Here is a 116,674-nt window from a genome sequence, read left to right on the forward strand (position 1 = left end):
GGCCACCGAGGCGGGCTCTGAATCTGTCTGGGATGGCAAAAGCATTCCGGGGTGGGGGGGTGAGCGGAAATCCGCAGGGAAGCAGATGCTGCTGGAGGGGCAACACGTGTTGGGGGGTAATATGTGTGCGGGGCTGTATATTCGGGAAATAAAGTGGGGGACGGATGCTGCTGGGGAGGCAGATGTGGTGCGGGGAGTCTGGCTGAGGGGAGCAGGGGCAGGGGTGACCGGGGGAGGGTCTGAGCGCTGTCCTGGGGACACCAGGGGGGTCCGGGGGGATCCGGGGGGGGCGGAGGGTCCGGGGGGGTCCAGGGGGATCCGGGGGGGTCCGGGTGGTCCGGGGGGGTCCGGAGGGGTCCGGGGGGTCCGGAGGGGTCCGGGGGGTCCGGGGGGTCCGGAGGGGTCCGGGGGGTCCGGGGGGTCGGGGGGGTCCGGGTGGTCCGGGGGGGCGGCTCCGTTTGGGGCGGGGGGCGCAGGCCGGGGGCGCGGCGCCGGCCAGCAGGGGGCGCTGAGGGGAGCGGCGAGGGGGCGTGTCCGGGGGCGTGTCCCCGAGGCGGGAAGGGCCCATTGGGGGCGTGGCTCGGCGTGGGGGGCGTGTCGCTGCGGGCGGTGGGCGGGGCCTGTCGGCGGCGGCGCGGCGGGGCCGGGCGGGCGGGCGGGCGGCGAGCGGCGGCCGCGCTGTCAGGCCGGTGTCGGTGTGATGAAGATTGGCGGGCAGGTAGGGCTGTCACTCACGGCGGGGCCGCCGCGCGGGGGCGGGCGGAGCCGCGGAGCCCGGCGGACAAAGCGGCGCGGGCGGCGGGGCACGTGCGGCGACGGCGGGGACACCCCCCCCCCCCACCCCCCATCCCCTCCGGTGTGGGAAGTAACTTGCCGTTCCCGCCGTCTCCCCGGCGCTGCGGGGCCGGGGCAGCGCGGGTGTCCGTCCCCGGTGTCCGGTTCCCCCCGCGGGCTGACCTCCGGCCGGCTGTGCCGCTGCGGTTCTCCGCCGTGACCCCCTCGGCCGGGCGCGATAATTTTGGGGGGATGCCGCCATCGGGGCGGGGTGCACCCCCTCCTCCCCATCCCCCGGCCGGCTGCAGCGATCCCGGGGGGGTGTCCAGGGACTGCGGGTTGCGCACCCCCCGACCGCTCACGGAGCCCCCGAAAAGGTTGCGGCCCCCCCTGACAAGTTGCGGCCGCCGCTGCCCGGCTGCGGAGCCCCCGGGAGGGTCTCGGGGCTTTTCGGGGGGTCGTACCCCGCGGCAGCTCGCAGCCTCCTCCCGCCGCTTGCAGCCCGCTTGCCGTGCTTCCAGGCGGGTTGCGACCCCCGGCCGGTTCCAGACCCCCCTCCCCTCCCCTTGCAGAGCCGCCTCCGGGGGTCGCAGCCCCCCGTGCTCGCTGCGGTGACCGCGGGCCGCCTGCGGACCCCCGAGCGCTTGCGATGCCCGCACCGCGGGGCTGCTCCAGCCCCCCCGGCCGCTCGCGGTGCCCTCCCTGGGGGCTGCAGCCCCCCCCCCCCGACCACTTGCCATCCCCCCCAGGCTGTTTGCAGCCCTCTCCCAGGGATGCCAGCCCCCCTCAGCCGGCCACAGCTCCTCCGAGGAGGGGTCGCAGTCACGACCCCCGGGGAGGGCTGGAGCCCCCGCAGCTCAGGGCGGTCGGTGGCCGGGAAGTTGCCCCCCGTGCAGCCTGGGCTGGGGGGGCTGCTGCAGCGGGGGGTGGTGGGGGCCGCTTTATCTGCAGCATCCCGGCTTTGCAAAGCTCGGGGTGCCCTCCCGGTAGCCCCGGGGCACCCACCGGGGCCGGGGGGACAGCGATGCCACCTCGCAGGGCCTCCTGCGGGCTGGCCGCCAGTGCCCGAGCGTGGCCCTGGCAGGAACGCCGCATCCCGCCGCCTCTCCCGGGACAAACCCTCGGTGCGCCCCGATATCCCCCGTGTGCCGCCTTCTCCTGGAGCACCTCCTTTCCCCCCGGGCACCCCCTTGCCCCCGCAACACTCCACGGGACCCCCTTGGCAGCTCCCGCTCCATCCCACAGGGTTGGATGAATACTCCAGAAATCCCTTTTAGTGGCTCTGCAGCAATGCAGGGAGGGCTTCTTCTTCTTCTTAATAATAATAATAATAATAATTTGAAATTTATCCTCTAATTTTTTTGTTGCATTTCCGTCTGCGGGAGGGTGGCTCCGCCGGCGGCATTGTGCAACTCGGGAAGTTTCGCCGAGGGTTTGGGGTGTCCCTTCCACTTCATCCCAGTCCTCGCCAGGTGTCCAAGCTCAACTTGGGCTCCGGCTCTTTGTTTGGGCTCTTCCCGGTTTTTCTCACTCCCAAGGATCTTTTTTTCCCACTATCTCGCCGCCCACCGGGTAACGGGAAACCCTAAACCCGGCAGGATATTTTCAAACTCCCAGCCGGGGAGATTAGATTGAGGAAAGGGGGGGGATGGATTATTTTTGGCTGGGATGCGGGACAGCTGTCTGCCGGGGAGAAGCAGAAAATAGGAGAGGAAATGGCTTAATTTGGCTTTTTTCAACTTATTTTGCCTTCAAATCCTGCAAGGTTTTGGGGTTGGAGTGGGGGAAAAGCAGTGTGTAGCTCAGTGGACCTGGCTTGGATGAAACTTTTGGACATTCATGCCTCCAAAAGTGCTGACTCGGTGTGGCTGGCATCATCCCACTGTGGAAAAGCTCCCTGAAAAAAAAAAAAAATAACACCCCAAAACCTTTGGGGTCCGATGTTTTGGAAGCTCTTTCCAGCTTGATGTGGATGGGGAGAGGAGTTTGGGCGAATCAATTGGGTTTTGGGAGATTTAGGTGAAAAAAATAGCACCTCGTTCTGGGTTTAAGCTATACGGAGCAGGCAGATGATGAGATCAGGATTCCCCCTTATTTTCCCCCCCCCCCTCCTCCCTCCTATTTTATTTAACTCCCTGCACTGAGATTCCTTCGTTAGGAGCAAAAGTTAATTGCTTGAGGCTAATTACAGGAGAGGTTAATAGGGGAACTGGTGGTGTCAGGAAGAGAAGGAGATGCCGTGTTCCTTAGCATCCCAAAATTGGGCTTTTTAAGGCACTTTGCAGCCCTTGCTCCCCAAAGCCAGCCCATAAAGCCCCTTGATTTTAACCTGAGATCTTTATAATATTAGATATTTATTTATAAATAACATTAAACACTCCCTGATATCGTGGGGCGAGGGAAAAAACAGGGAGAAAAGTGATGCTGAGCTTCCCCACTGAGCTTGCAGGAACATATTCCATTTTCCCTCCATCTTTTTTGGGAGGGGGAAATAAAGGAAATCTCATTTTTTATGGAAATCTCCCTTTCTTTAAGGAAATTGCCTATTTAAAAAAGTTACTCCTTTCTTAAGTGAAACTTTTTTTTTAGGAAATAGTGTTTTTTTTTAAAGGAAGTCATCTTTTTTTTTAAGGAAATCTCATCTTTTTTTCCTAAGGGTTTTTTTTTTTTAAAGGAAATCTCTTTTGGATTAAATGCATGAAGTTGTATTGGGAGAAGAGTGTTTTACCCCTCTGGCACATCAGGAATAACTGCTTTCCCAACTCAAGGATAAAACAAGACCCTCATGGGGCAGCTTTGGATTTCGGGTGATTTTGGCTTTTCCGGTGAACTTCTGAATGACTTCTTGTCTTTTTACCAAGTTGATGGACAGCATCTCTGAATCTCTGAGGGATAACAGAGGTTTTTTTTGTCCTCCCACAAAACTTAAATATTGGCTTGGTCCCGCTGGGAAGAGCATCCTTGACCCATCCATCCTCATCCTCAGGGATGCAGGGGCTGGACTGCACCTCTGGGTACCATCCAGATCCTGCTTGGGTTTGTGGGATGGATTCTTGGGATGTTTCCTGAAGACGTGGAGAAAATGAACCCGGGATGCTGGGACACCCCAGTTTGGCACAATTTATTTTCCTGGGAGCTGCTGCGGCTTGAAGGAATCAGTGAAATGAGTCAGAGTGTTGGGATGGGACAGCTGAGGGATGCAAGGAGCAGCAGCCCACACTTCCTAAAGTCAGGAGGAAACTTTTGCCACAATTTGGGATGAATTTGGGGAGGTTTGACACCTGCAGTCCTGCTGGGGAAGCCGGATGGAGCATCAGGAACATCTTTATTTTAGGTCATGGGTGCTGCTGCTGCATCCCAGCATCCCATCCCCAGTTATTCCCCATCCTTACTTCACTCCAGCATGTGGACAGCTGCTTTTTTGGGGTGTTAGTGGGATAATTTACTGGATCCAGACAATTCCCAGTTGCATTTAATATCCCATGCACCGTCGAATAACTTGATTCCCAAATAATTTTCGCCCCCACCAAAGAGGGTGTTAACAAATGCCCTCTAATTAGCCCAAAAATAAATTAATTCCCAGCATCATTAGTCAGATCATTAAGATGCCGGCTCCAAATAATAATCCGGAAGGCTGGGAATTAATCCTCAATTAAATTTAAACTCGGGTTTATCTCTGCCTCCAGCCTTGCAAGGACTGAGGTGGTGCTCCAGGTGATCCCCGTGGGCAAACCCCGACGGGATGGGCTGGAACCAGGATCCTGGTGGGATGGAGCCCTGGTCCCAGTGGGATGAGGCTGCCTTTGCCCAGCTGTGGTTTGCAGCTGTATAAATAAGACGGGAATTTGGCCTCAGCGCTTCCCAACTGCTTGATTGTATCCTCTTTTTTTTGGCTTTTCCTCTTCCAAGCAGGAGCACAAGCCCTGGGTACTCCCAGCTCTGGTTAACTGGTGTCTGGTAAATAGTTGAGTTGCAAAAGGCCTTCAAGACCATCGGGTCCAGCTGTGAAATCCGCCACCAAACCACTTCCCAAAGCACCATGTCTACAGTTTTTAAGAATTGTTAATTATTACTTCCTTCTATTTATTTTAATTTATCTTTAATTTCTTTTTTTAATATTATTTTTTTATTTTTAAATTTTAGATTATCTGACTTAGTTTTCTTTTTATTCTTGTTTTATTTTTTCTCTTTTTTTTTTTTTTTTTAAATTTTATTTCATTTTTTCTGCTTTATCACTGATTTTTTTTTTTTACCTTGACTTTCATTTTCCAGGCCATGCTTCCCCCACCTTTCAGCATCCCGTGCCACCTGTCCCATCCCTCCCATACAGTCCCAAACATCTCACCAAAAGGCCATAAACCCTCAGGTTTAGGTATGCAGCACCACTGATGCTCCCCCAAAAACCAGATTATTTTGGTGCAGGTGGAGGAGAAAGTGAAACCCAACTTGTGTCGAGGGGAAAAAAAAAATTCCCCGTGAATGTTCAATCCGGAGCTTTTGGCTTTAACAAGGTGTTACAAAAACTATGAAAAATGTTATTACTGAACCCACAGTTCCTGGCCAGGTTTTCCCTTCCCTGGCTGTGCCGGCTGCCTGGACCCCTGCCAGAAATCTCAGAAAGCCAATTAAAAATAATCCCAGTTTTGGAGCAGTTATGGGAAGCTTCTCTTTTATTTCTTCCCCCATTTCGTGTTTTTTTGGAGATGTGTTTGGGAGTGGGGTTTGAGTGGGAAGATCCCGTCAGGCCGGAGGGGAGCGGGAGCAGCCTCAGCCTCCCCAGGACCTGGGAGCTCCTGCAGCCTTGGCTTGGAGCTTGAACCCCTTGGAATTTTTTTCCATGTCAGGAAAAGCTGATTTTGTTTTCCTTTTCCCCTCCTTTCCCCGCCTCCTCTTTCCCCTAATTTTCCTCCTTCCCCCCCCTTTTCTCCTTCCCCCCCCCCCTTCCACCTTTTCTCCTTCATTTTTTTTACTATTTTCCTTTGTCCTCTTATCCCTGTCTTTTCTTTTTTCCCTTCTTTTCCTTTTTCCATATTTCCTTTTTCATTTCCTCCTTTATTTCTTTTTCATTTTTCCTTCTTTTAAAATCTTTTCCTTTTTCTGTTTTATTTTCCCCTTGATGTTCCTTCTTTTCCTTTTTTAAAATCTTTTCTCTTCACCTTTTTTCTTTGTTTTCCTTTCTTTTTTTTCCCCTCCTTTTATTTCCCCCTTAAAAAAGGGGGAACTTTTTTCCCTTTTCTCCTCTGTCTTTCTCACTCCTATTTTTTCTCCTTTTCAATTTTCTTTTCAATTTTCTTTTCAATTTTCTTTTCTTTTCTTTTCTTTTCTTTTCTTTTCTTTTCTTTTCTTTTCTTTTCTTTTCTTTTCTTTTCTTTTCTTTTCTTTTCTTTTCTTTTCTTTTCTTTTCTTTTCTTTTCTTTCTCTTCTCTTTCTCTTCTCTTCTCTTCTCTTCTCTTCTCTTCTCTTCTCTTCTCTTCTCTTCTCTTCTCTTCTCTTCTCTTCTCTTCTCTTCTCTTCTCTTCTCTTCTCTTCTCTTCTCTTCTTTTCTTTTCCTATACTATTTTGCCTTTTTCCCCCCTCTTTGTTCCCCCTTTTTGCCCGTCATTTTTGGCAGCACAGCCCTGTCCAAGCATCAAACCCAACATTCCCCAGCCCAGACTCTCTGATGTTCCCCCCAATGCCACCTGCTCTGCCCTCAACCCAGCAGCGAGGCAAAACTTGGCCAAATAATGGAAAAAAAAAAATTCCAATATTGAACTGTAGCAGTTTCCTTTCCCATGACCAGATCAGCAGTGTGTAATTCCCAGGATTATTTGGTGGAGGCAGGACCAGCCTCTCCCAGCTCCATCACTCCCAGGTACGTCGAGGGCACTTTATGGCTTTATAAAGCCCTTCAAATGGTGTTTTGTTTTTTTTTTTTTTTTTAAACACTACTTGAAGCTTCCAAGGCAAGTTTGAGAATAGCAATTACCAGCTCCCCGATCCCTGGGCGAATTCCCACGGCGCTGGTGGATGTAAACCACTTTAGACATTTTTAATGCTCCTGAGCAATAAATTTAAAAGGGAATTTATTGTTCCAAGCTGCTAATTTCTCCATCCGAGTGCCGCTGCCTGTTGCCGGTGCTGATGCCGACCTGGGAGCCTGGATGGAGATTTTGATGCTATCCCAGAAGAAAAAGTCTTTTGCCTGCTTGATTTTCCTCCTTTTTTTCCCATATTTTTTTATTTTTACCCTATTTCCACTGTCTTCCTGCTGCCTCTTTCCAAGGGGAGGGCTCCCGATGTGTGAGCTGAGCCCTCTCCAGGTCTTGTATTTTATTATCCCCTTCATCAGCTCATAACAAATAATTATAAATAATTGGCTCAGGCATGGAGGGTGGAGGTCTCTTCTCCAGACCGTCCTGCATCCCCTTCCTGACCTTGCTCACCCTACTGGCTCACCTGATTTTGATAGAATTATCCAAAAAAAGCCCCCAAAACCTGGATTCTGAGGAGGTGAACTTTGCTGGAGCAGTTAAAAAGGAAAGAAATAAATTCATATTAATTTTTATCTCAATCCAAGAAAATCCCATTTCTATCAAATGCCTGCAAAGATCTTTTAATGCATTTATGTGCAGAAATTGGTTTCTTTATATCTTGCTGCCAGATCCAACGTCTCGTAACTCCGGCAATTAATTAATTGCTCTAAAACAAAAATAATGAAGTGGGGCACTTTTTCAGCGGGATGGTAAAGAACAAACTTAACTATCCTAAAAAAGATGGACAATAAAAAATAAATAGTAATACATAGTCCATAACCAATAAAAACAAATAGCAAATAATTAAAGCTAATAACATGAATTAAATCCTAAATGGTATCGATGGGTTATTTTCCTATAAGGTGATGCTGGTGTGATTTTTAGATTTTGATTTTTTTTTATTTTTAGATCCTTATCCAGCTTCAGGGATGCTGGTGCCAGTTTTAGGAATGCCAGGGCAGTTTTCATAGGTGCAGTTTTAGTGATGCCCCTTCAGTTTTAGGGATGCTGCTGGAGTTTTAGGGATGCTCATCTACCTTCAGCGATGCTGATCTAATTTTAATGATGCTGCTGCAATTTTAGGGATGCTGGTGCAGTTTTAGGGATGGTGGTGCAGTTTTAGGAATGCTGGTCCAGCTTTAGGGGTACTGATGCAGTTTCAGGGATACTTACCTGTTTTTAGTGTTGCTCAGCTGATTTTAGCAATGCTGCTACAATTCTGGGGGTGCTTATCCCCATTTGGGGCTACTTGTGCAATTCTAGGGGTTCTGATGCCTTTTTACCAACACTTGTCCATTTCTAGTGCTGCTCCTCCAGCTCCTGGCTGTGACTCCCCCAGACCAGGAACCCTCATGGGCATGTTCCCCATTCCCACTATTTTCCCCCGTACAAACCTGTTTTCCCTGCCCCCCCTAAAAATCCCACTGTCTCAACCGTCACTTTTTATCAAGTTGCTTTTCACTCTTTTTGAGCATTTCAGTGTTTTCTCCTCATGCCACGAGCCACCTCTTGCTGTTGGGGAGCTTTTCCTCCTTTTCAGCGTGACCTTTGCCATCTTAATCCCACCCTGTACCGTGCTAAATCATTCCTCCTTGCCTAAACAACCTCCAAAAGGTTTTTTTTTTTTTTTCTCTCTCTTCCTTCCCTTTTAAATTTAACGCCCCAAACAGTGGAGCTGAAGGTCCTGGTGAGAATATTTATGCTAAAACCACTAAATAAAGCGGTTTAGTAGCATCTTTAATAGCTGAGTACCTGGCAAGTGGCCAAGGTTATCTCAAGGTAGAGACATCGTGGGGGGGGGGGGTGGTTATTTTCCCTGCAACCATTTATACAGGGATTTGGCTCAACAGGGGAAAAGCCAGAGAAATTCCCGGTGCTGTTATCCCTGCAGGAATTACTGGGAGCGTTTTCGCCCTGAGTTAATTGTGCTTGCAGAGGGGCTCAGTGCAGCAGGGCTGGGATAAGCTGGGAAGGGCTCAAGGATTGGGAAGTGGCTGAATTGACGTTCCAGCCTCTGGTTTGGGTGTAAATCTGGGAAAGTGATGGGCAGAGAGCCGCGGCAAAGGTGGGATTGAATTCCCTTGGCGAGATTCCCATCACCCAGCTGCTCCAGCCCAGCCCATCCATCCCATGGGGGGCTGCTCCCCCATCCCGTGGCATCGCTGTTGTGGGGTGGGGGGCACCCCATGCCCCGCTGCAGCCCCCCTGAGCCGGGCAGACAGAATTCCCCCCTTTGTTTCCTCTTCTCCGGCTCCACTTCGGGAGGCTGGAGTGCTCAACAAGCCCCTCTTTGTGCTAATTTAATTAATGGCCGGGGCTGAGGGCAGTGGGGATGAGACACCCTGGCTATAAATACCTGCTGGGGGGGTGCCCGGGGGCCGGCAACTGAGCCGGCATCTCGTTAATTTCAATTGAATTCAAATTGGCTCGGAATGAAACCCGATGGATTGATTGATTTATGCTCGAAAGCCAAAGGTTGATTGGGTTCTAATGGGAAGTTATCGATGGATCAACTTGCAGTAGAAAGTCCTGAGTTGGTTTGCTTGTAATAAAAATTTATTGGCCGGTTTGGGGTAGAAAGTCGTGGGTTGATTGAGTTATAATGGGAAATTGTTGATTGACTCGTAATAGAAAACCGTGGGTTGATTAATAGTAAAAAATTATGGGCTGTTTTACACTAGAAAATTATTGGTGGATTTATAGTAGAAAGTAATGGATTGATCAGGTTTTAACAGAAAGTTATTGATTTATAATAAAGCTATTGCTTGATTTATAATAGACAATTATCAATCAATTGATAAGTGGGAATTATTATGCAAGAGAGCAGCGTGAGTGCTGGGCAGTTTTGGGAGAGGAAAACCTTGTCCCCCGTAGCAAAGTGCAGCTGGTGCTCAACCTGTTCACGTGTTCCTAGAGGAAAATAACTTCTCTCATGCAAACTAAACATTCCAACGGTGATTTCCAGGGAAAAACAGCGCTCGGATACACGTGCACACACTCCTGGTGCGCCTTCTGCCAGTGTTTGAGCGCATGAGCTTGGTGGATTTTCAGTTTCCTGGAAAGTTCCTTGTCCCTGTGCTGGTTTTTTTTGGTTACAACCCGAATTTCAAACTTTACATTCCACTTGCAAGCGAGGAAGGGGAATAACACGGAGATGGGTTCCCTAAAGCTGCAGCAATGGAGTCTAAAAGAAATTTGAGACTTGCTGCTGAGTGAGTTTTAGCTGCCAGAAGTGGTGTTGATCTTCCACAGGAGATGCAGATGATTTTTCCAGCTGATAAGTGATAGTTTTCAATGAAGAGATTGGGATATGTTAGCCGACTTTTATAATGTAGTATAGTATAATATATAACCCAGAATATGTAACAAAGAACATAGAATATATAGAATATGCAATGTATATAACATATGCAACAGATATAATAATGAATACAATCAATACAATAATATATATAAGATATACTATGATATATAGTATATAAAATATCTAAAATATAATACATGCATATTTTATATGTATATAATATAAAGTTCTTTTAATGTACAATGAAATTAAGCAGTGACGTGGCTGCGAGAATGGGGATTGTCCTAAATCAGAGATTTTTGGCCCCAAACAGCAAAAATCCCCATTCGACTCCTTGCACAGTAGGGGGAAAAAATCAGTGAATAACAATTTTTCTTCCAAATTTTTGCTGTTTTGTCCCATGGAGCATCACATCTTTCTGCTGCTCTGGGTAAGGAACCCTGAGCATGTCACTGGGCAGGACCAAGTGCAAAGTTTTTATTTATTTATTTTTAATGTCCCTGGGAAAACTCCTCAAATACAATATAAACATCCAGCAAATCCCTCTGTGATCCCAAGCTCTGGATCTCAGCTGCATCTCTGTGTCCACCGCACCATTAATTAACAAGATTTCCAAATATTTGCCGAAATCCAAAGTGCTTTTCACCCCCGGTGTGCATTCATTCTCCTTCCTAGAAATAAAATAAAGCAAATCATCAACACCGACGATTTGGGTGTCTGTTATAACGTTTAACATTTCTATTTCCATTCCCTTTAAGACGGGGTGTAGTCCCCGTTTATTTTAGGGATGCTGGGCCCGTGTCACATGAAACTGAGGGGAATTGTTGGTGAAATGATACCCCCATCCTAAAATAGCTGCAATCCCTCGGTGGATCCTGCAACCCGAGCCCCGGCAGCCTCGGGGCACGGCCGGGCCAGCGCCTCCCTCGGTGACATCCCGGCTTTATTTACATGAGCTCGCTCCTCCTTTTGCTCTCAGGGCATCCAAACAGCTCGTGCCTGTAGCCCTGGTTTAGTTTTCCACATGAGCAGCCTGAACCCTTGCGGGGAAAATCCGGGAATTGGGTGGATCCATATTGGGGTGCCTGATTTTCTCCCTGAGTGCGGGGAGCTGGAGCATCCCTGGTCCAGCTTGGGATGATCCCTGTGTCCTTGCTCACATGGAGCTGGAGCATCCCTGGTCCAGCCTGGGACGATCCCTGTGTCCTTGCTCACATGGAGCTGGAGCATCCCTGGTCCAGCCTGGGATGATCCCTGTGTCCTTGCTCACATGGAGCTGGAGCATCCCTGGTCCAGCCTGGGACGATCCCTGTGTCCTTGCTCACATGGAGCTGGAGCATCCCTGGTCCAGCCTGGGATGATCCCTGTGTCCTTGCTCACAGGGAGCTGGAGCATCCCTGGTCCAGCTTGGGATGATCCCTGTATCCTTGCTTACAGGGAGCTGGAGCATCCCTGGTCCAGCTTGGGATGATCCCTGTATCCTTGCTTACAGGGAGCTGGAGCATCCCTGGTCCAGCCTGGGGTGATCCCTGTGTCCTTGCTCACAGGGAGCTGGAGCATCCATGAGCATCCCAGATCCAGTCAGGGGTGATCCCTGTATCCTTGCTCACAGAGAACTAGAGTATTCCTGGTCCAGCCTGGGATAATCCATCATTCCCATCCTCCCCAGCCCTGAGTGGCTCCTCAACCACAGGAGCATTTTTAAAATAAGTATTCCCCCTTGGCATTTTCAGGAGAAAAATTTAGGTTTTTCCCATAGGGAAGAAGCTCTCCAGCCTTCTCCAGAGGGGTTTGGGGTTCTTGGAGGAGCCATCCCAAAGAGGAGCTGGGAGTGGAGCCTGGCTGTGGGATGCTGGCAGAGCAGCTCTCCTCTCACTCCCAGTATGAGTTGGGGTTTTAATACAAGCCACTGGGTTTTATTGGGATTTTACTGGAATTTTTTGGCTCCTGGGTGGAGCAGTTTGATTGGAGAACACAGATAGTTTGAATTTTTCCAAGTGTTGGTGACGTTCACTCGCATCTGTATTTGCACAACCTCGCAGAAATACTTCACATCCACTTTTAATCCCAGTTTTCCTGGAATAAAGACCTTTACTCCTACCCAGATTTATGGGCAAGAGTTTTTTTTGTTGCCTTTTTTTAAAATTTTATTAAAAAAAAAATTGTAATGGTTTCACGTTCGCTGTTTGCCAAATTTAGGAAAAGGGAAAATTTGGGATGAGTCTTATCTCCATCCCTTTAGGAGCAGGGATATTTCTGCACTGGATTTTTGTTCCAGTGCAAGCAAAAATCACAAAGTAATTAAATTTCTACTGGGGTGAAGCAAGCTGGGGAAAAAGTTGGATGGGAGAGAGTGAAAATAGGGATTGGGAATCCCTGGGTGGTGTCCCACACCATCATCCCTGTCTTGCTGGGTTAGAGGTTTGGGTGGGTTTTCCCCTGCTTTGTGATGTGGAAATTGTTTTCCTTTTTCTATGGGAAAATAAAAAAAAAAAAGAAAAAAGAAAAAAAAGAAAAAAAAGAAAATTGGTTTAAAAAAAGGAAGTAAAGAAGGAAGAAAGGTAATGAAAAGCAAAAAAAAAGGGAGAAAAAAGAAAATAGAAGTAAAAAGAAAAAAGAAACTTGGTTAAAAAAAAAGTAGGAAAAAGGAAAAAATAAAAAGAAAAGGGAAAATGAAAAAAATCGGTTAAAAAGAAACAATAAAGCAAAATTGGAAAAAAAAAGGATTAAAACAAAAGGGGAAAATGGGGGGAAATAACAGAAAAAGAAAATTAAAAGAAGAAGGAAGATGGGTAAAAGAAAATCAAATTGGAAAAAATAAAATAGAAAACTATTGAAAGAGAAAATTGGAAAAAAAGAAAAGAAGAAAAAGGAAAATTGAAAAAAAAAATTAAAAGGGGATAAAAAGCAGCTATCCCCGCAGCTGAAGGCAGAGCCCATCACGGTGTGTTTCAGCAGCTTTCCTCTCCATCTCTGCCTTCCCCTGCTGCCTGCAGCATCCCGGGCACTGGGAAGATGCTCCTGCTCTTTCCTCTCCCCAAACTGTCCTGCAGGTCCGGGAGTGACCTCGGGACACAGCAACCCCCCCCCGGTGTTCCAAGATTCTATTAGAGTTCCAAAGCTGGGAATAAGTGGACATGATTTCTTCCCACAGCCCATTAATTTTGGTTTATTGCTGGCCTGATGGCCATTACCCTTTTTTTTTTTTTTCCCCCCGCCAGCTCCTTCCCCCATTAGGTTTGTACAATTAGCAAAACACGAGCCATTAATGCGGCGTGGGGGGTTGCAGATGGGGTTTTGGGATGCTCCGATGCCACTGAGGCATCCCACCAGCTGCCCTGTACCCTGCAGGGATGTGGATCACCTGCTCCAGGCAGGATTTTGGGATGCAAAGCCATTCCTGGAGCTGAGGGATGGATGCAGCCACGTCCTGGGCTTGCCCACGGAGCGTCCCGGAGCGAGGCAGCAGCGGTGTCACCTCTGTCCTGTCTCTTTGTGTCACCTGCTGGTGACCTGGAATCATGACCTGGAGAGCAAAGGGGCCACGAGGCACCTGAGAGCCCTTCAGGGCACCTGGGGAAGGACTTCACCAGGCACCCGAGGTGGCAATCTGTCCCTGATTGGCACAGACCCTTACAGGGCACCCTAATGAGCAAAGACGCTGGTAGGGCACAAAAAATAAAGATGCCGAGCAGGCACCCAAATCAGGAAAGGTCATTACGGGGTCTTCTAATTAACAGAGAGCCTGGTGTGGCATCTGCATGGGCAGAGGTGGTGGCATGGGACCCGAATGACCTCTCAGGGTGTGTGGATGAGCCAAGGTCCTTGCAGGGTGCCCAAATTAATGACCTCGTCGGAGTGCCCAAATCTGCAAAGCTCCTCGCTGAGCACCCTAATTAGCAAAGATCCTGGCACCCTAATTAACAAAGCCCGAGTTGGTACCCCAGTCATCAAGGGTGCTTGCTGGGCACCCAAATTAAAGACTCCAGCCAGGCTCCCTAATTAGCAAAGGTGCTCACAGGGCACCTGAATTGAAGCCTCCCAGCAGTGCACCCACGCACCAAAAGTCCTTACAGAGCGCCCAAATTCCAGACCTGGTCTCACTTTTAGCATGGAAATTCCCCAAAACTCATCCACAAGGAAATTCCCCAGAACTCCGCAAGTGTCAAACATCCTGCTCTGCCAGGCTGGTCACTCCCATCTCATCCCAAAATGGATTTTAGCACATCTGATGCCCAAGGTCTGTAGTTCCCGTCCAAGCCTGGTGCCCATCAATAGTTTTCCTTAAAAACAGGGCTTTTCAGTAAAATCTGACCTTCAGATGAAACCAGATTTTAAATAAAACCACATTTCTCAATTTTTTTCTTTTGCGTCCCGAGAGTGAGATCTGGTGAGGATCTTTAAAGGAAAACCCCCTTTTGCCTGACAAAAATTAGGTGGATTTTGCTCAAAACTCGTAACAAGTTTGTGGCAGAGGTTGGACAACAGTAAGTTGAGCCCAAGATGTAGAAAAATCGATGGATTTTTCAAAATACAATTCAAGGAATTGTGTTAATTGCTCAAATAATTGTGTTAATTGCAGCCTCTGAATCAATTTTAAGTTAAGGGCAGTGCAAATAATATAGTGTCTATATATATTTGTGTGTGTGTGTATATATTTTTGTTTATTTATAGGGTAATATAAAATACATAATGTTGGGGAATATATTTAGGAATAGAAAATATTGGGAAATATTGTATATATTGAAGAGAATTAGGTAATATTCCCTGCGTATATATATTGGGAAATACAATGTTTTATACATCTGTATGAATATAAATACGGTATATTGGAGAATATAGTGGAAGAACATATTTGGGAATGCATTACATGGGGAATATATATTCTGGGCCCTGCCAGTGGGAATTAATTGGTATTTCTCAATTATCTGCTGCTCTGGGTGACATCAGCTGGGTCATTCCATCATCACCCTGTTCCATCATCTCGCTCCACCTGGAACCTGATGCATCCCTGGGTGGTTTTCAGTGAGCTCATCTTCACCCTGCATCTAAAAAGCCTCCCGAATTTCCCAGTTTTTTACGTGGTGGTGGCAATATTGAGTCCTTCCTCCAGGCGTGGGAACTGATGGGGGTGGGAATCATCGTTTTAGGGATTGCTAAAACCCTAAATGCTCAAACTTGCAGCTGGAGGCTGCTCCTGGGGTGAGGTCCCTAGGGATTCCTCTTGAGCAAGAGAGATACAAATATAATTATAAAGTCCATGAGTGTTCTCTGGGCACCAATTTTGTGAGGTTTTTTTGGGGTTTTCTCCCCCCATTTTTAAAGACATCCTGCAGGATTTCCTGGCAAAGGGAAGGCTTCTCTTGCCCTGGGTTGATGATTTTTACAGGGGGCTCTGTGATATCCTGCTAAAACAGGAGGTTAAAAGAACAGCGGGTCCCTTCCCGCCCCTCTGGCCGTGTCATCACCTCCCGGGTGCAGTCCTGGTGAATTCTGAAGTAGCCCAGCTTGTGTTTGCAGCTCTTTTAGGTTTCCCTGCAGTTCTGAGCTGCCTGAGCAATGCCCTTGGTGTTGTGGCACGTGGAGGCCGCAGTGCTCATTAGGGACCAGTGTGGAAAGACCCGCAGCTTTAGGGTGAAAAACCCTCCCGCGAGAGCTGGAAATAATAACAAAATATCCTAAAATAACTTCAGAAATGGCATTAGCATCTCTCAGTGCTCAGCGGTGGCATGCAGCCACATCATTTGTTGGGTGCCACTCTGATCCCTCCCAAATTTTGGGGCTTGCTGCGCCCGCACCTCCAAAATGTGGGTTTGTTTTTTCTGTGGTTTGTTTTTTTTTTTTCCTGTTTTCTGGGATGATGAAACGAAAAGCTAATTGCAATTTGCATGATGCAATCAAGGTGAGCTGATGAGATGCTCAAGGGCTTTTCGGCAGGCGGAGAGGGGGTGGGGGTGTGGTGTCCTCCCTCAGCCCCCCTCCATCCTGGAGCCTGTTGGAGCACCGCTCCCCGATTAATGGCTCCGGTTAATCACCCCCCTGTCCAGAGCAGGATTGTCTTACGGATAATTTCGTTTGCCTAACGAGATTTTCGCTAATTAAATCTCCTTTCGGTTGGTGAGGTTCTCCCTGCTGGATAAGGGGAAATGTTTGTGAAGCCAGCGCCGCTCCCGGCTAAATAAACCTTTCCACTTGGCTACTGAAAATTTCCCACTGGGAATGTGGGATGCAAACACTCCTTTGGCAAATTAATTAATTCCTGCAGCCCTGAAAACGCTTTTCCACCCCCCCGCCAAAATTTAGAGGAGTTGCTCCCTGCAACCCCTTTGTGGTCACGCATTGGGATGCTCGTGCATCAAAAAACAGATGGATTTCTGGTGCAAAGCACCAAATTCCAGAGGGGCTTGGATTACCTGGGATTGGTTGGTCAGGGAGAGGCAGAGTGGGGTTTTGAGGCTCAAAAGTAGCCCTAAAATCATCCTTGGTGTTTTGTGGTGTTGCAGCAAAAATTGTTGAAGAATAAAATCGGATTTTCTCCAAAGAGCCACAATGCCAGGACAGGAGAATCCTGCAGAACCGGGAAATTCGGGAAAATGAATTCAGGAAATTCAAGAAGGAAATTCTTGCCAGTCCTGGAAAGACCCGTTCACTCCCAAGTTGTGCATTTCTGTGTCAAGGTGTTGGTTTTTCACCTAAAGATTCCTATTTCCGCCGGCCTCCATGGGAATCTCTGAGCAAATTCACTTTGGATTAAATGGAATAGAATGGACTAGAATAGATCCTTGTAAATGAGATATTCCCAAAGACCTCAAATCCTGTTCTTTCTCAGTATATCTCACTTGAGATCCAGAATGGAGATGTGTTCCATCTCAGGTGTTACATTCCACATTTCTCCCCAATGGGAAGTGATCCTTCAGGTTTTGGATTTTTATTTATTTCAGCGTGTCTTCAGGGGCTGAGCTGTGGGTTGGGACCTAAAATACATGTATTTTATATAAAATAGGGGCTCAACCATGGGTTTTCCATACATTACATATCATGCATATATTTGTATACTTATGAGATATGATATACAATGTAGTCTATAATATCTGTGATATATAATAAATATATGAGATATTGTAGATTATTATATATATAAAATATCCAATGTAGCTTTAGAATATAATGAATATGTATGGGAGTGACTGTAATAGATAATATAGACTATAAAAGATAAAATACAAAATATACACTCTATGGAATATAGAATATCTCTATTATATGTTATGCAGTATTATTACAAATAGGATAAACTGTGTTATCTCTGTATTTGTTTTATATAATAAATAATATAGATAACATACAGCGTGTATGTATAAAAATGAACTGTATTAATTCTATATACTATTTATAACATATAGTTAAACATATAGGTAATATATGATACATGTAGTATAGTATAGATCCACAGTTATATGTAATATTTATAACTGTATGTTTAAATATAAGGTATTATTAAGTTATTTTTTTATTATCGAGAGAGAAACAAGTGAACTTTAGGAAATCTAATGGGCTTTTAGTGAGTGGGAAGGTGGAGCATGCTCCCAGCTCCCACGTGCACGCCCTTGCACACTCCCTGCTCACTCTGTACTCACTCTTTGCTCACTCCGTGTGGTGCCTCGGAGTGGCCGCCTAGAGCAGAGGGCAGACAGGGTTAGAGAACGAAGTGGGTGTTTGTTAAAGGCCTTCAACAGCTCCACCCTGGGCAGTCAGAGCCTCCAGAGGCTGCACCCAGCGCGGACCATGGGCACGAGTTTTTCACACAATTATAAGTTTGGTTCATTTGCATATCAGGGGTTAATCCTCTAATTACAGCTTCAGGTGATGAAGTAATTTACCCTCAGTTTGCTCCTCCCCAATTCACTTTGGCTTATACTTTTCGTGGCCTGAGGCTGTGATGCTGACCTTGGTTCTCAGCCTGGAAGGATTGTTTCATCCGCCCAGAGTGTGCTGAGAGCTCACGGACGCTCCGTGTGGAGTTCGGAGTTACTAATGCACTGCAGGATCTGAAAAATATAAAAGCTAAAACTTCAAGGCATCGCCTGCTCGCTCCCTGCTCACTCCTTGCACGCTTCCTTGCACAACTCCGTCTCCCTCTTTCCCTCCCCACGCTCCACAACTCCCTCTCGTCCACCAGCGGTGGTCAAAAAAAGCTCCAAAACCCCCCAATTTCCCCCCAATTTTCCAGAGCTTTGCCCGCTGTCTTCCCAACAGGGTTCAGCCTGCTGGTACCCACTGGAGCATCCCAGCCCGGTGGTGGAGGCATTTCACAGCTCCTAAATATTTGTGTGTGTGGCTTTGCAGAATATTTAATAAGATCTAGTAATATGTTACACTATTCAATAGCATTTAATGTACTTTAAATAATTTTACATAATTTTAAATAATTTAATATTATTTAATAACGCGTTATTGTGGCATGAGCGTCACCTGTGGCTTGTGGAAAGCACCAAGGCTAAAAAAAGTCACTGGGAGAATTGTAACAATCCCTTTGGGAGCAAAATAATTGGTGGCTGAGGAGAAATATGGAAAAGTAAAATAAAGTGAAATAAATTAACAAAAAAACCCCATGTATTAACGAAACATTAACTCCCAACATGAGCTGACTTCCATGAGAGCTGGGAGTGGGGGATGCTCTGCTAAAAAATCCCACTAGAAGGAGAAGAAAAGAAAATAAAAATGGTTTATCTCCGCTCCCATTCTGTGATAATGATCTTAACGGAGTTGGGAAGTGGCAAGGAAAAAAACGTGTGTGGTTTTTAAATGAAAGTCGCCTTTGCTCCAGAGGGCTGGGGCCGAGATTTGGCCTGTTTGATCATTTGGGGGGATGTTTTATTAATTATTCCATGTATTTTATTATTTGGGGGAGTATTTTATTATTTTTGAGATGTAGTTTGTTATTTATTTTGGGGGGTTTTGTTATTTACTTAGGCTTATTTTATAATTTAATTTGGGCCTGTTATTATTTTGGGGGGGTATTTTGTTATTTATTTGGGGTATTTTTATTATTTTGGGAATATTTTGTTACTTATTTTGAGCATTTTAGTAATTTGGGGGGGGTATTTTGTTATTTATTTGGAGCATTTTCTTTTTTCCATATTTTATAATTTATTTAGGGTATATTTTAATTTTAATTTTGAATTCATTTGGAAGTATTTTATTAAATTTTGGGGGTTTTTTTTGTCCTTGGGGAGGATATTTTATGAATTTGGGGGCCTATTTTCTTATTTTTTTGGTGGGTATTTTATCTCTGGGGCAATCCTGGACAGGGCTTGGGATTGCTCCCGGCATTGTTGGCTTTTCTCACCTGCCCCAGCAGGACTGCAGAGAGTCTGAGCAGAGCAGAAATTATAAGGAGAAATAGAATTCCCCTTGCAGTATTTTTTCAGGATTTGGGAAAGCCCTTGCTGTGATGGGATAGGGATCTGTTCCAGCCCTTCGGAATGCTGCCAGGAGCTGGATTTTGGAGCAGATATTGCAGAGGAGAGAGGTCCTGGGGAAGATTTTGGTGTGAAATCACCTGGTCTGAGACCTTTTTTAGGTGCAGACACCTGGCTGAAAGTCCTTTTTGACTATAAACCCTTGTTCAAAGTGATTTTTGATGCAAAGCTGCTGTTTGAGAGGCTTCTTTTGGTGCAGACACCCATTGCAAGGACATTTTATGATGCAAGGACTGTTTTTGAGTCAACCCCTCTGTTTTAAGGGTGCTTTTCTGGTGCAAACCCTTTTTTGAGGGAGGAGTTTTTTGGGTACAAACCCCTTTTGGACAACAGGTTCAACCCCCTGTGTGAAGGACTTTATTTCTGCCAAGTTCTGCTTTAAGGACTATTTTTTTTTGCTGAAAACCCCTGCTAAAAGTACATTTTTGGGTGCAAGCCCCTATTTTAAGGACTTTTTGGGGTACAATTCCCTGCTTGAAAGACCTTTTTTCTGCCAGCCATTCCTTCAATGGCTTTTTTGGGTGCAAACCCCCAGTTTTAAGGGCTTTTTTTTTTTTCCCTGCAAACTGTTTTGGAGGAGCTGCTAAAGCAGCATTGGGTTGGGATAAGGATGGGAACAGAGTGTGGGTGGTTTTGCAGGGGTCAGGGATTATTTGGTAGAAACAGAAAGGATTTTAGGAGCAAAGAAGGAACAACAGCTGCTTGTGTTTGGGTTTTGAGTATGATTGAACCCTTTCCCCCCAAATCCACGTCCTTAATGCTTTCTGGTCTCAAATTTAATGTGAATAATACAGATTTTGCAAAAATTAATTGCATTTTCCGTGTTAAACCTCCCTCTCCCCCTCAATGAGGACAAATTCCTGTTACCCAGTGATGCTCCTCGATGACGTCCTGTCAGCAAAACCAGCTCACTTTTGAGCTTTTTTGGTTTTTTGGGCTTTAATTCCAGCCTGGAACAGGTGATGGAGGAGCGTCACGAGCATCCCTGTGGCCAGCATCTCCCATCCCAGCCACGCTTTTCCTCCTGATAGCTGCGTAGAGGTGGGGGAAAGTCTTTTCCCTGCTGCTTTTTTTGAGTAAAAAACCAAAGTTTTCTCCACTTTCCCCCCACTCCTCCATGCCGAGCGCTCGCCACCCCGCTGTCTGTTTTTCCTCACCGAGGTTCAGTTCTAATTATGTTGATTTTCTCCAGCCCACCCCCCTCCTGGCAAGCTTATTAGGGGGAATATTTTTATTTATTATCATTTCGCCCAACTCCTGCCAGCATTTCCAATTACTCTCGCCGCTTCCTTGTAATTGTCTTTCCGTAATGGCTGCGAAACAATTGCGCTAAATGAGGTGGCTCCGGCAAGATGAGGGTTTCACTTCATTAAAGGCTAATGGATTCCCAGCTCCAGCTCTGTGGGCAAAAAAAAAAAACAACCAAAAGATTAAAAAAAAGAAGAGGTTTAAACAACTTCTTTTATCTCATTGGGATAACTCGCCCCGGTGTGTGCTGGGGTTTGGGTGGGATATTTGGGGGAGGGTGACCTGGGTGTTGGCAGCGTTGCTCAGGTGTTGAGTGAGTTTTCCCCCAAAATGTTCCTTCTCTAAATTGCTGCTAAAACTGGCTTCCTCTTTTTTTTTATTTTTTTTTTTTTTTGCTGTGTATATACTGATAAATTATATTTATTGCCACAAATATTATGATAGAAATGTATGGTACGTAGCGATATAATAACGTTGATATATAACCTGTAATGAGTGAATACAATACACAAATATTTATAAAAAATTAAATAACTGTGTGGCATAATCCTATATTATAGGAATTGATTAGGATGTGTTCACACTGATATATTTATTTATAATGCTTGATAGATAGTGATACACTGATTATAGAATATGTATTAGATTGCTATATAATGCTTGATTTAATAAGGAATTATTATCTTGCTATATATTATGGTGTATGTATTATTTATAATAGCATTAAGTACAAGTGCTATATATCTAGCTCTATATATTTCTCAATATCATCTATTTCTTGCTATAAAATGTCCATTTCTACCACCAGAAATTGGCCCCACAGGCAGGGGTAGAGACAAAGCTTTTGGGGGTTTTTGGTTGAATTTTGGAGTCTCACTGAGTATTCGTTTTGCTCCTCGAGCAGGTATTATTTCAGTCTTACTTTTATTCCTAAAAACCTTTTGGTTTTGAAATTTCTCCCATTTTTTCCCATCCTTCCTCTTCCTTTTCCCTCCTTTTGCTGGATGTAGATGTGCTTCAGGTGCTGGAATGGACCTGGGATCCATTGTGGTATCACGTGGAGTTGGGTGTCACAGCTCAGGGAAATGCTTTTTTTAAAAATATTAAACAAAAAATGATTCCCTCAAGACCTTTATTTTTGGGGTGGTTTTTAAAAATTTTTGATTTTGAAAAGCGGAATCAAACCCCTGGCCATTGGAAGGTGCTCAGGGCCGAAGCATCCTGTCACAGATGTGGGAGTGGGGCTCCATGGCAGAGGAAAATTCAGCTGGTAACTCAGGGAAAACCCTTCAAAAAAAGCAGAATTCACGGTGGGGTGAAATATTCAGAGCCAGAGCCACCCCCAAAATTAGCAGGTGCTTGTGCAGGTGTCAGAAACTTCGGAAAAACTGGTTAGAATGGCCGGTTTGTTTTCTGCAGTGTCACACCTGCTGCATTCCCAGAAATTGCTGCTTTTGGCAGCAAGGTGCACCCCGAAACGGAGGGGAAATGCTTTAATGTGGGGATTGCTCCTCAGAGGAAAATGCTGGTTTTCACCAGCCTGAGGGAGGAGAGAAAGCCAAAAACTTGAGAGAAGTTGGTTTTTTTGTGGAAGTTCGACAAAGAGATGAAAAGCAGCAGCAGAAGGGGTTAATGCTTATGGAGGTCGGGTGTATATATTATAAATCCACAGGTTATAGTATCTCTATTCCATTGGATCCATTATATGGGATATTATATATAAATAGACGTGTTGGATACGCATTGAGTGTGTCAGATATATTACATTTGATCCATCTATTGGATTACGTTGGATGATTATTTTGAATAATATGTAATAATGATATTATTTTGAATTTGTCATATATAATATTTATCTATCTATCTATCTATCTATAGGATAGGCATTGAATATAGTGGATATATTACTTTATATCCAGCCACTGGAAATTATATGAGTGTCCTGCATAAATTATATCCTTATAGCCCCGCTATTATATCAATTTAATATTATAACCGTAGGAAATATTAAGAGTGATATATCCATTATATTAATCCAATATATGCATATCTTTTTTCTATATGTCCTCTTTCTCTCTCCTTTCCCCCCCGATATCCTCTCTATATGTATAGGATGGGTATAGAAATGTTCTTTTAAAATGTATACATATATAAATATATATAAAATGATCCAATTATCTCTCTCTTGGATGCTGCTCTTCGCATATTCATCATGCCAGAGAACTCCAACTCTTCTGGGTGTTAAACCACTGGAATATGGATTTGCCCACCAAACCAGGGGAGCAAATCTTGTATTATCTCAGGAAAAGCCCTTTTTTTTTTTTTTTTTGTTTAAAAATGCCTCTGAACACCTCTCGACTGGCACTGCATCCTCCACTGATCATTGTATCCCACGCTTTCCTATAGCTCTGCCTTGCACGCATCTGGTGTCTCCCCGAAAACTGCCTGTGCCCCATGAGAAAAAAAGAAATTAGAAAAAAGAAAATAATAAATTTGGACGCAGGAGCAAGGATGTCTCAATGTAAATGTATTTTTTCTTTCTGATGGTAATGGAAATAGTGAACTGCACATCCTTCCAGGAGCCATGGGAAATACCCACGTGCCGCTCCCACCCACGAGCTGCTCACCCTTACCTCCCCGAAGAGATAAAAGGAAAGAAAATTCATTTTAAAACCTGCAAAATGTGTCTTTTTAAAGACACTCCCTGACCTCCAAGCCTTACCTTCCAGCACAGTGTGTGTGTGTATTTTTCCTAGAAAAATGTCATTTTAAGGCACCTTCTGGTGCCTAAACTGGGTGACTCCTGTTGGGGAAACCTCATGTTTGATTTAATTAACTGGAGCTGCCACGTGAGGCTGAGAAAGCAGAAAAGCACCTCAAACTGCGGATGGCAGAACTGGGGGCCAGCTTGGGCTGAACAATACTTGAAGCTGTGTGTTTCAGGGCCTCATTTGGGGCAAAATGGTGCCTTTTCTGCCAAAGCAGCCGCCAGCTGCTGCTGCACAGCTCCATTAACCCAGCGCCGGGTGCCACCAGGTCTCCGTCTCGGTGACTTGATCGCTCCTGCAGTCGTTTTCTCCCTGTCCTTTCGGGGCTCCTCGTCACCTGGCACCCAGCCAGGGTGGATGTGCACCGTTGCCTTCATCCTTGTTTTCCAAGCATCCTCATCCTCATGTTTAACAGCTGGGTTTGGCCGGGTTGCATCCCTTCCAAGCTCTCAACCTCCCGTGTTTCCGAAGGTTTTAAGAGCGTCCGTATCTTTCCACGTGCCTTCCTTTCTCTGGGAATGCAAGCATTCCTTAATCGTCAGAATAATTCAGGATATTATTTTATTATTAATTGGGATTATTTTGGTGGAGAGCCTCGATTGGCGCCAGGCTGGTGCAACCCAATGAGCCAAAATCCTTAATTATTGCAGGCGTGACCTTGCTGGGATGAGTGACCAGACGGCCAGGGATGCTCACTTCCCAAAAAAAACCTAGGACAGACTTGATGCAGGGTCTCCTGACGAAGTCAGCGCTTCCCGACTTTAATTAGGCGCCCCTCATTAAGCACGAAGCTCGTAGAATTGTGGTCCAAACTTCCCCAGTGCTGGACTGTGACATTACAGCACTCAAATGCGTGGAAAAAGAGGCTGGAGGGGTTGCAGAGCATCACATCTCACCCTGTCAGAGCTGCATCCTTGTTAAAAGTAATTAGAAAACCATTTTGCAATTAATACTTTTTTAAGATGCGGCCTCAAATGGGGCTATAGCAACACTTAGGTCTTAATTGATCTTCATCCCGGGCCAGAAAAATGTTGTAATGTGGCTTCCCTGTGTTGAAAGATGAACAGATGAATAATTGCTGTCCACTTTGGAAACTGGGTGTCGTTGGGGTGGGGGGTTGGGGACTGGGTTGTTCCTCCAGCTGTTGCGCTGCTGTTGGGTTTGCAGGAAACCCACGATTTTTTGCAGCTCTCTCTTCCCTGCTGTTACTTCTGAGGCTTAAATCTAGCTCAGGTGTGCCGAGGGAGTGGTGAAAAACTTTACGTTTCCAGGAAAAATCGCCTATTTTTTAAAATATAAAAGAAAAAAAAAAAAAAAGCAGTGAACTAAATTTCACTAAAAAGGCATGAGGCTTTTTTAACATTTTATTTTTGAAGTTGGGTAAAGAGTGGATTCCTCTCCACTTCAGACATCTCATTTGCCAATACAGACAGGTGTCAAAAAAAACCCCTGAAACACTCAGATCTTGAGGTTTTTTGATGAACTCAAGAACTAAACTCAGAGTTTTGAGAAAGTTTTGGTTGGTTTGGGGTTGCTGGAAACCTTAGTTGAAAGCTGAATATCCCTTGAAAAGGAGCATCACCATTCAACAACCAAACCCTGTGCTGGGCGCAGAAATTATTACCAGTGTGTTTTGCAAGAAATTTTCGATGAAAAGCACTTTTTGACCAAAAAATCCCACTGAATTCATGTGCTCGAGCTGGGTCACGAGTTAAACGGCAGCAACAAATGATTTTTTTGAGAATCATTTCAGAAAAAAACATGCCGGGGGTAGGAATAGCCCCCGGGCTTTGGGGGAGTTGAGCTGACTTCCAGGCGTGCCTGCACCACGCAGACAGCCCCAGGCTGCCCTCAGCTCTGCAGCCAGGAGCCGGCTGGACCTTTTGTGATCCAAACTGTGCCAGAAAATGTCTCTGTTCTTCCCAGCTAGTTCAGTCAGGTTAATGAAAAAAACCCATTGCTGCCTTGCTGGAGGGGCTGCGGAGCGGTGCAGGACCTTGCCAGGCTGTTGGCAGCCTGGGAGGCATCAAAATTAGCATTTTTTAAAAAGTTGGATGAAAATGGAGACTTGCTGAGCTTTGCTTTAGGCCACTGTCTTTGCTTTGGTCCTGGCTGCATCTTCAGTTTGCTCTGCGAGTGGCCTTGGCTGGTTCCAGGCCAGCATCCCTGGATGGATCCCAGCTGACATCGCTGCTTTGGGGCCGGACAGGATTTTGGTTTAATTTTAACTGTCACAGAATGGTTTGGGTTGGAAGGGACCTTAAAGATCATCCAGTTTCACCTCCCTGCCATGGGCAGGGACACCTTCCACTATCCCAGGCTGCTCCAAGCCCTGTCCAACCTGGCCTTGGACACTACCAGGGATCCAGGGGCAGCCACAGCTGCTCTGGGCACCCTGTGCCAGGGCTTCTCCCAGGGAACAATTCCTTCCCAATATCCCATCTGACTCTACCCTCTGGCAGTGGGAAGTCATTCCCTGTGTCCTGTCCCTCCATCCCTTGTCCCCAGTCCCTCTCCAGCTCTCCTGGAGCCCCTTTAGGCTCTGGAATGGGCTCTGAGCTCTCCCAGGAGCCTTCTCCTCTCCAGGTGAGCACCCCCAGCTCTCCCAGCCTGGCTCCAGGGCAGAGGGTCTCTGGCCCTGGAGCATCTCCGTGGCCTCCTCTGGACTGGCTCCAGGTCCTTCCTGTGCTGGGACCCCCGAGCTGGAGGCAGCTCTGCAGGTGGGGTCTCCCCTGAGGGGGCAGAGGGGCAGAATCCCCCCTCCCCTGCTGCCCACGCTGGGGGATAAGCCCAGCACAGGGCGGTTCTGGGCCAGGGCCTGTCCAGCTCTCACCCACCAGCGCCACGAGTTCTCCTCCTCTGGTTTTATTTCCCCTTTTCCATTCCTTGCAGACTGCCGCTTCTCAAATATGATGGATGGTGGCTTGACCACTTCCTCTGCCATTTCCCTCAGGAAATAAATCCAGTGGGCTCATCTTACCAGGTTCCATGGATTTATGCACCTTCAGCTGGCATAATGGATACACTGGATGTTCTTGGATGTTCTTGAAGCTGATCTGCAGGTGTGGTCTTAGCTTTGGCCCTCGTGGGCATCCTCATTTTGTGTTTAGCTGGAAGTTTTAGTTTGATAAGAGCCAACATCCGTGGATTGATTCCTGTATCCTTGAGCTAATCCTAGCGGGCTTCCTTGATTTGGTCCCTTCCAGCATCCCTGGCTTGATACCATTCCTGCACTTTGATTTCAAACATCACTTCTCTCCTCATCAGCGTCCTCAGTTTAAATTAACACCATTTCCAGCTTATATATGTAAATATTTATATACATAAAATCTATAAATGGGTATTTTTTCTGCCCATTCCCATTTTTTCGCAGCAGTTTTTCATGGGAGAGCATCCCAGTGAGAGAGGGATGGCTGTTCCCCACGTGGTGTTAATGCAGGGGGCACGGTGGTCATGGAGGCTGAGAGACCTGACCAGGTCAAGCCAAGAGTTTGTTTTTCTTTAAAAAACGAGCGAAAAATTGCCAACAAGTTGTGTTCTACCGAGCTGAATATGAACTCGGGATGAGCATCCCCAATCCCACGTCAGCCCTGCCGTTTTCAGTTCTTGACTGAAAATTCAAGCAGAACTTTGCAGAAAGAGCCTTTTCTCCTGCCTTTTTGGGGATGCTGCAGCTTCAGCGGGGGGATGCCGGCACCTCTCCGCTCCCACATCCCTGGAAAACTGCGGCAGCCGGTTGCATACTCGGGTTGTAAAGATAATTAAGTTGCATTTCTGTGCGTTGTTTACTGTTCCTCTGATCCAACTGTTCCCCTGAGACTTCAGCTTGGGGCTCGTTTTTGTTTTGCAAACCTCCTCGCGAGTGTGCCCTTCACTCTGCTTCGGGAACGATTTTAATTTTACTATTATTAAACCATCCCAGACGTTGCCTTATTATGTGCCTCGGAGCTGAAATTCCTGAAGGAGGGGGGCGAACACCACTCGCATCTGGGCTTGCTCTGCAGATGTTTGCTCTGCTCTAGAAAGGAGCAGGCTTTAAAGCCTGACACCGGAGTGATTTTTGCCCCGGGATGGGTTTGCACAGGTCGGGGATGGAAATGGCTTTGGCACAAAGGAGAGCCCCAAAACTTAATTCGTCCTGGGCGGGAGATGGGTGTGAAAAAAGATCTTGTCTTGGCTTCTTTGGAAAGAAATTAATAGGGTTTTGTTTTTTTTTTTTTTTTTTTTAATCCTGAAAAAAAAAAAATTCTAAAGAGAACAAGAATTAAAAATTAATTAGGTAAATAGATTGAATAGGAAGGATCCGCACCGCTCACCTGGGGAGCCAGAAGCTGAAATTCTGGCACGGCTTCATGATCAAACCCAATTTTGTACTTTTTAAACTCTGAAGGGGGATCCCAAGATCCGCCCAGCTGCCCAGGAGTTTGGTGCAGGGTCTGCACAGCCTGGGGTACAGCAGGGATGGACTTTGCCCTGTGGCTGCGGGTGTGTTGGCCTGTGCATGTGCAGACTTGCATGTGCGTTCGCACATGCGTGCCCCATGCATGTTTGCATTTGTCTGTGCCTGTTCCTCGGGCATTCCTGCATTTCTGTGCATGCTGCCACGTGCATTGGCCTGTTCACAGATGTGCAGTGGCCTCCCCTGGCTGTGCCTGCACGTGTGTGTGCCCGTTCCCACGTGCCTTTCCAGGTGCACGTTTGCACACCAGGCACATCTCCCGGTTTTCCCCGTGCCGTTGCACATTTGCAGTGCACACAGATAATTTGCATATATGCAAACACACGCAGGCACATAAATCTGCATAGCAAAACATCCGTTTTTGCCCACTAAGACCCGGTGAGGCAGAGCTGTGTGCCCTGAGCTGCCCGCACGCGTGGCCATTCCCACATCCAGCTCTCCTGATTTACACGCCCTCAGTAACTTTCTTCCCATTATCCCTAACCCGTAGACTCTGGGAAGTTTAATTTCTTCTCTCTAGTAATCACCATTAAATAGAAATTGTCTTTTTCTGTGTAAACACGTCATTAGCGGAGCTGCTTTCTGCGGGGTCCAGATTTCATTTTTATTAAAATGAAACATTTTTTCGGCTCCTCACTGTGTCCGGAGATGAAGAGGATAATTTTAACCCGTTGGGTTGGCCACAGATAATTGCACCAGCGTTTGATTGGGGCGATTAGGGAAATATCTTCTTTTCATGCAGAATTTGCATTTTTCCCTCTTCCTTCTCTGGAGCAGAGTCGTGCTTTCCTACCCAGCCAGTTTTAATGATTGTTATCAATCCTAATAAATAGCTTTTCATCTTCCCTTTATTGACTTCTTTTTTAGCTGGGATGGGCTGAAAACCAGGTCCAGGTAAGGAGTTGGGGTGAGGAAAGGCACCGAATTTCGGCTCCTTTCTGTGAGGTTGATGCTCAATAAGGGGATTTTTTTTTTTTTGGCAGTGAAAGCATCCCTGTAATGATGCAATGGAGTTTTGCAGTGGGAGAGAGGTGGGTTCAGTGCCAGGGGTTGCTAACAGCTGTCAGCATCTTCCCTTGCCAGGTGTGCAAGGGCCACTTCCTCCCCCCAAATCCGTGTCTGCAGTGCTTTTCCTGTGGTCCCAGTTCCAGCAGGTACCTCTGGGAAAAGACCTTTTCCCCACTAAATAGCCAAGAAAACCCTGAAGCTCACACATCTATAAATCCATCTATTTGATACGTCTCGCATCAGAAAAATGAGAGAACGGGAATGGTAGATAATACACATTCAAATAATACATGTGTTATTCCCATCACATCATAGATATAAAACCATGTAAGGAAATATTAGAGACTAAATAATTTATTGATCCCATATTTTATAATAGGTATCATGTGATATAAAATGGATTAATGTGCAATCTATTATTGGAACATAACTAGTACACATTGCTCTAATAGATTATGTCATATATATAACATATAACATTTATAACATGTAATGCCAGAGAACATCTAAACTTCCATAAATGTAATCTATAGCATAAAACATATATATTGTGGTACGTGATATAAAATATGTGATATATAGCGGCATTAGGTGATGTGGTGGCCTCCCCCCCTCTCTCTGCCATAATCATACCTTGAATTTCTGCCTGGATTACTAAAAAAAACCCCCCAAATTAACCCTGAATATACACATCTATACCATCTACAATCCATTCCCTCCCTTTGCCTTTGAAAACCAAGTTTACCCTTCCTGCGCTACCTGGAAAATCAGCTTTTCAGGCGCGTGGGAGTAGCGGATTCCCCCCCAAATCCACCTTTCCGCACCCTCCAAAGGCAGGTTCCCTGCCGGGACGGGGGTCCAGCCTCTCCCCCTGCCCCTGGCTGCTGCTGCTTCCCGTATTTATTTAAAATCCCAGCCCGAGGAGCGTGGCCAGCGCCGGCCGCTCCGATGGTGTTTGCACAAGCCCACTGGGGGCCAGCGAGGGATTCTGGGGCGATGGGAAAGCTGCTCTGCGAGCCTGATTCCAACCTCTTTTTTCCCCAAACTGCACCAACCAGCCCGCCTTTTGCTTGCTTTTTTTTTGTTTTTTTCGCCTTTCCTTGCTTTTCCTTGCTCTGCCCCCACACCTTTTCCTCGCTTTTTTTGTTTTGCTTTTCCTCCCTTTTTTCTTGCTTTTCTTTCCTTTTGCTTTTTCTCCCTTTTTTTTTTTTTTTCATTTTAATGTGGAGGCATGCAAGCAGCCAGGCCTCCTCTCCCAGCCAGGAATTCGAGGTGAAAAACCCCCTTTTTGGGCCCTCAGGCTTGTTTTTCCCCCAGTTTTGGGGATTTGGGGGGATATTGCTGCCAAAGGAAGGCGTCACCTGGGTAAGTAAATTCCCTCTTCTTAAATTGTTGCTTCTGCACCCGATGGAGTGTCCCTCTAACATCCACAACGCCCCAAAAACGGAGATTTCCCCAAAACGTAGCAGGATTGTGGCTTGGTCCCCTAGAGAAATGAAATTATGCAGCATCCCCCCTGTTCTGGGAGAAAAGACGGTGGAATTTGCTGTTCGTGGCGACACCAGGGTGCCACGTTGTCTCTGTCACCTGAAGTTTTGCAGCTGGGACCGGGGGAGTCCAAAGCATCAGCCTGAATTGTGTTTTAAGGAAACTTTAACCCTTGTTATGGAGGTGGTTGAAGTGATTCAGCTCTTCCAAAGCTCCAGACACTTGGGATCGTGTTGGAAAAACATCCAGCAATGCCACAGCGCCCCATGGCAAACCCTTGCAACCCTCAGCACTCCTCTGATGCTGGTATAAAGTAATTTTATTGTTGTTGCCAACAAATTAGTTGCAGTAACTCTGTGTTTTTTTTTCTGATAATGGAAGTGGATTCTCTTTTCCATTTTTTCCTTTGGAAACTCCAGATTAATGACTGGAATCTTCCTTTGTCATGAGGAATATTGATGTCCTCACTCATGATCCTTTTATTATCACTCAGCTTTCCCTAGCTGACCAATCCCTGTGCTTGTGATCCCAAATTTACTCCTTATTAAATGAGTAAAACAAGGCTTATTTTCCTTTCAGTGTGGCTTTTCCCTGTTTGGGCTGAGCAATTTCGCTCAACGCCAACTCCAAAAGTTGCATTAAACCCGTTTGAAGCTCTTGCTTCCACTGACAGGGGATTCTCTGCCTGAGCATCATTAGCACTGGGGCCTGATTATTATTATTATTATTGAATATTTCTTAACTGATTGTAGTGTATTTTGAGCAAATAATATTAATCTCAGAAACCTTTATTTTTAAACAAAAAAAGATGCTGAAATGAATTTTGTATCTATTGGCCCTGGATGATCAACTCCTTGCCCTGATTCCAGGAATTATCCATGGGGTAAATTCCAAGGCTGGATGGTGAGAGGTGATTCCACAAGCTGCGGCTAGTCCTTGTTTTTAATTTAAAAGTCACCTAGATTATGCAATTAGAGAATAAGGTATCTTATTAAATTATAAAATTGTTATTAAATTAGACGATAATTTATATTTTAAATTTAACTGTGAATTTAAATTTTGAAATTTATAAATTTATTCCTGGCTTGGGGATGCATCCAGCTGTGGGAAAATATCTGTAAGGATGCTAAACCCTGGCAGAGGTCTTGAAATTTAGATTTTTTTTGCTCCAAACCCCTCAAACCCACCAGAACACAGATGCGAAAACAGGGATTTAAGGATCAAAATTAGTGTAAGGTTTAATTCTGGTATTTTGAAACTCCAGAGTTTATGTTCCCATGGCAACCGGTATTTTTATCCTCTTGGTTCAGCGCTTGTGAGATGGATCTGTTGGGAAGTATTTTCCCTCCTGGGACCCATGAAGATGTTGGGGTTGGGTCAGAAGAAAAACAGAAATAAATCCCCACCAGCCAATAAGAAGAACATGCAGGAATCTGGAGGTTGTGCCTCTCTCAAGAAGCCAGACAAAGACAATTTGAGGGATGCTTCAACCCAACAGTCAATGGGTCCTTGTGCCACTCGCCAAAATACACCAAAAAACCAAAGCTTGTGCTGGAAAAAATCTCATTTTTCTTTCTCTGTATCGTCGTTAAATTCGCTGCTTTGGGATGAACTTTATGGGCTGAGTTGGAACTCCAGGCATTGAAAAAAGTGAGGAAAAATATCCCAAATTTTAAATGCAATGACATTTTCTAGACCCAAAAGAGTCTTTTTCTCTGCGAAATTATTTATATTGAGCTGCTTTTGCTCAGTCAAATCTCATAACTACTTATTACCTGACATTGTTCGCTGGCTTGGTGCATGTTACAACAATTTCTCAAGCTTTTCAGATCTGTTACGTGTTGTAATTTTATTTTTTTTTTCTCACCGGAGATGAGATACTTGGTGGAATTCTTCAAAAAAAAAGTAAAAATAGAAAAAAATTGAGTTTTCTGACTTTTCCAAAATTGGACTTGTTGGTAGAAACTGATACCTGTGGATTGTGTTGGCATGATGAGATGGAGCTGGAGAGAGAAATGCAGATTTTAAGATGGAAAGGACCTTAAAACTGTAGGATTTTGCTCCTAAATCCCCAAATGAGGGGAACTACACTGAAAAAAACAATTCCAGAAATTCAGTCAAAATCTAAATCGGGTCAAGGTTCCTGCCCTCTTCCCTTCATATTCAAATCCTAGATATCAATTAATTTTTAATATTATTTTTTTTCCCTGTGACCAGGGTGTTTCTAGCATCAACTGGCTCTTAACTGTGGGTGAAAACACTGAATTAAGGAGAAATTACAGATTATTGTGCCGTATTTTTTCTCTTGCCTGACTCAAACAATGCTGTTGGCATAGAAACAGCCTTTTGTGGAAAGGTCACCTGTGAGGAGGGTGGTTGAGGTGTAATTCAAGGAGATTACAGGGGATTAGGCTACACTTATATATTTTTTTTTAATAGAGATAGGGTGTGTGCATTTCCTACTGTCCATATATTCATGGATAGCTACATATACAGATATTTCTATATATATATTAAAAGCAGATGTGATAAAGGTGCAATATCCAGGGAGGTTTGCTAAATTAAAAAGTCGACGGATGAAGGGGGTGGGATTTTTTCCTATGTTTTTTTCTCCATGTGTTGGTTGTTTTTTTTTTTTCCCCTCCCCATTTTTTTCCCCCTCTCCCTGCCACATGTGGTGGGGCGATATCAGAACCCAGTGCTGCTCCTCTGTGTTTTTCTCTTGGCTTTAATTAAACCTCAGGCAGGGCTGGAAAAATGTGGCGAGACGAGATAATTGCGCTTATTCCCCGCGCGGGGCTGTAGCCTGGGCTCGGGGAAAAAAAATGAGAAAAATAGAAATTTGGAGGAGATGTAAAGGTGATGGAGGGTGGCCGAGCTGTGCCGTCGAGGATGATGGAGCTGTGAGATTTGGAACAAGAAACTTGGCTGATAAAAACTACCAAAACTACCAGTTTTCATCCCATTTTCCAATGCTGCGTGTTTATACCCTGCCCCTGGAACCAGAAAAATAAGCAAAATTCTATTTTTTTCTTTCCCCTGTAACTGCCCTGGATTGCTTGCCTTCTATTTGCTTTCTTTTGCTTTTTTATTTTTTTTTTCTTTTCCGTTTGTTTTTTTGGTAATGCATGGGCAAGGTAGGAATTTAAAAGGTTAGATCACTGGATAATTGCATTTACATTGGATAAAACCCCCACGCCCTGTGCACGTGTTCCCTGCAGCCGGCATGAGTGTAGTAAAAACCTCCCAGTTCCATTTCCTCCCCAGTTCCCCCAAACTGGTGGGTGTAAGGTGTCATCTGTGCAAAATACAGGGAAAATCCCCCCCAAATTCAAATCCTGCCTAAATTCTCCTATTTTAGAGGAGAAAAAACGTCATTTTTTGAGCTATTTTCCCCACTGTTAAGGAAAATTGGAAATGGTTCTGTGTGGTGGAAAGAGCTTCCTGCACCCTGGAAATAATTAGCAAAAAAAGGGTTCAGAGAGGGTACAATATCAAAACTCTCTTGTCTTGCCATTGAGCTGTAGCAGACTCTGGTAGCAAACATTTCGCTCAGATCGCTTTTTGGTGATTACAGCTTGTCAGAAAATGTTGTTTGCATCCTGGAGGAAATACTGTATTTTAACTTTGTTTTCATTCCAAGAAGTCAAAATATTGATTTTTATATGTGTATGTATATATGTATATATATACATATATATATACACATATATATATACATAATTTTTTTTCTTTCCATGGTAAAATTCCAAAAGCGTTTTCTGTTTGGACACATGGAAGCAAAAAACTATCTGCACCGTCTGCAGACGTGAAATGTTTTGACATTTTAAAATGTTAGTTTCCAATTGACATTTCAGCATAAAATAGCATTAAAATGGCACCGAGTGAAGCTGTTGATTCAAACCAAAAATTAAATTTCATTGAGGCATTTCAAAACTGAATGTTTTTCTCCATTCTGAACTAGCACTTTGGGAAAAGGAGCATTTATTGCTGAAGAAATAACATATTTCTCCCCAGGTTTTTGGTATTAAATAGTCCTGACCCACTTGGCTGTAGGACGGTGGTCACCACACTGGACCACCTGCAGCTGCCCACTCAGGTAAGGGATGAGACAGCAAAGAGAGGATTTTTCCATCTAAATGCAGTTTTGGAAAAATCGCCACATATTCCTTAGCCAAAAAAAAAAAAAAAATCCCCAAATAATTCACACCAGCTGAAAAAAAAAAAGAACCCAACCCAAAACTTGCATTTATTCCCGCATTGGTTGATGGCCAACGGCATTGGAGGTGGGATGTGTCTATTCAGCGGGGAGCAGCTGTGTAGGAGATCAGCCAATAGTATCTCATCAGAGCGCTGAAAAGCTGCGGCAACCCTCAAAATCACTTTTATTTCTCTCAGTCCTTGCAGCTCCCATTTCATGGGAAACCAATGGAGGCAAACTCGGAGCGCTGACAAAACAGCCACGCCTGGTGCAGCGAGTTGATTGCGCAGCGTGTTGACTTCAGCTCCCAATTTATTAATTATCTCAGTTTCTTGTTGGATTTCAGTTATTTGTGTGGCAGGTCATGGTTTTGAGCAGGTTTTGGACATCTTGGAGGATCCTCTGGGGAAAGCAGTCACTGGGGAGGGGAAGGCAGATATGGTGAGTTTGGTGTTTTCTCTGATGCTGATGGATGGGTTGGAGGACGTCGCTCTCCTTTCACTCCTCTGTCTTGGAAGTGGTGGGGAAGAGTTTTCCAGCGACGGTTTTGGTTGGAGAAACAGCATTTCTGAACGGCCAAAAAGTGGTGACCATCTGCAGCTGGAGAAGGTGGAAGAAGGTGCGACTCCTTCTCATGGTTCTTCTTTCGTCACCCCAACAAAGAAAAACAAACGCCTCCTGTTTTAGGGTTTGGGTCTTCTGGTAGTGCCAGTCAGCATTTTGAGCGGAAATCCTCACTTTTTTTTTTTCCCTGAGATGTTTTTACCCTCTGACATTTTCTCACAGACTGCTCCTCCTGGAATAGACCTCGCAGCCTCTTTCCACAAGTTACAACTAAGAAATATTTAATAAAGAGGCGATTTAAGCTTTGGGAAAAATTCCATATGAAAAATTGCCATTTCCGCTGGGTCACACAATGGCTCTTTAGAAAGATCTCGAGTTTGACCAGAATTGATGGCCAAGGCTACAACTGCGGAGTGTGCTTTCCACCCAAATTGCCAAACGAGGTTATAATTAATCTTTGGAGATTTCTTGCAATATCTGAAGTCCCTTAATAGTAGCATTTGATTTTTATGGCAGTCTTTAGGCAGCTGGCTTGAGTCCTGCTCCTACACAGCATGGTCATCAATGCAGGGCTGGGTCTTCTCTGTAGGATCAACAGTTTACTCATCGCCTTTGTAGTCATTAGCTCAGGGCTGGGTCTTTGAAGGGTTAATTGATGTGTTACCTGCTGCTGTTGTAGTCATCAATGCAGAGCTGGGTCTTCTCTGAAGGATCAATGTTGCTCATTGGTATTGTTTAATAACAGCTCAAAATGTGTCAGTAAAGGCTTCATAGCCACAGTTTGTGGGGGAAGTAGAGCGTCTGTTTTCAAATTCTTTCCACAATTTGTGCTTTTCTTGCCTGGAATTTGACTGAAAATAAGGAAATTCTCGAATTGCATCGGAAAGAAAGTATCACAGAATGATGATCCGGGAATGTCTTAATGTTGAATTCTTGGGCATGAACTTTATGGCTTCCCTTCGTTTTCTTTCAGTATTAATCAACATGAATTAGCCTGTCAGTGGTGTGGGTTGATAGCGCACCTTACACTCCACGGAGTAAATGCCACATCCGCGCTTGGTCCTAAACTGCCAACTTTCATTTTGATGGGAAAAATCCCCAAAACCTGCATCTTTCCACGAGAAACATCTCATTTCCTGGAACTGCATTTTTCATGGGAGACCTCTGATTTTTTTTCGATGTGCACGGAGCACGGACATTGGCACAGCAACACCTTGTACCAAGGGGTACTGATCACATGCAGCTCAAATCTATCACAGCCTTACTGCAGGCTATTAATACTTTATTAACTCCATTTAAACTCTGCCTTAATGCTCCTGGTGTGACAAGTGTCTCTGCGTAGAAATTATTAAGAAAAGACGGTTTTTAATCGAATTATGGAGTGGTGCTGGGAGACACGTATGCAACCCACACTGTGCCCCGTGTAGCCACATTTCTGCAAATATTCTGTGTATGTTTTCCTGCAATATAATATTGAGTCTGGGGGGAGATGCTCCCAAACTATCACTGGAAAAGAAGTGCTTCTCAGGAGGTTGTTTCCAGCTGAGCCAACCCAAAGCCTGGGGTTTTGCATGAGCAACCAAAGGAGGAGTGAATTTTGCGGGGGTGAATATTTGGAGCCGATTGTCTTAGAGTAACTCTGGTAAGGGGAAGGCCCTGAGTTTGAGAAATCTATTCCCACAGGAAGAGAAGAGTTTTTTTGGCCTGCTCCTGCCTGTGGGGGGAAACTCAAAGTTTGAGGAAGGGCGTAAGGATGGTGAAAAATTCTGCACTGCTGGAAGATTTATGCCTGAGAGATGGGAACTTACATTTGCTGTTATTGCCGCTCCCCTCGTTTAATCTCAAGCACTCCCTTCCTGCCCAAACACAGAAAAAGACTTTTAAAATTCATTTTCTGCTCCTCTTTTCCTTTTGCTGTGATTTTTTTTTTTTTTTTTTTTTTTTTTTTTTTTTGTCTCTCGTTGGTCCCTGTGTATGGAGAGTCAAGCCGGGACATTAATATTGATGCCGACCTCGGTTATTAGGAGCTGCATTTCCGAGTGTGCCGGCAGCATATAAATACTATTACCGGGTAATTAGTGAGCCTCAAGCTGAGGCTGGATTGAGCAGGGCTCGGTGTCCTACTTTTGGGATTGAACTTTGCTGTTTTTTGTACTGGGCTGTTGGGGTTTAGCCCCAAGAAGGAGGCAGAGAAATGGAAATCCCAGCTCAGGAGCACCTGGATGCTCAATGAAAGAGAAAGAAGCAAAACAGAGAGGAAAAAAATGGAAGAAAAAAAAAAAATCTTCCAAGGCTTTTCCTTTTTTGAGAAACTCCTGTATTTGAAATACAAAATAATAATTTTTGAGTATCCTATTAATTTTCGTCTTCCCCCCCCAGTTCTTTCTGTGCTTTCTTGCTGGATTTATTGGTTTGCAATTTCTCTTCCCATGCCCCACTTTAATTTTACTCCTCTGGTGCTATAAAAGTTTGGAGAAGCTTCAGTGTTGCCAAAGGGCAAATGCAACCGGGATTCTTTAGTTGGGTGCACCTGAAAAATGGAAACTCCTTGCATTCCTCACTCTCCAACCCTTTCTGGATACAGAAAACTCTTTTTTTTAATAGTCTCCCCCATTCACTTCTCCCCAAAAAAACACAAGCAGGGTTTTCCCATCCAATCAGAGATGGGGAGACATCCCCAGGGTCACCAGATCCTTCCCTTTACTCCATAGTGCGGCTTTGATTGAAACACCGTGTGAATAATTTAGGGGTGTTTTGCATCTTTTATACCTCTGAACTTCCACTAAAAGGGGTTTTGAGTTGCTGCTGCCGGGGAAATAGTGTCTGAAGGTGAACAACCCCTCAATTTTGCATGAGCTAAAGGGGCTGTGAATGGGGAGTTGGGCTTTGCCTCTGAAGTCAGGTAGGTTTAACGCATGAATTTCATGAATTAACCGGGGAGGAGAGCAGTGGCTCCCTGCTCTGGGGGGTAAATCACTGCAGGTCACTGGGGCTGGGGGGGTCACTGCAGGTTTTGGCATTACTGCGCCTCACTGCACTCAGGGCTGCAGCCTTAACTTCTTGCCCCGTGTTACTGTCCCTCCTTTCTTTTCTAATTGCAGCTCAGTTGCCGGCTTCCCCTCTGCATGGAGATGTTTTGGGTCAAATCGTCCCATTTTCAGACCTCCTCCTTGGCTGAGGTTTTTAATGGTTTTGCTAGGAGGAGGTGCAGCCTCGTTAGTGGCTCGCCAGCAGGAGCATGGCTGCACCCCCCTGCTTTTGGTGGTTCACAGAGCACTTTAATGGCACTGAACTGAACTGAAAGAGAGGAGGTTTAGATATCAGAAAGAAATTGTTCCCTGTGAGGGTGGGCAGGCCCTGGCACAGGGTGCCCAGAGAAGCTGTGGCTTCCCCATCCCTGGAATTGTCCAAGGCCAGGCTGGGTGGGGCATGGAGCAACCTGGGATAGTGGAAGGTGTCTTTGCCAATCACAGGGAATTGAAAGAATCCTTAAGGTCCCTTCCAACCCAAACCATTCTGGGATTTTCTGATTTTCTGGCTTCTCCTTTCAGGGCTGACTGCCTCCCAGGGCTGCGTGAGCATCAACATGTGGGCTTGACAGGGTGCCTGTGTCAAGCTGCTGGAAAGATTTTAAATGCCCGAGTAATTTCTTTTTGGCAAAACAAATGAATCTTCAGAAGGGCCTTTCCTCACAGTTGCTAAGCCATTTAATTTATCTGAGTCATTTACAATTTGTGATGGGCCTGTTAATAGCCTGATGTCGGGATCAACATCACTTAGACATGGGGGTCGTTTTCTTTCTTTTTCTTTCTTTCTGTTTTTTTTTTTTTTTTTTTTTTGGCCTTTTGGGTTTTAATTTCTTGCTGGATTTGCCCCCAGAGGCACAAAGCTGTGTTTGGAAAACGTCAGCTCTGTCTCCCCAGCCCCTTTGTCACGCCGGTGCGGCTCGGGCTGAAAGCGCAAACCGCAGCCCACCCATGGGGACGTGCTGCCCTGCTACTACTTAACTGCTTCAAAGTACCTGTCTGTGATATGAAACATGCCATAAAACGAATATATTCCAGATGTCCCAGCGAATTCCCCTCAGCTCCGCAATCCACCTGAAGGCAGTCCACACAGCGAGGTTCCTCAGACCCTGCTGCCTCGCTCGCTGCCGGCAGGAGCGCGGTGGTGGCTCATTTGGGGTTGCAGTTTGGGAGGTGGCCATTACCAGACCCCAGGTTCTGCTCCGTGCAGCCTGGGGGGAAGACTTCAGCCACTGATGTCCCAGGGGTGATCGCCCTCCGTGGGGTTGGTGGAGATGGGGTTTGCATCCTAAGCTTTGGGGGGTCTTTGTCCTGGAGGGGATTTCTCTCTCCATTCTTGGGTGGGGGGATCTCCATCCTCAGAGTCTGCAGATTCTCTGTCCTCAAGGTTGTGAGGGTCCTTGGGTTGTGAGGCTCTACATTGTCAGGTGGATCCCCACACTCAGGTTTAGGAGCTCTATCCTTGACGTTTGTGAGTCTCCATCCTTGTGTTTTGGAGATCTCTTTCTGCAGGGTTTGGAGATCCCCTTCCTTGTGGTTGGGGAAATCCCCAACCTTGGAGTTAGGTGGATTCTTCTTTGTGTTTTGTGGAGTTCCATCCCTGAGGCTTGAGCATCTTCACCTTCAGAGTTGGGAGTGTATCTCCATTTTTGGGATAGGGGGATCTTCTTCCTTGAGTTTGGAGGAAAATCTTCATCCCTGGGGCTGGCAGATACATCTGGGGTTGGGAGACCTCCATCCCTGAAGGTTCTCCATGTTTGGGTGGTCTCCACCCATGTCTGTCCATGGAGGGAGGACGTCTGTCCTCCATCCTGGATGAAGCCGTGAACCACAACACCCGCATTGCTCAGGGGCTGCCCTTGGACAGGCTCGTACCCTTGGGCAGCTGCTGTTTTGGGACGATGGGCACCTCTGTCAGCAGAGCAGGTTCCCAACCTTCCGGCCAGCTCAGCAAATGCGACCTTAATTTATTTAAAAGCTTCAGAGAGAACATGCTGGGGGGTGTGTGTTTGCTGTTGAATTGGATATTTCCAGGAGGCACAGCCAATAATTTCCTTGGTATGCTCTGTGTAGGTCCTGGTTGGCTGGGAGGACCATGGAAAAGCTGGAATAACAACCATGTAGAAGGCAATGAAGTAGGTACAAAAGCTAAAATTACTATTCATCGCTAATACGTTGCATGGCACTAATTAATTTTTAAACAGCCTCGCTGGGGACCTCATTGCTAAAACATGATGTTTTCTTCTCCGGAACTATAACTGTTAACTCCAAACAAAGCAGAAGAAAGTCAGGAAGGATGAGGAACCGCAGGTCCATTAGGCTGCATCAGAGTTCCCTGCTCTGATGGCCAGATCTGATGGTCACTGTGCCTGGGAGGGTGCTCTGTTACACCCCTCTGAAGGGATTTTTTTGGCATGAGGAGTCAAATCCAGCTTCCTGGGAGTGCAGAAGTGTTGTCTGAGCTGCACGCATGCTGGGAGGAAAGGGAAAACTATTTTTGATTCTGCTCTCACCTGTCTCACTTTACCCGAGTGTGGCTTTCCCTGAATATTTTTAACCGTATTTTATTACTGGTCTCACAAGGCTCAGACTGGGGGATTGCTGTCAGTGCACTCACACACGTGTAAGTTATTTAATTCAGTCTTTGCGAGTGTTGAGAAAAGGCTTTCCTTAACATTTTCATTGCTGCTGACATCTAGATCAACACCCAAATTTATTTTTTTGACATTTCCCATTTCCAACTAATCTGTGAAGTAGTCCTCCTAAAATGGTCTGAGCTGGTAATGCGTTATCTTCCATTTAATGATTAATTATTCTTTAATTATTTGGACACTTTTCTCATCACCACTTCGAGTCCACCTAGTAATTCCATCCTTTTAAGTTTCGTCATCTCCAAAAGAAGGGAAATTCAGCCAGCTCCTGCTAAGTTTATTTTGAAAAATTTATCAAGTTCAGTAGTTTTACTTACACCTCTCCATTTACTTCTTTATTTTAAAATTAGGAAATGCCGCGGCTTGGGGCGAATCTTTTTTGATGTCCTCTGGCTCTGGTGGTACCAGGATCCGGCCTGAGCCAGGCTGAGTGTAGAAAATGACAATTGCACCATTGAAAAAGTGGTTTTTTTGCTGTTGGAGGGAGCCTTTGCTGTGGGCCAGTAGCAGCCCTGGGGTCACGGAGGGCTGCGACTGAGGGGAGCACACGGCCCCCCCAGACGGGGCGATTTCTGTTTCCATATGGAAAAGGGATGTGGCATCTGGTTTCACTCCCAGCAGCTGGCAGCTTGAAGCCTGTGTTTTGCATGGTGTGGAGTAAAGAGAAAATAAAGTGTCGAATTGTTTGGCATTATCAAGGATTTCTGCTCCCCAGGACTCCTGCATAAAGAGATGGAAATTTTAGCTGCTGGAGCCAAGAAACACACAGAAGTATATGAATTTATTACATTTTATCTCATTCCCTTGCAAACAGCGCTGGAAATGTCAAAAGATCATCTATTGTTTCATCATTTAGAAAGAATTTTTGTTTTCTAGTTGTAATTTCCTTGATGCCTGGCTGTGGGGAAGGAAGAGAAATTGGAGCAGGAGCTGGCAGGGCTGCGGCAGGTTGAACATGCAGGTTTGTCTGGCCATGGAGCTACATGCATTTAAATTTCTCACATCCCAGGTTTTTAATTTAACAAATGTAATTAAGGCTGGGGTAGGTACTCGGATTATTCATTTACTCCAGATGGAAAAAATTAAATTGAATGCAAATTCCGTAATCAGACATGAAGTTGAGGATGTCGGACGTGATGGGGAAGTGTCAGCACATTAATCGGACTGCTTTCCCTAAACAGCCCCCAAATCTAAGAGCCAGGGATTATTTGAATAATTGAGGTGGCATTTGATAAGATATCTGATTGCTGATATCTCCTTAAGACGGAGCCCTAATTGTAATTCTCCATCAAGAAGGATTAATCTGCGCAACAGAATGCACTGGGAGTAGTGTGGTGTCAGACTCCCTCCCTCGAGTTTTGGTTTTTTATCAAGGGCTGCCATGCCCAGGGAAGGTGCCAAAGTGATTTATCGCTTCTCCTGTTACTTTATCCATGTGCCAGGAGGTCGTCAGGTAGCACAGCTTGGCACTGGGGATCTGGGCATCCGAGGCTGCCTGCGTCCCACAGCCCCAGAGTTGGGTCTGTGTTTTGGAGGGGCCTCCCATCGCTGGAGAAGGATGCATCATTGCATCTTAATGTCCCTTCCTCGTGTCTTCAGGGCACACTTAGGCCTTTCTTTCTTTGGGGAAAGGAGACAAACTGGAGGCAAAATGGAGATAAAATGGAAACAAACTGTCCCAACTTCAGCAGAAGACCATGGTGGAGGACCATGACCCCATCCACAAGCCCAGTCATCTGACAGGACCCAGTCCTGATGCTCCTGGAAAACTTTTGGGGGTTGGTGGACATTGACTCCTAACTCAGTCTTGGCTGGGGCAGAGTCATGCTATAGGAATTTAGTGCTTCTACTGAGACTCTGCAAACCACTGCTGCCATTCACTGCATCCCCTTTCCCCTCCCCTTCTCCTCCTGGGGAAGAGAATTAGAGGCATGAAGGGCGAAGATCATCATCAAAAATATGGGTTGAGATAAGAACAATTTACTGGAAAGCGGAATGAGAAAACAAACAGTAACAGCAACAATATCAGTAAGGGAAGGGTACAAAAAAAGAGTGATTCACGTACAAAAATGCTCACCTTAAGCTACAGCTGCTCCAGCTGGGAAGAGAGTCCCTTTCCTGCCCCTCCCCCCCAAAAATGATGTGAAGTGGTATAGAATAACCTGGTCCTGGCCGTGCCCCCTCCCAGCTACTGCAGAAATTAACCCTCTGCTGCTGGAACCAGGACAGGTAGCAAGAGGAGTTTCCACTCAATCTGGCAACAGACACTTGGTCATAATCACAGAAGTCTTTTCTTGTGGAGTCTGTTTCACTGCCAGCACCACTGGCTCCTCCTAAAACCAAGCATGGAAGAGTGGGGAGAGAGGGAGTGGACTTTCCCCCTTGAATCCCGCACTCTGAGTGAGATTTGAAAGGATTTAAATTGCCGAAACAACAATTTTAAAAATAAGGGATATATCCATGTTGAAGATCCAGTCTTGTAAACAAATTATCCTCATAGTCTTTCCTTCTCCCTTCGTCTATCCAGCAGCAAATGAAAAAAAGAAAAGAGAAAAAGATGAAAGAGGGCAAAGGGATAAAGCTTGAAAGAATTAGCTGGTGGGTTTTTTTGGTCTTTTTGAGAGCGTGAATATTTTTCAGCGAACTGTAAATGGAAATTCTTCCCTGTGAGGGTGGTGAGGGGCTGGCACAGGTTGTCCCATCCCTGGAAATGTCCAAGGCCAGGCTGATGGGGGTTTAGATCAACCTGGGATAGTGGCAGGTGTCCCTGCCTGTGGCAGGGAGTTGGAACAAGATGAGTTTTAATGTCCCTTCGAACCCAAACCATTCTGGGATTCCCTAATTCTATGTAATTTAAAAAAAAAAAAAAAAAAAAGGGTGTTGAGAAGAAAATAATCCTTAGCTCTTCTGCAGTCAATGGTTTGCCCAGCAGTGATGAGGACATATCAGATTTTTCCTGTCTCTAAAGCAAAGCGAAATGCAGAGATTTTTCATTTTTTCTCTTTGTCCTACAGTCCCACCTCCTCCTGTGGTCATCCAATGGCCACTCCTGATAGATTGGGTGCACTAAGTGATTTTAGCCAGGCTCTGGACAGTGCATTCACAACCAGAAAGGTGTCATAGCACCTCAAAAAACCCAACCCCCCCCAAAAAAACCCGCTAAACCCCTCCTCCCCAGCCAAACAAAAAAGAATCCCATTTTAAATCACTTGAGATAAGTTGGGTGTTATCTTAAGGTTTCAAATTGCTTGTTTGCTTCTCCAGCTGGAGCTGTTAATTCAGAACAATTAACACACCGTTTAAAACCCAGACAAAGCATATGGAGGCAGTCCTTGGGAAAAGAGCCTGTTTGGGATGGAGTGCCTCGGTGTGAAATGGGAAGGATAACTCCAGTTTGTCTTTCCCTTTAGATCCTGGCAGGTGTTGTGGGAAATGACACAAATACCAGGGAGTTTAGCCCCCCAAAACTCCCTGTTGGATGCTGGGTTGAGTGATGCTCAAAGCAAGAGCCAGCTGAGTCTCTAGACCCAAAAAGAAATCAAGTCTTGACATTCATTGTTAGGACGAATTTACCACTGAGAAAGCGCCTTCACCCTCCTGCTCCTCCTTCAAATATTTCTTCTTGATGAAGGAATAACAAATCCTAGAGCGAATCCTGAAATAATGCCTGAATTTTTTTATTGGCCCCTTTGCAATGCCATGAAACACCTCCCTGGCTCCATCCTTCAGGCCTTTTGCGGCATCGTTTTGGACACCCGCCATTTATTTTCTCAGGCTCCCTTTTGATTTTTGATGCAGGTGAAGAACAAAAGCCTAAATCTGGGAAGAAACCCCGAAATACAGCAGTTCAACCTTCTTAAAATACTGATGTGAGCTCAACCTGCTTAAAATATCCCTGGGTCAAGGAGCGAGGAGGTGAGCTCATTGCTTTCCGCAAGGACATAAACCACTCTTAGACTTTTATGGGATGCTGTAGGAGATACTGCAGCAGTTGTTGCATTTTTGCAGCCCGGTGGTGGCTTATGGGATGATCCATCCTTTCTTCCACCCTTGCCTCCGTGTATCCATGTGTCTTTTCACCGTGTATGTTCATCCATGCATCCTTGCATCCATGAATCCATGCGTCCTTGCACCTGTCCATCCATCATTTTTGGTCTTACACTTCTGACCAGAACTGCACACAAATTTTATTAAGGGCACCGAAGAATTTTTTTTTTTTCACGTGAAAAAACCCCCAACAAATCCAAATGTTTTCCTCAGAAACTTTAAGGGAATTGGGATGGCTGAATGTACAGCAGCTTTTAGCATCCCCTACAAATGATGGGAAAAGAAGTTTTCCCATCTCAAAGTTGGCACTAGGATTTTTGAGGTTGGAGACCCCTGTAATGTGAGCCCCCCTAAACCTTCATCCCCCTGAGCTGTGAAAGCCAAGCAGGTCATCCTAAAAAGCTTTTTCTGCAAACCCTTTCCTGTTACTCCCCCATCCGAGGATGGATGTAAGCAGCATCGGCAAATCTGAATAACTAATCAGAGTCCTCATTAACCCCCCACTGAGATGCTCAAACATTCACTTTGCTGTTTGTGAAGCAGGGAAAAAAAAATAAAAAGGAAAAGGAAAAGGGAAAAAAAAACCCCCGCACAAGCCACCCTGCATTAAAATTGATGTGTTATTAATCCCACTGTTCCAGACCTCATGGGTACCGAATTTTCCTCCGTCTCGCCCGAGGCCGAGCAGTATGGTGCTGCTTCTGCAGGGCACTTTGCCTTTCCATTATTTATCAGCGCAGTGGAGAGAGGCTGCTTTTGTTCCCTGGATCCAGATGTGCTCACATGCACACGTCTGGGGTGGGGATGTCCAATATTTCTCTACATGTCCCGTTTGGATAAATGTGAGTCTCCTACAGCAGGGCTGCACCACGGACATGTCTCTCCCAACCGTGTTTTGTCTCACCTTTTTGTATACACCTTTTGTGGTTTTTTGCTTTTTGCAGAAATACAGAAATATTTGGGTGTATGAGCACTCTCAAATCTTTCACTCTTCCTGAGAAAGGCTGGGGTTTGTGCATTGCCAGTTTAACTTCTGAAATGAAAATACCATATTTTTCTTTGCCCCTAAGAGCATCCCCAGCACCTGGCCCCAGCCCTTATCCAGCGGCTGAAGATGCTGCAGAAATTGCAGTGTGGGAGGAGAAGCCCAACACTTTATATCACAAAAGTCCTCCTGGCAGATGGCAGCAGGTGTTGCCAAGGTATTTTGGAGAGTCACGATCATCCCTTGGAGCTCCTTAAAGGGTTAACTGAAACTTCAGCTTTGATTTCTGCATTTATAATGTTTCTAACACGTACAGGGTTTCTTTGGTTGTCCCTATGGGTGTGGAGTTTGGGGCCAGCAGAGCTTGCTACTGGGCATAGTGTGGGGTATAAAAATAATTCAACAAAACCCTGTGTTACTGGGGCTCTCACCATCTGTGGTTTCCCCCTAAGTCAGAGAAGCTGGCATTAAATTTATTAAAACATGGTAGTCACAATTAAACAGCATTGACATGATGAGCTTGGAAGCTCCACGGCCTGCTCACATCAGAAGAGACAAAGTGACGTGCCAGGAAAAGCCTTCTTGCTTTAAAATCCTACACTTTTTGCAAAAATCCTGAATTTTGTTTTGCTAAATGTCAGCTTTATTAGCATTCCCTTACGCTTCATTAAAACTTATTAACAGAGATGCCCTTGGCTTTTTGCAACCGGGGTAGAGGCTTCTGTCCCAGGATACTGGGCTCCCATCTCTGGATGCTATTCAGGTCAGCTGGATCAGGATTTAGGGCATTTGTGGGGATTGATGACTTGTCAGAAATGGTGTCTCATTTATGACCCTCGGGCAGCTGCTGAGCACAACCATGGGACACCATGGATCCTCCTGCCTCGCATTGCCTGTGGTGGAGCATCTTGAAGAAGGCATCTCCTCCATTCCCTTTCGCATCGGGAGGACTTCAAAGGCCTTTGCTGAACTTCAAAGGATGCCTTTTGAAGTTGCTTAAAGTGCGTGCCAGCTCAAAAAGACTTCTCTCTCTCTGCGAGGGTGTTCAGGGAGATGTCCCTGGTGGGGTTGTCTCTTTGTGTTCCTCGTGATGGGGACAAAAATGACATCGTTTCTGCAAAAGTTGCACAATGTTTTTGTCCTAAACGCCTGCAGCACCCAAGACCTCAGGCCCGACCACCCCCAAGGAAGAAAATCAGTCTACCAATCTATCAGAGCTCTTTTAACACTGACAGAGCCTTATTTCTGCTCCTTTTCTTCCAGCCCTCACGTTTTGTTCACACAGCAAGCTCGGATGGCAAAAGTCTTTCCTGTGGGATAGAAAAAAGTCTTTATAGGGGTGAAGGACTAGTGCAAAACATGAGCTTTTCCATCACGATGTCAGGACAAATCCAATGGAAATCAAGTCCCGGTTCGTGATATGTATTTGGCATCAGCCCATTTGTGCTCCTCCAAGGCATGAACATTAATTCTTTACCATAAATAACCTTAATATTTCACCTGCTGTTGTGGTGGGAGAGTTTTGGACTCAGGCCCTTCTGAGCAGATCAGGGCTCTGCATCTCTCAGCAGGACCTACATTGGCCTGAGAAGTCAAGAGGCGCTTTGACCTTTTGTCTCTTTCACCGAATTTTCCATGTTTGGAGGTTTCTGCCGTGTTCTACCCTGAAATGACCCAGTTGTTTCCGTATCGCTCTTTGGGCAATGACCTCAGGCCAGGTTTCCAGAAATGGCACTTCCTGTGCAAGCTTCCCCATCGACTCCTTTGGACCCATGATCCTGGGTGAGATGATGGACACCTGCCCTGAAGGCACAAACCCACACGTGTGATCATTGCCAGAGGCCTGGGATGGAATTAAAACCCGGGGGGGACAGTTCTCATGGGTCTCCTGTCTGGCCTCACCACACCAGACATGGCTCTCTGCTGGTGATGTGCAGCAGAGGTGCATCCCTGGGGTGTGTCGTGGGCATCTGAGGAGCTCTCCAGAAGTTCTGTGGGTGTTGATGGGTATCTCAGGTGTATATTTGGCGTCTGAGGAACTCTCCAGAGGTTCTGTGCATGCTGGTAGGTATCTCAGGTGTTTACTGGGCGTCTGAGGAGCTCTTTGGAGGTGGTGGCGGCGGCGTATATCAGCTGTACATTCCAATCAGCAGTTCAGCGCGTCGAGGTGTGTCTGCACCTTTACGTGTTAGACATTTATCAGCAATCTGAGGAGCTCTGTAACGGGTTGTGTGTATCAGGGGAGGTGTTTCGGATGTCTATTGAAATCTGAGGGGCTCTCTGGAGGTGATGGACCAAGGGACATCATCTGTCAGAGCTCTGAGGAGCTCCCTGAAGGTGATGTGTGCCGTGTTGGATGTACTGGATTGGTACAGAGATCTGAGGAGCTCCAGCCAGGTGCTGTTTATCAGGGATGTTCATGTCAGCTGTGCAGTGGTGAGGAGCTGTCCAGGGCTGGTTTGTAGCAAGGTGATACATCAGGGGCAAGCTGAGAGGAGCTTGGCAGAGGTTGTGTGTATCAAGGGACATATATTGGAACATATATATAAAATATAAGGGATTTATACTGGAGGTCTGAGGAGCTCTTTACCAGGAGATATATATCAAGGTAGATGCATGAGACATATATATTGGAGATCTCAGGTGATGTTTATAGACATGGAAGTAATATCTGGAGGGGATGTATATTTAGGTACATTCACCAGAGGGATATTGAGGGTCTGAGGGGCTCACTAGAGGTGATATATATGGAGAGATCTGGTGAATTTTATCTGTGGTATTCCTTTTGTTTTGCAGTCAAACACAAAACATCCCTGTGTTGGTGGCTGTGCTGGTCCTTGCTCAGCCTATCTTTGTTTTTCCAGTGAAACTGCTGAGATGGGCCTGGGCATCCCAGTCCCATAAAGGCCAGATTCTTGGCAGTTGCAAAATCATCTCTAGCATATGGATGGACTTTTCCTCATTAAGCAGTGTCTGGAAGCTCCCCCATTTTGGAGGTAGTGGCTGTTCCCCAGTTCACTCTGTCTGAGCCCAAGTATAAAACCACATTTACACTCAAGGAAATATTATAATTAACCAGGGAAATGGCAACTGCCAGCATGAAATGGGGGCACAGCCAACATCAGGGCTGTTGCATTCCTTTTTTTTCCTTTTTTCTCCCCTTCAGAGCTGGATTATACCGGTGACCCTCAGTGTGATCCCGTGAGGAGCTTTGAGCACCCACCAGGAGTGGAATAGGACAGGACAACCTCGACCTCCATCCTCTGAGGACAGACCAACAACAAGCACACCTTGGATTTCTGGACACATCTTGGTTCGACCTCTAAAAATCTGATTTTTATTTTTCGCCCTTTTTTTGAGATGTTCAAACCTGCTGGGGAAAGCCCCTGATTTAGCTCAGGCATCAGTCCTGCTTTCATCCCCAGGGGATATTCCCACCTACATTTTCCTTGATTCCTCCTATTTTCCCCATCATCCTTCAGAAAAAATGCATTAAGAGTGACTTGCCATCCATGGCTTCACTGAGACTGCCAGAATACCTTTCCTAGTGCAGACCTTCATCCTTTGACTTAATATTTCGTGTTCTTATTTCAAAAATTTTCTCTCAATACTCAAATATTTAATTTTTGCTTTTCCAGGCTGTGATCCCTACCCAGTTTTCAGGGCAGTGGGAGGACACTTCCAGGGCAGTGGCTCCCTGAGCACCCCCTAACAGTAAGGCTGCTTTGCTTTATATTAATTAAGCAATTATATATATTAATTGTGCAATTATGTACATGAATTGAGCAGGATGTGGTGAGTCATGACCTTGGTGTGGCTTTATTTGGAGGAATTTCTGCTGTTTTCTGTTGCATTTAAATTGTATCAACCCTTCCCTAAATGCAGTGAGCATTTCAGAGCAGAATTAATTTTTTTTTTTTAAGAAATCAGTCTGTGCAGGCAATCTTGTTTTAAAGCTCAAGTGTAGATAACATATTGTTAAGAGCCCTACAAGACATAAGCAGCCTGGAGGGAAACACAGATATATTTTTGTGAAAATACTCTGAAATATAGGCTGTTATCACTGCAAAATTTTGGCACAGCCGGCAGTAGGGTGCAGAGAAATGGTCGTCAACTAAAAATAAATGAAATGCAGAGCTTAAGATAAGATATAAATGAAACCAAGGGTTTCACAGGCCTTTAGTCAACCCTGGTCACTAAAATTAGGGCTTGACAGAATGACAAATGTGCTTGATCCGTGCCAAAACCAGGGCAGGTGACACAGAAAATAAAACCCTGTTGGCTACAACTTCCCTCCTGTAGGAGCAAAGAGAAATCTTTGGTCGTTGAAAATGGGAGTGGCACGTTCAATTTGTGTAAATCTTCTGCAAAAGTGCCTGGTTTCTTCTTAAACTGGTTATATTTAGGTGGAGGCCTCTCAGGGAAAAACCCAAAACCTTCATTTGGTCCATGGCCCTGCAGAGCATCTTTTCTTTGGGTCTTTTCTTTTGAGTCTTGCCCCCTCTGAAAGTCCCTTTTAGTAAGAAGCAGCCAACAGGGGGGCGGATTTTTCCCCCAGGCTGCCCTTTAAACCCTGACTCTTGCTGGTGAACCTGCTTCAGCCAAAACAAAAAACACACAATGTAGGAAGTGATACATATCTCCATAGCCTGATTTTACCCCTTTCTGAAAAAGGTACAGGTTGGATTCATGTTGAAATTACTTTTCTGGTGGGTGTGGGAGGGACTGGGGTCACCACAATGACCACTTTTCGGGGGGATCCTCCCAGTTTGTGCCCTCCTTCCAATCTGTATTTCCAAGTGAGCTGCCCAGTGCTTGCATGAAGGTGATGCCTCGGAGTGGCCGCCTAGAGCAGAGGGCAGACAGGGTTAGAGAACGAAGTGGGTGTTTGTTAAAGGCCTTTAACAGCTCCACCCTGGGCAGTCAGAGCCTCCAGAGGCTGCACCCAGCGCGGACCATGGGCACGAGTTTTTCCCACAATTTAAAGTTTAGTCTGTTTGTATATCAGGAGTTAATCCTCCAATTACAGCTTCAGGTGATGAAGTAATTTACCCTCAGTTTGCTCCTCCCCAATTCACTTTTCTTTATACTTTTTGTGGCCTGAGGCTGTTGGGTGTCCTTGGTTTCCAGGCCCAGAGGGATTGTTTTGTGTGACCAAAGTGTGAAGACAGCAGCCAACACTTTATATGGAGTTTAAAGTAATGCACTAATGCAGCACAGGATTTGGAAAACATAAAAGCTAAAACTTTAAGGCATCAAAAGGACTTGGTACCCTGCCATGGGCTTTGTGTGCATTGGGTTGTTCTCTTTGGAGGAGCTGTGTCTGTGGAGGACACAAAGTGCAACCTGGCCTGGAAGTATCTCCAGCAAGGAGAGCAAACCCAAACTGCTCAGCTAATTGTGCCAACAAGGTCCAGACTCCTTCCTTTAAAGGCACAGAAAGATGTGATGGTGGTGGGTGTCCACTTAATTACTTCTGAAGCACTGGACTGGCATCACTCGAAGTGGTTAATGACAGAAATTACCTGAAGGCTTCTGAGAAACAACTTGGTTTCCCTTGTCTTTCTCCACTGTGTGTTGGTCCCCTCAGTTTCCAGGCACAAAACTATTTCAGCTTTCTTCCCCCTGAAGCCCCTAAGACCACAAGGTGCGCCTCCAAGGCCAGGCCGTACCTTTTGTCATTGTACAAAAAAAGTTGTGGAAAAAATTTAGCATATCTGTCTCACACCATGAACACTTTCCAGTCCCTTTTTGAGCCCAATTTCCTCATCACGTTGAGTTCAGCCCAGGCTGAGATTTACTCCCATTTGGAGTAAATGGAGAAGACAGTCTTATTGAGCATCACTGAAGGAGTTTGAAACCCATTGTAACTCCCTATAAATCACCACGTCCTAGCTCAAACTACTCTTTTATCACTGAGGCTGGAAATATGGTCAAAAAATTGCCTTCAAATGGGCAAATGAAAGATGTTTCACTTGGGGTGATTAATCAAGGTGCTCCCGTCTCAGTCTTTAGTGTCTTGGCTCAGGGTTTGGATAGGGACAACTCTCTGTACATGCCAGAAAGCCTGACATGCCTCAAAGAATTCTTTGTTTTTGTTTTCTGGTCAGCAGAGTCATTTTTCATGGGGAATTTTACCTTTTACATAGGAAATTCAGAGGGAAGGTGAGACCGGGAGGAGCCAGAGAGCGGCAAGAGAGGGATGTGAAGTCAAAACTCAGCAAGTCAAGAACTCTGATTTATCTGCCTTGTGGGGCTCCAGAGGGAGTTTTTCCCCCTCCCAAGGGGAAAATTTCCAAGTGTGATAGCAGGATACAGCAAGAAACGAGGCAGATTTAAGGGAGGTTTTTATTGGGTGTACTGTGGTATTGCTGTTTTCCTGACCTTCCCAGTCAGGGGAGTGGGAAGTCTTTGCATGCTCCCACTCACACCTCACCCGTATTTCTGCAGTTGGGTTCACTCTGCTGCTTTTAGCAAGTCCACCAAAAAGCAGGTATCTGTCTGTGTTTACGTGGTGCTGCTCATGGAGGTTTTGCATAAACCCTGTGAGATTTGACTTGCAAAACAAACACCCCAGGAAGGCATTAGATTGAAGCCATATCTAAAAATATGGAAAAATTGCAGTATTGATTACGGGGTGTTTACGGACTGCAGCAACATTTACAAAAAGTCTTTGGTTTGTGGTGGGATCTGTGCCAGAATTGTTGGCAGTGTTGAGGTTGAAGGTGGGTCTTGCACTGGCATTGGTCTGTTTTGCACTTTGTGATATTTGCAGCGGCAGAGAAATTGGTTGTTTTTATTTAATAACAGTATTCCCCAAATCACTCCCCGAGTCTCCCAAACTTCACCGAGCTCACTTGCTTCCCCTCTCCTGCCCCCTGTAGAGAAAAGATTGGAGGCATAAAAGGCAAAGAGCATGGGCTGGGATAAGAACAATTTACTGGAAACAGCAATGAGATAAGAAAATGAACTTGTAACAGCAGCTATACACATAACAAAAGTGTGCAAAAGAGAGCACAGAGCTTTACCTGACCACAGCCTTGCCACCCAAACAGCTCCCTCTGGTCAGCACCAGCATTACCCCACTGTTCTCTCTGCTGTGCTTGCTCCACGAGGATGAATTCCCTTCTTCTCAGAGGAGACAGAGTCCCTTTCCCCTGCTCCTGCCAATGACATAATATGGGTATCATAATAATATTAGGATCTGGTCAAACCTCTCTCCCAGCTATTGTAAAATTTCGCTCTGTCCTGGTTGAAACCGGGGCATCGGTGAAGGTCTGACTGCAGGTGTCAGTTTGGAATGGAAAAAACTTGAACGGTTTTTTAATTTTTGCAGAGCAAGACAGTTTTTGAGTGTGTTTTTTTCTCAGCTGCCCATCCTCAAGCAACAGCCCTGATGCCACCTTTGGTCTTGGGGCAGAAGTTCTGTAGAATTCACAAATATTACAGTTTCCCATGACCTTGGGAAAGGTAGCACCTAAACTTCTTCCAGCTCATGTCTCCAAAACTCGTCTGATTTTTTGCCTCTTTTATCCTCCGAGAAGCTCTTTTTTACCTGGCAGGGACCTTGGGGATGGAGCCTTCAATACCATCTGCCAGAATATCCTCTGCACAAAATGACCACAGCTGCATAACCATGTCGGAGCTGCTGGCTCATGGGTGGGACACAAAGGGTTGTGGTGAATGGGTGACATCAGACTTGCAGCCTGTCACTAGTGGGGTTCTGCTGCTGCCTTGAGTTTCAGCTTTCATGTTTTTCAGATTCTGTGCTGCCCAGGGGTGCAGTTCTGAGCCTCACATTCAGTGTCACTCAGCTCTTCACAGAGCAGGGAGACAAAACCAATCCTTTTGCTGTTGGAGGCCAAGGGCAATTGTTACAAGTTTCAGGCCCAAAAGCACAAACAGTGTTGGACTGAAGAGAGAAAATGAGAAGGAGGGGACTTCATAACCTGGAGCGGTGATTGGACAATTAAATCCCGATATGCAAATGAACCAAAACTTACAAAAGTGTGAGACCTCGTGACTGGGCGTCCATTTTGGGGCCATTTTGGGCCCACCTTGGGTGTAACCCTGGCCAGGCTCCTGTCCTGCCCAAGGTGTATCCTAAAGGCCTTTTCATAGATATCTGCTTTATTCTCTAGCTCTGTTCAGTCTCTGTTCCAGCTCAGCCTTCCCAAGGCATCACTGCAGGGTCCCATCCTCCACCCCATGCCCTTCAATGTCTTTGTAAATGACTTAGACCCAGGCCTGGAAGGGATATTAAGCAAGTTTGCAGATGATACAAAACTGGGATGGTCTGTTGGCTCCCTCGGAGGCAGGGAGGCCCTGCAGAGAGACCCTGGCAAATTAGAGGACTGGGCCATCACCATGGAGTTCAACAAGGGAAAGGGTTGGAATCTGCACCTGGGATGGGGCAACCCTGGAGGTACAGACAGACAAAGGAATGGGATGCTGGAAAGCAGCTCTGCTCAAAGGGACCTGAGGGTCCTGGTCGATGGAAAGTTGGATTTGAATCGGCAGTGCCCTGGCAGCCAGGAGGGACATCCTTGTCCTGGGGGGCTTCCGGCCCAGCATCAGCAGCTGGGTGAGGGGAGGGATTGTCCTGCCCTGCTCTGCACTGGGGTGGCCTCACCTGGAGTCCTGTGGGCAGTTTTGGGCACCACAGTATGAGAACGATACTGGACTATTGGAGAGCATCCTAAGGAGGGCAGCAAAGACGGTGAAGGGTTTTGAAGAGGGGAAGCTCAAGGAGGAGCAGCTGAGGACACTTGGTCTTGGAGGAGGTTGAGGGGTCTCAACTCATTTCAGTCTACAACTTCCTTGTGAGGGGAAGAGGAGGGGCAAACACCGATTGCTGCTCTGTGGTGCCCAGTGGCAGGACCCAAAGGAATGGCCTGAAGTTGTGTCAGGGTAGGCTTAGGTTGGATATTAGAGAAAGGTTCTTCACCCAGAGGGTGCTTGGGCTCAGGAACAGGCTCCCCAGGGCAGTGGGCATGGCCCCAAGGCTGGCAGAGCTCAAGAAGCATTTGGGCAATGCTCTCAGGCACGTGGTGTGATTCTTGAGGATGGTGCTGTGCAGGCCCTGGGGTTGGACTAGATGATCCTTGTGGATCCTTTCCAGCTCAGATTATTCTGTGATTCTGTGACCTTCTCATTGCCAGTGTGGGTTTGCAGGATGGAAATGTGGGTGTTCAGTGGTTCCTGACTCATGGAATTAGCAGGTTGTGATGGAGAATGAAGAGCTCAAGCCAAGGTTTGAAAGCATAGGGCGAGACATTAGACTTTGGATGTAAATTGTTCAGAGGTAATTGTTAAGACATTCATCTGCTCCCTATTTTTTACAAGGCAACCAGAAATTTTTTTTTGGGCATTTCATGCCCAGCAAGAGGAAGTTTCTGCATTTTTGGGGTTCCTGAGCTACACTTCACTTCAAAGCTTTTTGATTTGCTGAAAAAAAATCACAACTTGCTCTTTTGGGAACTTTTCTTGGGCAGAGGGCTGGGTTGCACAAAATTCAAGTATTCTCAGGTTACTTTGAAGAAGCTTCTTTGATGTTTCCCTGTGTCAGTTTGTTTTGGAAGGTGCTTTAACGGTCTTCCCCTATAAAAATAACACTTTAAAATGTATGTAGGTATCTCAGCTCTCCACTTAAAAAAATGAGCAAAGTTGTTTAATGCTGCCGTTCAAGGTACATTAACCTGGTCTACTAAAGCTCTGACTGGCTCTTGCAGGTTTTATTCTCATGTTTATGTTGCAGAGATATCCCTGGAGCCTTTCAGAGATGGGTATCTTTGGAGAGGAGAGAAATATTTAGCAGTAATTGTTGTTCTCATCAGAAATCCACTGAAGCAGCTCCATCCTTTCTATGGAGCTGAAGTTGGGAGGAGGATTGGGAAATAGTAATTAAATAAATACAAATAACAAATGAGTGCATGAAAATATTAAACAAAATTTAAAATATTAAATACCTGGGTGAAAACATTCAATAAATAAAAGCTCCATTTCCTGGTGCTCAGGAGCCCATCCACTGGCATTCCAAACCAGTGTTTGGAAAGGGGTTTTTTGGCATTGTCCAACACGGTGTTTCCTTCTCCCTTTTATCCCAGTACTTACGTATTGACCAACTGCTTTTTTAGGAGAAAAATAGAAAAGGGATTTGCTGTGGTCTAGACTTGATTCTACAGAAATATCAAATCACTATCTGCTTTAACCCATACTTGTAGCAGAAACACAGACTCAATTTCCCCATTTTTTACCAGGCAATAACTAATAACAGGATGCTGGGAGGGTATGGAGGTCAGCATTTAGTACAACCAGCATCTTGGCTGTGAGCAAAAGATGCTCCCACTGCAAGAAAACCTCCTGGAATTGGATTGAGGAAATTTGACTCTGATACATTCTTAAAAAAAATTAGAACTCTTTGATGGCGCAGTGGTATCTTTGCACAAACGTTCCTGATCTCCCCAGATGAGGTGTTACATGACCCTGTTTGGAAGCAACCTTGAACATGGAGGAATGGCCAAGAATGGGTAATGTCTCGAAAAAATGGATTCCTTTTGGTTTTGACCATTTACTAGCATTTGGTTTATTTTTAACATGCCCAGGGTAGCACAAAGGACTTCTTGCAATGACATGAAACCCTGGTATCCATCTTTCAGGGTAAAAAGAGTGAGTTTTGGTAAAAAGAGGCAAAAAAAGAGTGAAGATTTGTTGATAGAAACAAGACATTCAAGTGGAGAGGGTCACTCTTAATTCTCTTTATGGCCAATCAAGAGTTGGCATCACCCGCCGAGGGTGAGCTTGTCCTTGTGGTTCTGAGTGAGATGTATCGTCCTCTGGAGGACCCTCTCCATCCCTCCTCTGCTGTATTTCTTCATTTTAACTTAGCTGAATGCATATATCATAAACTTCAGCCTGCACAAGCCCTCTGTGAAGATGGTGACATAAAAAACTCGAGCGTGCTGTGGAGAGAGCGTAACTGACACGGCGTCGTTGAGAATCTCACAGCATTCCTTCTTCAAAAAAGTCCCCTTTAGAAAAGGCAATCTTCCTTTAATACAGAAAAATATCCTACATGGCTGGGAAAAAAACCAAAAACCAACATACTCAAGTATCTGTAATAATTTTGATGCTTCAGGTGGAGAGGAAGAAAAGCCCGAAAAGTTGATTATCTGATTTTTCGTGTTCAATCCTCCATTATCAATTGCGTGTGTTGCTGTGGGGCTGAAGCTTCTCAACTAGCTAGAAAAAGTGATCCCCATTTTCCCATTGGTTGTGCTTTACAGATTGAATATTAACATTTTGTTTTGGAAACAGTGATGTAGAGTCCGTAAAAGGTTTGGTTTTTTTTTCATTCAGCCCCAGTTCTGACCATCCCTAGCTATTCTAATATGGGCTTATGGCTGTTTTATTAATCAAGGAGGTCATATTCACCTGGAGGGTGGTGGGTGGCTGACAATACTTTGGTTTTTTTAAGTGTTTTAAGTCATCATAGAGAAAAAAAACCCCCTACTTTTCAACTTAGTCTTTAATTATTTTTACTTGAAAAAGGATGTTAAATATTGCTGGCATAAAACCCCCAGCCTATAAATCTGGGAGTCTTTTAGATAGGCACAAGCTCTTCGGGAAATACATTTCCAACCTAATGGCAACATTTCAGTGATAGCTGAAATAATTTTATTTCATAAGGAAATTTAGGATTCTTTGATCTCAAGTCACTGCCAAAGTGTGAAGTACTGCTGCTTCCGGAAATGAAAGAGCCTTTATGGGTTTTTATTGCTCACCATTTCTTTCTTCTGTGCAAATCTCCCAGGAGTTGGCTGCAATTCCTGCCCTCCTTGTTCTCCAGATCCCCAGAATTCACTCTTCACCCAAGATTTGGACATGTCTTTGAGGTGGGCTGGAAGGAGTTGGCAGGGCTTTGGTGATGCTCTGGATGCCCATAGTCAAGAGCTCATGCAGACAAATTAATTTAAGAAGTGGGGCAAGGAAAGAAAAGAGAGGGGATGAATGTATAGAACAAAAAATACAAAAAATAAGAAAAGGTGAATGCAAGTAATGGCAGCTTTCAACCCTTCCCTGCGTTGGCTGCTGATAAATCCATGGGGCTGACAGCTCTGCACTGTTATCCTGAGATTCATGGCTGGGGGCTCCCACGTGAAACACCTGTCCAGCTTTTCCTGTGGGGACCAGAGACTTTCCTGGATATTTACGGTGCCTGAGTGCATTTGTTTCCCCCAAGATAAATATACCACAATTGGCAATAGCTGTCTCCCCCTTTTATCCTCTATTTCCCCCCCCCCCATTTAGCTGTCAGTCCAATTCTCCAAACAAATCAGCACCCATAAACCTCAATGAACGGCTTGATTTGAGCAGCTTTGATATTATTCAGCAATTAAATCGGGCTCTGGGCTGCCACCTTCTGGGAATAGACTCACCCAAAAAGCTCACACCCCACAGTAAATCGCCACGTGCTGGTTGTAGGATCGCTCTTGGCAGGAACAATAGATGCCAAGCAGGGTATTTTTCCCAAAATAGCAATGGCTTTTTTATTTTAGCTTCCCACCCAGATGTCCAGACTGTCGCAGTGCTAAATTCTGCTTTTCCCCAGCTGAAACTGTTTCTGATGGGGAGGTTTTTCCCTTGGTGTTACCCCCCGAGGACACGGATATTTGTGTGCCTGCAGCTGCGAGCTGAGTTTTGACATTGGACATCAAAGATTTTAAGCTGTGAGTTCACTCAGGAGCAGATAATTTTGCCTCCCGCTATTTTGCTGTTGGGAGGAAAAAGATGAAAAGCACCATTTTAATCCCATAAATGCAATATCCTCCCTGCTAGAGGTCTGTGTCATGCAAGAACCCTGATGTACCTTCACAATGCACGGGATTTCGGGTGGGATTTCGTAGTATTCAGTCCATGGGTTGTCCATATTTGTGCAAAGTATAAGAGAGAATAACCTCATTTATTCATGCACAATAAAAAAGGGTTGTTGACGCTCATCCCGTGCACACAGCACTTGGCTTTCCATTTGGACGTGGTGCAGTTGTGAACTTAGTGCCTGGCAAAGCCTGAAGCCTCGAGAAGATCAGAATATTGCACCTCTTCCCCCAAACAACCATGGACCTCACAGAGAGGACTAAATTTTTCACAAAGATTCCCAAACGTGCCTCGTTTTTGGCTGAGCTCGTCAGTGCCTCTGTTCCTCTTCCTTGCACCTTCCTGCTCTGTCACCGTTTCGTGGTGCAAGCTGTGCTCACACTGGTTTGGGGTTGTGTTCCCTCACAATATCTGGGCACTTCACACAACTTTCTGCATTTCCTCATGGGATGGTGCCATGGCTCTTCTCCAGCCAACGGGAAAGCCAGTGCACCACAACGGGGACATCCCTTGGGGAGATGTCTTCTCTTACAAAAAGGAGGCATTGCAAGAAGAAATGCACCTTTGGAGGACCCAGGGAGATTTGCTGGGGGGCTTTGTGAGTTGGCCCAAAACAGAGCTCCAAGCCACAGAGAGGGCAGGACAGAGTTTTTTTAAGAGTTTAGGCAAGATTTTGGCCTTTCTTGCTAAAGCACCAACACAGCTGCAGTGAAATAGTGGGAGAGGAAGTATTTTCAGGGCCAAGAATTGCTTTTGGGCCACATCTACCACCAGGTCCATTTGCCAGGGACTTTCCCCAGCCGTGCTCTACTACAAATTTTTCCCTTTCTGGTGCCTCTCTTTTTTCTCCATCTCCTTTGGACCTGAATTAAAAAATCAGTCTGTTTTCCTCTCAGATAACTGCATTTTGGAGAAAGCAGCAACTTTCAGAGAGGTTGGAGGTGGTGTGAGGACCTTCTCCTCAGTTTATGGGGTGTGCAAAGTCCAGGTTTGCTCCCTGGTTCAAATCATTTCTGCGCATTCAATCACCATGGGGTCAGTCCCCTCAACGTAGGAGACAGCACAACATAGGAATATGTTAAGTAAATTAATAAATAAGTATATTAAAAATGTTGGTGGATCTCCACATTGGATTCTCAATGTCCCTTCTGAACTGAGCATGAGGATGTGACTCCGTGGTGGCCAAAGGCAAAGAGACAAATCATTTTGGGAGGGTTTAGTGTATAATTCAAAAAATGGCAAGTTTTTTTTGCATTTATGATTTGTCTTTCTGCTTCCAGAAAAGAGGAATAGCTGGAAAGGGGATGGAGATCCCCATTTAGGCATGAGGGTTAGAAAGAAAGGCTTAGGCATGTGGGTAGGCATGAGAGGTGGAAAGAAAATGCCCTGGGTGTGCCAGAGCTCACAGGGGAGAAAATATCATGAACTTCACTGATGGCACCATCATCTCCAAGAGCTCTCCGGTGAAGATCTCCCTGCCAGTGACCTGCTTCACTTCTCCCGCCAGTGCATTCCTTATCCAAAATCACAAATCTCAAAAAAATCATCAAATCACAATGAGGGTCATCGAACCATCTTGAGTTTCTTCCCCGGGGGCTGTGTGGCAGAGCGCGGTGCTTGTGTGAGGAATGTCACCTCCCCTTTCTGCCTTTCATTTTTCCTTTCTGTGGGGATTTTTTTCCTGAGGGGAGAGATCCCTGGTAATCCAGCAGCTCTGTTCTCCTGCCCACAGGGTCTCGATGTGACTCCCAAGCAGGATGCACCATGTCTCCCCGGCACCAGCTCTGACCATGATGGCCACCCAGACAGTGCCTCCTCCTCCCTACCAAGACACCCCACAGGTGAGTGTCCTCCAGACCCCTCAGGACCCCCAACTCCTGCATTGCTTACCTCAATTCCCTAAATAACGGCTATTAAATTATTTCAATTAAATAACGAAATTACTTAAATAAAGTGTTTCACCCCAGAGCATCCATCCCAGGGACTGGCAGCGTTGAAACCCCTTCTGTCAGTCTCCAAGATCGAAAGATTTTGGGTAAAATATTGGGGTTTTTTCCACTTTTTTTGTCTTATGTCTCAAGCTGCGCCAAGGGAAATTTAGGTTGGATGTTAGGTAAAAGTTTTTTTACTGAATGAATGATAAAGTACTGGAATGATCTGCCCAGGGAGGTGGTGGAGTCACCATCCCTGGATGTGTTTAAAAAAAGATCGGATGTGGCACTCGGTGCCATGGTTTAGTTCAGGTGTTGGGGTCGGGTTGGACTTGATGATCTTAAAGGTCTCTTCCAACCTGGTGATTCTGGGATTTTGGGGTCTTTGGGTCTTCTTGGAAAGCAGACATGGTGGCATGATTGTACCCAGCAGGTTAATTAGCTGGAAAGATGAAACATTTGACTAAACCAGGACGGGTTTAATCATAGCAATGGCCTTTGATTTATTTCAATGGCATTTTTCAATAACCTGTGGCAAGGGAGAAAAAAGGATTTCATCTCCAATGGTGCTCTAAGCGGGCAAACAGCTTTTCCAAGCACCTTTATGGAGTCAAGTTATTATAAGAAGAGGAGTTTGTCCAAGAGAAACTCTTCCGGAGCACCCCAGTGGGCTGGACTTGGGAGTTCAGGATGGATTTTGGTGATGGTCCTGCACCTTGAAGCCCATCCTGAGATTTTTTTAGGGGTAAATTTATATCACATCTTGGCTTTTCCCGCTACAATGACTGAACAGGGGTGATCTGTATTGTGCACCGAGCCAGCTCCACACTCAAAGCAGCCTTTTTTTTGTTGGTGTTCATATGGAAGATTTAAAGTCTTTCCGCATTTGCTGCATTTCTCGTCTGCAAAAGCAGAAAAGTCCCCCTCCCCCCCCAAAAAAACCTCTCAAACTAAACAAAAAACCCCACAAAAAACCCAACAAAAAAACCCACCAAACAAAAACCCCAAAACCCCAAACCCCTAAGCCAGTCCTCTGCAAGCTAAAATAAATAAATTGACTTTTACACCCCCCCTTGAAGCCACCCGTGTCTCCTTTCTCCTCATTTCCTTTGGTGGGAAAAGGTCACTTCTCACAAACGACACCTCGGTGGGGTTTTATGGCTCCTCCAACTTCTGTGTCATCATTTACTCGCTTCGCTGCTCTGCCTTGAGCAGGGCTTTTTTTTTTTTTTTTTTCCAAATTTTTTTTTTTTCTCCCCTTTCTCGCTTACACAGCGGGGAGCCACGGCACCGTTTGAGTCCTAATGGGCAATTTAAGGGACTTTTAAAATAGCCGACATTTCCCGTAGCATCCTTTGGAGACAGTCGCCTCTCCCTTCCCCATCCCTGCCCCTTATCTGCCCCCTGCTTTAATACATTGAATTTTGGGGACCCTCAGGAGCATTGCTGACCAAATCCTTCCTCTTTTACCTTATCTAGGGGGTTGCTCAAGTGTTTTTCTCTCTGTTTAGTGAGTTTGGAGGAAAAGCTGCAGCCAAGAATTGATTTTTTTTTTTTTTTTTTTTTTTTGGACGCGGCTGCTGTGAACTTTTCACCTGAAAAATTTGGGATTTCTAGGGATTGGAAAAGGAAATTACACAAATTTCGTCTCCCCGAAGGTGGGGAAGAAACGGGGAGGACTGGTGATAAATGGAAAAATTATCGATTATCAGAGCTACAACGAGCTCCTCCTCATCAAGGGAACCACTTTGGGGAGAAGAGTGGTAAAAAAAGGGATTTGGGGAGCTCTGCATTCAGGTTTTACAGCAGAGGCTGTGCAAGCTGTCACCCTCACTGTCAGAAAGAGGCAAAAAGGAAGCAGGAATGATGGAAAAAGCTGCTTTTGGGAAGGAAGAAATGCTTCATTAATCACTGGAATCTGTTACAGGAATGGGACATGGAGCATCTTTTACACCAAGCACGGTCGCACTCCTTGAGTTCTCTACCTGTTGAAAATTAAAGTCCGCATTAAAATCAGTTTTCTATGATTAATGGAAACAAAAAAGCCATGGAAGTCTTCAGGCATTTCATTGGCAAAAAGAGGTTGTTTTAAAATGAGCATTTTTCTAAAAATATATTTAAGAAAAAGTGTTCTTAAAAATTGGGTTCATTTTTCATACGTTTCAGCGCAGAAAGTGATAAAAAGCATCCTCCCTCTCCCCCCCAAGTGATTACAATAGCAACAAAAATGACAAATAAATAAATAAATTATTCTGTATTTTGAAAAAGATTTAAAAATTGGATGGAGAAGTTAATTTTTCATAATTTTCAGCACAGAAAAATACAGAAGTATCTTTCCTCCTCTGTCCTCTTCCTAAAATGTGCTTTTTATGTGGTCAGAACTGGAACAAAAATTTTAAAATTATGAATATGGTTCTGCCTTTTTAATTACAAAAATATTTTTCCAAAAGTCACAGGTTCAAATTTGGGTGGTGATCCTGGTTTTTCAGTAGGAGCCACAAAACCTGCCAATTCCTGGTGTCCTCAGCAGGTTTTTGGGCTCAGAACTGCTGTTTTCAGCATCCCACTGAGGAACAGGGTGAATGTTGAGTTAAGGGGATTTGTTCTCTGGACTTGACTCTGGTCCTTGGCCACAGTCTTTGGATAAAATCTAAAACTGGGGGATTATGGTATTTAAACCCACCCAAAGCCCAGGAGCAGCCACCAACACCAGCAGAGGATTTCCTTCCAAAAGAGGAAAAAAACCCCAGAAATATCATCCCTGAACCCTAGGAATTTCTAATATCCAACCCCAGAAACCTGTAATACCCAAATCCAAAAATACCATCCCTGAACCCCAGAAATCTGCAATTCCCAAACCCAGAAATTTCATACGCAGCTCAGGGAGCATAGAGCAAATAGCATCTCAAAAATATCTGCTTTGCCCAGGAGCTTTGCAAAAACTCAGAGATTTTAAATTATTTTTACTATTTCTTTACTAATTTTTAAATTTCATTCTTATTTTCTTTTATTTTTTTACATCTTCAAAGCCCTTTGTCATTTTTTTTCATATTCTATATTTAAAAGGTATTTTAAAGGACATTTTAAACATAATTTAATTTTTTTCCAACATTTTAGCATCTTTTAGTGTATTTTCTACATTCTAAAGCATTTTAGATTTTTTCTATAATTCCAAACATATATTTTACATTTTTCTATATTTTAAATCGTTTTAAACATATTTATAAAACATTTTTTGATTTTCACATCTTTGAACGTATTTGTAACATTTTAAGACTTCACTTTTCCAATATATTGGTAAACACATTTTGAACATATTTGAAATGTATTTTGACAAATTTTTACAGTTTTCATGATCATTGTCATCATTCTAATTTTTTCTTCACTTTTTTCTTTTGCTGCTTTTTAAACACAACTTTTTGTGCCGTTTATTTTCTTTTTTTTTTGTTTACCTTTTTTTCCCCCCTCCTGCAACTATTTTTGATCATTTTCCAGGGAGGAAAAAACCACCCCAACCCAAACCCACCTGCGTTTTTTTTTTTTAATCAAAACTTACAACTTTTACACCCAAATGCTTCCTTCTATTTCCCATTTTCCCACTTCCAGGAACCTGCTGCCTTTTCTCTCCCCACCTGCTCCCCCAAATGCCATTTTTGGCTCTGTTTTTTGCCTTCCTCCCTATTCAGCTGCAAATCTCCCCCATCCCAGCGTCCTCTCACCTCTTTTTCCATAGACTTGGAATTATTTTTACTTTTTTTTTTTGTTCTTTTCTTTAGTCCAAGGTGAGGTAATGGCTTCGGAGCAGCCCCAAAGGAGGCTTTTTTTTTTTTCTTTTGGGTAATAGCTCAATTAGTTGCAGACTTGGCTGGAAATAGTCAACTTGGCAGGATGCAAAAAGGGCTTTGGAATCCTGGTAAATAAGTGTGATGAGGGAGGGGGAAAAGAAAAGGGGAAAGGTTGGGGGAAAAAGCCATTTTTCCCTGCAGAAGTGAAATTTTCCACAGAGATAATGGGGAGAAAAAATAGGGAGAAAAAGGAAAGAGGGTGAGGAGATACTCAGTGATGTGGCTGGAGCATCCCAAAATCTGCTCCATTTTGGTTTTAAATGGAAAACGGGGGCGGGGGGGAAGGGGAAATCTCAACTGCTGGAATCAGGAGGGGAAGTGAAGCCTGAATTTCACTCTTTGCTTTAGCACGAGGGAGGAGGGACAGAAATTGAACCTGTTGGGAGAGTTGGGAGAACTGGAAATTAAATAGAGCCAAGTGAATTTGCAGGTGCTGGAGCCCAACTTTGGAGTTATGAACAATAAAGGAGATTGAAAAGGAAAAAAAAAAAAAGGTGGAAAAAAAGCGCAGCAAAAGGTCAGGCAGGAGATATTAAAGGCAAACATTTTAAAAGCAAAAGGTATCATCGTTTTGGTCCAGCTTGGGTTTCTAAAGTTTTACATATTTGTGTATAAATGGACATATATATACATTTACACTGATTAATGACAAGATAATTTATGTATATGAATATTTTTATATATTGACTATCACAAATAAATTTAAAGGCATTATTAGACAAATAAATAAAAATATGTATAAGCCCATTTCTGTATAAACACAGGAATAAATATGAAAGTGTATCAGACAAATAGTATTTATTATTTATATCAAAACACAGGCAGGAAGAAACATTGTATAGACATAGGTAACATATAATTATATATAGATACAGAAATAAGTGTATTAGACAAATAAAGAAATTATATATATAACGTTTAGCAAGAGCCAGAGCTTCCTTTTGCTCCGTGCCTCAAGGGAGGACTGAACATTTACAGGTAAAAATAGGCAAATACTAATTTTTTCACAAATTTCAGCAGAGAGGCAGGCAAACCAACCACTTTGCAATAATTTTCCACTGAAATTTTAGGCTGAAACCACTGGGTTTGGGGTGCTGCTAATCCATTTGAACCTCAATTGTTTCAAATGCTCCCTGAATTTTTTTTTTTTAACGGAATCTTGTGGTGATAACACAAAGACTGTGTTGGTCTGAAGTCTGACAGCGTGTAATAGTCTTCATGTCTGAAGTCTGGCAGCAAGTAATTCAGACTTTTTTTTAAGGATTTGATAGTTTTAAGTGAAAACTGCCCCTAAATTGGTGTTACCCTGCTCTGGGGGGTGGCAGTTTTGGGGTGATGCTGGAAGGATGCTCAGGGATTCACAGGAGCAATGGCACAAGCACATCTCCCATCTTCAAGATTCCTATTTACCTAAAATCATTGCTGTTTTTAAAATCAGCACGATGCTTGTTGTCAGGGTGATTTATTGCACAGCACATTCCCATGATGGCAGCACTGGGGCTAAAGTTGGGTGATTTGGGCACGGGGCACCAAAAAAAGTTTGATTTTTTTTTTTTTGGCTGTCTTCTCACAGCTCCGAGGTGACTCATTGCTGGGCTTGGCGAGCTGGAAGAGGCTCGGCTAATTTTGGAAGAAAATTGAAAATGACTGTGTCTAGACAGTAATACCTGCTTTGAAAGGACTCTTGGCAAACCACGGTGTTGCAGCTGATTTAATCTGGGACTCGTGTGAAACATCCGTTCCTAAATTACCCCACACAATAATGATGGTGGGACTTTTCCCCCAGTGAAAAGTGGAAAAAAAAAAATGGGGGAAAATGTGGTAAAAACCCCAAACCTCCTGTTTCCAGGCAAAGACAAAATGCCTGTGTGCGTTTCACCTGCACACAGCCCCACCAGAGCGCTGCGTCCCCAACTTCCAAAACTCGGCGCAGAACGCTGTAAAACCCTCCTGGAACGCACAACAAACCCTATTTATTTTATTTTTTCATTTTATTTTACATTCTTTTCTTCCCCTCTTTGCTTTTTTCCCTGCCCTCCCCAGATGACAGCCACAGCCCAGCAGCCCACCAAAGCCCAGCCCGTGCATCTCACCACGCCGGCGGCGGCCGCCAACGCTCCGGTGCCGGCCACGGGCGGCGACCCCCAGGCGCAGCTGGAGGCCGACAAGAGGGCTGTCTACAGGTGAGGCAAGATAATTGCATTCATTAATGCCTTTTAATTAATGGTCTCGTCGTTATAGTGCAGGGTTGCTGCATCGGTTCGGCGATGCATTAATTAATGCATCGGTTGCCGGATCGGTTCGTTGATGCATTCGTTGTTATTATGCATTATTAATCTGCTGTTCTTCTAGTGCATTAATTAACACACGGGAAGGGGGGGATTAGCAATTAGCTCCTTTTTAGCAATAATAACCATTGATTATAACGCGTGGTGATGGGGCTCCTTCGTGGACTTTGTTCTGCAGCATCTCTGCCTCTTCAAAATCTTCAAAAAACTCTCCCCAAGATTAACCTTTTTTGGGGGAAAAGCCACGTGATTTGGGGCTGAACAAGGAGAGAAGTCACAACATCAACCTGAAATGTGCAGTTCCTGCATCTGTACAGGATGGAGGCAGTGATGGGCAAGGGATGGGTGGCTCCTCCAGTCCCTTCTTTGTCACTTTGGGCATAATAATATATTCTGTCTTAATATATGCAGTAATGTTATTGTATAACAACTATAGATAACATTCTAATTATGTAAATAGTGTCATTATATAAGTAATACGTAATTATGTGATAGTTTACAATATTAGAACGTAGAGCAATGATGTAAGAGTAACAATATCCTAATATAATTAGGATTAAAGTTTAAGGTTTAGGATTAACCTATCAATCACCAGGGCCGTGGGGGCTTGTGAACCAAAAGATTGCAGCTTGGACTTGAAAGAATTAAAATATTTTGCCTCCAAAGATTCAAATGTTACAAAGCTGGAAGGTCTGAAATGGTGGATGAAAGTGTGGAATAAACTCACTCTTTCCCAGGAAAACACAAAGGATTATTCACTGCAGGTCTCCCAGTGACGAAATCATTTCCTCAAAGCAAAAGAAACCATTTGAAGACAAAACCACCTTCTTTTTTGCCCTTCAGTGAGGAGTTCTGCAGCATTTGTGGGATAAAGGAAGAAAACCAACCCCCTCCTTGGAGTTTTCACAGCCTTAATTGGCAGGTCAAAAATATGCAAAAAACACCTTGTGGGAGGTGCTCCCCCTAGAAACGTGGGGGGAAATTTGTTGTCCAGTTCCCTGTGTGCCCAAACCTGGATGCTTAGCCAAAACAACCCCACAAATATATTTTCACATAAAACAAATATATACTGCTGTATATCTACATAACACATTCTATATTTACATCAAATTAACCTTTTTTTTTTTTGCTGAACATCCCCCTCTCCAGTGGTTGAAAAGGACGGTGTTCATGTCGTTTGGCATCAAACGCACGCCAGGATTTCTCTTAGCCCTCCCAGGTCCGTTTCCCTCCACCCAAAACAATGGATTTTTGTTAGTTTTCAATAATTCCACCCGGGCAGAAGGCATCGGCTGTAAGCGTCGGTCGATCAAGCTGGAAGGAAATCGCTGGGAAAATGTGATGGGAAATATAAAAACCGATGGACAAGTCACCCCGCCGGGTTTTATGCCCTAGCAGGAGGTTTATCACCCATTAAAAAAACAGAAAAAAAAAAAGGGGGAAAAAAAGAAATCCTTCCCCACCCTTCCTGGTGTGGGAGCTGCTTGGCAGGGACTGGTCCAGCAGTGTCACTTCTCAGCTGCAATTCTCTCCCAGCTAAAATGTTTTCTTGACTTTATGCAACAGCGGGGCTGGGACTTCCCAATGGATTTTGGACCAGAAAAGATGATGCTCCTGAAGGGAAATGATGCTTAAACCACCCGAGCACCACAAATTGGATTTTTCCAAGTGGGAAATGCTGGATTTCTTTGCATTAAGTTTGGTGGGGGGGCTTTTTGTGTGGGTTTTTTTTTTCCTTTGGTTGTTTTGTTTTGTTTTGTTTTGTTTTGTGTAGTTTGGGGTTTTTTTAAGGGGAAAAGGGTGAAAAAAAATAAAATTCCTGTTGTGACGTGCCCGCTGTGCTGCTGGCTCGGCTGAAGGTGGGAAATTAGGCCATTAGAGGAATTCATTCCTCTTTATTAGCCCGTGTCGAATCCTTTTTATTAGTGGCTGCAAACGACCTCTCTCCTGCAAGAAAATGTCAGGGCTGGTTCAGCCCTTTCATTTGGAGGATTCCCGGGCAAAAAAAAACCAGTCCAAGTAAACAAAATAATTTTTTTTCTGCAAAACTGTAATTAGCAAAAGCAGATTTTCTACCTCAAAACTCTTTTTCATGCTGTAGGGGTGATTTTAACCTCTGTAACGCCCACTGTGGGGAAAATCCTTCGGATTCCCCTTTGCGTCCTGGATATCCATCTATTCCCCCCACTGGAAATTTCATAGCAGAGAGGGGGTCCAGCTCTCAATTTATACACCACAACCTCCAGCTGCCGTGGTGGGCTTTGCGTGGTGTGGCCACGGAGAAAACGGTGGTTTGGGTTGGGTTTTTTCTCATGCAGAAATGAAAAAAGCCCACAAATTCCACAACAATTCAGCCTAAAGCTCATGGCAAACTCCCAAATTCCAGCACTCCTTGAGAGTGCACTCAGAGAGTGCTCTTGGTGGCCTCCTTTAATCCATCTCTGGGGGTCTTGGCCCCCTGATTTCCCCTTTTATTTGTTTTTTTTTTTAATATGTCTATTTTTAAAATTTCAATTTTTTTTTGTTTAATGTAGTTTAATATTATTGTATTTTTAATTTATTTTGTTTCATTTAATTTTATTTTTATTTATTGATGGATTGGATCGATTGGATTCCACTTTGTTGTTTTTTTTTTAATTATATCTCAGATTTTAATTTTTTAATTCCATTTTATTTTCAGCTGAAAAGCAAACCGTTCTCCCCTCAGCCTTGTTCCTTCCTCCTCCTGCTCCCTGCCAGCCCCAAAACTTTCCTGGGGCCCCAGACCAGCACTGACCCTATTATCAATACTGAGGAACACGGGGTGATGCTGACCTTAATCCCCCTTGGTCAATGCAACCCCTCAAAGAAAAGGGTCTAAAAATTTCTCAAGGGCTGCACCCCCCTTCTCCCTTCCCCAGACCCCCATCCTCGGGGTCAATTCCGTGCCTCTGCTCCTAATTGATGGAGTGGCTCTGGAAATGGCAGCAGGCACCTGCTGCGGTGCCACCGGTTCTTAAGTCCCAATAATTCAACCTTCCGCCTGGAATTTGCCTTTCATATCCCTTGGCTAAGCTCCGGCGGGGCTCCTGAAATTATGAAATGATTTCCCCCCCTCGCCACTCTCTGCTCCAGCCTCGGTGAATCTTGCATTAAACCAGGATCAGGACAGATTAAACTATAATATGCTGTGGTATTAGCGGCTGCAAATGAAGACTTAGCCGAGGGGTTTAACCCCTTCGCCTGACTCCGACTCAAAAAGGCTGTTACGAAGAGATTCGTAATCATCTTTTGGGCCATCTTTTGGAGATAAAATGGTGGAGCCAATCCCATTGTGCTGGGATAACTGGAGTGCTGTGGGAGACCATTCCTGCAGGAGCGTTTTGCATTTCTGCCTGGAAAGACTCCATAAAACATTTTTGATTTGAATTTGCACAGCTGGAGAGGCTCATAGAGGCTTGCCCTAAGCCGTGGTCTTCACCTCGGTGTTGTCCACGTGCTTTGGTGCTGTTTGTGTATTTGCATTTTTTATTGCATCAACTTAGCGTCATCATTGGAGTGACTTGAACTTCAAGAAGAGCGATAAATCTTTGTTTTCAAGATCATCTCACGGTAAGAAAGAAGTGGGATTTGACCCATCTTTGTGGACTTGTCAGAGGTGCAAAGAGACCTCTTGGTGGAGGAGCAGCCTGTAACAAGGTTGGTCTGTAGCTGCAGGCAAATAGAAGTCTCCATCCATTATCTCCAACCAACAGAGACATTTTGATGAGCAGGTGCTGATGTCCACCCTTGAAAGGAGAAGCCACTTGGACAGCAGAAGGCTCCAGGACATCTTGGCTACACACAGCCTTTTTGCCTGTTTAGGAAGTTCTGACTTTGGAGCAATGACAGAAAACACAAAGACATTGGAACAAGTCATTGCCTGATGGAGGAGATAGTGAATTTTACAATTTTTCAGCTTTTTTTTTTTTGTTGTTGCTGAAGGACACCTAGAGGGAGCACTTCCAGTGTGTGACTTGGGAGGGAGGTTTGCGCCACCAGGTTCTTGCAGACTGGGGGGGAATGGATGGATGGATGGATGGATGGATGGATGGATGGATGGATGGATAAATGGTGTGGGGTAAAGATGGACATGGGACCTAAAGCAGTGGGTGTTATGGATGGTCTCCTTTGTCCTCTGCAGGCACCCGCTGTTCCCACTGCTGACGTTGCTCTTTGAGAAATGCGAGCAGGCGACGCAGGGCTCCGAGTGCATCACCTCGGCCAGCTTCGATGTCGACATTGAGAACTTTGTCCACCAGCAGGAGCAGGAGCACAAGCCCTTCTTCAGTGATGACCCCGAGCTGGACAACCTGGTATAGGCAGCTGGGGCTTGGCAGATGATTTTTGGGGGGTGTTGAAAAGGTAGGGGGTGAGGAACAAATGAAGATCTACCACCATGTCTTTGGGCCATGTAGTGTTGGTCATCTTGGCAATGTTTTCCACAGACCTTGTGAGACCTTCCTCAAGACATTTTCCAGAAGATCCCCTGTAAGAACAACCTCTCTGCCCCCTTTTGGCCTGTTGTCCCCCACAACCTCCATGGGGTCAACCAGGTTGTGCCCCAAAACTTGCAATCTCTGTAGGAATTACTGCTCCTCAGTGCATCATTCTCATGTGGCACCGTCTGGTTTGAGGTGTCATGGCCAGCTCATGTCCTGGAAGCAGGGCAAAATGGTTACTTTTTCCTTAATATAAGGGATATCAACAGTTTGGAACACTTGGTCTGGTTTTGGTGGATCAACTCAAGTTTCCTACTGCATCCATTGCTGCTGGAAGGTGCCTCAGAAGACTCTGCTTGGGATTTCTGTCGTCTTGACCTCAGAAAATATCCACAAATCCCATTATTTTGTCCAGAAAGCTACCAGACACGGTCTCCATGGCAAACATGTGGGTAGAAGAGTTTGTGGCGCTGTCCTGATGCTCCACAAGCAAATTTTCAAGGTCTGAAGAGGCAATTCTGTGCAATTCTCATGATGCAAACAGCAAAATACCTTCCCCTGGGGATTATGTGTCCCCTGGAAATTGTAGCAGAGGGATTTCCATCCCAGAAAAGGAGCAAAATCAGGCAATTCACAGGCTCCTTTTTCTAAGTATTACAGATATCCAGGGGTGATTTTGCATGATGATGTATCACGAAGGGAAGAAATAGCAAAACTCATCTAGGTGCAAGAACTACTGTTTTTTTAAAAAAAAAAAAAGCAAGAGAGGATTTCAAGGTGAAGTAAAATCCCACATGTTTTACATGAAGTAAAATCCCAGTTTCAGCTTATGGAGGAAAGTTTTTTAACATCCCTAAACCAAGAGTCTGCAGAATGCCCTCCAAAAAATTTGCAGGCCAGGCGAAGCCCCTTTTGCATGTTGCTAAACCCATTTTGCAATAACTTGTAGTCAAGAACAGAAATTGCTCTGGAAAAACAATTTAAAAGCCCCCAAAACCCCCAAAAACCAACCCAACCAATGTTTTGGGTTATTTCAGTTTTTGGACTACACAAATGCTGAGGTGCACCAGCAAACCCCCATTGCATTAAATTGCATAAAAATGGGTGTAATGGTCTCTCAGGAGGAGAGAAATGGAGCCAGGTGAAGAAAAAAACCCTAAAATTTTGGGAAAGGAAAACCTATTTCTGTACATATCAAGATGAAACACCACCTAAAAAACAAAACAAAACAAAAAAAAAAAGCAAAAAAAAAAGCAGGAAATGTATCCACACTGGCTATTTTCAGGTGTTTTTGTGGTTTATAAGCACACCAGTTGTGGTTTTCAGGCATGTTCTGAAGTAACTCTTCCTGCTAAGGTGAAATTTGGCCATGAGCAGCAGTTGATCCCATGTATAACCTTGCAGCACTTGGTACATTCATATTCTGATCTTTCTGTATCTATTGCTGTGTCTTTGTGTATATCTGTACCTCTGTTTATGTGGGTTTGCCGTTGTTCTAGTAGATAGCTGGATGTGTATTTTCTATCCAACGCCCAGAACTCCTCCATAAAAGGAGGAGCCATCCACCTCAGTGTGGGTAACCTGCATCAAGATAGGGGAGATGCTTGGTATGATGCTGGAGAAGCACATGGCTCTTGGTGGGAGGCACTAGTTGAAGGGAATTTTGGGTTAAAAATTCTTCTAGTGCTCAAAACTCAGTATTTCAACCCGTTCTTGAGCTGACACTTTTCCTCTATTTACATTGTCCTTTTTTTGTTGTTGTTGTTATTTTTCGGGTGTTGTTTTTTTTTTTCTATTTTTTTAACGCCACCCCGTTTGCCAGAAATTGGCGATGGCACAGCAGGGCTGAAAAGGCCAGTGGCATTAGCTATCATTAGAATAAGAGTCATGTATTCCTCGCTGCCAAGATGCACATAATTACAAATTAGAAAAAGGTCAGATCCCACCATTATCAACTCAATCAGCTGCCGAGTGCCACACAGTCAATTAATTCAGCATCTGTATTTTTTACAACCCCGCGCACGTACGCCATCGGACTGTAACTCTTTTTCCGGACAGATATACGACGCAGCGGAGCAGGGACATAAAATGAGACCCTAAGCAAATGAGCTGAGATAATTGAGAGATTTATTTTTTTACATATATGTGTCAGGTCTTCTTTGCCTTTGCCCTTGAATATTGACTTTCATGGCCGGTGAGCCCTGGGAGGATGCGGAAATCCTGGGCACGACACCTCCACCTTGTGCTCTGCCTGCGTCAACTGCGGAGGAGGAAAAATAAACCAGAAAAAAAAAAAGAAAAAAAAAAAAAAAGAAAAAAAAGGCAAAAAACCAAAAGGCGCTAAATAAAAGATTATTCCAGCCTCAACACATCCTCCCCGTTGTTCACCAACCAAAAATTCCCTTCCTCTGTCATGGAGCTGCCACTGGAGTTTGGCCCTGGATTTTTCAGGATGTTTCCCAGCCATGGCAACTTGCAGTTTGTAAAGATGACCACTAAAATTTGCAAGTTAAAAACACGCTTTGAAATGCAAAGACGCTTTGTTACATAAAACCGGATTTATTGCCCCGGAGTGAATAGCTGAAATTTTATATATTATGCAAGATTTCAAACAGCGGCTGTAAAACTTAAGGTTTCAGCTCGGTGAGAGGAATGTTTTATGTGTAAATTTTTTAAGGTTTATGGGGTACGTTTTAATGAGGCCCAGGCTTTGCACCAGCAACAGCTCACGGCTGAGTTGCAGCCCCGTAATCTTGTTAGAAGAAGTGGCCACCAGAGAATAACCAAACACTTTTCAACAACGAGGGGTTTGGCTTGTACTTTTTTTGGGGCACGGGGAGCGATTCCCATGAAGGCAATGGTGAATTTGGTGAATTTTTTCCTCTTGGATCTCAGAGTTGTGATTGATGGGCAAGGAAAAGGCATGCAGATATGCGAGGGATGGGCTCTGGGATGGGTTTTGGGCAAGAATATTCATTTTTTTTGGTGTGTGCTGGGAAAGGAAATGAATTTCATTCTGCCCTGGGGGATCAGTTCTACATCAGGCTTTGGGGAAGAATGTTGATTTTAGCTTTGTGCCCTTGTGTAGATGGTGAAGGCGATCCAGGTGCTGCGCATCCACCTCCTGGAGCTGGAGAAGGTCAATGAGTTGTGCAAGGACTTCTGCAACCGTTACATCACCTGCCTCAAAACCAAGATGCACAGCGACAACCTACTCAGGAATGACCTGGGGGGGCCCTACTCCCCCAACCCCTCCTCCATCAGCCTCCACCCCCAGGTAATGCCTTCAAATTCCTCTCTAATGCCCATTGTTGCACTTTGGCCAACAGGGAGTTGGGCCAACAAGGTTTCAGACTTGTCGCCTCCTGAAAAGTCATCAGAGTCCGTCCCCAAGAATGAAAAAAAAAAATCCTGTACCCTGTTAATAGAGTGCAATAAATGATGTTGCAGTGACTTTTTTTTCTTTATTTTAAATTTCTTTATGTCCTTTTTTCCATGGGTTGGCAGAGCTGTAACCCCAATGTTCATGGCTCTGCAAGAGAGAGAGTGAAGGACTCCTAAACTCTAATGTTGCAGCGATTAAATGTGAGGGCAAGGGAGCTGTGAAAGTGTGTGGGAATATAAACAAGAAAATCGCATTTTAAATGAAAAAATGCTGTTTATTGGCAGGAAGGACAGAAACATCAGGATTTTCTCCATTGCTTCTCACTTTTTGTTTCAAGGCAGCTCAAAGGATTTTTGGGTCTCAGACAACCCTTCCTGGCTTCACAGCCCCTTTTTGTGTCTCAGCAGATCTTGCAGTTCTCCCCCAGCACGATCAACATTCCCTTGACTTCTTCTTTTGCAAAGTTTGGATTTTTAGATGGGAGAAGAAGACATTTTCTGCCTCAAGCATAGTGGAAGAGTACAAGGAAATGCCTGAGAACTGCAGAAATATCAGCTGAAGTAGCCAAACCAAGTTGAACCTTGGCGGCTTTTGGGGCAAAATGAGGGACTGTAACTCAATATTCAGAAGAGAAGTTGCCCATGGGTTGGGGTTGTCATGTGCATCTGCAGTGCAGGGAATAAATCTTGGCTGGTTGCATCCCAAAAAACTTGATGCTATATTGTGTTCCCCTAGGGCATTTCTGTCTCTCAGACACTTTTTGGGGTAGAAAAACGGAATTTAGGGTTGCACAATCACAGCAGAAATAACTGCAGCCAACCCAAAATAACCCGGGCAGCTTCTGGGGCTCTCCCTAAAAAGGAGGCAGGTGGTAGGGCATTCTCAGGGCTTTTGGGGCATTTTTGAGGTGGTGGAAAGGAAGAAAATGCCATTTTTTAGCAGCTCAGCTCCAGGAGCTGCAGAGTTTGAAGCTCCCGACACGATGAGGGAAAAGCCCCCCAGAAAAGTTCCGTTCCTTATTCGAGTTCCCTGAAATCACCAAACCACTTAATCATTGATCTAAGAAACCCCATCCTCACTCTATATTCTAATAATCTCTCGAAATAGACTTATTATCCCTTCGCTGCTTTATGGAAGCATTCCTTATGATCAAAATTAGCAAGACACATGCATAAAAGAGAACAATAATTGCTCAACGAGCATCTCGTTTGTAATTTATTAGTTTCTATTATTGTGCATTGCCATGGCAACAGCTCACATCCCGGGTGATGAGAGAGATGTTAGATATGAGCCGACAAAGCTCCCGGTCCCAGCAAATGGAGATGCACGTTTTTTATCAGTAATTTTCATGAAAATAATAAGTGAGGGAGTTAATGAGATGGAAAGCCGTCCTGTGGCTATTGTGAATTTTTTTCCCCTCCTTCCTTCCTCTTTTTTTTTTTTTTTTTTTTTTTTTTTTAAGTGTTGATCTAATTAGAATGCATCGGTCAGGAAAAGTAATGAGGATTTAGTGTCTCACAAAGAGGTGGGGATCATATCAGAAAATTAGCACGAGTCTTTGGAAAATAATCAGGCCCATGGAGAGGTACCAAGTGCTTCTGATTCCTGGAAACCCGGAGCTGCTGACATTTCCCTTCTGGGCCAGACTTGAAAGTTGAGGAATTCAAGTGAGGATTTGAAGGCAGTTGTGAAATAAATGGGAGCACACCCAGGCAAGACCCAGCTGGAGGGGAAATGTTGGCTCAGCCACTGAGGGATTTTTGGCAGGTGGAGCTGAAATATTCACAGTGATGGACCGCGAAAGAGCCACCATCTCATCTGGTCATGGGATAAGGGCGACAGACTGGTGACAATACCATGGCAAATATTTTCTGTGTCCAGCTATGCCATGTCAAGTGCTTGAGCACTTCAACTCATGGAGTGTACTTGAGTTTGCATGGATAAAAAAGGCTGGAAATACTCTATATCCATCAGTTGAGCTTTGGAGGCTAAGGATGCTCCGGAGAGCTGAAAAATCATGGGATTGGTGTTTAAAAAATGGCAAGTGGGATGATTTCTCTAATTACTGGCCTGTTGGTTTCATGCTGAGGGGAGGTGCAAGAGCAAATGGGCCGTTAATTGAAGATTTTTTAAAAATCCAAATATTGAAACGTAATTAGTATCAGTGAGGGAGGTTTCTTAGGAAATAGGTTTTCTTCGGGTTTGGAAGGAGCATCAATCATTTTTGTGAGAAGATAAACCAAGTTTGTCATGAAAGTGAAATATTTCACTTTTTGGCTGAGTTTTTTTACCACAAGACATGTTTAAAAAATTATGGACACACAATAACAAGGATATTAATCAAAACCGGGAAAACAATGTCTGGACCTGTCAAAATGTCATCACAGGACAGCAAATCTGTTGGATTTCCCTGCTGTATCCGGAAAGGATGATTCTTCACCTGCTGTTATTTCTGCTTTCTAAGATGGAAAATGCAAGAACTTTTGGAGATGCAAAGTGCCTGAGGTGATGGGAAGACGAGAGAACACTCAGACAAAGTCTTTTGACTGTTGCTGAAATCTTCTCATGTCACCAGGTCTGGAGATGATTCCTGGCGTTGGCCAAGTTTGGGGTTTCCCCATGTGATGACTCTTCCCTGAACTTTCATTACCTTACAAAGATTTTTGTGCCCTCTTTTCCACATCGCTTCCTCATTTTGTGCTTTGCTTTGTCTCACGATTGAGCCGTCGCCTCTTTGTCCTGCAAGTCCACCAAGCAATTCCTCTTCTGTTTTTGTCGGTGGCTTTTCACTTGGCTTCATTCCTCCCTTTATTTAATGAGAGTTTTTTGAGATTTTCTGACCAGAATGGGAGAGGGGACCTCCTGCTTTCATGGAAGAGGGAGGAAACCAATTTAAATCAGTGCTTAACTTCAACTTTCCCTTGACATCAGAGGGGTTCTTATTGCTCTCCACTTGCAAGAAAAAAACAGTTGCGAAACCGTTCACAGTGGGAGGCACAGCGCTGCCAGGGACATGGAAATGGAATCAAATTTTGCGTTTTTCAGCTCTCGTTTCAGATGGGCAATGTTTGAATGGGCATTTTCAGGACTGCATTTCTCCTCCTCAGATTACTTCTCCACAGAATCACACAGAGTGGGGTGGGATGGAAGGGACCTTAGAATCCATCCAAGGGTGTTCTAACACCCTGCCATGGGCAGGGACACCTTCCGCTGGCCCAGGCTGCTGGTGGCTGGAGGTGGGCAGTTGGTTTGGTGGAACTCAAGGCAGTGCTTCTCTATATAGATCTTAATTTATTTAATTTATTCTTAATTTATTGTTTTAATTTATAGATCTTAATTTGTCCAAGTTTTCCCTGGATTTCTCTTTATTTAAAGCCAACTCTTTCTTGTCTCCGTTCACCCATCCACTCACAAAGGAGCCTTATGAGTTACCTCACATGGTTTTGAGGTTGGCCAGCTCTTTCTTGGCAGACCCATGGGCGTCTCTTTTTTTCTCCAGCTAATCCCAATTTCCCCCATCACAAATAATTTTCAGAGTTAGGATGAGAGAGACATTTTGACACCCTGTGTACCACCCAGAAGTGAATGTCTGTGTCATAAAGCACAAGGCCAAGGACAAGCAGCTCAAGTAGCACTGAATTTTAGCACTTTTTTTACAATTTGGTCCTTGGACATTTTCCTTATTGTGAGAAAGGGGTGTTTTGTGTCATGTCCCAGATATTTTTCTTCACTGAAGTGACTTTTAATTCAGGGAAATCATGTTTTGCTGTGGATCAGTGCCGAGATGTGGGTCTGCAGAGACACCTAGTGATGCAGTTTTTTTCACACTCGGATTTCAAACTTGCCAAAAGCATTTCAGCTTGGGGATGGTGCAGCACCAGCACAGGGTGCCCAGAGAAGCTGTGGCTGCTCCTGGATCTCTGGAAGTGTCCAAGGACAGGTTGAACAGGGCTTGGAACAACCTGGGATACTGGAAGGTGTCCCTGCCCATGGCAGGGAGTGCAGCAAGATGAGCTTTAAGGTCCCTTCCAACCCAAACCATTCTGTGATTCTGTGAACTTCCTTGTGTCTCAAAATATAAAATATAAAATGTATAAAATATTTTCCACTGCAGCAAAACTGCCAAGCCTAACAGAATTTGGCTGACATTTGCAATCTGAGGCAATTGGTATGCAAAATATATATATATATATATCTGTATTTAAATCTTCTTGGAGATATTTCTCTATATTTATTTGAAGGTGGAGCCTCCGCTTCCATGGGGTCAGTTTGGTCTCACAGTTCTGTTGCAGAAAGACCATTAATTCCTTTAATAGCTCTTTCTAATAATGATCAACATTCTGCCTTTTCGCACACCAGTGAGATGGTGTTTTGGGAGAGTTTTCCTCTACACCACAAAAACAAAGGCAATTTTTTTTTCATCACAGAATACTGTTGAAAATGGCTTTGACCACTGTATCTGGAAACAGAAGTTTCTTGTTCCCATTTTTGTGATATTCCAAGTTGCTTCTTCCCAGTGCACTTCCAAAAATGGGTGTTCTGGATGCCCTTCTTTAGGAAGAATCATGGAAAAACAAGGCAGGGGAGGAAAGCTTCAGGTCTTCAAGCTGCTCCAAACTTCTGGTTGCACCTGGTCATATCCAGCTGCTTTTTGGTGTTCTCCTGGATCACATTTGGTTTCTATGAATACTTTCACCACTTTTATCAGCCAGATCCTTTGCCAGGACCAAATCCAAGAGTGTGCAAAAGAGACTGATTTTTGCTCTCCATATCCCGAGAAATACTCGTTTCTCAAATTGAAAACTACATCCCCCAGAAGACTGGAGGTGGGGAAGGAAGACTAAAAAAACGTACAAGTATTTTACAGTCATATTTGCATTTTTAAAATTAATTCAGCTGTGGAAAGGAATGTCTGGGAAGCGAATGAAAAAAAATCACAGCAATTGCAGCAAAATTTCCAGATAAGAAAAATAACCAAAGTGACTTGTGGCAGAGGCATTGGCTCCAGCATTTTGGAATTGGCATCACAGGAGGGGAAAGTGCCATAAGGGGGTTTGAATAGCAAAAACATGAAATTTCTTGAGTGTGATGGCACAGGCAAAGCAGTTGGTGATTGACGGGGAAAAAGTTGCATGAATGTGATGGGGAGAAGGGAAAAAAAAGGAGCAGACCTCAGGTTTCCCCCAGCAGCGATGGGAAATAAATCAGTGGGGACACAGAGCACCCCAAGTCCCCATGGAGCAGCACAGCCAGGCCTTGATGTGACATGGATGGGTTTGGTGCATTCCCATCCCATCCCTGGAGTTCTGTCACCCGGGGAAAGGGAGCTGCAGCTTTCCCCACCCTGAGCACATTTGCATGGTTGCCTTTTCCAGTGTCACTGCACATCACTAGTCCAGGGAAGTTCTCTTTTCTTAACCCAAATTATAGGGTTCTTGAAGAATTGCATCAAAATCTAGGAAAAATGAATTAAAAGGTGAAAAAAATGCCCTTTGTTGGCATGTTCAGCACTTGAGAACCAGCTGGACGCCAGGGAACTGATGCAGAGTGGGAAAGTCAGTAGAAAAGGGGCCAAAAAAATAAGTGCAGTTTTATTTCCATTCCAGCTGGGTGAATTAGAGACATGTGGTTATCTTTGGTTTATTTTAAAATGATCATTTTATCAATATTACCAATATTATTTGCCAAATCCTGCCCATGTGGCAGCTTGGGGTGCATTGCCCCCTATTCCCCCTGTAGCCTCAATTGTGACACTCCTCCCTTCCCAAAATGTCACATTAAATACTCAAATAGTCATTTAAATATTAAAATAAGCAATCAAATAATCATCCCGTTTGGGGTCTTTTGGTGGTTGCTCCAGAGATGGGTGTTAGAGGTAAAATTACAGCTTTTGGCTCAAAGATTTGCCCATTTTTGCAAGAATTTTGCTTAAAGCTGCAAGGAATGATTATCAATGGCGTTATATTATTTTTAACTTCATTATTTTACTCTAAGGGAAACCGTGGTGCTCACCCTGAATTTGAGCAAAGGCTGCATCATCCAGTCCCAGTCAAAGCACCAAAAAAGAGAGAAATGTTTAGAAAGAAAAAGATGAAAGAAATTCCTTTTGGTCCCTCGTGATCTTTTTTTTCCCCCTGTCATTTTTTAATGGAAAAGAGTAACTGCACAAAGAAAACAAGTTTGGGGAAGATGCTAAATGGGGGCTTTGAAGAGCATAAATCCTTATAATTTCATCTTTTTTTTTTTTTCAATTGTAACAAACAGGGAAAATCACATTTTCTGCCATTTTTTTCCTGTTGAACCAAATAATGAAATAAAAAAATTAAAATAAAATAAAATAAAATAAAATAAAATAAAATAAAATAAAATGAAATAAAATAAAATAAAATAAAATAAAATAAAATAAAATAAAATAAAATAAAATAAAATGAAATAAAATAAAATTCTGTAGAGGGAAAAAACCCCCCTCCCACGCAAAAATCCACGTGACATTTCTTTAATTTCTTTTTTTCTTTTCCCTTCTGACATTTTTGCCGCTTTCCTTTTGTGCAGGAGATGCTGCAGAGCTCTCCAGCGGCGCTGCCGCCGGCGTCCAACCCCCCGCCGGGCATCGTGGTGCCCGCGGCCACTCTGCCCCCGGGCAACCTGCCCATGGGCACCGGCAGCAGCTCGCCCGCCGTGCCAGGTAAGGCGGCGCGGGGGAGGTGGTGGCCAGGCGGCAATTTGGGGGTTTTGGTGCCCCCACGTTTGGGTTTTTTCCCCCCGCAGGTGGAGCTTTGTACCAGCCCGTGACGATGGTGACGTCGCAGGGCCAGGTGCTCGCCCAAGCCATCACCCCTGGTGCCCTGCAGCTCCCCAATGCCCAGGTAAGGCTTTCCCGGCTCGAATTTTAGCCACGACTTTGCACTGCGGCAGGCAGGATCCTCCCATTCCTCCATGAATACAATCCTTGGAGCATCTTAAATTTTTAATTAGCAAGAAACGTTGATTAAACCCATCTGCCAGGTGCCTTTGGGGTACCTAACAAATTATGGCAATGACCTAAGAAGTTAAAACAAAGCTTATGTTATTGTTATAAAATATTACGACGTGTAATAATAATGTATTTTAATAATATTATTTCGTGCAGTACATAACACGTAACAATATCTGTTGTTTGTAATGTGTGATAGAACGTTCTCTTTGATCCTGTATGCTTTATTATATTTTGTGTATTTTACCTGTTGTAGATTCTGTCCTCTATATTAATTATTATGGATCGGATGGGATAGGATAGGACGGATATTATTGCTGATATATTATAGATCTGGGATCACTGGCATTGCCTGTCCGGCACGGCAATCATGGCACTTGTGGCTCATTTTTAGGTCTTTCTTCCTGAATTTGGGGATGTTTTTCAGCCATTTGCTCTGGTTTTATTATTATTTTTTTTCCCTGACATTGCAATGAGTTATGCAATGATCCCTGCATTCTTGCAGTGAGACAATGATCTGGAGCAGAGCTGGATTTATTAGCACGACTTGTCCGTGAGCTCTTCCCAACCCCTATTCCCCAGGAATTTGGGAAAAAAAAAAAACCCCACCCCATCAATTTCTGTAACACTGCTTCCTGGGGGCAGAGCAGCAGCAATTCACCCCCGTTATTTCTGAAATGCCCCATTCTAATTGCAGGAGCCTCTTATACAACAATCAATGAACAGCATTTTGGAAAGAGGTGGCACCTCCCTGGCAGGTTTTTCCTGCCTGTGAAATGCTTAAAATTGTTCTTTCTATAATATCTCACCACTGCAGGTTTAAATCTTGCAGCAAAACCCTCTGTGGTGGGAAAAACATGTGCACAGGGAATATTGGGGCGGGGAGAGAGCCTGGACAAGCACCTTCGGATGCTCTTCCTGTGCCACTGGCATGATTTATTCAGCTGGAGCCCAGGGGAATCACAGGGACCTGCTGGCCTGATGTTTAATTCATCCAGGAGAAGTGTTTTGATGAAGACTTGGGGAAAAAAAATCCCTTTTTAACTCAAGTGCTTAGATTTCAGTTTGGTTCCTGAATCCTCATTAAAACTTCTCTTGCAGCAAGATGCTTCTTTTTAATTTCTGGGGGGCAAAAAGCAAATTTTGGCTCAATGGGCATCACCCTCCTTATGGTGGAAATCATCTGGGTGAGGAACAAGGGGTTGGTGAGTGGCAGGGGTTTTTTTTTAACTTTCAGTTGAGAAAATAATCTTTTTATGAGGTTTAGGTGGGGTTTTTTTTTAACTTTATTTTTTCAGGTAAAAGTGTTTTCCTCCTAAAGCACACAATCAAATTGGTCATGGCACCATCACCAGCAGTGCCACTACCCCTTGCAAAATATTGACAAAAAAATGGGGACAAAAGATACAGATCCTGGGAGAAAAAAATCTGCATTTATGCAGATTTGGTGCAGCAGGAAATGGGGTTTGGATGCTCCTATAAGTGCCAGGTTTTTTTCCCTCATCCCACGCCCATTTTGGGTGGGTTTTGCTCATTTTTTGGGCTGCTCGTCACAACTTTCAACCAATTCTTTCAGGCGAAAATTGGTTTTCAGCCAATTCTCTCCCCATTCCTTTTCCCCTGGCAGGTGAACCTGGATCTCACCTCCCTCCTCGATGGTGAGGACAAGAAGTCCAAGAACAAACGGGGCGTCCTGCCCAAACACGCCACCAACATCATGCGCTCATGGCTCTTCCAGCATCTCATGGTGAGCACCACAGCCACCAAAACACCCTGCAAGGTGGGGAAAAAATGGACAAAAAGCCCAGAAATTCTCAAATCCACGTGGTGGTTTGTCTGATTTCGTGTTTGGAGGTGCAAAGTGGTTTGTGTTTGGGGAGCATTTTGGGAATGAGCATTGTCACTGCAGGTGGGTAAAAATATTCCCTCGAGGCAAGAAGAAGCACACAAGTGTAGAAGGGGACTCCCATGGCTTTTTGAAGATGGATAATTGAGAGGGTTTTTTGCAGTTAACAGCTCCAAAATTCCCATTCCTAGCAAGCTGGAATGTGAGAGCTGCTCACAGGTGGGGTTGTAGCACACCAGCCAGCAGTCAAAACACAGAATTGCAAAATCACCCCGTTTTGGGGGATTGGAGATGGAAGGTGGAGGAAGCTTAGATGCAAACTGGATATTTTCGTGGATGAAGAGTTCTCTCTCGTCAGCAGGGCTGGGAGAAGGGCAAAAAGCCAAAAATCCCACATTTTTCCTGCATAATTCAGGCAAGGAATTACTTGGAAACTGGCTGCAAAGACTGGCTGTCCAAGAAGACAGAGTGGTGGGAGATCCTAAGACATCAGTAATGCAGAAAATAAAAGCTCCAAGGAGCAACTTGTGGAAAAATCAGCCAGGGCATGAAGCAGCAGCTGGTTGGGAACTTCCCAGCTTTTTTTTTTTTTTTTAATGGAAAATTGTGGATTTTTTGCAATGAGGACAAGAGCTTTGCTGTGTCGTGCATCTCCCGTCTTCCTGGAGGGCACAACTGCAGATTTGCTGGCACAAAAGGACTCAGAAGACCAGAAACTGCAAAGCAATTTTCTGCCAGGTGCCAGGAGAACCCCACAGTTCAAGATTTCCAAACCTGAATTGAAAAACCAAAAGAAATTCTTCTGCTGGGTTGGTTGGACCTTTGATCTCAGCCTGGTCCTCGTGGTCAGAAGAAATTTTGGCTTCCCCATGAGACTTCTCCATCTGGTGTCAGAGATGATGCGGTTTTCAACCAAAAATGCTCATCATTTTCCTGGAAGTTTTGGAGCAGCAGCAGGAAGAAAGAATGTTGGAAATAATACACCAAAAATGGGACATTTCTGCCCCCCAAAAGTGGCATTTTTAACCACTGAGGCCCCAGTGGGAAGTGAGTCCCCAGTGTGTGTTGACTTTGGGTGATTTTGTCAAGGAAATCACAGTTTTGGGGGCTAACAGCTGAAAAACAAATAATTGGCACCAGCTTGGAGGTCCAAACCGTGGCATATGGGGCTGGTTTGATATTAATTTAATTTCTGGGGTTGGAAAAGGGCATTTTAGCACGGTTGGAAGCTTTCAGTGCTGGTGGTTCCCAGTGCAGATGTTTCAGGGTGTTTTATTGATGCCTCTGACAATAAGCACAGTGGGTTTTGAAGCCCAAATCCCATGTTTACCAACAACCGTCCCTGGAAAATTATTAGAGTTAAAAAAACCCCAAAACTCTAAGAACATTTTTCTTCAAGGAAAGCATTTGATGGAAAGCCTTGGAAAAGCCCTAAGTGTGCGCGAGGAAATCTTGGTGCTCTTGGATGCCACCCTTCAATCTTGCATTGAGCAAATGCAAGAAGCCACCAAATTTAGGACGAGAAAACGAAAAAAAAAGAAAGGAAAAATAAAAAAAAAGGAAAAAAAAGGGGGAAAAAAAGGCCGGGTTCAGTATGTTTTGGTCAGGAGTGACATCTTGCATGCAGGGATGTAATCTTGCTCCCCCATCTCTCTTTTTTTCCAGCACCCCTACCCCACAGAGGATGAGAAGAGGCAAATTGCTGCCCAAACCAACCTGACCCTCTTGCAAGTCAACAACTGGTGAGCAGATACTGGTGGCCCACGTGATCGTTTAGGCTTTAGGACCTTTTTCACCCTGTTTTGGTGCTGTATGATGCTTTTTTGGGGAGGGTAACTTGGGTGGTTAAGGCTGATTCTTGGGGTGTCCTGCACAGGGCCAGGAGCTGGACTCAATGGTCCTGGGCAGTCCTTCCAGCTCAGCACATTCTGTGATTTCGTGGCTCTGGGATTTCTGGGAGATAAGCTCGGTTGTGTTTAGTGTCAGCGCTGGTTTGCAAGGTCTCAGTGCCCTCTCCTGGCAAATCCCATGTGCAGCATTCTCTCAGCTCAGCAGGAAAAATCAATGCAGAGCTATAACGTGCCACGGGCAAATAAAAAACCTCAGCTTTTTGAACCACGAAGCTGCTCTCTTAAAGTATTATTATTATATTGCAACTCACTGATTTGCTACAACCTCGTTTCAACTCGGTGTTGGTGTAACAACTCTGACTTATCCCAGTGCTCTCTCTCGTCCATGGAAAGGTTCATCAACGCCCGGCGGCGCATCCTGCAGCCCATGCTGGACGCCAGCAACCCGGACCCAGCCCCCAAAGCCAAGAAAATCAAATCCCAGCACCGGCCCACGCAGCGGTTCTGGCCCAACTCCATCGCCGCCGGCGTCCTGCAGCAGCAGGGGGGCAATTCAGGGACAAATCCTGACGGTAAGGACGAGCCCCAGTGGCCCCTGCTCTTCCAGGATGGAGTGCTCATGCATTAATGATGGCCTCAGTTGGTGATTTCTAGAGCCCTTCATTGAGCCGAGGGGAAACACAGGAGGTGGGCCAGGCAAGGAGGTCCTTGCACTTGGCCACCACAGTGATGGTCACCCACATGGGGCAGGGCTTGGGTCATCCCCGGAGGAGCTGGGGAAGGGAGGGAGGGAGGGAGGGGAGGCATGGAAAGGTGGAGATGAGAAGACGGATGGAGACAAAACGGGAAGAGAGAAGATGAAGAGAGAAAATAGATGATGAAGATGAAGAGAAGAATAGAGAAGATGACGGCGATGAAGAGAGATGATGAACAGAGAACAGATGAGGAAAATGAAGAGAGAAGGTGAAGAGAAGGTGAAGAGAGCAGAAATGAACATAGACCAGACAAGATGAAGAGAAGGAAAGGTAGGGCTTGAGAGAAGATGAAGAGAAGATCTGCCCAACCAATTTGGGCATCTACTTGCTCAGAACTAAGGTTTCTTATTTAATGATGCATTAGCTAAAAAAGTTAAGGGTTGGACCTTGGGGAATGACTGGGGTAGGTGGGACACCCTATGGGTGAAGCTCTCCAAGCTTTTCACTTGAGTTATTCTTGGTTTATGCACTTCTTTTGTCCTTTGTTATTAGCTGAGTCTCTCCTTATTTCTGTACTTTTAATTCCAGGCTCGCTCAGCATGGACAACCTCCAACCCCTCTCATCAGCCACTGCCACCATGGCCATGCAGCAGGCGATGCTGGCAGCCCACGACGACTCCCTGGATGGCACTGAGGAAGAGGAGGAGGATGAGGAGGACGAGGACGAGATGGAGGAGGAGGAGGAAGAGGAGGAAGAGCTGGAGGAAGAGCCTGGTGGCCTCCCAGCAGCACCTGGCGCTGACCTTGGTTTGGACCGCAGTGACTCACTGGAATAGTTCCTCCTGCACCCTCCCAAATCATTGACAGCACCAGATACAAAATCACCCCCGAAATGCAAAAAAAAAAAAAAGAAAAAAAAAAAAAAAAGGCAAGAGGGAGAAATTGGTGAGGAAGAAGCAAACTGGAGGCGCTGGCAGAGGCCCTGGCTGCCCACAGGAGCACGGGGACCACCACGGCAGCGCACGGAAGTGAAGGACACACGTTTACAAGGCACATATTGTGGCCAGATTAATCCTTTCTTTCAGGTTTTATTTTTCCTTTTCCCTTCATTTTTTTTGGAAAGCAAAAGCATTTTTAGGGGAAGTGTTTTTCCCCCACGTGACACTCGGATGCTGTTGGGCAGTGGCGGGTGATGCATCCCTTGGATCTCTTGGTGCAAAGAAAAGCCAAACCAACCCCAGGACTTGATGCTTTTTTGGATTTTTTTCCCCCAGAAAGGTCATTCACAGGCATAAATACTGGCGTGGAGGGGGAAGGAAAATAATCAGCGAGTGCAAATTCTGCTATATCCGAGGAGGTTTCGGTGCTCGACTCATGGGATTGCCCAAACCTCCCAACTTTGGCCCCGATGCTGCGGCTGTTTGGTGACTCTGGACACAACTTTCTGGAAAGGGGAGGAAATTCCTCCAAATCCTTTAATTTATGTGCTAAAACCTCTGCTGAATCTGAAAAAAAAAAACCCCAAACCAACTCACCCCGTTCTCATCCTTAAGGGCCGAGATTGGATGCAGAGTTGGGGCAAAGGCTGCCGAAAGTAGAACTTTTCCGAGGCATTTTGGCAGAGTTAGTTAAAATTTGGGGAAAAGAATTGGTTTTAGAAAAAGCAAGATTTCACCCAAAATCTAATGGCGATCCCCAAGACTCGCCTGGGTGGAAGGAAGTTCAGTATTGTTGCTTAAAAGATGATTTCTCCCTGGTATTGTCCCTCCACATGGGAAAATGGTGGAGCTTTAGCCCCGTGGGGGAGGGCAACTGCCAAAAACCCTGTATTTTGGGTTTTTTTTTTATTTTCAATGCTAGCAAAAGGGTGTATTCGCCTTAACATGTGGCATGGGAGGAAATGCAAAAGCAAACCAGGGCAAAAATAAAGGAATTGTCTTCTGCAGGTTCCTGCTCTAAATGTGAGATTCTAGGAGAAGGATCATTTTCTTGGTGGCTTTTTGCCCATATTGTCCTTTTTTTTTTTTTTTTTTTTTTTCCCTGGCTCTTGAAGAGTTGATAAAAGAACCTGAGCAAGAGCTGGGATAAAAAACACAAGTGATGCAATGGGCAGAAATGCCTGTTTTTGGATACTGATCTGGCGTGAATGTAACCTGTAATTTCATAAAGGATTCATTGTAATTTAGTATTAATTCCTGGCCATTTATTATAAAGTGCTACAAGATGAGGGGTCGCACCTGTATTTTCTTGGCAGCTTCTTCCTTTGAGTGGAGAAGACCCAAAATGCAGGAATAACCCCCCAAAATGGGCAAAACTCCCCTCATAAAACTAATTTCCCCCCAAATTGGGTGGAGGAACCCAAATTAGTAAGTGATTGATGTGGAGAAAATGAGATTTATACTTCCAAAACTGATGGGCCACCAAAAATGAAATTTTTCCCCCTCAAACAAGCTCCAATGGGGTTTTTCCCACTAATGAACGATACACCCCCAAACCCCAAAATGAGCTGTGTTCTCCAAAAACGACTGATTCTCCCTCCAGAAACTCTCCCAAAGTGTTACAGACACCCCCAAAATGGGTGGTGCTCACCCCAAAATGAGTCTCCAAAAATGAGGGATGCCCCTCAGAACCAAATGATGACCCAAAAGGGGTTAATCTCTCCCTGAAATGAGTGATGCTCTCCCAAAACGGGTGCTCACCCCCAAAAAAAGTTGCATTCTCCAAAAATTCTCCCCCAAACTGAGTGACATGGCCCCAAAGGATGCTGTCCCAGACCGGTCCTTCTGGAAATGAGTGACTCTCCTCGGAATAAGTGACTTCCCCTAAAATGACTGATTTTGCCCCAAAAACAACCCCCAAATTAGGCACTCTTCCCCAAAATGAATGACACAAACCAGAGCAATTCTCCCCCAAATGGAAGTGATGAAAGCCCCCCTGTCCCTTAATGAGCCATTCCTTAATAATGGGTTGATTTTCTGGGGGAAAAAAGGTGATTTCTGCACAATTTTTAGCAGAGAATTCAGGCTGCAGGAAGTGAAAAAATGAAAAAATGGGAAAAATCCTCGAGAATGGAGTTTAATCTGAATTTTGCCCCTCCCGTGGGGGGCAATGAGCACCCAGCAGCTCGTTAGCCAGAAGTTTGTGGCTTTTATAGATCCCAGAATATTTGTGAGCACTACAGCTAAGCCTGTACTGGGATTTTTTTGCTTAAAAACGTCATTTTCCTACCAAAAAGTTGCAAAGCGAGGAGGGGGGACACAGACACTGGAGACCAGTTGCTTAATTAATGTAAGGAATTCTTTATTTCCAGCTGTGCAAAGGGGGAAGTGCGGGGTGGGGCAGCCACGGGTGGGTGACCCTTTCTCCTCGGGTTTGGCCCCGTTTTGGAGGCCACGGGGTGGGAGTGTGGGGGCAGCACCGCGTCAGGTTGGGCAGAGCACTGCAGAGAGAGAGAGACAGAGAGAGAGGGAGGGTGGGGGCATCGTAGGGGGATGCAGTGGGGCAGGAGCATGCACAGGTGTGGGGGGGGAAGCAGGAGGGTGCATTGGAATGCAGGAGGAGGCACTGGGACGCATGAGGAGGCACTGTGATCCATGAGGAGGCACAGGGATGCAGAAGGATGTATTGGAATGCAGGAGGATGCGCTGGGATGGATGACGAGGCACTGTGGTCCATGAGCAAGCACAGGGATGCACAAGGATGCGGGAGGATGCACGAGTGTGCAAGGGGATGCACTCTGATCCATGAGGATGCACAGGGATGGAGAAGGATGCAGGAGGATGCACTGGAATGCAGGAGGATGCACAGGGATGCACAAGGATGCAGGATACAGTGCAGGAGGATGCACTGTGATCCACGAGCACGCGCAGGGATGCATAAGGATGCACAAGTCTGCATGGGGATGCACAAGATTGCACAATGCAAGGCTGCACGAGGGTGCACAGTGACAGACAGGCCTGCACTGGGCTGCATGTGGATGGACAGTGGTGCCCAAGGGTGGCCGGGGGTGGCACAAGGACACTCGAGTGTGCACAGGGACAGCCGGGCGTGGACAAGGGTGCAGGAGTGTGCTTCCCACTGCACAAGGGTGTGCTCCACGTGCACAAGGGTTCAGGAGCAGAAAGGCTGCACCAGTGTGGATGAGGCACCTGGGCACACGAGGATGCACTGGTGCTGCAGGAGGCTGCACATGGGATGCAGGAGGAACGTGAAAGGGATGCACAAGGAATGCACACGGGGCACAGAAAGAGCACAAAGGACACACGAGGACTCAGGAGGATGCACAAGAGGGGTGTGGGGATTCAGGGAAGATGGATGGGGCTGCCCAAGGGAGGCAGAGGAAGGTGCCTGAGGGGGTGTGGGGGGTGAGAGAGGGTGCACAGAGGGTGATGAGGCTGTGTGGATGAAGCAGATGGGCCCCAGGATGGGGCAGGAAGCTGCACAGGGACCTCCAGAGGTGTGGCAGAACAGGAGAGCTGTGCAAAGAATGCCTGAGGGATTGCAGGAGATGCACTCGGGATTCCTGAAGGATGTGGGGGATGCACAAAGGACGCAATGGAGAGGCAGGAGGATGCAGAAGGGATGGCAGGGAAGCTGTGTGAAGGATGCACGAGGGGTGCCCCGTGCAGGCAGGAGGGGAGCAGGTACCTTTGAGGATGTAATCCGTGAGCAGAGTGGGCACCTTCTCATTCCCCTCCTTCATGGCAAACAGGACTGTGAGGGGGAACAAAGCTGTGAGCCTGGCCCTGATGCCCCCCAAATGTCCCTTTTCCCCCCAAACCAGCCCCACAGCTGCCAATTTCCCCATTCAATTTATGTAGCAGGCCTGGGAACATAAAACAAAAAGGACTTTTACCCCCAATTAGCCAGCCTGTGGCAGTGCAGAGTGGGTGATTTACCCCCAGATCAACCCTGGTAAAAGAACCATAAACTGGGGGGAGGTGTTGGCTGCCAAGCAGCTGTGCTGCAGTGATGCAAACCAGGGATTTTCCCCCACCAGGTGGGTTTTGTTGCAACGATGATGCAACGTGGGGTGGTAGCACCTAAAATTGCCCATGCTGCAATGATGCAAAAATTCCCCCAAACCAGCTGTGCTGCAAGGATAACCCAAACTGCAGCCACTGAAGCAAAGCAAAATGTGCCTTTGTGTCCCCAAAACATGTGATGCTGACCCAAAACAGCAGCTTGAATGAATTACTCACTGTTGGTGAGCATCTGCAGGTCCTCAACGGAGGGTGGTGAGCCCTTCTTCTCATAGGGAATCACCGTGTTCAGGTACTGCAAAAACAAAAGCCATCCCCCAAAACCACCCAGATGGCACAACACCACCTGGTTTTTGCACTGCCTTGAGACAAATTTTGTGCAAAAATAGAGTATTTCTGCAAAATTCCTGCAGCTGCATTTAATTTGCAGGTATTTGGGGGAGTACTGAGCTAATTGGGTGCTGCAAACTCCACCCAAATCTATCCCTCCTCAGGGAGGACTTTTTGGGGTGAAAACAGGTAATTTTTCCAAGAGGGATTAGCAGGGTGTAGGGGACAGAGCAGTGCTGTAAAATGAAGAAACATTTTAATGGGGTTGGGGGATGCAGGGGAATTGGGAGTGTGGGGAGGAGGAGTGAAACCAATCAGATTTGGGTAAATTTTTTGGGGAGGAAAAGGGCACCTGCTTCTCGTTGGTGGTAGGACCAAAAGTCTGGCGCAGGCCGGAGTGCAGGATGCTGGAGATGCCCTCCATGCTGAAGCGCTGGGGGGACAACGTGTCACCCTGTCACCTCCAGGGGACACTGACATCCCCCGTGGCACCTCCTCTGGCACCAGCATCCCCCACAATTCCCTGACTCCCACATCCACACCCTGCTCCATAGCCCCATCCCATATCTTTTTGTCCCCCTGCTCCAAGTCCTCCTGTCCCACATTCCCCATCCCTGCTCCACGTCCTGTGTCCTTCCCACGCCCCTCTGTCCCATCCTGTCACTATTCCCATCCCATCCCTCATCCCGTCCCCACATCCCCTCCCTGTCCCGTGCCCGGTGTCACCGTGTCCGGTGTCACCGTGTCCGGTGTCACCGTGTCCCCACCTTGCGGGGCATGCTGCTGCCGCGCTCGGAGCGCGCCCCTTGCAGGCTCAGCCCCTTGTCCCTGCGGCGGCGGCGGGCGGCCTCTCGCTGCTCCCGCTGCTCGCCCTGCACGGCCAGCAGCGCCCCGATGAACGCCGTCTTCACCTCCTTCTCGAAGGCCAGCTCGTCCCGCCGCGCCAGCTGCGCCACCAGCTCCGCCGACAGCGCCCGGCTCGCCGCCTCGGCGCGGCCCGCGGCCGCCAGCAGCTCCCGCGCCGACAGCCGGCCCAGCCCTGCGCCCGGAGAGACGGGCTCGGCTGCGGACATCCCTTCCCGGCTGCGGACATCCCTTCCCGGCTGCGGACATCCCTTCCCGGCTGCGGACATCCCTTCCCGGCGGCTGCTCCCCGCCTACCGCGGCACATCCCGGAATAGGGCGGGAAGGGACTCACAGCCCATCTCCTTCCACCTCCCTGCCAAGGGCAACGAGCCCTTCCGCTGTCCCAGGGTGCTCCAAGCCCCAGTGTCCAACCTGGCCTTTGGACACTTGCAGGGATGGGCAGCCACAGCTGCTCTGGGAACCTCGTGACAGGGCCTCACCACCCTCACGGGGAAGTTTCTTGCCAATCTCCCATCCAGCCCTGCCCTCTGGCAGTGGGAAGCCATTCCCTGTGTCCTGTCCCTCCATCCCTTGTCCCCAGCCCCTCTCCAGCTCTCCTGGAGCCCCTTTGGGCCCTGGCAGGGGCTCTGAGCTCTCCCTGGAGCTTTCACCTCCCCAGGCTGAGCAGCCCCAGCTCTCCCAGCCTGTCACCATAGCAGAGGTGCCCCGGGCTTTGGGGCATCTCCGTGGCCTCCTCTGCACTCGCTGCAGCCAGTGCCATGCATGGGGAAAGGAGGGAAATGCCCGGTGCAGTCAGTGCCACCCCCAGTGCAGTCAGTGAAACGCACACTGCAACCATTAAAATGCATCTCGTGCTGAGCGAGATGTGCTCTGCATTTTCTGAGACACCGAGAGAGAAACCCGTTGTGCAATTACTGATATGCTCAGAGCCATAAACAACGTGCCCAGAGCAATTAAGGAACTTCCTGGCACGATTAGTGACATGCAAGGTGCGCTCAGTAATGTTCGCAGTGCGATTAGTGACAGGCAGGGTGTGGTTAGTGACATGTATGGTGCAATTACTGACATGCATGGTGCACTCCGTGCCATGTATGGTGTGATTATTGACATGCATCGTGCAATCAGTGACATGCACAGCGCAATTACTGACATGGTGTGATTAGTAACCTGCACAGTGTGATGAAGAGCAGAGCAACTAGTGAAGAGCCTGGGCTTGTTGGTGACACAGCCCATGCCACTCGTGACAAATCTCACGTGCATGAACACCCCATGCAGAACACAAAGGCTCCTGGTGAACCCCACGTGCCTTTCCACACCAAAAGCCACATCCCTGCGTTCTTCACAGTTTTTGCCAAGAGCCCTTCTGGCCAAGTCCCAGAGCAAGCCAGCACTGAGGCCTGGAGAGACTCAGTTGTCCAATTTGGTTGGAACTGTCCCCAAAAAGTGACTGGCCTGGGCTTTGCTGGCCATACCTTCGTGGGAGCAGTTGTTGTTGAGGCCAGGGGAGAAAGCATGCAGCTCCCGCAGCAGGATGGGCTCCGTGCCCCTGCCACCACCTTTGCCTTCAGCATCAGCCTTGGTTTCTTCCTCCTCCTCCTCATCCTCCTCCTCCTCCTCTTCCTCCTCACCCTCGGGGTCAGCCTCGGGGTCAGGTGAACTCTGCATGAGCTCCTCCAGCTCCTCGATGACCTGTGGGGCATCAGTGACCTCCATGTGCACCTGCATCCTCCTGCACCTTGCCTCTGGTGCACCCCACACACCCTGCACTCACACCTGCAACTGCCCTGCACCCTGCACTCCTGTCCTGCACTCGTATCTGCAACTGCCCTGCACCCTGCACTCCTGTCCTGCACACCCACACCTGCAACTGCTCCCTTCCTCCTGCACCTGCATCCTCTAGTTCCATCCTCCATCTGCAGCCTGCTCCCTCCATCCTCCATTGTTCTGCACCTGCACCTGCACCCTCCCCTTCATCCTGCATCTGCATTCTGCTCCCTTCATCCTGCATCAGCATCTGCATTTACATCCATGTGTACCCCGGGTCCTCTATTTGCATCCTGCATCTGCATCCCACATTCCCCCCTACATCCAAATCCCACATTCCACGGACACAGAGGACGTTGCATCCACGTCTAAAGCTGCATGCTGCACCTGTCTGCGTCCTGCTCTCTGCACCCACCTCCTCCTCCTGCATCCTGGATCCTGTACTTGTACCTGCACCTGCATTTTCTGTCCTGCATTCACACCCTGCAGCTGCCTCCACATCCCCCTCCCCACACCTGCATCCTGCACCCCCCAACTGCATCCTGCCTCCACACCAGCTGCGTCCCACCTCTGCCCCCCACACTTTGATCCTTGCCCCCACGCCACCCATTCTGCACAGCAGCATCTGCAGCCCACCTTCCCACGTGCACCCACACCCCACATCAGCACTCACAACCTGCACATCTGTCTACATCCGCGTTCCAGGTCCTGCATGCCACATCCCAGGCTGATGGGATTTGGCTTTTCCTTGTGCTTTCAGCCCGTGGTCATGGGCCCAAGCCCGGCTTTTGGAGGACATGCAGAGCTCCAGATGCCCACGGGGTACCTGCTCAGCTGTCAGCAGCGGCTCCTCGTTGATCCCAGAGTCCTGCTCACTCCTCTCAGTGAGCTCCTCCTCCTCTTCCTCCTCCTCTTCCTTCCCGAGCTGCAGGAGACACAGGCTGGGCAGCCTGGGTGGCACCACAGGCCCAGCCTGGGGTGGGCACGGCCCCAGGATGGACACAGCCACAGCCCTGGCACGGGAAGAGCCACCAGGGTGGCTCAGGGGGACATGGGGACACATGGGGAGACACTGGATGGGGACACCAAATGGGGAGACACTGGATGGGGACATGCTGGACTGAGGGTATTGCATGGAGATGCAGGATGGGGATGTTGGATGGGGCTCCAGGGACGCTGGAGACAAAGAACAGGGAAGCACTGGAGGGGGAGGTGCTGCCAGAAGATGGATGGAGATGTTGGACAGGGAGAAGTCCAGGTCTGTTGGATGGAGAGTGGTGGTGGAGATCCAGGGGACGCTGGATGGAGACAGCGGGGCAGGTGGAGCTGATGGGAAAGGTCTGATGGAGACACAGGGTGGGGACACCAGATGGGGACATGGCAGAGCACAACACCACCAGGGAATGGATGGATGGAGATGTTGGGTGAGGTGGCATCTTCTTTTTTCCCACCTTTCACTATCTTTTTCACTTTTTTAGCAGAAAATAACCCAAGGAAGTTATCTTCTCTTCCCCCTTTAGCAACAGGCCCTTACATCCAAACGGGTTCAATTCCCTGGATATCGGGACACTTTTATAACCCCAAAAGCAGCAATTGACAGCACAAACTCACTGCACGTGAAAACACATTTTCTACCCCCACAAACACCCACCCCACCCGTGACGTGGGGGCAACCTGGCAAAGGCCAGATGCTCAAACGACCCAAATTTTTGGGCAGTTTGCAGTGCCATGATGGCTGCTGAGCCTGGGGGCTGACTGACAGCTGTCAGGGACTGTCAGGGGATCATGTGGGGACAGGGGGGTCACAGCCATACCTGGGGCTCGGTGCCATCGAGGGCCTCAGTCCCAGGGAGCTGCCACGGCCTCGGGGAGCTCCGGGGGGCAAAGCCATCGGTCAGAGCATCCCAGACCCTGCAGGGTGAGTGACCTGGTGAGTGCTGAGCCCAAAATGTTGCCTCTCAGAGAGACATCCCAAAAATGGCCCGCCAAGACGCCGCAAAACATCCCAAAATGCAGCCCAGAAACATCCTGAAATCACCTCCAAAAAATCCCAAAACGCCACTGAGACGCCTGAAACATCCCAGAACACCCCCAGTGATATCCTAGAAAACCCCAAATGCTGTCCTAGAAGACCCCAAAGCTTCTCAAAGCAGCATCATGAAATATTGCCCTGAAATACCCCAAAGTACCCAAAAATGCTGCCCCAGCACCTGAGTTGGCCCCTAAATGTCATTTTGAAATGCTGCCATCAAAACACACCAAAAGGCCACAGCAATGTCCCAAAATGTCTCTAGATGTCCCCAAATGCCACTCAAAAGCATCACCATGATGCCCTGAAGTGGCCCAAAATGTTCTCTTAAAGCAGGTCCAAAGTCCCAAGAGTCTCTGAAAGGCCCCAAAACACCTCAAAATGCTGCCCTGGAACGCTCCAAACTGCCCCCAAATGTCCTTTTGAAATACCCACAAAAAGCCCCTAAGGGTGCCAAAGGTCCAAAATGTCACCCTGTCATGTTCCAACCACCCAACCCTCTCACTGAAATACCCCAGAGATCCCAAAATGGCACTTTTCAACACCCAGAAATACCCTGAAATGTCCTCCTGAAATACTGACCGAAAGAGGACAAAATAGAGAAGGAAAAAAGAAAAGACGGGAAGGAGGGGAAAAAAGGAAAGTGGGAAAACAGGAGGAGAGAGAAAAAAAGGAGTAAAGAAGATGGAAAAAAGGGGAAGAAGTGGGGGAAGGAAAATCTGGGTAAAAAGGGGGGAAATGGAAGGAAAAATGAGAAAGAGAGAAAAGAAGGAAAATGGTGGGAAGTGGAAAGAGGGGAAAAAAGGGGAAGAAAGGGAAAAAGGAGAAAATAGGGAATAGGAAAAGGGGGAAAAGGGCCAAAAAAGGGAAAAAGGAGAAATCAGGTGAAAAGGGAAATGGGGAAAAAGAGAAAATGTAAGAAAAAAGAGAGAATGAGGGGGAAAGTGGAGAAAAGGGCAAGGAAAGTGGAGAAAAAAGGAAAAAATGGAGGAGAAAGAGAAAATGGAGAAAAAGAGCTGAAAAGTGGCACCATTGAGAAAAAGGCCAAAAATGGGGGGAAAGGCCAAAAATGGGGGGAAAGGCACAGAAAGGGATTACAAATTTTCTCCCCATCTCAGGCAAACCCCCCCCCCCCCCATTTTCCCACCAGAAATTATGAGTTCAGTCCAACACGGTGCCACATCCAAATCCTGAAAATCACCCCCAAAACCACTTCCCCCCTTTCCAACCCCCAAACTGCTCATTTTTAGGATTTATCATTTTTCCCTCCTCCCCAGGGGCTGAATTCCCTTCAGAATTACAGATTTCACAAATTAACATACAAAAATGTGGCTGCCGAATCTTAAACAGTTATTTTTTAATGAAGCGCAGCAAATCAGTAATTTATCATGAATTAAATATCAATTAAATCGAAATGAAATTCTTGACAAATTAAATATCAATTAGTAATTATCCCCCCAAATTTGCCTTTTTTTTTTTTTTTTTTTTTTTTCCTCTCTGCTCTTAAAGCACCAGCACCCCACAGGAGCAGGCCAAGACCAGCAGTGATTTCTGAGTTAATTATGGCAAGAAATGGTTAAAAACTCTGGAAATCCAATGCCTGTGAGGCCGTGGCCCCTCCCCCCGGCCTGCACACAGGGCTCATTCAAAGAAGACTGGAAAAAAAAGCCCTGTTTTGCCCAAAGTGACCCAAAAAAGACACAATAAGTGGCACAAAGCGGCGACAGCGCGGCAGCCCCGGCGCGCAGCCAAGCTGCGTTTTGCTCTGAAAAACCACCAATTTGACCAAGTGCAAAAAAAATCAATCCAGCCTCAGTGGGTTTGGGGGGAAGAAACCCAAACACGAACCAACAAAACCAGATCTGGGGCTTTCTGGGTTGGAAGCAACCCCTTTGCTTGGTGAAAGGAAGGGTTAGGAATTCTGGAATAATGGCGATTAAACACACAAAAAATCCGGTAGAAATGTGTGGTGTGTAATCACCACGAGGAAAAAGCCCAAGGGTTTGCAGGGGAAAAAAAAAATGGCATTTTGGAACAAAGCAAGGTTTTTAATGGAACTGTAGAATTTAACACAAAAGGCACAATAATAACTGGGGGAGCCTAGGGGGGAATTTGACCTTAGGGAATTCCGCCATCCCCTAGCATGGTACAGAGGGGGTGGCCAAACTCTACTCACACCTTACTCAAGGTTTATGCTCAGCCCCTGGGGCTTTCCTTGCACAGGCAGAGCTGCAATGTGGCATGGGAAATGCTGCTCTTCCTCTTCACAGGCTGCTACTCCAGTAGCACACAGCTACTCCAAAGATCCTACACAGCTACTCCAAGGTGCTCACAGCACAGTCCAGGTGCTGATTTGCATGTGATGGGCTCATGGAAGAGTGCAGCAGGCCCCAGAGGGGTGTTACTCATAAGATACTACACCACTACTCTGAAGTGCTGCACAAGCATGCCGTGAGCAGGACTGCACACTCTGGGAGAGGGGATATTTCACGACCATGACGGGATGCATGCAGGCATGAGGGTGGCCTACTTAAAGGATGCTACACAGCTACTCAAAAGATACTACACAGCTCTTCCACGCTGCTGCACGACCGTGGGTGATGCAAGGGGTCGAGCTGCACGTGGGCTGTAGGTTGCCAGCGCGCAAGGGGCACACAGACCCTTCCTCACAGGATACTACAGAGATACTCCTGACACGGAGCACGGCCACGCTGCAGTGCTGGGAGCTAGCCTGCACTGCTGGGGGGCTCAGGGGTGCGAAGAGGCCCCAGGAGCAGCGGGGCCTTACTCACTCCTCATCCTGCAGGCGCTCCTCCTCCTCCTGCGCCTGCAGCCGGCCCCGCACGGGGGCCAGGCCCTCGGTGGCGGCGTCGTAGTTGCGGAAGCACACGGTGAGCTTCTCGTCGAACTCCTGCACCAGGTCCTCCATGGACTTGAAGCTCATCATCTCGGCAGAGAAGCTCTCCAGCTCGGCCAGCGCCGGGTCCGCGGGGCGCTGCGGGGACCCGCCATCGTCCCCGGGGCCCTCCTCGAACTCCTCCTCCAGACTGACCAGCGGCGCCTCCATCCTCCTCCTCAACACCGGCGTGCTGCCTTAGCTGCAGGGACAGCGTGCCCGTCAGCCACCAGGCTACTAACGGGTTACAACAGCCAGCTCCCCGTCCCCTTCGCTGGCTGAAACCCGACTGCCAGGGCTGTTATACAACCAGCAGTATCTCGGTAGTATCCCAACAGGATGTGCTACCTTCAGAAGAAATATTCTGATATCGTGGCACTATTCTGGTAGCAATTTATGAGTTGCAACAAAGTGCTGACAGCGGTCCAAGTAGCTTAGTGCTGCCCTGACAGTGTGTAAAAAAAAAGTCATACCACTATCTATTTCCCTGAAGTGGTAGTATCTTAGTTGTATCCTTATATCCTTATCGTTACTAAGCAAGTGGCCTGAAAGTATCAGTAACGTGCTGACAGTATCCTGAAAATGTGAGTGTTGCCCTGATGGCATCCCAGAAGTATCTTACCATGATCTTTTCTTGTAGCATCTTGGAAGCATCCTACAGATAACTGCACTTTTCTCCTGAGAGCGTCCTACTGCAAACTGACTCCTGTCCTGACCTTGGAAGCTTTGTGATAACATCCTGGTAGTATCATAGTAGTACACTAATGTTGTATCCTAGTAATGACCCTGTAGTATCTTAGTAGTGCCTCATTAGCAATGCGACACTTTGGAGTATCCAGGATGTTATTCTATTAATATCTTAGCAGCATCCTGACAGTACCTTTGTGCTACACTGAGAGTATCCTAGTAGCAGCCATTGAGTAGCTCAGCATTGTCCTGATGTTGTACTAGCAGAGGCAGGAACGTCCTGAATCTGTCAGGAGCATCCCAACAGCATCCTGGTGCCCTGATAGTATCAGGGTAGTAGATAATGAGTGTCCTGATAGGATCCCAAGAGTGGTTTAAGGGGATACACCAGGGTGCTATGTTATCCTCATAGCAACCTGCACATATCCGGAAAGCAACCTGCACATATCTCAAGAGGAACCTTGTGTGAGCTGCTCCAGTGGCACCGTCATTCGAGTATCTCAGTATCAGCTCTGGAAATACCTTTGTGGCAGCCTAGTAGTACCTTAGTGGAGCCCTTGCAGCATCCCAGTAGCATCCACATAGTATCCTGAGAGTACCTCAGTGCCACTCTGGAAGTGCCTTACTGCTGCCTGCAGAGTAGCCTGCCCACATTCTAGTAAACTCAGAAGCACCCCAGCAGCATCCTGAGAGCACCTCAGCTGTGCCTTGACAGTATTCCACTACTCCCTCAGGAGATTACTGAGAACACGCCCGTAGCATCCTGGCAGTAGCCTCAGAGGAAGCAAACAGTAACTCAGTAGTAAGCCAGGAACAGCCCAGGACAGGTGTCAGTAGCCCTGGTGATGCCTCCCTGGGGAGGGGAGCACAAACATCCCAGCTCTGGGGGAAAACCTGTCCTGACCGGGGTTTGAGCAGCACCTGTGTGCAGCACGGCTGCATCCCCATGCACGTGTGCCCCTGGGTGCCTCAAACCTGCAGCACACACTTGCAGCACACACCTGCAGCGGGGCACGTGGGTGTGCACACACACACACACACACGGGACAGTGCCCAGGCCTGCTGCATGCATGGTGCTCCCCGTGAGCACGCATGCCATGCACAGAGAGATGCAAAGCACACACATGGAGCAGTGCACGTGAGCACGGAGTGTCTGCAGACAGATGCAGGCGTGCTGCAGCGGTGTGCACGTGTGCTGGGCTGCACACACCGCACACACATCCACCCCCACGTGCCCCCGTGGATGCACACCCTGTCCCATGCAAGTGTGCATGCATGCACAGCTTAGCAAGCATGCATCCCCAGAGTGTCTGTGTGTGCACACCCATGCGCTCATGCATCCCCACGTGCAATGCAGTGCACAAACGCACACACACTGTGCACCCCTGCACTCCCTCGCACGCGCTGTGCACCGCTCTGCACTTGTGCATTCCCACCCATGCATCACGGACCCCACCATGGCCACAGCACCCAGCTCCAGGCCCCACAGACACCAGCGCCACGCTGCGTGCACACACACCTGCACGTGTGCCCCTGCAGCTGCACAGACACATCTGCATGCACACACATCCGCACAGACACGCAGCCCTGCACACACGCATCCCTTGCACGCGCACACATCCCTTGCACAGATGCTCAGCCCTTGCACATACGTGCATCTCTTGCACACACACATCTCTCGGACACACGCACGCATGCCTTGCACAGATGCTCAGCCCTTGCACATACGTGCATCTCTTGCACACACACATCTCTCGGACACACGCACACATGCCTTGCACGCACACGCACGGACACGCCCTCGCTGCGCTCGCCGCCCCTCCCTCCGCCGCTCCCCGCAGGCGCACACCCCGCGTCCCCAAGACCCCCCAAAAACGCCCCCGCAGCGCGCGAGCGCCTCCCCCGCTCCCCGCGGCCCCCGCGCCGGCAGCGCAGCCCCCCGGCCCCGCTCCCCCGGCGGCCCCCGCACCGCCGGCCCGCCCTGCGCCCCCGAACCGACACCCCCCGCAACACCCGCGGCCCCCGGGCGGCCCCGTGCGACCCCCGCCCCGCCTGTAAGGACGGCATCGCTCCCCCCAAACCCCGCACCCTTCCCCGCCCCCGCTGCCCCGCGCCCGCCTGCAGCCCCGCATCCCTGACGGCCCCCGAGCCCCCAGCCCCCCCCGCAGCCCCCCCCGAGCCCCCAGCCCCTCCTGCAGCTCCCCGAGCCCCCCCTGCAGCCCCGCATCCCTGCCGGCCCCCGAGCCCCCAGCCCCCCTGCAGCCCCCAGCCCCCCCTGCAGCCCCGCATCCCTGCCGGCCCTCCCGAACCTCGCACCCACCTACAGCCCCCCCTGCAGCCCCCCCCAGCCCCGCACCCGCCTGCAGCCCCCCCGGCACCGCAGCCCCGCACCCGCCTGCATCCTGGCATCCCTCACGGCCCCCCTCGCCCCCAGCCCCGCACCCCTGGCCGCCCCCCTCGCCCCCAGCCCCCCCGGCAGCCCCCCCAGCCCCGCACCCACCTGCAGCCCCGCATCCTCCGCGCCGCGCCGGGGGGTGCTGTGCGCGCACTGCGCAGGCGCGGGGGAGGACTGGTGACGTCACCGGGAAGGGGGATGCGGATGGTGGTCAAGGGAGCCGTGACGTCATCCCTCATCCCGGGGGGGGCTCCGGCCTTTTTTCGGTCCCTAAAAATCTCTTAGAACCCCCACGCCGTGTCCATCCGTTCGTTCATCCGCGCGGGCCTGCACGTATCGGGGACACTGAGGGAGAAAGGAAAAAAATAAAATTGAAACCATGGAAATGACAATGGGAATTTATAAAAAAAAGATGACATACAGGTCAAGTCGTGTATCCAAAAATTTTTTCTTTTCTAAAATAAAGGAATTTTCCTTTTTTTTTTTCCCCCCTAAAATAAAAGAAAATTCTTTTATTCTTTCTAAAATAAAGCAATTCAAAATCATAAAATAAAAAATAAAGGGAATTACAAAATAAAAAGGCATTTTTCCTCTCAAAAAACAAAACAGCATTCCAAATAAATGATTAGCTTTTTATAATAATGTTTTTTCAGCTTAAATTTTTTAAAATTTATCAACAACCTAAACAATTGCTTTGGATGAGCGTTGTCATGTAGGCTGCAGGTTTTTTTTTTTTTTTTCTTTTTGAAATCTGGGTTTCGTTCACAACCCAGTGGAATACCTGGGCTTAAGCTCAGTTTCCCAGATCTTGGTAGGCTCTGCTGCCTGCAGCTGTCTGTGCTGGTTTTCCATGCAGTAGGACAGGAGCAGTGTTCTTCCTCTGGCACACGGCTTCAAGTTGCTCATATTAAGGAAAAAAAAAACCCTCAAAAGAGGCTGTGAAATGGTTGTTGTTAAGTTTAATGAAATTTTGCCAAGTCCTGGCTGAAGCGTCGCATGCTTTGGCACAGTGCCGGAGAAATCCTCGAATCCCGGAATGGTTTGGGCTGGAAAGAACCATAAAGCTCATTTTGTTCTCAGGGCTTTGGACCAAGTTGCTCCAAGCCCCATCAAACCTGGATGTGAACACTTCAAGGGATGGAGACACAGGATCAGTCCTTGTCACACCTGAAGCAACAAATCGACAATATAATGACAATATTCCGCTGAGGGGACCAAAGCAGGAAACGTTTGGCCAAACAACGAACGGCACTGTCCAGAATTTACCGGAATTAAATATTCACGTTCCTCACTCAATAAGGCAAGGACCAAGGCAAGAGGCTACAGCTTCAGGTACCTGATGATTGGGAGGATGGAAAATGGTGCCAACGGGCACTGAGGAAGAGGGAAAGAAAGAACAAAGGAAAGAGAAGAAAGAGGGAAGGGAAGGGAAGGGAAGGGAAGGGAAGGGAAGGGAAGGGAAGGGAAGGGAAGGGAAGGGAAGGGAAGGGAAGGGAAGGGAAGGGAAGGGAAGGGAAGGGAAGGGAAGGGAAGGGAAGGGAAGGGAAGGGAAGGGAAGGGAAGGGAAGGGAAGGGAAGGGAAGGGAAGGGAAGGGAAGGGAAGGAGAAATCCCCACCGTGGAACTCATATCAGAAGAATAATAAAGCATCAACTGTTTAGCTTGCTGCTCTGTGAGACCAACCACCCCATATGCAGGGGCGCCCACCACCATTCACACCTTTTCTGTTATTTTTTTCACTTATATCTTCTCACATCCATCTCTCCTTATTGGTGAAAGTGGAGTGGTTAAACCAAAGAGGAAGTTGCTAATTTGGGAGTCTCTGCCCTGTATAACTGTCTTAAACTCAGACAACCCTGCAGCTGGGGCACTGGGAGGATGCTGCAACAAATCTCCCTACCCAGCTCCTCTCCAGCCTCTCCACCTTGGCCACTGCCTGCCTGGGCACCAGGGAGTGCAGGAGCTCCTGGAGCTTCTTTCATGTGAAAAACAAGGGTCACTTTCTTAGAAAAAATTATAAGTTTAATAAAAAAATAAAAAGACAGTTAGGAGACAGAAAAGCAAAATTCGGCCGGGTGGCTTGGCATTCAGCCGAGTGCACACCTGCTAACGGAAAGGCTCACTCCTTAAAAGTGTCAGCCTGTTGTATACTCATAAAATCACATGCATGGTTCAAACATTCCTCTAGAGTGTGAATTTCTTTGTTCTGTTTTGAATTCCCCCCCCCCCCCCCCCAACCATTTTATCTTGTGGTCCCATCAGCAAGTGGCTCCATTCCGTCTGGTAGCATTGGTTCAATAATTTCCTCGCCTGGAGTTTTTGGTCAGTAGCCTTCGTCTGGATAAGATAATTCAGGATTCAAGGGATCCCCTCCATCCTTCTGGTCCATCCATCTGGTTTAGATGCCACAAAAACAGTCCTTACTATGTTGCAACTCAAACAAAATACACATTCATCACAGAATAATAATAATAATAATAACAGAAATATTATTATTATTATTCTGTTAATAATATTAACAGAATATAATAATAACAGAAAATACAGTAAAACCTTCCCATATTACACATGCAGTATTCATTTTAATATATGCAAAAAGCCCACTCTATAATATGCATTTATAACACCCCAGCACTGAGGGAGCTCCCACACCTGCACCTCAGCTGGGGTGCACTGCCTGTGCCTCTGCTGTCACAACGGGACACGAAATAAAGATGTTTGACTCCAGTCAGGAGGCAGTAGAAATCAGAAGGTTTATTTGCAACTCATCGAGGCCTTTTATAACACGCTGGGCTAAAAGTCACGTTATGGGTCCATAGGGCTGACACCTCTCCCATTAGCTAAGTAACAGAAATAGGAAACAACACCTGTTGTCATGGGAAAGGAATATTGTTTACACGAGATTGTTTTAGGAAAAAGAAAAACTGCTTAAAAGTTTCTTTTGAGAAGAGCTAGCTCTTCTCAAGCTCAGAAAATACCGAGTCCACATCTGCCCTGTGCACTCCACCCTCACCCTCTGCTCCCCCGCGGCAGGAAGGGCACAAAGAATCATCTCCAGGACGGGATGGATACGGCCAAGAGAAGGTGCCAAGGGAGCTGGATGGCCCCAGCCAGCTGGGGAATGTGGCCAGGAGCCCTGCCAGGGGGTTCTTCCTCCAGACTCACCTGCTCCTGCAGCTGGCCTCTCCTCCCGGCCATTACCTGTTCCAGCACGGCCTTGACCGTCTCCTGGTGCTCCCATGTTGGGATGCAAATCCCTCTGGGCCCCATCCACACAGGCCCAGGAGTGCTCAGAAATGTGAGGGCTGCATTCAAACCTTCAGAGAAACGAAAATAGATCAAATCCATGCAGACATGAGGTAGCAATGTAAGTTTGGTTTTAAATAATAGAGAACATCTATAATGCTATATCTATAATGCTGTATATATATAGATGACGCATATATATAATATATCTATGCTTAAGTGCTTTAAGCAAATAAGAGACTGTATTAGTTAGTAAGAAAAAGCCCTAAAGCCTAGTTGAAAGTTCAGTACCATCACCTTTCACAAAGTTAACTAAGTGGTAGACATAAGGAAAAGATAATGTAGCCTTGCTGGCATTCCTGCATGGAACAGATGGAGTGATGTACGTAGAATTTGTGTAAGACATTACGACCACTTTTGTCCACCAGTGTTAGGTTTGGACAGGTCCAGCAAGACACTAATAGGATTGTGTTTGTACCTGATTGGCTAAAACTAGAATAAAAATGCACTGCTTTGAGCATGCTAGATATCTCGGAGGGAAAACACACACACAGATCATGGAAGGATGCTGCTGCTGCTGCTGCTGCGCTGCTGCCACTTCTGCTTAGGACCTGGGGACCCTGTGCTAGAAGTCTTTCTGCATAATGGCACGAACTGTAACAACTCTGCCTTCGTGAGACTGATTTAGCCATGCAATAAATCATGGACATGGGACAGAGGGTACTGTAGATTTAATTAGCACAGTCAGTTTGATAACCAAGATGCTTTGGCAAAAACAAACAGAGCTTTGAAGATTACATGAAGATTGGATCAAGTCTGGTGGACAGGAAAAGAAGATTGAATCAAACTTCTACAAGCAAGAGATGCTGTAAAACGTATAAGTGTGTCTGCGTGATGTTTAACCTAATCATTGTGGTAAAAAAATCATTGGCCCTTTCAGAAGGTGTCCCTCGCCCCAAAAGCTTTGCAGCCCCGTTGGAATTCAGGGCCTGAGGGCTTGCAGGTGACAGCTGAGGGGACCTGACCCTAGAGGGGCACCATGAGGAGGGCTCTGCTGCAGCTGCCAGCCCAGGGGTGCTGGTCTCAGAGGCCTTGCTCTGCGTCTCCAGGGTCATCATTCGCCCCAAAGTGGGGTTCCAGTCACCAGGTGTCCTCTGAGGCGGCAGCACAGCAGGCCGGGAGCAGTCCAGGGGATCCTGGGGTGTGTCAAGGACAACTTCCAGGTGTTGAATGAACCAGCCAGAGAAGCGTCCTTGGCCCCGGAGCCCCCCAGTGCAGATGAGCTCATCAGAGAGGGGAAGAGTGGAGACATTTGGGCTGCACCATCGCTGTCCTTCATGTCCTGAGTCCTGGGAGCTCTTCCCAGCCCCGCAGGGAGCTCCTGAGGGCGACAAAAATGCTCCAAAGTGCCAAAAATGCCCCCAAAAGCCTGAAACTTCATGGGGGAAGTGTTTGAAACAAAACAAACCCAAAAAACCAAACCAAACCCCCCAAAGCTCTGTAAATATGGGTGTAAGGAGTTGAAATAGAGAAAAAAAATCTCCTTTTTACATATATTGAATATATATATATATGGATATAAATTTATTTCAAACTAAAAAGTTGTATATAACACATAACACAAAGGCCTTTTATGATATAAGAAGCTGAACAGAGAGACAGAGGGTGTCTAACTAGAGACTGTCCTGAGTCCTGGGAGCTCTTCCCAGCCCGGCAGGGAGTTTCTGAGGATGACAAAAACGCCCCAAAATGCCTGAAACTTCATGGGGGAGGTGTTTAAACCAAACCAAACCAAACCAACCCCCAAAAAACAAAAAACAAAACTCCCCGTGTCCCCCCCGTGTCCCCCTGTGTCCCCCCATGTGTCCTCCCTTTGTCTCCCCGTGTACCCCGTATGTCCCTTCTCTGTCCCCTTTGTCCCTCCTGTGTCCCTCTGTCTCTCCTGTGTGTTCCCTGTGTCCCCTCTGTGCCCCCCCGGTGTCCCCTGTGTCCCTGTGCCCCCTCTCTGTGTCCCCCCATGTCCTCCCGTGTCCCCCCTGTGCCCCCTCTGTGTCTCCCCGTGTCCCTCTGTGTCCCCCCGTGTCCCCCGTGTCCCTCTGTGTCCCCATCGTGTCCCCCCGTGTCCCCCGTGTCCCCCCGTGTCCCCCGTGTCCCCCCGTGTCCCCTCGGGGCTCTCCCGCCGCGTCCCCCCGAGCTCCGGGCAGTTCCCACGCTCGCGGCTGCCGCCGAGCGGCCACAGCGCGGAACTGCGGCTCGGTGTCCCCGCGGTGCCCCCGCCGGCGGTACCGGCAGCACGGCCGGGCCCCGGGAGCGGCCTGGCTGGGCACCGGGAGCGGCCCGGGGGAGCCCCGGGAACGGCCTGGGGGAGCCCCGGGAACGGCCTGGGGGAGCCCCGGGAACGGCCCGGGGGAGCCCCGGGAACGGCCTGGCGGGAGAAAGGAGCGCCTGGACTCGTCAAGGCTCCCCGGAGCACCGAAACCGAGAGCTGCGGGCTGTAACTGCTGCCTTTTCTGTGTCCTGGGGCGTACCTTTTCCCTCCCCTTTCCCACACCTCTGCATTTTCTCCTTTCTCTCCTGTACCTGCTTTTTCCATTTCGCCCTGACCAGCTCCTGGTCCCCCTCTTTTAGGTCCTCCCTCGCTCTGCCCGTGGCTGTTTTCTCATTTGCTCTCCAACTCTCAGACACCATTTTTGCATTCTTGCATCTCTGTCCTGTAGCCCCTTGGTGTTTCTGTTGTTTCTCTGACCCTGTAGCATGTCACGAGGGTGTTTCTTTCACCGTCTTTCTTTATCCTGTACCCTGTCTCTCACTTTGAGTTCCTCCTCCTCTGCTCTGGCACCCGTAATTGCTGACCGTGCAAAGAACAGTCGCAGCGTTTCTCCTGGGCTTTCACGGGGAAAAAACAAAATGAAAATCAAGGGGAAAAGTTTGGGAAATGAAGGGGGAAATCTTGGGAAGGGAGCAGAAAACTTAGAGATGAAGTGGAGGAACGTGGAAGTGAAGGGGGGAAACTTGAAAGAGAAAAAAAAAAAAGGAACCTTGGAAATAAAAAGTGGAAAATCCTGGAAATAAAGTGGAGGACTTGGAAATAAGGAAACCTAAGGAAGTGGAACACTAGAAAATAAAGGTTAAAGCTGGGAAAGAAGGTGAAATATTTGGAAATAGAGGGGGGAAATGGGAATTAGATGGGAAAAAATGGAAAACTAAGGACAAAACTGGGAAGGAGGAGAAAATCGGACAACAAACTTTATAGGGAAAATAAAGTAGAAAACCTTGGAAACAAAGTGGGAAAACTTGGAAACAAGGAGCACTGCCAGGAAAGCCAGCTCCTCACCTGAAGGGGCTGCTGGATGGCACAAGGACCCCCGAGTTCCCAGCAGAAATGGGGACAGAAACGCTGGAGAAGGTTTTCCTCTCCTCAGGGATGAGGGTGATGATATCTTACAGACACAAAACAAGACCGGGGATGTGCTTACACTCACGCCTTAACTCCAAATAACCTCACTGCGGCTTCTTGCAGCACTTTCCATCAGGAGTTTATTAAAAATAAACAAGAGTCCAGTTTCCCCCATTTCGGCTCCAGGCCCCAGCAGCTTTCCCCATGCCACAGCTCAAGTGCCACAGCCTCGGGGCTGCTGGTGGCCGCAGGGTGACAGGGTGGCCCAAGGGGGGTGGCCAGTGGCTTTGTGGCCACTCCCCAGGACGTGGGAGGCTGGGCTGGGGAGCAGGGCCAGTGTGGTGGGGCCGGGCTGCTTCGCCTGCGGGATGATACTCTACGGCACCTGCGGAGGGTGAAAAGCAACACAAAAAAATGAAAACGCGCCCTAAATCCGGTGGTTTTTAACCCGCAAACTGCCTGGGGTTGGTGTGAGTGCGTGAGGAGGAAGGAATTCTCCGGTGCAAGGGTCAAATTTGAGGATCTTCGAGGGTTTTCCAAACTTAAGGACTCCAGGATTTGAAAAAAGGTGCTGCAGAGCTGCTCCTCCCAGGGTCTGAACTCCAGAAATGTGCCCCAAACCCACAAATAGGGTGGCTGCAGAGGGAGGTGAAGACTGAGCCAAATAAAAGCTCATCTATTGGGATCTTTGCCCCATCCCTCTTCCCCCTTCCCAGATGAAAGAACTAAAGAAACAGGACTAAAACAATAGAACTGAAAGGAATAAAAAACCCCCAAAAGACGCTTAATTAAAAGAATTAAAAGAATTAGCAAAAATTAGAATCCATGGGGATTCTAAAGAAACAGAAACGGAACTAAAATAACTAAAAAAAAAACCTCAAGCAACAAACCATGTGGGAAACACTGAAAGTAAAAAGGATTTTTAGGAGCTGAAAAAGCAGGCCTCAGACAGAAAAAGCTGAAAACTCAGAATATGCTGCAACTGAAAAGTTTGAAACTAAAAAAGATACAGTATTATAGCAAACAAGGACATGGGAAACAAAGCCTGAGTTTATAGGTTTGGCTTGAATAAATCTTAACACTGCAGAAAATGCGTGCCTGACAAAATAGCAGAAGGTCTTAAGCTTAACAAGGGTACTGCGTATTGCTAATAGAAAAACCTGCAAATGAACATTATTCAAAGCAAGTGTACACGTGCTATAATTGATTAATTAGAACAATTGTCTGTAAGCTTTAACAATATGTTGTTGGCTGGAAAACTTTTAAGATGCTTTGTAACGAAGAAATTTGCGGCTGCTGCGGGCAGAGCGTGACCTGCTGCCATCCTTTAGCTGTGCAAAATCCTGTCATGAGACTGATGCTTCATTAGAGACTGAGAAGAGTTACCCCGTCCTGTTCCTGCCCGCACCGACACAAAACCACACGCAACAAAACTAGAACCCAGAGCTTCAAAGCACAGAAGGACAAAAGCGTGTCCGGAGAGGATGGAGGTCCCCTCACTAAAGGGCTGTGTCGCCCTGAATTTTCATTCTTGGGCTGGAGCTTTCTCACACTTGTAACAAAAAACAAAGACTGATGTTTTGTAAATGCTCATTCATTGATGGACTTCTAAGTTGACCGCTGGGGTCAGAGAGGTGTTACTCTAGCCCCCCAATCCCTGAACTAACTCCAAACCCTATAAAAACCCCAAATCATAATAAACTTTCTTTGTCTCCTCACTTCTCAACTTGACGGGTGAGTGTGGTTCTTTCGCGTCCTCTGGGGCCAGGGCTGCACTTGCCTGCTGCAGGAGCGCGACCTGCGGCGCTGGCGGGGCTGCGACCGTCACCTGCTGTCCCCCGGGCGGGGCCGGCCCCACGCCCAGCTGGAGGCCGGGGAAGGGCCCCAGGTGCCGCACCAAGGGCTGGAGGAGCGGCTGCCGGCCCGGGGCTCCGCCAGGGAACCTCTGCGGGGCACTGCGGGGAGGCACGGAGGGCTGGAGGCTGCCCGGGTCCCGCTTGGCCTCGGCCTCCAGCAGCTGCTCGGCGATGCCGGCCGCCCACAGGCACTGCTGCAGCAGGTCCTGGCCTGGCCCCACTGCCTGGGGCAGCTCCCAGCTCGGGGAGGGCTCCCACACCTGGGAAAGGGAGGAGAAACACACCCAGGGAGTTGGAGGCGATGGGAATAAAAAGCTCTCCGAGGAATGATTTAGGAAAGGCCGACCCCAGCGCCTTCAGAAAAGGCGCCGGCTGTGATGCCCTTCTCCTACAAACAGAGGCCAGACAAAATTAGGGGAATAAAATTATATTATTTATATTATATTTATAATATATTTATTCGGGTTATATTTACTGAAGGGCCTTCAGGTACATTTCTGGAGAAAAGGAGGCTCAGAGGTGACCTTATCACTCTCCAAAATCTCCTGAAATGTGGCTGTAGACAGGTAAGGGTTGGTGTCTTTCGAGAGGGCAGTCTCAAGCTGGGCAAAGGGAAATATAGGTTGGATATTAGGGAAAAGTTTTCCATGGAAAGAATAATAAAGTACTGGAATGACCTGCCTGAGGAGGTGGTGGAGTCACCATCCCTGGATGTGTTTAAAACAAGACTGGATGTGGCACTTGGTGCCAGGGTTTAGTTGAGGTGTCAGGGCTGGGTTGGACTCGATGATCTTAAAGGTCTCTTCCAACCTGGTGATTCTGTGAATTCTGTGATTTCAGGCAAATGAAGCCTCCCAGGGGCTACACCCAAAATGGACCATGGGTCACAGGTTTCCGCACTTTGATCAGTTTGGTCCATTTGCACATTGGGGGTTAATCTGCCAATTTCAGCTCCAGGTAATGAAGTCTTTTACCCCAAGTTTGCTCCTCCCCAACTCACTTTTTTTTTACATCTCTTGCAGCCTGAGGCAGTGAGGTGTCCCTGATAGCCAGACCTGGAGAGGAATTGTTGTGTCTGCCCAAAATGGGGAAGCAGCAGCTCACAGTGTGTGTGGAGTTTGGAGTTACACAGTAAAGAATTGCAAGATTACAAATAGATGAAAAATAGAAAAGCTCAAATCCCAAGGCATCAGCTGCATCCTCTGTGCTAAGAGAACAGCACGGTCAATCTGGAATTACAAACAGTTATTTGGTGCAGAATTTTAAAAAATGGGGGAATAAAAAGAAGGTGCAGCAGTGAGGGGCAGCTTCAGAAAGCACCAGGCTCTCCACAGCAACTGGGCAGCAGCTCTGCCTGTTCAAGTGTTGGCTCAAAACACCCCAAAATCTCTGCTGGCTGTACCACATGAGCAGCGGCAGGAGCTCAGACCTAAAAAGATCATGACCTCTGGGGAGGTTTGATGTGAAAATCCAATTTTTCTTTAAAGAAAATGTTTGTGTTACAGAAGTTGTGTGGGTCTGGGGAGGGAGCTGTGTTGTCACTCACCTTTCTGGATCCAGGCAAAAAATTGTTCACGGCCTGAGGATTGCTGCAAAAACCAGAAAAAGGTTTAAGGAGGCAGTGCCAACCCCTAATTAACAAATTAATGTTAATAAATGCTACAACTAATGATCCAAGATCCATTTATGGTCCGAGAATTATGTTTTGTGACCAATTTAAATGATCAAGTGGGTTCTCAGAGGCCAGTTTTTGCCTCCTATACCACTCACACCCTTTATTCTCCTTTCCCCCATAATGGTACAAACCAACAATTATCGACAGTTTCATGCTCAGAATAAGAAATGAACCACTTGGCAAAATATTTTTTGGGCAGCAAAAGGAGCCCTAAATGCCATAGCTCCGGGTAAAATAACTGAAAGCTGGGGTTTATTCCCATTCCATCATTATTCTCTGTACTACTGGGGAGATTCCAGACCTTTGGAGGATGTTTTCCACCCATTTCAGGACTTTTGGAGGACACCTCAGGTGGGTTTTGGCTCTGGGAGACCCAGCCCAGCACCAGAGAAGCCCTGCTGGAGATCGAGGGTGGTGGAATCCCCTTTCCCACCCCAAGCCTGTGGGACTTACTAAAGTACATCTGGCACGCCCCAGCTGTTGTTGGCACCTCTGTCAACTGCAAACAACAGAGAGAGAATGTTATGTCAGGAGAGATGATGGTGATGATGATGATGATGCTGGTGACCAGACCAGCAGGCACCTCAAGTGGAGGCTCCATCAACCCACAACCAGGAACCTGGAGGAGTTCTGAACCTCATCTGTCCACTGGATGGATTTCACTCCGAGTTCTCCCAGCAGGAGCTCACGTTTCACACTGAAACCCAAACCAGCAGGATTTTGGTTCATTTTCAGCTGGCCAAGGGGCACTGGTGCCCTGCTGGCTGTGCTTGGCTTGGGATGATCCTGGGGATCTTAAACACCGGGAACACCTGGAGCCAGATGCTGGCAAAGCTTGGCAGGAATTCACCTTTAACATCACTAACTTATGCACTTTTATCCCTAAAATCCCACTGTGGCAAAATGGGTTTGGAAGGATCCATCCCGGACGATAACATGGAATCAGCACCAGGCCTCCTCCTCCTCCTAAACCCCTTTTGATGAGCAGATCTGGGGAACTGTGTTTTGGGGGGTTTTCCCTCTTTTCCTCAGACCTGAGCTGGATTTGGAGGCGCAGCACTGTGAAACTACTAATAAAATTTAGGAAAAACAGTAAAGAAAGCATCCACTACATCAGCAAACTCTAAAGATAAAATTATCTCCTGCTATCATCCCCCAAAATGATATTTATGAAGATTTCCCCCCTTGTCCTTCTCCGGTGGGGGAAAAATGTGCATTAAGATGTTTTGCAGCTGCCCGGATCGCTGTGATAAGGCTTATCTGAATCAAAGCCAGTGATCACAGCCACGAGGGATGGCAGCCCCTGACCTCGGGGATGCTCCCGGGGGGCTCAGGAATCCCACTGGGCAGCACAAGGGAATTTAATAAATACCCTTAAATTAGACCCCAACAATTCCATATTATTTTCACTGATCCCAAAGGAGCACAGTTCTCACCAATTAAGGTGCAGGAGTGAACACCAAGGCCTGAAAATAACCTTGAAAATAACCATTAAATAACGCCCTGCAGGGCTCGGAGTTCTCCCTGTAAAGACAAACAATGTTCCTTAAATCAAAGTGCTTACTTTGGTCTGGGGGGTTCAGGGAGAAAAGGATGCTGCACGGGCGGCACCTGGCCGTGGCTGAGGGCACGAATTCCCTCGCTGGCACGTGGTCATTTCCAAGAGCCACCTGGTTATGTCATGGGGCTGCACGGGCAGGTCTGAGGGCCGAGTTCTGCTGTTGGCAACCAGTCCCAGGGCTGAGGTCAACATCCCTTTGTGGCCACCCCGTCACGTCTGGGGAACGTGTTCTGTTGCCACGGGAGAGGAGCAGGGGGAATAAAGCGGCTTCAAAGTCCATCAGAGTTTGAAGGATAAGAGATTAGATGTCTTTGCTCTGCTGTCAAGGCAGAAGAGAACCAAAAGGCAGCAATAGCACCGCACGGAGTGATGAAATGCTGCCTCAAATGCCCCCCCTCTTGTTGGAATGCTGGAAATTTAGATTTAAGATTTTGGTATATAGTGATACATGTGAGTTAAGGTGGAGGATTTTGGGCGTTGTCTAAGTCCTTCTTCACCTTCTTCTTCCTTCTTCTTCATGGGTTTGGGTGGTTTTCTGTAATTGGGTGAAAAAAACCTGCATTGCGGGCCTTGGGGGGGGTCATTGTCGGGTCAAAAGCATAAATAATATAGGTGTCACCTCGTTATTGAGTAATTATCGCTTAAATAACCTTGGAAAGAGTTAGAAGCACTACAGATAGATAGAAAAGATAGATAAGAAATAATAAACATCCAAATTTGAACTCGAAATCTCCTGCGTCTTTCATCCTGACCTCGGCAGAGATAAAGAAACCAGAACTGCAACACCTTCTCACCCCTTTCTAACCCACAGAACATTTTGGAGCAGTTCCAGTCGAAACAGCAATTCCCTGGAGCCACAGTGAGTGTCCCTCATCTTGCAGCACCCTCCCTCCACCTCCAGCACCCAGAATTTAGTAGATTTTAATTAAAATTTTCCCCTAAAAAACACGCTTTACAGGGTGACAAGAGTTTGAAGATTAAATTATTGGGAGAGTTAAAACTCTTCCTGAGGTGGGAAGTGGAGGAAAAACGTTTTTTTTTAATTTCATGGTGTGAGACAAGGTGATGAAAAAAATGGGCATTTTTATGATTTTGCTTCATAAGATGTGGATGAAATTGATTTTTTTTTACAAAAGTGTGGGTTGTCCCGGGCCTCCAAGTCCTGTCCTGGGACTTTATGTTTCTGAAACACTTTAAGCCTCATGTTGTTCTATGAGGAGTGTCATGAAGCTGAAAACCTGTGAGCTGAGACACACTTGGGGGTATAAAATAACTTGAAAAAAATGAAATAAAAGTCAAATGAAGCCCTTCCAGCTGACTTCCACGGCCAAACCACATTCAGAAGGTGATTTCCACCCTGGAGCCCTGTCCAAGGGGGATATTTCGGAGTATTTTGGTTGTGAGATGAGGGAACACTGGGATTCAGCAAAGGGGTCACATGGGAATGATGCCAAAATCCTGGATTTATTGCCACAACTGGCCTTCCCTGGCACTTCACACCTTGTTAAAGTAAAACCTGGTCCCTGGAGCACTTGGGAAGCACATTGGGATCCACAGGGAAACATCCTTGGAGAAACCATCTTAATGCAGCTTGTTAATTACCAGCCTTAAATCCATATCCATACATATAAAGCATTACAGTGCTGTTTAATTATTCAATCGCAATAAATATTCAGAAGTTTGGAGCCTGCGGGGGTGTTTTGAACAAATCCTGCCCCCGTTCTTGTCCCCAAATTTATTTGTAGTCTTTGATGCCATGATTTGAAGGATTTGGGCCCATCTCAACACCTCTGAGGTGACCCCAGGTAGATTTGGGATATTTCACAGTTCTGAACACAGGAAGGGAAAGGCAGAAACAAAAAAAAAAAGGAGGGGGAAAAAGGGAGCGGGTGGAGCAAAAGGGAAATGGGGGAGAGGAAGGGAGTGGGAAGGGAAGGAGGGAAAAGGCAAGGGAGGAAAGTGGAAAGGGAAGAAAAGCAAAGGGGGGTCAGAGCAGATGTTTATATTGATGATGTTTCTTTTTACTTGTTGCTTTAGTTCTATTTTGCTGTTTTGGGAATGATGCTGAAGTGGAGACACTTGTGCAGTTTTGACCTTTTTCTCGCAAAGGTTGTTGACGAATTACTAAAAAGGAAAAAGAAAAAAAAATTGGAGAAAAAACCTCTTTTGCTTCCTTGTTTCACTCCAGCACTGCTGATTCTGCTGAGCCTCTGCCCTGGAGCAGGGCAGATCTCCCCAGCCCAGCCCTGCTTGTACGCCCAGCTCCAGGACATGGAGCTCCCACCTTTCCCAGCCCCCTGAGCATCTCCAGGGACAGAGATCTCCCTGCTCACCCTGCCTGGGGCTGCTCCAGCTCAGGGCTTTTCCTCCCCAGCCCTTGGCCCTCACGTCTGCTCTCAGCCCCCTTGGGCAGGGAGTAGGTCCCTCCCTGGGCTCTGTTAAAGCCCTTGAGATGGTGGGGGTGGAAATGGGGATTTTCTATGGAAGCCTAAGTCTGTGAACTTTGGAGTGAAATAAAGGCAGAACCCATCCTTCAATTCAGAGCTCTGCCAGCCCCCCTTCAGCTTTGCCCTCCTCCCTGTGGGCGCCCCAGGGGCCAGAAGTGGGATGGGGACGTGGGTAGGAGAAGAAAGGCTGGGGAAGGAAAATGAACAATTAAGCACCGATTCTCTGTTGCTGATTTCATTGACTCAGTTTGAAACATTTCTTTTCAGTCAAACATGCCTCAAATTTTACAGAATTGAGGCCACACTGAGGTGATGCCCACAGAGATGCATTTCCTTGTGAACCAAGTGCCACAGAGTCCTCCAGAACAGCTCCCT

General features: G+C 46.5%; 2 protein-coding genes across 5 annotated transcripts; one reads left to right on the top strand and one right to left on the bottom strand.

Moving 5' to 3' along the window:
* Window positions 1-644: 644 nt before the first annotated feature.
* Window positions 645-88,360, top strand: PKNOX2 (PBX/knotted 1 homeobox 2). 3 transcript variants are annotated; one of them, XM_066203626.1, is made up of 15 exons: window positions 645-718; window positions 40,410-40,471; window positions 41,864-41,948; window positions 49,186-49,332; window positions 49,658-49,733; window positions 60,628-60,736; window positions 66,715-66,854; window positions 71,122-71,293; window positions 74,508-74,696; window positions 81,357-81,489; window positions 81,573-81,670; window positions 83,405-83,524; window positions 85,289-85,365; window positions 85,867-86,045; window positions 86,757-88,360. In XM_066203626.1, exons 6-15 carry the CDS (start codon window positions 60,653-60,655, stop codon window positions 87,002-87,004), a joined length of 1,440 nt encoding a protein of 479 aa, XP_066059723.1. In that variant the 5' UTR covers window positions 645-718; window positions 40,410-40,471; window positions 41,864-41,948; window positions 49,186-49,332; window positions 49,658-49,733; window positions 60,628-60,652; the 3' UTR covers window positions 87,005-88,360. The 3 variants fall into 3 exon arrangements, with proteins under 3 accessions (XP_066059723.1, XP_066059722.1, XP_066059724.1); XM_066203625.1 differs by lacking the exon at window positions 41,864-41,948; XM_066203627.1 differs by lacking the exons at window positions 41,864-41,948; window positions 49,186-49,332; window positions 49,658-49,733.
* Window positions 88,361-89,447: 1,087 nt separating this feature from the next.
* Window positions 89,448-102,322, bottom strand: FEZ1 (fasciculation and elongation protein zeta 1). 2 transcript variants are annotated; one of them, XM_066203628.1, is made up of 10 exons: window positions 102,224-102,322; window positions 98,933-99,238; window positions 95,926-96,022; window positions 94,938-95,036; window positions 93,820-94,036; window positions 92,248-92,519; window positions 91,833-91,913; window positions 91,370-91,445; window positions 90,816-90,881; window positions 89,448-89,607 (listed from the first exon to the last, which is right to left on the bottom strand). In XM_066203628.1, the coding sequence occupies exons 2-10, from the start codon at window positions 99,205-99,207 to the stop codon at window positions 89,591-89,593; spliced, it is 1,200 nt and encodes a 399-aa protein (XP_066059725.1). In that variant the 5' UTR covers window positions 99,208-99,238; window positions 102,224-102,322; the 3' UTR covers window positions 89,448-89,590. The 2 variants fall into 2 exon arrangements, with proteins under 2 accessions (XP_066059725.1, XP_066059726.1); XM_066203629.1 differs by lacking the exon at window positions 102,224-102,322 and adding an exon at window positions 101,842-101,857.
* Between the last annotated feature and the right edge of the window lie 14,352 nt (window positions 102,323-116,674).

Source organism: Chamaea fasciata, unplaced genomic scaffold (assembly GCF_029207755.1).
Source record: "Chamaea fasciata isolate MVZ Bird 193981 ecotype frontalis unplaced genomic scaffold, bChaFas1.0.hap1 SCAF_24, whole genome shotgun sequence".
Taxonomy (NCBI): Eukaryota; Metazoa; Chordata; class Aves; order Passeriformes; family Sylviidae; genus Chamaea; species Chamaea fasciata.

What these genes read in the sequence shown, in the direction of transcription:
- PKNOX2 (XM_066203626.1), top strand. Translation starts at nt 60,653, where the DNA reads ATGCACCATGTCTCCCCGGCACCAGCTCTGACCATGATGGCCACCCAG. An exon ending in GACAAGAGGGCTGTCTACAG is followed by an intron (nt 66,855 to 71,121) that starts GTGAGGCAAGAT and finishes TGTCCTCTGCAG; the next exon opens with GCACCCGCTGTTCCCACTGC. An exon ending in ACCCCGAGCTGGACAACCTG is followed by an intron (nt 71,294 to 74,507) that starts GTATAGGCAGCT and finishes GCCCTTGTGTAG; the next exon opens with ATGGTGAAGGCGATCCAGGT.
- FEZ1 (XM_066203628.1), bottom strand. Translation starts at nt 99,207, where the DNA reads ATGGAGGCGCCGCTGGTCAGTCTGGAGGAGGAGTTCGAGGAGGGCCCC. An exon ending in GCAGCAGCATGCCCCGCAAG is followed by an intron (nt 91,914 to 92,247) that starts GTGGGGACACGG and finishes TTGTCCCCCCAG; the next exon opens with CGCTTCAGCATGGAGGGCAT. An exon ending in CCTGCAGATGCTCACCAACA is followed by an intron (nt 90,882 to 91,369) that starts GTGAGTAATTCA and finishes TCCCCCTCACAG; the next exon opens with TCCTGTTTGCCATGAAGGAG.